The sequence below is a fragment of the Pteronotus mesoamericanus genome, unplaced genomic scaffold (assembly GCF_021234165.1).
Source record: "Pteronotus mesoamericanus isolate MK-2021 breed Mesoamerican mustached bat unplaced genomic scaffold, CSHL_Meso_final contig_169, whole genome shotgun sequence".
NCBI classification, from domain to species: Eukaryota; Metazoa; Chordata; class Mammalia; order Chiroptera; family Mormoopidae; genus Pteronotus; species Pteronotus mesoamericanus.
In genome coordinates, this window is record NW_026555068.1 from 21,288,179 (window position 1) to 21,407,663 (window position 119,485).

The window sequence follows — 119,485 nt, forward strand, 5'->3', positions numbered from 1 at the left end:
ACTTCCTTCGTTCAAAAGGCGGATGTGAAAACTTCTGTCTCCCTGTGTTTCTAACCAAGGAATTAGGACTTCGCTCTTTCTGAGATGTCTGCTGTTCTGAAGAGTGCAGTGCACTGAAGAAAACTGTCCCTCATGAACAACTGTCCCAGCTGGAGAATGTCACAAGTGGACCAGAAATTTTTTTGACCCCTGTTACCTTCCCTTCCCCGTCTCGCGTGCACTCATACGCCCCCCCCCGAAGAAGGCTGACGAACCCCCGCACTTCCCCCCTTTGCTCCCGATGGCTCAGAAGGTTCCCAGTGAAGCGGAGGACAGACCAGGTCGGAACAGGGCAGACGGCGAGTCTCAGAAGAGCAGCTCCTGGCGGGGGGCGGTGGGTCTTGGCGCCCACAGGGCGAATGCTCCGGGGGCCGCCTCTGCCCCAGGGGTTACGGGACAAAAATCTGCCTTAGACTCGACGGTGAAGACAAGCATTTCAAGAAAGAAATAATTACCTGGAATGACCATGCTCAACTGTGATGCCTAAATAACTGTCCACTTTATCTTCACTGAACCACCCTTCTTTGTCTGTGATGGCCAATGGATTTGTAATGTGGTTTTCATATCTAAAGTTCACGTTGTAAGTAACTGGCTTTTTCCCCCAGAATAAACTCTCAGGCAAGGCATGTCTTTAAAAACATTACGGGAGTAGATAGACTTGGGTACTTACGGGAACGGACAGTAATAAACAAGTGCTCCGCTGTCATTGTGCTGCCTGACTTCTGTGACATGTGTTTGATAAGCCAAACTTCTAGGAGGTAGAAATCTGGAAAACTCATTTCCTAGGACTAACTTCTCCAGGGATTTTTTTAAGTTAATTTGGGAAATTAGCAGCACTTCACTTGACTGCAGGCCTTTGCCATGTGTGACGGAATTGCGCTGCCATTTCTGCGTCCGACGCAGCTGTCTCTGGGTGTGTGAGGGCACACGCATTACACCGCACAGGGGTCTCCACTAAAGAAGCGTCATTGTAGTAACACTATTCGGTAGCCCAGCTTCGTATGCGTGTTCTTCATGGCACAAAAAGTCAATAATTTGTCACCTTGGGGTTTTGAATGTTCGCTTTCAGTGTTGGCTATTTCTATGTTTTATAAACCAAAACAGAATTTCCAAAAACAATGAAGGAAACCAAAATAAATATTTCTGCATTTCAAGCGAGTGAAGCCTCTGTTTTCGGGTCAGGAGCAGCACCTGGGCAGCCTTGGCTGTACCCGGCCGAGGGTGGGCGTGGCCCCGGTGCCCCTCCTCCCCAGGCCTCGCCCCCAATGCAGTCAGGGCACAGCCCCCGCCCCCCCGCCCCCCCTCCCCCTTACCCCTGCGGCAGCGGTCCTGCCAGGCTGTGCTGGAGAGAGTCAGGTGGGGATAATACCGATTTTCTTGAAAATGCGTGTTCTCTGCTGGAAAACTACATTTCAGGAGATACCGGCTGTACTGGGTGACTCTGGCGGATTGAATTCTATTTTAGTCTCTCTCTTCCTATTTTAGTCAATCTCTTACTATTATCTTCCTGGTTAGAAGCAGGCTAAGAGAGCAGCCAACTTTTCCTGTTTCTTTTCTTCCCTCCCCATCCAGCGCGCTCATTTGAAAGATTTTCTTTTCCATTGGTGTTAATCACCCCCCAACTTCTTACAGAGAGCCTGGTGCGTTTAAGGCCGCCTCCCTCCCTCCCTCCACCCCTGCGTCTTGGGCTTGGCATGGTGTTCGCCGCCTTCCTGTGAAGTCCGGCCCTGGCTATGCACACCTGCGCTGAGCCTCCCAGTCCATTCTGCCTTGTTACCTGAGCCCTTTTCCTGCCCTGTCTTACCTTCCGCTTCCTTTTTTTCCCTATCACCTTTCCTTTTCCCTCTCTCAGCACAAAACAACACAGCGCTGGGTTTCTTTCCTTTTTGAAAAGTTGTAGTAAAATACACATAAAATGCACCATCTTACTCATTTGTAAGCGTGCAGCTCAGTGGCATGGAGTGGGCGCCCCTGGCTGGGCAGCCAGCCCCGCCCTCCGTCCCCAGAATCCTGGGCACCACGTGGGTTGAACACACGTTAGTGGAGTCACACACTGTCGTCTTGGGACTGGCTTATTTCACTCGGCGGAGCGTCTTCAAGGTCCACCCATGCTGGAGCGTGGTGCGGTCACCCTGCCGCCTGCCCATCCTGGAGCGTGATGGTGTGCCCATGAGGAAGGTCCCGGGAGAGAGAGTGTCTGCGGGGAAGAGGCGAAGGCGGCCGTTCTGAGAGGCTGGGAGGGTTGAAGCCCACAGTCAGGCTCAGAGATCGGGCCACCAGCCGGATGCTCCTTCCATCACAGCAGGGGCGCGGGTGGGGCGGGGGTGGGCGAGGGAGCAGGTGGAGCTGGGCGTAGACAGGTAGGGTCCGCCTGCAAACTTCTCCCTTTCCCGTTGAAGTGCTGTTCCTCGCTAGGGATGAGAGAGCTGAGCCCCGGAGAGCTTGGCTCACGGTCCTGGTAAGGGGCACAGCGGCGTTCCCACTCCAGGCCTGTCCGTGCCTGGGGTGCCCCCGTGACTGTCCCTCCCTCTCCGTGGCCTGGCACTGTGCCCTGAGCATCCTGAGTGCCCAGTCACCATGTTGGATGGGTTTGCTTCATCAGCCAGTCAGGCGCAGCAGATGTCCCACAGCTGATAGGCCTGTTCCCCATTTAAGTCCCGTCGCAAGGTTGGGGGAGCGTAAAAGTCTTGGACCCTGGCATCTCTTTTGTGTGTTTTCATCCAGATTTCCAGGGTTGGCTGCTTCTCACAGCCACCACAGCAGAGGAGAAGCCTGCTGGCCTGGCCCGGCCCGGCCCCAGGTGCTGGGCTGGGCAGGTGGCGGAGGACAGAAGGTCCCGGCAGCACCTGGAGAGGTGAACACAGTGGGTCTGTTAGAGGAACAGACTAGAGGCCCCCCACCACCCGTTCCTCAGCGCCCAGCTCCCTCCGTGGTTATGTAGAGAGTGGGTGGGCATTGAGTCTGACCTCAGGGGCCTCTCCCAAGGGAGGTTCGCAGGGCCAAGCAGGCCCTCCGGGTCTCTGTCAGCAGCGCCGCCTAGCTGGGCTGAGCTGGAGCCTGCAGGTCGGGTCCCGGAGGGACCCCCACACGCACCCCAGCTGTCCTTTCGGACCCCACGTCTGAGAGCAGGACCCACGTCTGTGTTCGTTTGCAACTCACTCCACTCAGCGTGGGTACTTGGGAAATTGACTCACAGTTCTTACTATCCATATATTTAGCATGAAGAGAAATCCAGATTTTTCCCTTTGCCTTTCAACTCCTCACAGTGCTCAGGTGGTAGAAATAACTTGCTAGATGAACGCTGTGCCTCAGCCCTGCTCTTCGGGTACAGAGGGATTCTGTCCTTGGTTGGAAACAGCGTGGGTTCCCCCCCGCCCCGACCCAAATACATTTACTTATACATTATTGGCCATTCTCTTTTGTTGAGATTTTTAAGTGGGGAAGGCGGGGGTGGCTGTCAGGTTTCTCTCACAGAAACTGTCCTTGCTAACTAGGAAGGCTGCTGCATTCTCCCCGGAAAACTGCAGGCAGGCTTCCTGCTCTGCCTGGCTTGGTCAGATGGGAGGGCGAGTCGGGGGAGGGCCGGGCCGGCCCAGCAGCTAGGCCGGCCCAGCAGCTACCGGGTCGCTTCGGCTCCCTGCGCCGCCCGCGGAGGACCCACGTGAAGCGTGTGCGAAACCAGTTTGCTCACATTCTGAGTCAGGCAGCATGTGCCGACGACGCCGAGGAACTCTTGCTTCGAGCGCCTCGCTTTCCCACACCCCTGATACTGCCTCCCTCCGCCCTGCTGCTGTGGGTGGCCAGCCCTCCGCCCCACCCAGCTGAGCTGTCACTGGGCCTTCGATTTGGGAGAAGTTCCAGGGCTGCCCCAGTTGGCCTCAGCGACCCCAGCTTGCTAATCTTTCTCCTGTCCTCCATGAAACCTGTCCAATGTCCTCCACGCCTTATTCCCACAGCCCTTACAGGACAGCTGCACCTCCTTGTCCCCTACATCAGCCCCTAGTAACTCACCCACTTTACCCCCACTCTGCAGCAAGAATGCGTTTTCTAAGTCACAAGTCTTGTCACGTGATTCCCCTGCTTAACTGTTCAGAGGTTTCCTGGCGCTCTCACTTCTGAACTGCTGATGTACTTAGAGGAGGGCTCCTCAAACTTTATTGTGCCTCCAGTCCCCTGGGGAATCTTCAACTTCAGGGTCTCATTCAATAATTCTGGGATCAGGCCTGAAGTTCTGCATTGTGAATAAGCTCCCACCCAGGTGATGCTAATGCTGCAAGGAACTGGGGGGCCCTGCTCGTCTCCCTGGCCTCATCCTTCGTCGGTCCCGGACTCTGTTCAGCCACACTGCGTCTATTCCAGCTCCCGGAAGGGGCCATGCTCTTGCTTCATTTCACTTAGATGGTAGCTGTCACTCCTTCTGCCCTCTGGGAAGCCCGCTCTGATTCTCCAAGCCCAGGAAAGGAACTGGGGAGCATGGCTGTAGCCCGCAGTGGTGTGCGGTGGAGGGGTAGGGTGGTAACGACCTTATGCTGTGACAAGGTCAAAGGAGAGAGTGAGCGTGCCTGTGAGGTACAGCAGCCAGAGAATGTGGGGAACTCTTTCCTCCTAGAGAAGATTCTAGAAAGGCTTTCTGCATCGCCCAGGGGTTAGAGAGGGAAGCCTGTCTGACCTGAGCGTGTCGGAAAGGCTCAGTGTCTGATGGTTCTCCTGCCACTCCATTTCGGCTGAGCAGAAAGGATCACTGAAGTAAGGACAAGAGTTGCCCAGTACTCTCTGAACAAGGTCAGCTCATTGACTGTGCTCTCAGGCCACTCAAAAGTAGTGTCAGAGGGAGCAAGGTCATTGAAAACTTTTCCGGAAAGTTCTTTTCGACCACAGCTTAGGTGAGCATCCTGGAGACATCGTACATTACTACCTTTCAACTGTAGAAATCCTATTCCAGGACCCTTTCCCCCCTTATTTTCTTAAGAAAAGATTTTACTTTGGGCTGTCCTTTCATTTTATTCCCTCTGCTCATTTGAGTGATAGAAGTCCTTCCTATGCAGGTTGGAGTCCGTTGTTCCTCGGCTAGAGAAACCCTGGCTTCTGCCAGAATGCTCCTGCCAGGATTCCTGACCAGCCTCGCAGCCCTACAGGGCACTGGGAACGAATCTGAGACATGTGACTGCAGCGGCACGATGTGGGGCTCGGACCTGTTTGCCATGTGATCTCAGCTTGGGTAGGAGCAGTACCAGTTAGGTCTGGAAAAGGGAGAACATTAGTTACAGAGCAATTAAGTTCAGTCTCTGCTTAGAGCCAGGGAGATGTCAGGAAGCATGTGACACAGGAAGGTGTCTCATGTCACTACCATATGCTACCAGGAAAAAACTTTCTGCACCCCAACTTTAACAGACACCAAATAAGACGTTCTTTCTGAATTTTATTTCCTCTGAAAGGAAACATCCAAGTGAAGGTCTCCTCCTTCCTGGCCTCACCCTTCCCCCTGGCTGGAGACGCTCCGAGTTGGTTCTGCTGTGTCATAATTGCAGATGTTGAGCAGTTGATCTGTTTAAAACAGATAAGGACTTTAGTTTCTTCCAGATGAAAACTGCCAGGTTAAGTGGCTTATTCCTGGGTACCCAATAATTTGTTGGTACTGTATAAAGTTCGAAAAGAAAGTTGGGAAATCTGAGAAGTAAATTATTTTCTTTTTCACACTAGAAATTCATACTCTTTGGCATAAGGGAAACTTACAGGAGCGGATTTGGTAACTTAGGGGAGAGGATAATGCCCGAGAAGGGGGGAAGTGAGTTGAGCAAGGGCAGCGAAGGCACCTAGTGTTATTAATCTTGAACTTTGAGTAAGTATTTACAATGTCTGAGAATGAGGAGCTCTGGTCTCCAAAGTATATTTTCAAATCTCCTGTGGCGTTCTTTATCTGACCCCTAGTGGACACATGCTGAACAGAACATTTAACAGAAGAGTTCACTAGGGAGAAAGCAGAGGTGCACGAGGAAATTAGTCCTGCTGTATATCTAGGCGCCTACGTATTCTTTACTTCTTCACTACGATTCCATCAGGTAAAAATATCCTTGTTTATATTCTCATTTGCACATCAAACTAATAATTCTAAAATACGGAGCGGACATATATATCCTAGTGGTCCTGTTTCTCTGGAGAAGCCGAACACAGGTAGGCGCAGGGTACACCCTAGGAATTTCCCCGGCAATGCTGGGACACAGCTGTCTCTTTGTCTGAACGGGGGAACTTGAATGTGTGACCTGGAATAGCTGTCAGGTGCAAGGGCTGAGCCAGAACACTAAGATCTAATGCAGGTGCCACCACTGCCTGCCTGAGGGACTGCTCCTCAGTCTCCTCCTGTGTACAGAGGGATTATAGGGCCAAGCCCATGGGGTTATTCTGAAAGGATTAAATGGCCTAATAGGGACTAAGCACTTAGAACAACGGCTGAGTCATAGTAAATGCTCAACAAATTCGCACAATGATGATGATGGTAATAGAAATCAACCTGTGGAAAAAGCTGGGGTATAGGAAGGGCAAGAAAATGGATTCAGAACCCTCGTGGCTTCCAGATCAAACTGAGCTTGACAGTCGTTCTACCTCTGGATTTCTCAGTGACATGAGTTCATAAATTCCTCTATTAAGTAAACCTACTTGGGTTGAGTTTTTATTTCTATCCTGAGTCCCGAACCTCTTCTTGTCTTTTCAAACCCGTAAGCACAGGTTTGACTACAACCTTTCTACAACCTTTCACAGAAAAATGAAGCTGCCCATCTACTCTCTTAGGGGTGACAACTTTCAAGCTCCAGGAACCCATCAGTGGGAACGATCTTCAATACTTCAAAGGTGGTTTACTCTTCTCTTGCAATTGCCCCAGTGATTCTTGGATGGAGTGAATAGGTGTGTCCCTGAAAAGGAATCAGGAAGGACCTATAAACAATGAAAAGATGACCAACTCAAGGGAAACACAGTTCAAAAACAATAGGATACTATTTCAACTCATTAGGTAAAATTTGAAAGTCTTAAAAATTCTAACTATCGACAAGTACATGGAGCCAAGGGGACTTTCATATGCTGCTGATGGAAGTGTAAATTGTAGTCTACAAAACAATGTGTAAAAATTGGCCTTATCAGGTAAAGCTGAAAATGTCCTTAAATGATGAAGTAATGATATTACCACTGAGTCTATCCCTAGAGAAACTCCTAGGTGTGTAGACAGCAACACACAAAAATGTTCAGTGCTGCGTTGCAGTAATAGCAAAACCACTGAAAACAACTCATCTATCCATACGCAGGAGAAGGGATAAATAAAATATATTTACATAATACATTCCAAAGAATGAAAATGAATGAACTACAGCTATGTGCATCAATGTGGATAAATCATAAGAAAGAGCACTTGTAGAATACATACCACATATTTATGTAAAGATTAGAAATATGAAATAATTAACACATTATTTAGGGATATAATAGGGATATAAACCAGCTAGAAAAGCATGGGAATGATAAAATTTATCCTTGGGAGGAATGATAATGATTTATATTGTAATCCAGTGGTGAGTACATGGGCGCTCCTTTTTATGTTTCCATTATGTTAGATTCTTCTGTATCCATGAAATATGTTAATAATTTTCTATGGTGGTAAAATATACATAACAAAATTTAGCATTTTAACTACTTTTAACTGTATAATTCAGCGTCACTACTTAAAAGCACATTCAGTCACATCGTTATACAGCCACCCACTGCTCTGCTGTCCATCTGTAGAATGTTTTCATCAAAAAATCATTGCTAAATCCAATGTCACGAAGCTTTTGCCCTATGTTTTCTTCTAAGAATTTCAGTTTTAGCTCTTAGGATGAAGCCTTTGATCCATTTTCAGCTCATTTTTATTTATGGGGTGGTGAGGGCCCTCCCTATTGGTGAATGAAGAAACATGCCAAGTCCACGACACTGGTTAAGGGCAGCCAAACACAGGTCAAATCCTGCCGGCCTGGCTTTGCCTTGCACTAGACAGCTGCGCATGCGCCTGAGCCGCAGGTGCACGGACCCTGACCTTGGGTCCGCCTCTCCGCGGAGTGCCCTTCCACTTTTGAGCACAGGGTCGTCCCTTTCCGGGCGGGGAGCTCGGAGCCTGGAAAATTGACGCAGGGCTCGGGTGGGAGGAAAAGCTCGGCAAGTCTTTAGCATTTCCGGGGCCGTCAGCAACTGGTGGTAAGGAGCAGACTCCAGCTCCGCCTTTTGTTGTATTCCAGGCCGCATTTTCCCTCGTGCTCTTGGACCGGGCGGAGCCCTAGGGCCGCCAGTAAACAAGGCTCCGGGGCGGGGCGTGGTACTTGCGCCGGCAAATACGCTGCTCCCGGATTGGCTGCTCGGAGAGGCGCGAGGTTGGCGGGAGATTTGTGGCCTCCGGCGGCTTGGAGAGCGGTCTCAGCGGCTATGGCCTCTTCTTGGCGGGTGCGGACCCCCAGAAACGTGGGGTAAGTGACGCGGTCCCTGGCAGCGCGGGCCGGGGACCGTCTTTATTTTATTTCCGCCCTGTCGCGGTTTGTGCCTTTCCGAGCTGTGCTCTGTAGCGGGGCTTCCTGGCTCCGCCACTGCGTGCGTTTCTCTGGGTGACTCAGGGCCGCTGTGTCCAAACCTGTAAAATGGGAAGAGTGATCCCAACGCTCTAGGATCACGGTGAACTTTATCGCAGTTACAGTTTTAAACTGCCGGGCGGGCAGGAAGGGACGTTAGCGTTAGTACTACTTTACGTGGGTGTTGTCTACAGTAGACTCCAAACACACACTTACTGAGTGCCCGCTACTTGCCAGACATTTCAGTCTTTCGACGTTGACTCTGGCCGGTCGTCAGTATTTTTCTTTTCAAGTCCTTGCTGTGTTTGTGGCACAAACCACAGACCTTAAAGCTGAACCAAATCGCAGCGGGGTGGGGTGGGGAGACGACACAGCTCCCGCTTGTTATCCCTAAAATGGACGCTCCAGATGGGACGAGCAATTGGAAACATCTTTTATTCAAGGCCTCTGCGCGCTGCGGTCGGTGCACGAGATCGCGCGCGGAGGAGCTCCGCCAGGGCAGTGGAGGGCAGCCTGGAGGAGGCGGCCTTTGGAGGGCGGAGGCGAGGCTAGCGGAGCGCAGGGAGGTGGTGTAGGCCGGCAGGACCCTTCTGTGCCCAGTGGGGAAGGCGATTGGAAAAAATATAGAGGGGTCTCAATTGACCGGTGACCAGAGTTAAACTTGATTTGCTAGGCGAGATCTCTTTCCCTCTCTCACACACACACTCATGGGTGTGGAACATTTTATTTACGTATTTGTGTGTGTGAACATTTTTATCTTTGAGACTCATGAAATCTGTTCGTCCCTCCTCCCAAAATGCACTGGTGTGCAAACACTGAAGTTTTACCTATGGTATCACAAAACTTTCCATCTTTTAGAACCTGAGTTGTTTTGTTTGTTTGTTTGTTTTTTTAAGTATGGTCAAGGCAGGTGACAGTGGAAAGAGTTTAGGTTAAGAAGTTGATGCAATCTGGTGTCTAGTCCTATTTCCGTTACTTGGGTCTGTGACCATTGGTAAGGCACCTAACTCTTCTGAACCCCAAATCGTAAATGCCGTAAAGTGGGTACCTGTTCTATCTTCTTCAGGTCTGAGAATCCAATGAAGCAGTGGTTCTCCAAGTGGGGTACCCCGCCCAGCAGCACCCACTGCGGCGGGGGCTTGTCAGACCCCACCCCAGGCCGGCTGAGTCAGGCGCTCTGGGGCGGAGCCCCCAAGCTGGCTGAATGGGGCCCACAGGTGCTTCTGATGCTGCAGGTTGGAGAACCACAGCTTTAAGCAGTTTTCCAACTTCTCATTTACTGTGAATAGCAGTAATGATGTTTTAGATCCCAATTAGTACACACGCATGCACATTATATAACAAAAGGTTTCTAAACATACTGTGTCCCGTGCAGTCTTATATTTTATATTTTCTTGAATGTATTTCCTTTTTTTAAATGCTGGGGGGAAACCTTACATGATATAGACAGTGGATTAAATACTATTGTGGCATTTCTTGATTTGGAAGTTATACTGTGGCTAGGCCCTGTCATAGGAAGGATGCACAGGCGCTGAGGGGGACGGCTCACAGTGTCTCCCGTTTGCTGTTCACATGCACACAGAGCAAAGGAGACACGAGGTAAACAAGGGTGAACTTGGGCAGTGGGTGTACAGAGATCCTTATACTATCCTTGTAACTTCTCTAAAAGTTACTCAAAGAAATACTAATTTAGACACACAAAAGAGAGTTTGCCGTCCCTGAGTGGGTATCTGCGTGGCATGTTCTCGGGTTGCAGTCCCCATGCCCTGAACAATGCCTGGGGCACAGAGGACAGTCTGTGCGATTTTGCTGGCAATACCATTTCCTGCCTCCCTCACTTCCAGTTTTTACTCCCGTCACTGCTGTTCCTGCTTGTTGACTTTCAGGTTGTTGCAGGTACACAGCTTTTTCCTTTTCTCCTAATGCCCAGTGGCGGGAGCAGGAAGGGGTGTGAAGAGGGCTGGCTCTGGGTTTAAACGGACTCAGATCTGAGAGCAGGCCTTTCTGCTGCCTGGCTGTGTTGCTTCGGGCAAACACTCACCTGTTGTTTCACCTGGACCTCAGGGGACTGTTAGAGAAGGCAGACATGCAAGAGCCAGGTGCAGGGTGGAACAGGCGTCAGGTGCTTCATGAATATTGGCGTACCTCCGTTCCGCTCAGTTCTGCGGGGACAGTCCGCCACTGCTCCCGACTGAGCCCTCCGGCACAGGGGTGACAGCAGGACTGTTCCATATTCCTGGGGGCGCGAGATGCTATTTTATACATAGATGACGGGATTTGACCTATAAAAATGCAATTAAGTTTATGAAGTATGGGTTCTGCTTTCTAAAATGATTTTGCCATCACCTGGATTTCACAGTGTTAATACAAGCAATGAGGACTATAATTTGCAAAGGAAATGCTTGGAAAGCGTTGCAAGGTACAGTGTTTTCCCAGTTATTTTTTAAATATTTCCTAACTTTTTGTGTGTTTTTTGCTGTTTAATAGTGCTAGATATTCAAAGAACACTGTAGGAAGAACACGTTCCACAGAAGCTGTAAGTTATCTTTTTATATTTTAACTTGATTTTCTCATAACTGACAATACAAAATAACTAACATGTGGTGGGAGCCTCAGAGTTTTGTAGATTTCAGGGGTACACAGGTGTTTCATTGTAGTGACAGTGTATTCCTCTTCCTCCCGCTTCTTCCAGTGTAATGGGGGAAATTGTTAACATTTTGAATCTTTTTTCCTACACCTGGCTTGGTTTCATTTTTGTTTGGATAACCAACATTATATAAAATTGTACAACTTTGCCCGTATGTTGCTATTTTCATTTATAGCCATTTCTCTGTGATGTTAGAGTTATAAACAATTGTTAATGATTTTGCAACATTCCACTTTGTCCAGGTTATAATTTATTTTAGGGTAGAGTCTTAAAATAAATCTGTTAAAGGCAGTGCTTTAGCACCCTTGATAGCTAATTTTAAATTATTTCCCTGAAGATGTAGGACCGGTATGGAGGGTGCTTGCTCGCGGGGTGCGGGAGTCGGGGGGCCTCTCTGTGCCCTGGCAGCTGTCTTGTGTGGTCTCCTGCCAGCTGCCCTAACTCCCCCACCTTCAGGGGGCAGCTCTTTTACCCTGAGGTCTCCTGCAGGGTCCTCAGCTCTGTGCTCCCACCCGCCCCAGGGTGCCTGTTCTTTGGATGGATTTCTTGGCTCCCTGCCCTGGGCTGCCGAGACCAGAGCCTGGACTGGGATGGAGCCTTCAGCTCCCCTGCCCGCTGCCTCCCATGAAGGGAGCTGTGTGCTGGGGACCGTTTCCCTCTCCGGCCTCCTCTGAGGCGTTCCGCCCCAAACACTCCACAAGTGATTTTTCAGTGAGGTCCTGTCAGTGGTAACGTTTTTGTTTTGTTTTAGTTCATCTTCTATCTTCCAGAATTTTCTTATGTTAGTGACACCTTTCCATATTTTCCAGAGCTACTATGGAAGTTTTTCTCATTTTCTCTGCTTTGCTCTTTCATCAGGATTTGGGGTAGCAAACATCATAGGGCTTATTACTTAATTGAACCATAAACCCTGGTCTCTCTCCTTTGGTCAGGGGTTTAACCCTGTGTACCCCCAGAACTGTCGGTGACCTCTCAGGCCTGTGGCATGTGCCTGGGCAGAGGCCCACCGCTTTCCGTAGATCAGGAGCTGGCAAACCGTGGCCCGTGAGCCACATCTTGGCCGGACCCTGTTTTTGTGCAGCCCTGCAAGCTAATAATGGTTTTTATGTTTTTAAGTGGTTGAAACCAAATCAAAACAAAATTGTGTCATGACACGTGAATATGATGTGAAATTGAAACTTCAGCGTTATCCGTACCTGAAGTTGTGCTACGCGGGCTGCACGGGGTCACTGCCACGGAGACCCTGTGGCCTGCAACGCCTCGTGTATTGACTTTCTGGTCGTCACAGAAAAGTTTGCCAGCTCCTGCCTTGGACGATCGCAGGAGTCTGGGTCCCCAGAAGTGGTAAGGATCGCTTCTTTGGGAGCTGTGATGGCCAGGGTGTCCCCGCTAAGTCAGTTCTGTGATGTTCTTGTTCATGCAGCCAGTTCAGTGACTTTGACTTTATTCTCTTTTAGAAAGCCGTCCATCTGCACAAGCCCACTGAAGTATATGACTTTTCTGATAATTCTAATGTCTCAAGCATGGGCAAGTTGAGTGAAAACGAGAAAGATGAAGAACCTTATGAATCCTTTGGTTAGTATTTCAAACCTTTATCCCAAAACCTTTAAAGTAGTTCAAGCAACAACATTTATGCTAGTTACTGATAAAAATGTAGAAATATCTTCAAGTACAAAACTGAGTTGTCCGCATATGAATATAGCACTCTGGGGAGCTCTTTACAACGTGAATTAACTCTTGCACTCCGAGTACACTGGAACAGAGAACCCTGTTGACGTTGTCAAAGTAGAGCTCTTCAGTGGCACCTGGTCACAAGCCGGTCGCACTAGGACACGCGTTGCAGTGCCTGTAACACGGAGAGTGTGAAACAGGTTTCTCACCCCACGCTTCCAGTAAGGGCCTTGAGTTTGGGGCCAAGACGGGGAGGCTCCCCTTTTCTTAGACACACTGAGGCAGAGGGCCCTGCAGGCGAGCCGGGTGCCCCCGGAGGGGAGGGAACCGGCGGTGCCTGGCGGCCCCGTGCGTCCGGCGGGGCTGCCTCCGTCCCTGGGTCGCTGTCCCTGGGTCGCTGGCTGCTCCGGAGGTCAAGGACGGCGCGGAGGGTGTCGGCTGCCTGCGCGTTCACAACAGCAGAGCTCAGCCATTTTTGCTGGAATAGGTTGTAAGGGAATTTCGAAAATACATACGCTCTCACATAGTTTTATTTTGGTGTCAGTATTTTTCAGATTTGTTTTCTGTTAATAAAAGAATTCACCCTTTTTAACATGCGCGACTCAGTGGTGTTTTGGTACAGTCACAAAATTGTGCGGCCATCATTGGGTGGTCACTTCCTAAGTAAATTCGCGCTGTTGTGCTGGAATTCGAGCGCGAAGAAAGGGCTGCCGGCTCTTCCCTGCGTCCCCCACTGCCATTCAACACAGCCACCGCCCCCCCCCCCCACCCCCAGTCCCCGGCCTGCCCAGCCGGGCCTCTCCGGCTGCAGGGCCAGGGCCCCTTCCCTCAGCATCTGCTCCCTGTGCCTTCCCACCGAGGCCACTCGGTCTCCTTTCGTCGTCTTCCTTATCGCTCAGGGTAGCGGTTTCTGGTAGCCAAAGGCTCCAGCAGTGCAGGGCCGGGCAGAGAGGACGGGTCGGGGGAGGCCTGGACTTGCCCCCGCCCCCGCCCCCAGGGCCCTGGCTCCACGGAGACTGAGCGCGCGGCCTGGCCCGCGCCAGGTCTTGGTCAGGTCGCAGGGTCCCCCACGGGAGGCGCCAGCCCGCCCCGCGCCCCCAGACACGGCGAGAGTGATGCTCCATGGGGGCCGGGGGGGGGGGGGCGTCAGTGTCAGGCTTCCCATTTTTTCGTTTACCTCATTGAGACATTTTCCTATAGGTGCAGCAATACAGGCTATAATTGATAAATATCCACTGCAGCCTGAATTATATTTGTTAGTGAAATGGTTTCAGTTTTTCATTGTTGAGGTGTGAAATGAGGAACGTTTGGGAAGCAGCGTGTATAATTGCTGTTGATTTTGTTGCCCATTTAAACAAAGACTGCTTTGTACGCTGAGGTAAAGGGACGATCTTTTACCCGCGCCGGCAGACTTTTAAAGCTGGCCTGTTAAAACCCTTTTGTAGCGCCGCCTCTGCACAGCACGGCCATAGACGCGGACGAAGGCGAGCTCCCCGTGCGCTGCAGCCCGCGGCTCTGCCCGGCGGCCGGGAGGAGGTAGGTGGGCTTCTGTTGCTTCGGTTTCGGGCAGCGGCTCACTCACGCGGGCCGGGTTTCTGGGACGCTCTTTAGGGTAGAACCTCAGTTTTTAAAAAAGCATTTAAGAGGTGTTTGGGGCCGACTTAGGTCTTTCCTTAAGAGAACTGGTACATAAAAGCTTAAGTTTTCAAAAATTGACATTATTTGTAATAATTACAGGTACAGATTTCCAGTTGTTAGAGTCATGGGGCTGTAGTGTGCTTCATGGTGACTATTTATAACACTACACTGCATATGATGAGAGTAGATCTTAAAAGTTCTCATCACAAGAAAAGAATTTTGTTACTATGTATGGTGACAGATGTTAACTCATTTTGTGGTATTTACAGACATGCAGTCGTTACATTGTACACCTGAAACTACTCTTATGTGTCAGTTATACTTCAAAAAAAATCCAGTCTAATTTAAAAACGGAAAAGTGTAATTGACACCTGGTTAGCCTAGAAAACATTGCCTGTGAAGGTGGTTTGACCTGGAGGTAAAACAAAGAGGGAAGGAATGGTTCTATTAATAGAATTTTAGTTACTTTGTCAGAGGTTTCTTTAACTTGCAAATTCTCTGTCACAAAAGAGGTGTTCTCTAGTACCAGGTGGAAGTCAAGGAATCAGGCTGGTAATTACAAAGGAAATGCAAAGTCTGTTGTTTACTTCAGATGTGTTGTCCCTAGTGTTGCTTTGAGTTTTACAAATTGATACAAAGGCATGGTCAGGTAAATCAGGTAAAAGACTCCACAGAGACCACTTGAGAACAAATTATATTATGAAGAACTCTTCAATATTGCAATACTAATTATAAGTTATTAGCTAGAGCAAATCCTTGACGTAAGGACCTCTATTAGGTAATAGGTCAGTTGTAGTTGTTGACTATATTGTGACAGTAGCCAAACTGCATTTTAAACATCAGTACCCCGCTTCAGCAGAAATCTAAATCAGGAAGCTCTGAGGTTGTCTGCGTAGCCAGCCGCCCTGGTCACAGCTGTTGACCGTTTCCTTTCCCAGTGCACGCTGGCTGTCCTCTGCGCCCAGTTCTCTGACCGCACCAGCTGTTTGACCACACCGGGCTTTACATTTGCTTTTCCTTCCACCTTAAATAGCCTTCCCTTTATTTCTTTGCCTGGAAAAGTGTAAATTCCAGAGTCATATCGATGATGTCTCTCCTAACCCCGCCAGCTTTGCAGCCACACCTCCTCTGTCTGTTGCGGGCCACGCCCGCGCCCTGCATGACCTGTGATCTATCTTCCTGCTAGACAGTGGGCCAAGGAAGACTCCGCATTCAAAGCAGTTTTATTCACTGTTCCCTGCATTTTGTGGTTGGTGTTAAATGTTTATTACATTGAACTGAGTGAAGAAAATGAAAGGACTCCTCTCTCACCAGAAGTTCAGGGTTGCTTTTCTTTTCCAAAGGTCGAAAGGAGCATTCCCTTTTATTTCACCTAATGGTGGCCTAGCGTGTGCGGTTTCGCTTTCAGTGCAAATGCTAGGCGCCCAGGGGTCTGGGACCGGGAACTTGGAGGGGGCTGCAGTTCTGGACACGACCACAGGGTGCTGCCGTGAGGAGACACTTCCCAGGACTTCCCTGCCCTGGATGAAGGGATGGGGGAGGGGGGAGGACCAGTAAGTCTGGGAAGGTGGCAGCCCCATCCAGCACAAGCAGATCTCACTGCGTTGAGCTTATTTTCCTGTTGGACGAGCAAATTGAAGAAGACATACGTGAATAACAGTGAAGTATGTGCAAGATATTGATGTCTTTATTCTTTGGTACAGTTCAAACACTTCTGAAACTGAAGAAAGTGAACACGAGTTCATAGAAATTAGTGCAAAAAAGGTATGTAAGAGTGTACCCTCTTCTACCTTAATTAGTAAGATATTTCAAATCCAATTTAGTTTGGATGCAAATAGAGAAAATGTTCTATAAAGTATTTCATATCCTGTTTAGATTGGAAGCAGAGAGAAAAAGTTTTGTAGCAGAATTTTTCATAGAGTATTATGTTTTAGAAGATTTTTTTAAATAATGAGACATTTTTTATCTGAAGTGTTCATTACCTTGTCAATCGTAACATGCATGTAATGTGTTTAGATTGTGATTTACAGCGGCAGACTGACTTATTGGGACATTTATTTGGAGCTTTAATCTGGGTTTCCTGTCCCGTCCACTAGTCATGTTGTCATCTCCCGGTTATATTCCATCTTGAAGTGTAGAAGTGGGAAGTGTGGGCTAGTTATCTCCTGTTACAGTAAGGATGATAAGCATTTGTATTTTCTAAACCAGTGATGCCGTTTTCTTGACATAGCCAAGAAGAAAGCCCAAGCCCATTAGTGATGAATCTGAGAGTTGTAACGAAAGGGATGTGATCATAGAAGGTAAACCAGCCGAGAAAATAAGTAGCCAGCAACATGGAGCTACGTCACCTTCAGAACTTCCAGAGAAGGTGGCTGAACTTGGCACTCCTAAAACGGTAGGACCTCTACGCGCCAAGTCCTCCGTTGAAAAAGAGACCCTGGCAACAGAAAGTCAGCTGGTAAGAGCGTGCCAGCCATCCCCTGGCAGGAAAAAGTTGATTGGAAAATGTTTATGAGGAAAATAAACCATTTTTCCTCTTTCCCTCAGTTTTTTAAAGAGACTTTTTTTTATCTTACTATAAAAAGTTTTATTTTAGAGTATTTACAAGGTATGGAAAGGAGGATAAAATACCCTATAGTTCTCTCACCCACAGTCGGTCTTCAGTCCTCTCACTGAGCCCCCTCACCCTGAGGAGGACCTCGCTCTGGCCATCTGGTATTCTACACACTGTCCTTTGCGGGGGCCCTGGCACTTCAGTCCTGCTGCTCCTGTAGCTAGTTATTCTCTTAGTTGTGGATGGTGGCGTTTAAAAAAATTTCAAGTGCTTTGAGGAATTTCTAGTTAAATCTTCATGTGCACCCTTGATCATTCAGGAAAAAAAAAATGCTACAGTAAGATTTCTGGGTCATATGTGTTCTGTTGTAAGATTCTTGACATATATTTTTTTGATCAAGTCTTCATATGTCTTTGCCAGCACCTTGATTTTGGCCCATTAAAACTGATTTTGGACTCCTGACCGCCAGAACTGTTGGAGAATACATTTCTGTTGTTTTTAAGGCACCAAGTTGTGGTAATTTACTGCAGCAGCCACAAGAAACTAAAACCTCACCCAAGGACTTTTTAGTTATGTGGCTTTTAGTTCTAGAATTTCCTTTTTTTTTTTTTTTTTTTTTTTTTGGTATAGTTTTTACTAAGATTCCCTGTTTGATTATTAAGACTGTCATTTCCTTAATTTATTTGGACATATTTGTGATAGCTGCTTTAAAGTCTTTGTTTTCTAAATCAGATATCTGGGCTATCTCAGGTCAATTTCATTTTCTGCCCTATGGTTCACATTTTTTGTGCAACATTTGTAATCTAGTATTTTACAATTGTGTGTTGGACATTGTTTTTAAGACTCTGAATTCTTCTAATGTCTCCTGAATAATGTGGACTTTTACTTTTGTAGGTAGCTTGGTTATTGGCTGATTATTTTTAACTTCTTTAGGTTTGGTTTCATTCTTGTTAGAGTCAACTTTCGAAAAGCCTAAGGGATTTTCCAAGCTTCTGTAACTCAGTGGGACTCAATCTCTGTATTAGTTTGCAGATGCTGCATAACAAATTGCCCCAAACTGTGTGACTTAGAGCAACATACACTTAACATCTCACAGTTTCTGTAGGTCACAAGTCTAGGCTCACCTTAGCTCAGGGTTTCTCACCAGGCTGAGATCTCGCCCAAGAATCAGGGTCTTGTCCAAGATCATTCAGGCTTTTTGGAGAATTCGATTGCTTGCGGCGTAAGCCTGAGGTTTTCTCTTTTCGAAGCTGGGGTCATTTCAGCCCCTGGAGCCTGCCCGTTGGTCCTGGGCACATGGCCCCTACATCTTCGAAGCCAGCCGGGGAGCGTCTCTCCATCGGCTGCAGTGGTGGTAGAGTGCGACCTAATGAGGGAGCTGTTACCCTGGGCATCCGCGGGTGCCACCTGCACTCACGTGGGGGCTGTCTAACAGGTCGCTGGGGATCACCTTAGGATTCTCTACCGCAGCCTCAAGTTCTCCCTGACGAGCCTGGTCAGAGCTTGGTTTTAGGCTGTGTGAGGATGGGTCTCCAGTAGGCCTTCATCAAGGGCAGTGTTCTCAGTCCTCCTTCATTATTGTCCACCTTAAGAAGCCTTTGTAGACATTTTTCCTCATAATCACCCCCATCTCTCTCTCTCTCTCTCTCTCTCTCTCTCACAAACTCTCTCTCTCTGCCTCTCTCTCTCTCTTAAATTCTAATACCATATGTGTGCTGCATCACTGTTTATGTACTTGGGTCCTTGGAGGTTTATGAGCCATTGTAATATCTAAGGTTTTGTTGGGGTTTTTTGCAAACTCCTCCCCCCCAAGACTCAGCCTTTGCCCCCTTGGGAACAGTAAAGCCCTGCCTGGGCTGCATGCTCTGCAGTGTGGTTCTTGCCATAGATACCTGCCAGCGCAGCCGGATAAACCAGCGCTGGCTAGCTTCAATGAGGCCTGTGCATGTGCTGCATCTAATGTCCCCCAGCATTGCACGTCCTCTGTGACCTGTGATGTTCTGAATCCCATGACAGCTGCTTTCTAGTGAACTTCTGTAGCCTTGCTCTGCATGTGTGCACTTCCGGAGAGCCCTGGACGTCTGTGGCTCTCTGCTCAGCCGCCAGCTCCATGTGCCGTGGCCGCTGTGCTCGGAGGCCTGCCTCCTTGGCGTACTGGGATCTGCTGGCATTTGGCTTGCTGTGTGGCTGTCTGAAGTTGTCCCCAGGCATGGGTTGGGGGTGAGAACGGGGGGCGGCATTCACAGGTTCACTTTCTGAGTTTTCTAGTCTTGTTTTGCCTATTGTTCCAATGCCTGAATAAAATTGCCAACCCCCACCCCCATTTTATAGTTGTTTATGGCACCTGGCTGGTATGGGTCAGTGGATTGAGTGCTGGCCTGCGAACCAGAGGCCAGTTCAATTTCCCAGTCGGGGCACATGCTGGGGTTGCAGGCCACGCCCCCAGTGGGGGTGTGCAAGAGGCAACCACACATTGATGTTTCTCTCCTTCCTTTCTCCTTCCCTTCCCCTCTCTCTAAAAATAAAATCTTATTAAAAATGAGTTTAACATTTAAAAAAATAAAAATAAATAACACTAAATTTATAGTTTCTTATGGCAAGAAGCTGTTACTTCGTCACAATTTTGAAATAGCTGATGCCACACATGATCTTAATAATAAAAGTTCAACTTCCTCCAAGACAATCATTGTTAAAACCCAGCTGAAAGGTTTCATTTCTGGGGCGGGGGCGGGGGAACAGTTTAATTTTTTTCAATGTTTCCTATGTCAATTAAGATAATTTATAAAATTAACTATATAATTTATTAGAAGTAAATAAGAATGATAGGTAAAATGTTAACTGACAGTGTTTGATAACATCGTCTTAATCCTTTTAAGAAAAACTGTCAGCCTTCCAGCCTTGCTTCCCAGCAACTGTCATCAGTTTGGCTCACATAGTCTTACAAAAACCCACCCATCCCCCGAAAAAAGAAAAACTTTTAAAATTCTTTGCTGTTTGTTTGTTTTTTTTTAAGAAAATTCAGAAAAAGGAGAAGGTGTTTCATGGCAAAAGAAAGAAATCAAGAAATGAAGCCATAAACTCAGGTACAGAATAGTGTTTTATGCTTTGACAGTCATTCAAGAATTTCATTTAAAAATTCTTAATTCATTAAAGAAGTAAATGTTAAGTACATAAAACTGCCACTTAAAAAATTTAAAAATATGTGACTTTGGAGTAACTTTTTTTCCCCAGCATCACCATGAAAATTTTCAACGTAAAACAAAGGTATAAAGAATTTACAATGTACATTTACATACTCACCACCTAGATCTTACCATTCAAATATATTTTATTTTTTATCACCTATCCATTAGTATATTTTCATACATCATTTAGTATGTAATTTTTTCTATAAGTCTTTTTCATTTAATATAACTTCTCTTAATTCATCCATGTTGTTTGGTATTATTTTCATTGACCCAAAAAATGTATTGAAAATTGTTTCAGAAGAAAATAAAGCATTTTCTCTTTCCTTCAGTTCTTTTAAAGGAGAAGTTATATATTTTTCTTGGTGTAAAAAAAAAATGTTTAATTTTAGAAAATTTAGACAGTAGGGAAAGGAAGATAAAATCATCTATCTATAAACCTATAATTACATCCCTCCAAAATAACTATTATGTTTTATGTCTCTGCTTTTTAATCCTTTTACTGAGCTTTTCTCACCTAAAAAGGAACTGTATCCTTGTCTTATCAAATGTTACCATTTCCTAAGTACTCTACAATATCTTTTTAGAAGATACTTTGTTTAAGAATGCACTGTAGTTTTGTTCATCGCTTACACTCTATTTACAACAACTGCCTAAATCAATACACTGAGTAGCCTTTTTGTGTTCTAGAAGGGACCTGCTAGACTAAAATTAAAGTGTAGTTAGCAGAGGAGAGCTCGGGACCACAGTGCCGGCCTAAGCCAAGGCGCCACCGAGTCCCGAGAAGGCAGCGGGGCTCGGGTGGCGGCGGAGGGGGCGGCGGAGGGGGCGGCAGAGCCGGGCATGGACCGTGCTCTGGGGCCGGAGGCGAGTCTGGCCCTGCCCGCGCGCTGCACAGCTGCAGTTCCTTTTACCAGTTTGGCGGGGTGACTTTTGTTGTAGGCTGGCAGAGCCCTGGACTAGAGCCAAGTTTTTCGTCCTCAGTGCATTACATTGGCTTATCTTGCTGTCCTAGATATTTCTGACTGTGCACATGTTTGGTGTCTGAAAGGAAAGAGAAGCAGCGACATCATGGAGTTAGATGTTGTTTTGTCAGCATTGGAGAAAACCATTCCAGAGTACAAGTAAGTTTTAACATGGCACGTGGAGCAGATACGTTTCCCTCGGAGCCCCACGGCTGCTTACCCCACAGCTTTTGGTATATGGTATTTTCATTGCTAAATTTTATGTATTTTTACATTTCCATTATAATTTTTTCTTCAGTCCTGTGAACTATTTAGTACCATGTTTTTTGTATGCCCAAATATGTGATTTTTTATTTTTTTGTATTTGAGATGGACGCATCTCAAATATGTTATCAAATTTTGTGGACTGGTTTTTGAAATATTGAGACTTTCTTTATAGCCTAGTACCTGATCGATGGGACTCTCTAACCAGTGGGTCTACGTAGAACCTGTAATTATCGGATCCGTGTAGAATTGGTAATTTTTGCTGATACTTCTATCAGTCTATGCTGTATGTATTTAAAGACTTTTATCAGGACATCATGCATAGAAGTGCTGTCTTGATTGAACATTTTATCCTTTCTAGTGAACCTCTCCATTCTTAAAAGTAGATTTTTGTCTTAAATCTGTTTTATCTGATGCTAATATAGTGTCACTAGATTTCTTTAGCTAGCATTTGCCAGATTGTATTTTACTTTCAACCTTTTTCTGATCTTAAGCTTTCTTATAAAATCTTTTTAAATTAAATGTATCTGCCTTTCAGTTTCAACTGTTGACTTTAGGCCATTTACATTTTATTGTAATTATCAGTATATTTGGAAGAATGGATCGATAAAGTTCTTTTACTTCTTTAAATTTTTTGTTCTAACTTTTGATGTTTTTAATCTTTTCTTCCTTTTTTAAAAAATAGAATTTGTAATTCTCATCTAATGAGATGGGAACTTTGGCAGGGGGTCTAATCCCTTGATCACCCTCTCACTGCCCAGAGCCCTTCATGTTCTGGGTGAAAGTAGGCAGATTTCTTTATTCTCAGACAGCGGCAGTCTTTACCAAGGTGTGTATCTGATACCCTTTCCTTCATATATTTCTTACAACATCCTATGGATATGTCTCCTTTTTTTTTTTTTTTTTTTGAGTGCTTTAAACCACTCTTTTCAGTGTGGCTGTTTATGTAAAATTTCTAAATTCTCATTATTTTGCTCATGACTTTGAATGTGAACAGGAGGTTAGCTGTATATTCTAGGTTAGAAATCATTTCCTTAAATATTTGTAATCACTATTCATCTTATTTCGCATCTAGTGTTAAATTAGAAAAATATGATGTCTAAATCGTGTTCCTTTACATGTGGCCTTCTCTTTCTCTAAGCTTTTACAATATTTTGTCTTTGATATTTCTAAATTTCACTATTTTGGTTGTGACCTTTTCAATATAAGGTTATTCTTTAATTACAAAAATATATTTTTTGTCCCCTCTAATTTTTATATTTTCTATATTGTCCTTTGCTTCATTCTTGATTTCCTCAATCTAGATATTGGAAATTTCCCAGTTTCTCAGATATATCTATTCTTCCATTTTTCTATTGAGTACTTAGCTGTTTTAGTTTTTATATATTTCTGTTTCGTTCTTCTTTGTGCCTTAAATTTCATGTTTTCTGTTATCTTCTTTAGAATATTTATTAGGCTACTTTAAACTACCGGACTATCTGATGTGAAATACCTGCTTCTGGCAGACTTTCTGACCTTCCAGACCCCTTTCCCTTGGAGCGCTGTGTCCCTCCAGTGCCTGGTCACTGCAGCGGGCGAGCTCCTCCCCCCAGCCGCCCGTGTGAGAAGGGAAGGCTGCCCTGGATGAGCCACCTGTCCTCAGGTGGACGGGCGTCTCGGCCACTCATCCCAGCAGGTGACCTGTAGGTCAGGATCTCTCCTGTTGCTCTCCAGACATAAGTGGCCTTAAGAGTAGCCGTACTTCTTAGATTGTCGCTCTCCAGCCCTGGGGCTTCGGCAGGGGAGGGAAGAGGGAGCAGCAGCCCAGAGTTGGTCAGTCTACCTGTCTGTCTCCAGGCCTCACAGACACAGCTCAGGTTTGACTCCTGGGGACAGGACCTAGGGACAGAGGTCTGAGCTGCTGCTGCTTGTAGCTGTTGGCAAGCGCGGTGGGTGGGGACCAGCGCTGAGGAAGCAGCAGGTACCGACCTTACCAGTCCCTTGCCTGTCCTGGGCCTCCTCATACCGCCTCGCCCGCTCTCCCTGCCTCTTCCCCTCGCCTCGGCTGCCTCCATTTTGCAGTTCCGGGGGTGACCTTGGGCGACGGAGCCAGCCTGTCATGCTCACTCCTCTTTATCATTGTAGCAAGTGTCTGTTTTATTCTCTGTACAGCATGTCCCAGAGCCAGCTTGCCATTAAAACTGGCACAGAGCTCTCAGTATGGCCAAGACCGGCAAGGCTGTCTACCTCTCCCATTCATCGGCCTCTGAAGGAAGAAGAAGCTTCTGGTGTTTTAGCGGAAGTGGCATTATCTTGCCTTTTAGCATAATAAATTCTTGATATAAGATTTAGAGAAAAAAGGAATGACTTAGAAAAGATGTAATATTTTCATTAGACTTTTAAAATTATAAAATACCCTTGTGTTTTGGTCAGGACAAGTCATTGTGGTAGGATCACTGGATTTTTTATTTATTTATTTATTTATTTATTTATTTATTTTGGCAAAGTGTTCTCAACCACGGAACAAGCTTCATTCTTTCAAAATCAAGTTAACTATTCTAAGGTCTGCTATTTTTGATGTCTGTACCTGACACTCACACCTGAATAGTTTCTTTGTTAACAGACTTACTGATTGTAATCAGTTATCGATGTGTATAAGAAAGTATGCTATGAAATGCAAACATTACAAACTTGGAATATTCTGAAATTGATTCAGTTAGTTATCTATAGGGAAGTGACCAGATTTTTAAGGCATTAAAATTTGAAAGAGCTATGCCTATAGTTGATAGAATCCACCAATTTATCATCTATAAACCATGCAGAAAGTCTTGACCAGTTTTTCTAATTTTTAACATCTTAAAATCATGATTGTATATTTAAATTAGAAATACTTTTTTTTAAAGAGGGCTCATGGATTTTTAAAATTGGGATAAAATATATATAGCCGATAATTTACCATCATAACCATTTTTCGAGTATAAATTGAGTAATGTTAAGTATATTCACATTGCTGTGCAATAAATATCTGTCTCTTTCCCCATGTGTAGCTGTGGAACCCTTGCTGAAGGTGTTTTGACCATGTAAGTGAGGGTTTATCTCTAGGTGCTCGGTTCTGTTCCGTTGGTCCAGATGTCTGTATGTCGGTACTGGACTGTTTGGATGGCTGTAGCTTTGTGATGTTTTGTAATAAGGAACTGTGAGGACTCGGTCTTGATTTGGTTTCTCAAGGCTGTTTCTGGCTGTTTGGGGTCCTTTGTTATTCCATACAAAGTTTAGGATTTTTTTTTTTTTTATTTCTGCAAAAAGTGCTGTTTGGAATTGCATTGAGTCTGTAGATCACTTTGGATAGTAAGTACATCTTAATAGTTATAAGTCTTACAATCAATGAGCATGGGATATTTTTTATTTATTTGTATCTTCTTTAATTCTTTTAACAATTTTTATAGTTATCAGTACGTAAATATATCACCACCTTGGTTAAGTTTATTCCTAAGTATTTTATTCTTTTTAATGATACTGTAAATGGGATTTTTAATTTCCTTTTTGGATTGTTCATCACTAACCCATAGAAAATCAACTGATTTTTAATCTGTTTATTGGTTCTAACAGTTTCTCGTGCATGTAACCTTTGGGTTTTCTACATACAAGATCACGTTTTCCGTGAACAGAGATTTTGCTTCTTTCCGATTTGGATGCCCTTCCCCCCCCCCCCCCCACCTCCCTTAGCTAATAGCTCTAACCAGGATTTCCTAACCAGGGTTTCTAGTATTGTGTTGAAAAAAATGGCAAGAGAACGCATGCCTGCCTCGTCCCTGATCTGGGCACAGAAGCTCCCAGTGTTTGACCGGGGAGCAGGATGTTTGTTAGCTGTGGGCTCTTCCTGTAGGGCTCTTCATTATGCTGATGTGGTTTCCTTTTGTTCCTAGTTCATTGACAGTTTTTATTGTGAATGAGTGTTGAATTTTGTCAAATGCTTTTTCTGCATTGAGATAACATGTGGCTTTTGTCCTTCATTCTGTTACTGTGCTGTGTTACATGGGTTGTAGTTCATATGTTGAGCTATCCTTACGTTCCAGGAATAAATCCCAGTTTGTCACGATGTCTATAATCCTTTTCAGGTGTTCAATTCTGCTCACTGGTCTTTTGTTGGAGTTTCCATCAATAATCATCAAGGGAATTGGTCTCGAGTTTTCTTTTCTTGTAGTAGTTTTTATTTTTGTATCAGAGTAATACTGGCCTCATAAAATAAGTTCAAAAGTGTTCCCTCATCTTCAGTATTTTGGAAGCGTTTGAAAGGACCGGCATCCATTCTTCTTTAGATGTTTGACAGAATTCTCCCTTGAAGCCATCTGGCCCTGGGATCTCTGATGAGTGGTTTTTGATTACTGATTCAGTCTCCTAACGAGCTATAGGTTTATTCAGATTTTCTTTTTTTTATCGCTTCATGACTTATCCTGGTAGGTTCTAGGTTTCCAGAAACTTAAGCGTTTCTTCTAGGTCACCCAGCTTGTTGGCAGGTAGTTGTTCATAGTGGTCTCTCATGGTCCTTTGTTTTTCCGTGGCATCAGTTACAGTGCTTCCTTTTCCATTTCTGATTTTAAGTCTTTTTTTCCTTAATCCATCTAAGGATGTGTCAATGTTGTTGATTTAAAAAAAAAAACAACTTAGTTTCATTTTCCCTATTTTTCTATTCTATTTTATTTATTTCTGCTATAATCTTTATTGTTCTTTCCTTCTGCTAACTTTGGGTTTAGCTTTCTCTTCTTTTTGTAGTTCCTCGAGATGCACAGTTAGGTTTTAGGTTTGAGATCTTCTTTAATGTAGGCATTTACCACTGTGAACCTCCCTCTTAGTACTGCTTTTGCTGCATCCTGTAAGTGTTGATACATTGTTTTTGTTTTCATTTGTCTCAAGATATTTTCTAATTTCCCTTAATATTTCTTTGACCTCTAGATTATTCAAGAGTGCTGTTTAGTTTCCACATATTTTTGAATTTTCCAGTTTTCTTAATGATTTCTAGTTTTATTCCATTGTGGTCTGAAAAGATACTTGGTATGCTTTTAATCTTACTACATTGGTTAAGACTTACGGGCATTGTTCTGGTGTGCTTCAGGAGAATGTGTGGATTCTGCTGGCACTGCTGGGAGAGCTCTGTATGGATTTGCTAGGCCCAGCCGGGCGATGGTGGTGTTCAAGTCCACCGGCTCCTTACTGAGCTTCCGGCCCATGGATCTGTCATCACTGGAAGTGTTTCAGTGTGGCTCTTCTGGACTTTGGAACTTGTCTGGCGTACTGCAGTTTATTAAGTGGCTTTGGGACTTATCATAAGACTTTTTGGGCCTCCCATAGTTAAAGTGGTTCCCCTGGCGGGGCGTAGGGTGAGGTCCAGGGCTTCCTCTTTCACGGCCTTGCTGATGCTGGTGGAAATACCTCTTCCGCCGCCCTGTCAGGATGAGCACTTGCACGGAGATCTGGACTGAAGAGCGCGGCCTCCTGTGTGCCTTCCTGGCCTCTGCAGAGTTCAGACGCCCTGGGGCGCGCTCCCCTGCTGCGGCAGAGGGTCTGCCGCTGGTGCAGTCACTGCGCAGCGGCCGCTCGCCACGGGGAGCCGGGCTGGGCACTGCACCCCTGCTCCCTTGTTACAGGGGCCTGAGCCGCTCTCTCTTGGGGGCTCAGCTTTATAGTCTTTGAAGAATTGGACAGCTGGCTTTTGGCTACTTGTGGGTTAGTCCAAACGAGCTATACAACGATTCCTCCGGGCGTTAGCTGGCAGGTAGGGAGGGGCTAAACTCTGCAGATCATTGGATCGGAGGCAGGAAGACTGGGGTCGGCCGCGCACTGCCGCATCACTTGGCATCACCTGTGGATGTGGCCAGTGTCTGGGGGCTTAGCTGACCACACACCCGAGGGCTTAGGGGAAAATTTTTCCTGTTAATTCTCTTTTATTGAGACATAGGCAGTATTTTCTAAGCCAGAGAAAGGGCTGCAAGCTGACCATGCCATCCTAGATACCCAGAATGCAGCCTGCGTGACTGTGTGGGGGCCGGGTGAGCAAACAGAGCGCACCTTTCACAGTCCGGTTGGACACCTAATCTTCTTTTAAAAATTCTGTTACAGACAAAATATAGAATCTAAAATTTGCAGGGAAGCGATCAACAAATTTCATTCTACTCTGAAAGAAGAACTCATGAGAACAGTAAGTGTGTTGGCACTGAGCGGCCCACGCCTTCTTTGCTAGTGCTGGGGTGGACTCGGCGCTCGGGGGGGGGCTGCGTCGCTGGCAGGGCGGTAAAGAACTCGTGAGATTTATTTGTATCCCACGTGTTGTTTTGAAATAAATGTGAAATACTGTAAACTAATAAACATTTAATCTTGGAAAATGCCATGAGAATATTTATTTTTTGTTTTGTGTAGCTTATTGAAGCCCAGAAGTTGAAAACCCTGAAAAGGAAGAATGCTAAGGTAAATGGCTTGTGATTAGAAACATGTAGTCGTGTCAAAGAGTCAAGTAAAGACCTGCCTCTGGGGTTTAGGGCGTTCAGCTTGTGTAAGATCCCTGTGTTTTCAGTCAGGCTGTTACTTGGCTGAGCTGTGGTCGAGTACTGTTGATAACATGCAGAGGATAGGGGACCCTGGTTAGCCTGAAAAAGTCTGCGAAGCCCAAAATGGATAAGTGTTAAGTGATGCATACTTACCACTTTCGTAGCTATCCGAAAGGCACAGCCTTTTAGAATGAAGAGCTGTCCCATGTCGCAGGTCAAAGGACAGCTTGGGAAGAATACTGGGTGAAGGATCAGGGGACCTCTTTCCTTGCCCTTGTTCTGCTGCTTGGATAGTGTACCGCCTTTTTGAAAACTGCACCAGTAGGTGTGCTGGAGAAAAGTGGGGAAACACTAGGCCCGGCTGTTTGTGGTTGACCAGATGACCCCTGAGGTTCTGGCCCTAAGCTTGCATGAATCCAGGAGTGGACGAATAGCTTTCCTTCTGCGATTGTAATTGAAATGAGTTGGAAGCATACATATTTTCCTACCAGTGATTACAAACTTGCTGGTGGTTTTTTTCCTTTCGTTATAATATCTTATTGGTCCACTCTGCATTGCTTAGAAGCAAGTGGGAACAGTCTGAATGTCCAGCATTGGAACATTACCTAGTCACTAACAGTGATGGCTAAGATAGTAAAATTTATTATACTTGAGTGTTCATTCTAAAAACGAATCCCGACCCTGCTAACCCATTTCAATGTTTTCCCAGTGTACCTAGATAAAATCTAGGAGTACAGTTCTGTAACGTGTTGGTAATGATCCAGCCCCACCTCTTTAAAGTCCCGGGGTGAGTAGCTCCGCTGCTCTTTCAGAGCCTGCGTCAGAAGTTGTCACATGACACACTGTTTGCGTGAAATGCGCCTTCCCTGTTAGACCACAGGTCCATGATGGAAAGAACGCGCGGTCTGTCTTGTTTCTCACTGTACTTCCAGACACCTGGCACAGTGTACTTGGTGGTGCTCAAACATTTGTGAAATTAACAAAGAAATTATTGTCTCACTTAGATGACTTCAGATATTGAAAAGAAAAGGCAGCGTTTGATTGAAGTCCAGAATGAACTGCTTTGGTAAGATATCAAAATCCACTTTGAGAACTTACCCAGAAGGGTTGTGACATGTCCCATGGGGCTAGTAAAACTTGCTGCCAGGTCACATCAGTCCCTTTGGTTTTCTTTGAGCTTGAAGGTAAATTAGGCTGCAGAGGGGACAAGCTTTTAGCAAAGGAGAATTCACACTGGTCTGTCCTTAGGTCTCTCAGCTCTGGCCTGAGGAGCAGCCTCATTAGCCACGTGACACGTAGGCTCTGGAACTGGGCCACCTGGGGTTTGAGTCCAGGCTCTGCCACTTGCTGGCCGTGTGACCTCGGGCAGGTTATTTAATCTCCCAGGGCCTCAGTTCCGTCCTTTGGCAGGGACCGTAACACCTCTACCTCCCGGGCCTAGTGAGAATCAGTGAGTGAAGGTACAGCCGGTGCCTCGTGGCACCAGCGCGCAGAGAGTGGTGTGGAAGTAGGTTAACGTGTTACTATTGAAACATGGAGCTGGGTGTGACGCGCATGGGAACCCAGGCCGAGAGGGTTTTCCACAGGCCATGCGGTGTCCCAGGCACTGGGGCAGCTTTTCCCTCCCACTGGTTTTACTGGGCCTGGGAAATGGACTCACGTTTTGATAAGAGGAAGGAGCAAAAGGAAGGCTTTTTGTTCCTGGTTTTGCTCTTGCCTATTCCTGCCTGTTGCATTTCAGCAGTTCCCCAGGCCCTGTTTTTTCTAACTTCACTGGGTACACTCGAGGCTGTTACACTTGATTATATGTCCTTTATTTTTAGGAAAACTGTTCTGTTTTAGGTTAGAACCACAGCTGAAACAACTACAAATGAAATATGATGAACTTAAGGAGAGAAAATCTTCTCTTAGGAATGCAGCACATTTCTTATCTAATTTAAAACAGCTCCATCAAGATTATTCAGGTGTTCGAGAGAGCGAGCCACACGTAAAGGAGACGGTGAGTTCAGGTTCACTCCCCCATGTGCTTCAGGTGTGGGGCGGGCGCGGTGCCGCCAGGTGCCCGGCGTGCAGGAGAGGGGCAGGAGCAGCTGCAGCGCTGCTGTGGATCATCCTCGCTTCTTTAGCAACGTAGGTAAGGCCAGGGGAGCAGAGACACACCCTGTAACAGGAAGCGGATCTCCTTAGGGGAGTGCATCCTTCCTGTGCGAGCCCCAGATGGGCAGCCAGGCTTTATTACAGTAGTCGGCATGTGCCGCTCAGACACGTTTTAAAGACCTGCGTCTTTTGCTTTTGTTCAGCCCGTGTTTGTAGTCTCTTTTTTATCTGAAAAACAAGTATTATCCCATAAAATGGTAGGTGTGATATGAGAAGTTGAGAAACATAAAAAGGAAATATAGCAGGAGAAGGTGTGGTATATTGTTTTAATAAATTTTATAGTTGCTTCTGGATTTTTGCTGCAGATTTTGCTACAGTTATGAGACCCAGCTCAGATTAATAGGAATATTTGTTAGAGAAAAAAATTGATATATTTGCACTGTACACATATATCTTAAGAGCATACTTGTATTCTTCACTTCTAAATTCAGTTTTAAGGTTTTGACACTGGTCTGAAGGTTAATTCTCATTAGCCTAAGTTTTTTTTTTTTTAATAGAGATCTGAAAATAGAATGTTTTGTATTTTTCCCTGTGCTAGTATCCAACTAGTGTAAAGCTTATCATTTGGATTTAGAGATTCAGCCACTGAACGTGAAGAAGTTGGTCTGCCTTGCGGGGGACACACTGCTTGTTCTCTGAAGGCCCTCGGCGCCCTTTGTCGTTCTCATGGAGGGCCTATGCTTTTGGCTTTAGGGAGTATTTAGATACCTAGGTATATGTCTCACCTCTTTTCCTAAACTAAAAGTCTGGTACCAAGTATTAGTTCTCCCCACCCCTCGCTCCTCCCCAAGGGCGGGTGCCCCTTGGTAGCTTGAACACCTTAGAATCTCAAATAGTTAACTAAATTCCATAGTAATATGGCAGGTTATATTCTAGGAAAAATTCCATTATTATGTGGGTGGTATAGTCTGCCAGCTTTTCAGTTCAATTTTTCATTTCTAAGAATACCACATTAAACTCATAATTATAAAATTTCATAAGGGGAATAGTCACTCTCCCTTAGATAAAATTTATAATGTGCAGTTTGGCTTTGTTAATTATTTTAAAATAATTACCTGGGTTTTGTGTTCTGTTTTATGTTGGATTTGTGTTCTGATTGTCTTTAATCATAAAGAAATTTTGTACTGGCAACTTTAAGACATTGAACTGGTCTTGTCCTAAGTAACTTCTCTAGATGGTGCTTTTTTCCTCGTGAACTTTCACGGGCCTGGTGGGCTCCTCCCTTCGGTTCTCGCAGTAACAGGGACTGTGCACTTGCTTTCTGTTTAAAAGGGGCGTGCGGTCTCACAGCCTTGCGGAAGCCCCATTTTGCTCCCCCCCAGGAACGACTCTGTTTCAATCACTGACAGGCCGCAGTTCCTTGAGCCAGCCAGTGTCCTGGGGTGAGGCAGCTCCGGCCCTGCAAAGCGGGTCCCTTGAAATCCCACTTACCAGTTGTGTCCTAAGGAAACAGGCTGCAACCAAATTAGTGATCCTCATTCACGGAAGTGGGGCAGGGGGCAGGATGAGTGGAAATCTCTATAGAATCAGCATTCGGTCATAATCCTATTTGTCTCACACAGCTCAAAGTGTAACAGTTCTTGGTATTTTTTAATCTAAATATTTTCCTTCAACAGTATGATTCATCCAGCCTTCCAGCTTTGTTGTTCAAAGGAAGAACCCTTTTAGGAGCTCAGAGCCATCTGCAGAACATCAACTATCAGTTAGAGAGGCTCCTTGAGCGGGAATGAGACCATATAAAGAGAAGCCCCACCTGGCGCCTGGTGCCTTCTGAAACTGCTTTTTATTGTTAAAGCAACATTCTCGGATACTTTACGTGTCTAATTATTCAGGCTGGTTGTGCGCCCTTGTCACAGTTTGATTGCATAGTAGTTTTAGAGGCCATAATGAACTTTTCTGGTTAGTGTCTTGGGTAATAAGTTAAAATGTTCCTAATTAGCCACAAATACTTGAAACCTATAAATAAATAAATACACATAATCTAAAGTGAATATGGACTAACTTTGGTTAATAAGGAGAGTTCTACTGAATCGAAGTACACTGAAGCTAATTTTCAATAAAAAGTGATTTCAGTAAATAAAAATTGGGAAGCAGAGTGAAAACTTAATCGACAGATTTAACAATGAGTTACTATAATTTATCATAAGTTACTGTAATTTAGTGTGTTTTTAAAATCTGTCTTCATATTACATTCTGGTCATGGCTATATAAGCACCCACAGTTAATTAGCTATTCTTGTAAGGCTTCTACAACTAGGTCATCAGGAGTTTCACTCACTCCACCACTATAACCAAGAAGACTTCTCTGCAGCTTCTGCTAATTCAGCATCATCAGTAGCTTCCAAAAAACAAGTATCGTCGATGCCATTATCCCAGTCAGGATCAGAAAATTCAGTTTTTGACAACAAACCAGACGGTGGCTTTTGATGACTCTTGGTTTCGTCTGTTGTAAACTCTTCTTCCTTTAGTTCCAAAGAGGAGGGTAAAGGAGGGTGCAATGGAAGAGAATACTAGTTAATCAGTCACACTCTGTGGCGATGTCACCACAGCACTCTCTCAACGACAGACAGGGTTCCTCAAAACTAGCGCGTCTGCACGGGAGGGGAGGGCCAGCGTGGCCAAATGGCAGCAAGGGCGGGTCTCGGTGGAAGGCGTGTGGGGCCGTTCCTTGTGCTTGTGCTGCGCTTCTGTATGTTAATAACTTTTTAAATAATGTTTAAAAACTAAGATGATCAATGCAATGGAGAAGCAGGCAGGTAACACTGGTCATTTAAAGTACTAAAAGCAAAACAACCCAAAATATTAAAACTGACAGGTACAATGGGTGTTCATTATACTGTTATTTTTAAAAATTTTAAATAATAAAAAACCAAAAACAAGTTATACAGCAGTGGTAATACTGTATAGCAAAAGTACTTTAAGTTGGAAAAGCAGAAAAGAACTGAAAACCCCACTAAAACCACAAACATGCACTAAAATAATACTCCAAATGAATGAGGGTGATGTTCTTCCTCTTAAAGGCAAGTCTTTTTTAAAAATTAATTTCTTGGTTATTTTAAAACACTTTTTAATCTAGTAGTTTATCAGAGAATCTGGCTATCAGCTATTTTATGTCCACCTTCTAGAGACCAAGAATGAGACTTCTACATTTCTATCTTGAATGTATGGCATTTTTCAGGAGACTTTAAGAAATCACATTGAATAGGTACCAGACCATTATCTAGACTGTAAATCTGAGCACTAACTCAGCTTAGATTGGGTGACTTTTTATTTTGACCATAACACTATGAAGGACAAGGCTGAGAGGGTGTGTGTGGGCTGGGGGAGGGGCGGGCACTTAGTCACCTAAGGTAACACGACAAAGGAGCGCTTCAGGCAAAATACTAGTAGGACCACTTAGAACAGTGGACTGTTCCAGCAGTCCATAATAGGAATACAAACAGTAAATCTTAAAGTAGTTCAACTTCATTAATAAATTAAGAAATGTGAGTTAAAAAAACTGAAATATCACTTTTTGCCTACTGGGTTGGTAAAGATTAAAAAGTAAAAATAAGCAATGTTGGCAAAAATGTAGGATAACAGGTGCTCCCATAAACTGAAATGGAGAACATTTGGTAATATGTAGTACTGAAAACATCTGAGTGTTTAGGAATAAAAGCCTACAAAACAGTATATATTCTATGACTTAAAATTCATATATATATATATATATATATATATATATATATACACACACATGCACAGATAGAAATTATGGAATATGTATACCAAAATCAGTTATATCTGACTGATAGATATATAACAGTCACATTATGAGTGAGGATGATTTTCCTTTTGGATTTTTATGTATTTTCCTACAATGCATGTAAATTATTTAAGTGAAAGATTTAAAGGAAAAATATATATATATATATACACCCTTTGACATAATTCTACTTCTAGAAATTTTTCCTACAGATATACACAAAGATGAATGTTTTGGTGTACTTTGTAGAGCAAAAAAGAAACTTTTTGAACGTATGGGACTGGTGAGGTAGATATCGGTACTATTTGGTATGGAGCGGTGCAAAAGAATGAGGTGTGCTGAGACGAAACAGTCACTGCGGCAGGTCCCGAGGTGGGAACACGGGGCTGCCGGTGTGTGTGGAAGCTCCCTGGACACACCCGGGCACTGCGCACAGCCGAGGGGATGGCTGGACCGAGAACCGATGAGTCAGGAAAAGGAGACCGCAAACTGCACTTACCTCTCTGAGAAGAAATGACAGGCGTACTTCAGCAGGCAAGGGAAAATCTGAGTCAGAAAGTAAATAGAAAATAGTAAAACTATTTTATATGTAAATCTAATTTTTATGTAGTGGTAAATGTAAAAATTAGTAACTCACAGTCAGATCTGAAGTTTTCTGCTTTGCATACTGGGTCATGACATTTTTGATACCAAACTTCATTTTTCAGATCAACCAAAATCCTTTATGTTATAAAAAGAAAAAAAATTATTACCTAATAGCCAAACTGGACAGAAAACAAAATTCAGCTACATGTTTATAAGAGAGATGCCTAAGACATAAAGATGGAGACACCTTAAAAAGGATGGAAATAGAAATACACCAAGCCAAAAAACAAAACAACAAACCCCCAGCAAAACTCTGGTTGCCAAAAATATCATAGAAAATAGACTTTAGGGCAAAAAAATACACCTCCCAGGAAGATACAATTCCCACTCTGTATGCACAGGGTAGTTTCAAAATACAGGGGGAGGCAAAAGTAGGTTTACAGTTCATATGGAAAAAAAGAATAAACTTTCATACTCATAACTGTAAACCTACTTTTGCCCTATCTTGTATGTGAGCAAAATTGACAAAGGATAAATCTACCATAAACCAAGATTTTAAAAATCATTTTTTGATAAGTGACACAACAAAACCAATCAGTAAGGATATAAAAAAAGTTGACAAAAAGCAGTTAACAAATTTGATATAAGTCATATATGAATACTGCTTCAAATAATTAAAAGCAACTCTTTACAAACATTTATAAAAATTGGCTATTCAAGGTACAACATGAATCACATTAAATTTAAAATTATTCACACAACACATTCTCTGATCACAAAGCAAAACTTAGAAGAAAGACAGCTACTAAAAAGCCATAATTAGACATTAAAAACTTGTAAGCAATGACTCAAGGAAAAATGATGGAAATTTGAATGGTTAGAAGTGAGTGGAATTGAAAATACATATTAAAGTATGTGAAATAGAGCTAAAGTAATCTTTAGGGGGATATCTTTCAAATCTTAAAAGCTTATTTACAAAACAATGGCTACAGACAAGTGAGTAGGAAAATGAACAATAGAATAAACCCTAATAAAATACAGGAAGTAATAAAAATTTTTTAATCCTCACTCAAGGATATGTTTATTGATTTTAGAGAGAGGGAGGGGGGAAGAGAGACACTGATGCGCTGCCACCCTATGTGCCCAACCAGGGGTCGAACACACAGCTTCTGGGGTGCAGACGAGGCTCGGACCAGCTGAGCCACTCAGCTAGGGCCAGAACAGAAATGTTTTAAAGCATTAACAAGTTCAGAATGTGGAAACATAAAATTCTTGAAGATCAAAAAATAAGGTAGAGACACAAATGTTATTAGAAATTAAGTACAGATGTAACTGCAAATGCAAAATATACTAAAAATGTAAGAATATTATGAACTTTTGCCAGTAAAATAGACACTAATAGATAAAAGCATACCAAATTAAACAAAAATTTAAGTTATGGAACACCTAAACAATCCTTCAACCACTAAAAGTAAAGTTTAAGTACTGTAAAATCCTCCCACATTTCATAGAAAAGGAAACAGAAAATGGCTAATGTTCCATGTGGCAGTCATGACATGGACCTAGGAGAGATGCAGGCACCCCAGTCGAACTGCCTCAAGCGCCCAGGTAATGAGACTTCCGTCTGTGGCTAAGGCTGCTGTTCCCAGTGCAGCGCGGCAGCAGTTCGGGCTTCAGTGTCACGGCCTTCGTCCTGGCACTGAGGTCCTCTCTCCATAGAGCTGGGGTGTTAGTGCATGGCTGCGGGACCCCCAAACATCATTGTGGAATGAGACAATGGTGGGGTGGCAGTGTCCGCCCTGATCCCAGTGTTTACGAGGTTGTGCAAAGGGCACAGATCCCATTAACAGGTAACTATTTAAGAATTGAGAATATAAAAATGATTTTTATAATTTAGTTACACTTCACTTTGTATTTAGTTATACTATTTAACTTGAAAAATAAATTAGAGTCAAAATAGGGATATAATGTATAACACGCTGATATAGTAAATAATACAGAATTGCATATTTAGAAGTTGCTGAGAGTAAATCTTAAAAGGTCTCATCATAAGAGAAGTGTTTTCTATCTACGTATGGCAGCTGCTGTTAACAAACACCGGCGCGCAGACTGCTGTGTGTACGAAGAACCAAATTGTCGTTGTACACCTGTAACTAATGTTATATGTCAATTATACCTCAATACTAAAACAATGAAATAAAAGTATTTTCTTTCAACTGACGAATATTAGTTTTTCAAAGAGCTACTAAATTGTTGCGACATAAAACCTTTAAGCAGTTTGACACCATTCATAAACAGAGCTTAGGTACTACTTCTGGCCTTGGAGCAATGAGAAAAACATCACTAAATCTAAGGGCACCGAAGACTGAAGTCTGGGAACCTCTGGCCAATGCTCTTTGCTAGGCAGGGGGTCTTTACAGAATGCTCTTTGCAAGATGTTTCTGATTTGTGCATACAGTACATAAACAGTGTCTAGATTGATGGGGACTGGTTCCCTGGAAGTGTCACACATGCTGTGTGACTCTTAAGTGCAGAAGTTTCATAGCTTCCGTGCCCCGAGCCGTGCATGTGACAGTTCGTGTCCGCCCCGCCCCCGCTGCGTGGGAGAGCATCTGCTCCTTGATACACAGGAGTCTCAGTTTTGACATTAAATATATAAACACACTGAGACTTCTTTTATAACATATCTACTAGATTTCTCTTTTATTCCTAACCATGTCCTGTTATTGAAAATTCTATTTCTGGTTTTGCTTCATATTTTACATCCTCTCCTGTCAGGGGCATTAAAAAAGAACCCCCAGAACACAAAACTGCCCCCCACCCCCCACCCACAAAACAGGGCCTGGCATTGACAGCAAGCACTCAGTACCGCTGTGCACCTCGGACAAGCCAACGCGGCCTCCGCTCCAGCCCCTCACGCTGAGCAGGTCCCCTCTTGCCCTCCCCGGCTCCCTTCCCGCCAGATGGCACCAGGTGCTGGACCAGTGGCGCCGCGGGGCAGTGGGGGGACTTGCCCCATTGCTCCTGTCTGTCCGCTGGCTTGTCCCTGGCGGCCCCCTGAATTCTGCTTGGTCTTCTCAAGATTATACTGCCTATGGGATTGTCTTACCAAATAAAACACGAATAAAGATGATAGGTGCTGGACAGAAGGTAATAATTAAGTTTTCAATACTATAACTAAATACAAATATAAATTGAAGTGTAAATTATAAATTTTTTATATTCTCAATTTTAGAAATTAAAAATTGCTAAATATTTTGGTTAAATACATAGGATATATTAATAATTTACTTACATGATATTATTACTCTTGTGGGCTCTTCCAATGTTTCCACACCAGCGATATTTACAAATGTCATAAACCAGTAATTGTTCTCGAAACAAGTAGTTCCAACACCGAATTCCTAAAATGCAAATAAAAAGTTTCTAAAGGCATTTTTACTCTATCATGTAACAGTTAATAAAGAATAAGATTATCTTTACCTCCTTTAATGCCATTTTTATTCACCAAAGAAAGAACAAATTGATCAATTTCAGGGTAGGGCGAACCCTGAAAACCTTCAAAGCTTTCAACTGCAACAGAGAGAAAAATTAATTATAAATCTAATGGCTAAAAGTAGTTAAATTTTGACTTCAGTTGTTTAGTACAATTGCAGAGTTCCCTCCCTCCCTGCCCACCCATTTCCCCACTTTGTTTTGCAATTTGCCAGTATGAACTCTTATCCTGCAGGGAAGCAGGTGACATTCAAACCTCTCCAATAGGTCAAATGTCAGTGCATTATTACAGAAAACATTTATAACCACGGCAGCCGCTTCCTCCGTTCGGATGAGCAGGGGCACCCGGCACCGGGCGGCCCGGGCTCTGGGTGCGCCGGGCGCTGCTGCCTGTGACCTTGCACGGAGCTTCACCATCTGATGAGGCGGCCTGTGGCCGGGGCGTTCAGGGCAAAACCGAGAACACTCTGTAATCCTGTCTGAACACATGCAACACAAACATTTTCCAAGCCACAAAAGTGACCAAATACCACCTTATCTGGTCTCACAGAAGTACCGGCTGTTTCTTTACCAACTGTAGCTTTAGTCTCCCTGCAGGGTGCCTTCTTTCTAGATAAGATTTCTCAAGATAATCACCAAACTGTCCCTGGCGGGCCCACTCAAAAGCGCCCCACTCAAGCCTGACTCCTGACGCCCTTTCACGGGGGCGCCCCATGGCTGCCGGGGCGTGTGCCCCCGTCGCTGCCGCAGGAGCAAGCTCGGCTTGCTCAGTGCAGGCAGCAGTGAGCTGTCGGGCACTGAGTTACATTTCGTATCTGAGAATCTACTGTAATAATTCAGAATAGTTTATTTAAAGTCTCATCCAATGTTTAAAGACAAAATAATCTACTGTTCATAAAATACAGCCCATATTTCACTTACAAAGGTAATATACATCACTGGAGAAAATTTGGAACATATATTAAAGCAGAAATGAGAGAACGAAACTCCAATCAATGTCTAGAAATAACTGATAATCAGAAGAAAATAAACAATAGGTTATCTGTGTTTTTTAATAGACATCATCATACTTCACATATAACATGAGTCTACTTTTTCTCTTCACATCATAACTGAGCATTTTCTGTATAAGCTTTATAAATTTAATAACTACAGAGAATTTTATCTTATGTAACCAATCCTATTTTGTTGTACACTTAGATTGTTTTGACTTTTTCACTACTATAAATAGTATCCCAAAACATGTATATAAAAATGTTCACTGGAGAGTTAAGGTATGGAATCTTAGGGGAAAAAACCCTATATGTTCTTCAGTGTAGGAGTGAAGAAAATATACGTTTTATGAAAAACTATGCAGCCATTAAAAGAATGAAGACACTCTCCATGTTACTGGAAATACAGGGAAAACTGGTTACCGTATTTTGACATGTATAATGCACACTTTTTTGCCCAACTTTCTGAGGGAAGAATAAGGATGCACATATACATGGGTGTAAAGAATAATGGGCATAATAACCCCATGTATAATGTGCACAAAAATGTGGGTGTGCGTTATACATGGGCAAAAACCAGGAAACAGGAAGCTTAACAGTGGCCGGAAGGATGAATAGAATTTTTAGTTCTTTTGATACATGTTTGTTTTATACAATCTATATTCATGTTTTTTCAAAAATGCTCTAAAATGAAAATTAGTGATTAAGCTTTAAAAATGTTTATATTCATTTTGGATAGAAACCTAGTCCATTTAGAAGATCAGTAAATATGAATACTTAAGATTTTAAAGGCAAAATAGATTTAGTGTCCTTAAATTTTCATAGAAAATTATCTAAAATTACCTGAAGTGTTGGTACCATTCAAATGCCCAATCTGTTTTTGTTTATTCTTGGATGCATCACATGTAAGAATTCGTAAAGTATCTGAGAATCTGAAGAAAAAAATACGTTCAAGAAACAAAATCACATGGTATTAGAATTAAAGAGACAGGGCTACTGGCAGGAAACAATTTCAAAGAGTTCCATGTTAAAACCCCTTGTCCAACAGCTGCTGGTCTAGGACGCGCCACATGGCCAAAAGCGCCTGCCCTGCCCAGCCGAGCCGCGCGGCCCGGTGACCCCGGGAAGGCCTTTCCCGCACCAGGCGAGTCAGAGGACTGCAGGGCGGCTGGCGCGCAGAGTGGCAGCAGTTCTGTTCCCCACACATACAGGGCCTTTGCGTTTTTGTTGCAATGATTTCAAAAGTGGGGATAATAGGAAGGAAAGAGAAGGAAAGAGAAATGAGAGCAAAGGGAAAAATGGATTAAAAGGAACTGACATAAAAGATGCAGTCATAACCATAAAAAATTTTGCCTTCAGTCCCGGAAGAAAAATACCTGGCATTTACTTGGATATACAGAGGACAAGGAAGGCAGCCCTCCATTTCTGGGAAATTCCTTTTTGACACTCAAAGGAAGTGGGATCCGGCGGCCCAGCCTGTACTCCAGGCTGCGTGAGGCCAGCCGGGTGGCTTTTCCACACACGACAGAGTGTCATCTTACTCCGGCGCCTACGACAGCGGGCAGCAACTGTCCTGTAATTTTTATACCACCAACGTAAAACCTCTTGAGTCTCAGAAACTGCCACCAATAAGACAGCAGTTACCAAGCGGATACTATGTGTCAGGCACCACAGTGAATGTTTTTTTCAATCCTCAGTGTGGATACATTTACTGATTTTAGAGGAGGAAAGGAGACAGAGGACTAGATACAGCCTTCAAGGCACTACTAGGGAAGGCAAAGGAAGAGCAAGTTAGCAAGGCACTTTAGTGTAATCCTGATGTTTTGGACTAACAAAAATGGCCAGCCCAGAATCAAGGGGAACAAAGGCAAATATTTCTGTTCAGAGATGTCTTTCACACTTTTTAAAAATGACCAAGGCATATAAAACCGAGTGTTCAACAACAGAACAAACAACAAATGAAAGTATGTCAATATGATGGAAAATTATATAGGTGTTAAAAGTTTTATTTACAATTAACTGCTGGCAAATTATTAACTGGCAGATACTCATATGTTGAGCAGATAAAATAGGTGACATACCATATAATCTCAAGAAAAATTTTTTGAATGAAGGAGTTATGTAAATTGTATGTGCATATGTGAAAAAACAAAATGTTAATAGTAATTATATTTCCAAATACAATAAAACTAATTTTTATTTTCTCCTTTATAGAAATGTTAATCATTTTAGAACTGGAATATATAAAATATAAAAGGACACAGAGAATAATAAGTGGTTAGAAAATAAATTTTACTATTATGTTTCAGTTAATAGACAAATGAAAACTAACCTATAATTTTTACAAACTTTTAAAAAGTAGAATGAATTTATATAATTTACATGTTAGTGCTGTTCAGTGCCATTCACTGCTTAATATTCATGAACACTCAGCGGTTTAACTCTGATACTACATACCTGACGTTGCTGACTAAAGAAGAGAGGAAATACTGATTTTCTTCAGAAATATTATTGGACTGTTTAAGAGAAAATTTGTTGTCTTCAGCAATCTCCAGAACCACGAGTTTTCCTATTTTTGATGATTTATACAGCCGAAAATTTCTATTTCTTGTATAAACTCCTATATCAAAAATAAAAAAAATGAATACATGTTTTCAGTATGTTTTTATAATCAGCAAATATTAAATTAATTGTGTATGGAATTTTTAGAAGAAACGATTGGTTCGTATTCAACATGGCAACGCAAAATCCTGAACGCTGAAAAAAATCCTCTTCCCGTGGACAAAACGAACCTATATCTATATATGGAAGAATTTCTTCTGAAAAAACCCAGAATCCGGTAGAAGGTTCCCTGCACATGCGGAAAACGAAGGGAAACCGCATCAAGCAGGCAGGAAAGCCCGGGACACCGCTTACCATCCCCCCGGCGGGCAACCACCCACAGCCTGAAGGAAACCGAACCAAGGCTGCTCCGCGGGACCCGGCTTAAGACCAGCAGCTGAGAGGCGAGGTCTCCAAGCGTCAGGCTTTGAGGACCACGGGGCGCACACCCATGACACCGGGGCTGTGGCAGACTGAGGCGCGGCTCCCATGCAGCCTCCCCAGCCGAAGCGCAGAAGCGGCCTTTGAAAAGCACCGGCCTTTACGTGGAAGAAAACCCACTTGCTACTTGTAAAGCGTGGCTCTGCCGCGCAGGAGCTGCCCAGAGGCGCCGTGGGGACGGGGTGGGGGCCGCCTTCTGTCCCGGTCCCTTCCCTCCCTCCAGCGGGCGCCGCCAGCCGCGCGCCCCTTCCCCGGGGCCCTGCAGCCAGTGGGCCCACCCCTGTGCGCTCTCCATCTTGTCCCGGGCACCACGGTCTCCCAGAGGGGCTTCAATACCGTCTGGGGCCCCAGGCTGCCACTCGGGTGTACGCCGTGGTGGCCGTGCATGCCTGGGTCCCCGAGGGCTGCCGATGGGAGAGGCGGTGCTGGGCAGGCCACCGCGCCCGGGCACTGCACGGACAGCAGAACAAGCCATGACCATTGCTGGTCTTTGAGCTGCAGCCCCAGGGGCCGGCCTCAGGCCCAGCACACACTCCCCGGCTCGGCCAGGAGGCATCTCTGCGCGCTCCCTCACCTGGCCTGCGTGTCCCGGGGCGGGGCTTACCGGCTCAGCCAGCCTAGTGGCTGCGGCTCCTGCTCGGGAACCACCCCGGACTGCCCGCACCGGTGGCCAGGGGCCGGCACCTCCGGTCCCGGGGGCAGGACCGTGCTCATTCGCTCCCTTTAAAGGCCGAGCCCGAGCGCCCGGCTCCTAGGCGCCGGGGCGCTCTCAGCTGACACAGGCTGTCCTTGGCGCACCGTCAAGCACCGTCAACCCCTGGAAGCGGTTTTGGATCAAAGGGCCGCCGGGACCAGAGCAGAGGCTTAGGGGCAGAGAGAGCCGGGGCGGGGTCGCACAGCCACGGTTCCCTGCGCGAACCCAGCCCGTCGGGGCTGCAGAGGCGGCTGTCCCAGCCGATGCAGGGAAACCAACCCACCGCGCCAAGAAGTATGTTCCCACCGAAAGAACCAGATAACATCTCAGAAGGGGGAAAAAAAAACCCAACTTAATGAGATAAAATTAACTAATTTACCTGATGTAGAGCTCAAAGTGATGGTGATAAAGATGCTCAATGAACTCGAGGAGAATGGATAAACAGTGAGAACCTCAACCAAGAGACAGAAGATATAAGAAAGTATCAACTCACAGGACAGAGGAACACACTAACTGAACTGAAGAATATACTAGAACGGTTCAACAGCAGACTAGACGAAGCACAGGAATCAGTGGCCTGGAGACCAGGCAGAGGAAGTCACCTAGAGAACCAAAAAGAATGTAACAAGTGAAGACAGTTTAAGGGACTACGGTACTGCATCAGGCGGCCTACCATTTGCATTACAGGAGTCCTGGGGTGGGGTGGGGGGTTGGGGGCGGGGAGACCCAGAGAGACAGAGAGAGAAAGGAGGAGAAAACTTATGTGAAGAAATAATGGCTGAAAACTTCCCTAACCTGGGGAAGGAAACACACGCACAGATGCAGGAAGCTCAGAAAATTCCAAATAAGAGGAACCCAAAGCAACCCACACCAAGACCAATTATAATTAAAATGTTAAAAAAAAAAAAATGTTAAAGGAGAGAACCTTAAAAGCAGTAAGAGAAAAACAAGTGGTTCACACAAGGGAACCTCCATAAAACTCTGAACAGATTTTTCAGCAGGAACCTTGCAGGCCAGAAGGAGCAGCATGGTATGTTCCAAGTGTTGACATAAAAACACTTCCAGTCGAGAATATTCTACCTGGCAGTAGCAGAACTCACTTTAGACATGTGATATGGCTCCAGCAGCAAAGATGTCTGGGAGATACTGAACCCTCTGTGACTGCATAACTCCCTGTGACCTCACACTTGGCTGACAACCCAAAAAACAGCACTGCCAGGAGACAAAGGGGAAGGAATTGTGAAGTGTAACAACTGCGGGATGTTATCTTTTAACTTTTTAACTTAAGTGATACATTGTTGTCTTGGGAGGTCTATACAACTACAGCCATCTGGTTGTGCTACTGACCTCCTTTAAGAAGGAACTCTGGAAGGAACCATGAGGAGCAGCTGCTTGGCCCGAATATCTAAGTTTCTCCTATTAAAGCTATTTTAAATTTGAATAGGGCTATGTGTCAGTTCTTTGCAATGGATCCTAAATTTAGTATTTGGGGTTTCCCCCCCCGACACTGGCAAAGCTATCATTCATATTAAAGGACAGTTTTCCAGACAAGCAAAATTTAAGGAGTTCATCACCACTAAACCAACCTTACAAGAAATGTTCAAGAGACTTCTTAAAGCTGAAGAAAAGGCACTAATTCATAATGGGAAAACATATGAAAGCATGAATTACACTAGTAAAGGTAAATATGTAGTAAAAGTACTGCATTAATCACTTATAAAGCAAGTATGAAAATTTTTTAAAGGAGCAAAAATAGCTACCTATGGTAATTAGTTAAAGGACAGAGAAGATAAAAATGTCAAATGTGACATCAGAAACAAAACATGGACAGAACAGCTATGAAGAACTTTAGAATTCATTCAATTCTGTTACCAATTTTGATATATCTTGTTATAATGCAATATAAGTTGTTATATGTAAGCTTCATAGTAACCACAAGGCAAAAACCTAGAGCAGATACACAAAAGATAATGAGAAAGAAATCTAAGCATACCATCAAAGAAATTCATCAAGCCACGAAAAGAGAAAGTAGAAAGAACTACAAAACAGCCAGAAAACAGAATGGCGGTGTATACATGCTCAGCAATAATTACCTTAAGAGCAACTGGACTAAAAACTCCAATCAAAAGACAGAGTGCTGAATGGATATAAAAACAGAACCCATCTACAAGACTACCATATAGTCCAGTAATTCCACTTCTGGCTATTTATCTGAAGAAAAATAAAACACTAATTCAAGAAGATATATGTGCTGTGCCCCCCATTTTCATGGCAGCATTTACAAATAGCCAAGATATGGAAACCACCTATGTGTTCATTCATGAATGAATGGGTAAAAAAACATGGTGCATATACAGTAGTCTCCCTTATCTGCAGTTTCAGTTACCTGTGGTTGACCGTATTCTGAGAATATTAATGCAAATTCCTGAAATTAACAATGGATGTTTTAAACTGTGCACTGGTCTGAGTAGAGGATAAGGTCCCACACAGCCCTGCGCCCGCCTGCTGGGGACAAGAGTCATCCCTTTCACATGCACTGAGTGCGTCTAGGTTATCAGATCAAGAGTCGCATAACTGCATGCTTGTGTTTAAACAACCCTTATTTTATTTAACAGTGGCCCCAAACCACAAGAGTAGTGATGACGGTGATTTAGATGTACCAAAGAAAAGTCAAACAGTCCTTCATTTAAGGGGAAGGGGAGTACGGTACAGTAAGATTTTGAGAGAAAGACCACATTCACGTAACTTTAGTATATTGTTATAATTGTTCTACTGCGTTATTAGTGTTGTTAATCTTTTACTAGGCCTGATTTATAAATTAAACTTGATCACAGGTATGCATGTATAGGAAAAAACAGTATATGACGTCTGTCCAGAAGCCCCGCCACTGTTAATATTATGAGAATGGCTTGTGCAACATGGATATAACCTGGCAGCCAAGGAGAGTGGACTGGAAGGTGCATGTGTGAACACCACCACCTTCACTGAAATAGCCAGTGGGGGGCGGTAGACGCCATTGAGTGAGCATGTACACTGTGTGGCTGTTGCATTCAAAATAACTGAGCGTGTAGAGCAACGAATCTGCATCAAATTTTGCATTAAGCTTGAATATTCCTCCTTGTAAACTATTTGGATGATTCAGAAGGCTGCAGCTCTGGGCAACTGGTGATTGGCAGCTTCATCACAACAACATGCCTGCTCATGCATAGTGTCTCATACAGTTTTTTTTGGCAAAACAGCAAATCACCCAGGTGACTCAGGCTCCCCTACAGCCCAGATTTGGCACCCTGAGACTTCTGGCTTTTCCCAAAACTAAAATCACCTTTGAAAGGGAAAAGATTTCAGACTGTCAATGAGATTCAGGAAAATACAACAGGGCAGCTAATGGTAATTGGGAGAATTATGTGAGGTCCCAAGGTGCCCACTTTGAAGGGAACTGAGGCATCACTGTCCTATGTACCATGCTTCTTGTATCTTCTTCAATAAATGTCTCTACTTTTCCTAGTATGCGGCTGGGTACCTTCTGGACAGACCTTGTATGTAATGTTCAGTATTATCTGCAGTTTCAGGCATTCACTGGGGTCTTGGACCATGTCCCCATCAGACAAGGGGGGACTACTGTACAATGGAACACTATTCAGCCAATATAAACAAAGAAATACTGTCATGTGACAACAGGGATGGACCTTGAAGGCATTATGCTAAATAAAAAAGTCAGACAAAGACAAATATATGATCTCACTTATACCTGAAATCTAAAACAGACAAACAAAAAAATCCCCAAATCACAGATACAGGGAGCAGCGACCTCTGTTGGTTGCCATAGGAGGGAGGCAGGCAACTGGGTGAAGGGGAGTCAAGAAATAGATGCATCCAGCTATAAAATAAAATAAATAAATGAATGTGTGCTCCTGTGTAAGTGCAGCACAGCAACGATAGTAAAGAGTAATGCCGTATTGCCTATCTAAAGCTGCTAAGAGAGTATATCTTAAAAGCTCTCATCACAAGAAAAACTTTTGTAACTGTGTACAGTGATGCATGTTAACTAAACTTAACGTGATTATTTTGTATATGCACAAATATGGAATCATTACGTTATACAGTTCAAACGTATGTTTTATGTCAATTATACCTTAATTTAAAAAATAATTAAATGAAGGTAAAGAAAATCACCTTCAGGCAAACAAAACTATAAATATTTTTTTAAAATAGAAAAATCATCCCTGGGTGGTGTGTCTCAGTAGACTAGGTGCCGGCCTGCAAACCAAAGGGTCACCGGTTTGATTCCCAGTCAGGGCACATGCCTGGGTTGTGGGCCTGGTCCCCGGTGTGGGGGCACATGAGAGGCAACCACACATTGATGTCTCTCTCCCTCCTTTCCCTGCTCTAAAAATAAATAAAAATCTTTTAAAAAATCATTTTCTATCAGATGTAAATGAAAGCAATACAGAAATTAAAATAAATTGAGTTGGCATGTAAGAGTGCCACATCCAGAAATAGAAAATAGATCATTTTGGGGCAACCCTTCCCTGATAAATAGAAACACTGAACAAATGTGTTAGAAAAAATAACTGTGAGACTGTGGGAGAGCTTTCAAGGCAGTGAGGGCTGTGGCGTCCAATCTCAGAGGAGAAGCATCAAAACATCAAGTCTCTCCATCTCTCTCAGTCATGTGAGGGGACATTGAGATGTCATTGTAAATTTTTTAAAATCCTCACTGAGGATGTTTATTGATTTGAGAAAGACAGACAGACAGACATGCATGTCAATGTGAGAGAGAAATATCAATCAGTTGCCTCCCATACATGCCCTGACTGGGGACCTAACCTGCAACCTAGGCATGTGCCCTGATTAACTGAGCCACCAGGCCAAGGCAGAAAAAAGTGAATTTTGACTCCTTTTCACCCAATAAGCAAAAATCCATTCCAAGTGGATTATAGGTTTTATAAAAGATAAAAATAATTAAATAGATGAGGCTTCTAGAAGCTAAGCAGAGCTATCTTTATGACCCTGGTACAGGAAACATTTGTTTAACAGGCTACAGGGGACACTAACCGAAAAAGTAAACCCTGGCAAGTTGGATGACTACTGTTTAACATTAACAACTTGATTCATCCAAGATGCCATTAGAAGTGAAACTGCATGCCACAAGCACACACTATATGATTCTAATTATAAAAACTTCAAAAATAGGCAAAACTAACCTATGGTGTTAGAGGATAGATTAGTGATTACCTCTCTCTAGGGAGGAGGAAGGGACAAGTGTTGGGAACCATGCTGCCTAGTTTCAGGGATTGTAGCTTTGCCGACAGGCGAGAGGGCCCCAAGGCTGGAGCTAAGCAAGGAGGCCTTGGGAAAATACGCCACTGAGACAAAACCTGCCTCCCTGGCAGGGGCACAGCCCCTGGCTCCCTCACATCACCCTGCTTGGCCCCAGAGGATGGCTGGTTAGTCAATGATGGTTAAGATCCTTCGATGGCAGGGGCAACCTAAGACAGGCACAGTCACATAGGGGCCATCAAGGAAGAACTTGGGGGGCATGGAGAAGGGGCAAAAGACCCTCACCCCTCAGCTTTGTCATGGCCGGAGTCCTCATTCTGTCTGAAAGAAGTCTCCTTATCTCTTGGCTGCTCTGCTCTGCCCGCCTGGCTCAGGCTTGAAGCTATACCAGAGGCAGGTACAGCCATAAAGGGGATTGGGCCATTCTGGGGGAAATCAGGCCTAGAAGTAAATTACTCCACTTGAAGCACGCTTTGTTTCTCCCTCAAGCTCTGATAACCGGCTCACGCTGGGAAGGAAATTTACGTTACTCAGGGACCCTAACCCTAAACCATTTGGTACCCTTATGTTTACTCATCTCAGCCCCATGCAAATCGGTGTGCTCCTGCCCTTTGTCTTCTTCAAACATCACCTACACTCTGTAAACCTAAGATACTGATGGCATTAGATTACTTATTCATTCCTTCTACCTGGCCCCCACTGACAACCCTCTCAATAAAAGCCATTGAGCACAGGGGCTTGGGGCCTTTTCCACTAGAGGGAAGCTCCAACCCTTTCTCCTGACGGGCACCTTGTGTCTGGAGCAGTTTATTTCCCCAGCTGTGGCGACCTGGAACGGCTCTGCGGGACGGAGTCTCCTCCCACAGGCAAGTGGCTGGGAGGGGCACAAAGCAGGTCCTGGTCATCTTCTGTTTCTTGTCTTGGATGGTGGGGTGACAAGGACATGTTCATTTTCTAGTAACTCGTTGACCTGCACATACATAAATTATGCATGTTTCTGTTTCAGTGTTATGCTTGAATAAAAATGTTTTTAAAAAAAATCTTGGCCCTGGCTGGTGCAGCTCAGTGGATTGAGTGCCGGCCTGTGAACCAAGGGGTTGCCAGTTCTATTCCCAGCCAGGGCACATGCCTGGGCTGCGGGCCGGGTCCCCAGTAGGGGGCACACAAGAGGCAGCCACACATTGATGTTTCCCTCCCTTTCCCTCTCTCAAAAGAAGTAAAATCTTTTAAAAAAATTTTTTGGCATGGACTATTAATCCTCTGAACTTTTCAGAGGATGCATTAGGAGATGACTTCCCCATCCTCCTTGTCACATAAGGTAATGCGGGTCCACGGCTGTAGTATTTCTCTTAAGCCTATCAGAGAAATGTCTTCCTCTAGCGCAGTACCTGACTTTCCAGGCTGACACGGCCGGGACCTGGGCTGCTGTGCAGGGCCTTCAGCGCGGGCAGCGGCGGAGGCTGAGTGGGACCTGGCTATTGCGCTCTCCCTGAATCAGCTTCCTGCTGGGCATCTGCCCTAGTTTCTTGCACGTTAGTCCAACTTGCGGAGGTCGTTCACTGACAACACGCAGGCGCGTTCACACCCACAGCAGCACCTGGCACTTACCTGACTCTGTTTCCAAATGACCGCGTGCGGCCGTTAGGAATGCTAGAAGGACACGCCAACCAGCACGAACACTTCCCGCCTATCTTGCCTATAGTTAAACCGACTTTACCTGAAGCGGCAGACGCTGAACCCCTCTGAGTTGCTTTAGCAGCTGATGGCAAAAATGCTGCTTTTACAGCTTTTCAAACCGCAACATGAAAGGAGCCTCGGCGCACGCAGCCGAGGCTGGGTGAGGGGAGAGCCCGGTGGCCGGGCTGACGCCGGCGCTGCGCGGAGACCGGAAGCTGGCGGGGCGGCGGGAGGCGGGCGGCGGGCGGGAGCGGCCGCCAGTGCGACGAGTCGGGAGAGTCGGGAGACGCAAAGCTCTTCCGTGAGGAAAACACCGGCCTCGTTCGCCACGTGAGAGCACTGTTTTCCTCCCGAGTCTGCTTTGAGCGTCTGTTTCAGCGAGCCGCACCTCCCAGCAGCGCGGAGAGCGGGTCCAGCTCGCCCTGCCACGCGACCCCTGACGCGCCCCGGACAGGCCAGCGCCGCCGCCGCGCCCGTCGGCCTGGCGCGCGAGGACGGCCTCGCAGGGAGCTGCCGCCGTCACTCACCCAGGTCCACAAAAAGGCACCTTTTTCCGGCGGCGTCCTTCACAATAGAAAATGAAAGACCAGGACTGCGTGGCTGGGCCGGCCCCCGCCCCTCCGGTCTCTCGGAGTCCGATGTCCCGCTCTCTCCCGTCCCCTCCTCTGCGGGCGCTTCGCTGCGGGCAGCTCCCCGTTGGGCGGGTGTTTCCGGAAAGCGGGCCAGTCCAGGGCCTGCTGTCTCTGGAACCCCACCATCACCTTCATCATCCTCACTGGCAATTAAATGAATAGCGGGCTGAAAAATTTTTCTCACAAAATTACCTAAGGGGGAAAAAAAATTGTGATTGAGCTCATTATTCTTTTTCACAAACTGTAACTTGAGATCTAGGCACAAATCTACACGTGACAAGTTACAGTGTAAGGCTGCTGATGCTTTTTCTGTTTTGTTTTGTTTCTAAAACGGAGCTGCTACTGCGCACAGCACCACGCTTCTCCTTCCTTCCTCTTGTGCAGGCTTGTGCTTCCCAGCCCGGCTGACGGGGGAGCCCGGCTGACGGGGGAGCCCGGCGTCGCTTGTAAACAAACCGCCTCAGAAGGGAAGTCTATTTGAGACGTGTCAATGTTGCTAGCATGGGACTGGGCCTGATGCACTATCACCACAAAACACAACTTTTATCCATAAGTAAATGGACTAAAATCTAGCCTCACAACCAATGGTTGGAGGATGAAAGGTTTACGTGCATCAGCGGCGCTGCCGACATGACGCACAGGAGCCCCCCAGAGCCTCTGCTGCGCCCCCCAGCAAGACGCGGGCCCCCTGAGGCTGCCCTCGCCCCCTCCCCGCCGGCGCCCGGGCGGGAGCGCTGACGGTCACCGCCCGCCGCCCCGAAGCTGGTCCCGAGGTGGACCGGGGCCTCAGAAGCACGGTCCAGAACTAAAGCAGCTGAACACACTTAGCACCTTCAACATTCATTCTAAGGGCTCTCAATGTCAGTGGTCCTGTGTTTACCAAGAATGGGTACCCTGACAGTCTGGAATGTCTCCAAACTGTCATATTCAGTCAAACCTCGGTTCTCCAGCATCGTGGTTCCCCAACAATTCGGCTCTCATCCAAGTGTTCACAGAAAAGAAGCCTCGGTTGTCTAACCTCCGGTCTCGATTCTCTACCCGGCCACCCCCTCACGCTGATGTTCGTATGTCTCGCGGGCAAGAAAGATTTGGTTTTTGGAAAAAAACCTCTCAAATAGTTTTCCGGAATGAATTAAGCTCAAGAACCGAGGTTTCACCATATTATTTATACCATAAAATCAAGTAACTTGGTTACATTGCTTCATGTAAATAAGACTAGAGAAATGCAAAAACTTAAATTTTAATCTTTAAAATTGGTATAATTTGGGTTTGTCACTTTATTTACCAGACAGCTTGAATCCTGAAGACAGTTCTAAATTTTAAAAATCTCTCTCCAAATTAAATTTAATGACTCCCCTACACAAAAAAAACAAAGTTACTGCCTTATAAAACCCTAAACATCAAAATGAAAGCGAAAACATTTCTATCCTGGCAATGACGCACAGGCACGGTTATTCCTGGAAGAGGGGGGGATGGGTGGATGCTGAGTAGAAAGAAATCATGATGTATCAAAGGACAACAAAGCAATGCAAATACAAAATGGTAAAGTGACTTTCCTTGGAAATGTGAGATCACACCTACTCGATAGCAGGCAATAAGTGAGGCCACGACTGCAGACCCAGCTGCACAGGTAGCACCCAGAAGGGCGCGCCAGCCTTGGACCTTGGGCAGGGAGCCAACGTGGGCAGGGCAGGACGGCGTACCTGGCACAGACACGAATGCAGGCTCCCCACAGGCTACCCTGCTCTCTACTTCCCTTCCCCGGTATTATCACCCTCATCTCATCGTTAGCACAGAGACAATGTAATTGGCTGGAAAAAACAGAAAAGAGTGCAGGAATCACAGAAATTTGAGGTCCTGTGGCAGGCGGGTGGAAGAGTACGTCAGGCAGATCCAGCTCACACGTTTTGCTAACGTCTGTGAATTCACCCTCACCCTAATTCCCCTTTCTGCACGGCTAACAACAGGAACTAGAAGCGCCGCCAAGAGATATAACGATGGAGGGGACAGAAGGGGAAATTCTGGGCTGCTCCGTAACGCCTGCGCCTCTGCTCTGGCGGCGCACCACTTCAGAGAGGGACGCCTCAGATGGCGCCCACTGACCAGGGGCGGCCACGTCTCTGCCCCAGCCACGCAGGGCTCCCACCGCCCTCCAAGTCAGCCGTGCGTGCCTGCCTCTGCACCTCTGCTCATGCTGTTCTGACAGGAACACCTTCCTGACCTTGGCCTGTGTGATGAATTTCAGTTACAGCCCAGCTTGAATGTAGCCACTTCCAGCAGATCCACGCGGTAGAGACGGCTAACTGTCTGACTATTCCTACTCTCCCTTCTCCCCTAGCAGCCCACCTCAATGTCTGGCCTGTGGCAGGAGCTGTAGAGCAGCCATGAGAAATACACAAGGATCTAAGAGGGATCTTGCTTAGGACTCTGCCTCCAACCTGACAGCAGGGCCTGCTTAATATCCAGTCATTCGTTCAACAAATATTTACTAAATGTCTACTTGTATTTATTATTGCTGCTTCTGCTGTTATATTATTAATACTATTGATAAAGGCATTATTATGTAATAAGCTCCAAAAATACAATAGTGAATAAGAAACCATCCCTACCCCAAAGAAACATTGAGTGGAATAGTCCAAAACAAAAAACAAAAGCAGGAAATTATCTCAGGCAGTGGCGAATGCTTTGACACAAGCAGCCCTGGGTATCTACTCCCTGCGACCCAGAGGAAGTACCAACCTGCTTACATCTCAGGTTTAAAAGAACTGGCTTCTCAGATGATGGTATCTACATTGAGTCTGAACAGACCAGGCAAACTGGAGGCATGTCCACTCAGACAGCAGCGTCAAAGACCGCGAAGGCCCACGACTAGACAAGATGGGGCCCCATGGGGAGCTCAGTGAGGGACAGAGTGAAAAGCGCCCGGTGGGAGGATGAGGCTGGAGCACAGTGGGCCTCACATGTGGCCTGCTTCCTGAAGGCAATGCACTGTCCTTGAAGGGTCTGAGGCACCCCAGTGGAACAAGCAGATTGCTCTAGCTAGCTGACTGAGTAGGTAAATGAAAAGACAGAGAGAGGTCAAGGACAACACCATTTCTACTTGGGTAATTGGGTGGTTGGTGATACTGCCAACCAACACAGCCATCACAGGAGAAACAGCAAGTTTTAGGGGAAAGATGAGGAGTTTGGTCTAGCATGTGCTGAGTTTGAAGTGTCTGTGTGGGGAAGTTTAATACCAGATGACTGTATGCATCTGGTGCCCAAAACAATAATTTTGGCTGAAGATAAAGTTTTGACGGTCATCGACACGGAGATGGTAACTGGACCCATGACAGCCGATGGCCAGCGAGGGCACAACCTAAGTAACCGAGGGGCAAGGGTGGGTTCCACAGGCTCTAGGACCCAAGGGATGAGAGAGACTGGGGACCCTGTGAACAACTATCAGAAGATAGAGCGATGGCGAGGAGCCCCAGGCATGCAGCACACCAGGCTCCTGGCTTGCATGCCAGCCCTTTAGCGGCTACATCCATGCCTTTTACCCTAGGCACCCATGGAATTGTCAGACCTTGTAGCTCTGAAACAGTTTCCCTGCTGCCCGAACTTCAGTGACTCATCTGCGGTTTAAATTTAGGAATGGCTGCTCTGCCCCTGCTTGATAAAACACTCAGGATTTTGACCTCAACTTAGATCTTGGTTTTTGGTGTTCCCATTCTGCCTACTTGTTTCCCTTTGACCTGACTTCATTTTATCCCTGGGACTCTATCTCTACATTTCCAATCCAGAAACAAATGGTTACATGTTCAGGCTTGTACATTGAGACTCCTTCTGAACCCTAAGGTTTGATGTGGTACAATAAACAAGCCTTCCTGGCTGTAACTGGAAACCAAGCCCTAGTTGTCAGGCACTAAAAGCTCAGGCTTCCACACAGGTCAGAAGTCCAGATCGGAGGTGTCATAGGTAAGACCTGAATTAGGCCTCTCGTGTATTAATCAGAAAACTCTGTACTGACTCCTGCTGGAGCAGAAATCAGTAGCAGCAGGACACGCACGGCCATCCCAGCATCTACGCCCAAAGGCACCAATAGAAAGGATATCACAGATGGGTCTCAAATGTGTCAAGAACAGGAAGGCAGGTCTAGAACTAAAGGTAAATCCTAAAAATGCGAGTAATCACGTTTCATTTTTTATGAAAGGTTAACAATCATAAAGCCTGATACTTACAAAACTTATGAAGAAAAGGAAAATATGAGCTTTTACTATAACTCCATTACTGTTTAAAAAACAGTACACTTACCAACATGAATGTTGTCTTTAAATGCCACATCACGGAGCTGAAATATTAAGTGGCGGCTAAATTTTTCATCAGTGCTGGAATCTAAGTTTAAAACATCTTCGGCTGAACAGTTAACTCCATACGATTCTTGAAGTGCTTTACAAACATGCTAAGAAAACACAAGTAAAACATAAACAATATTTTAAAATTTGTTTTAAAATTTTCCCATGAGAAAAACTCAATATCTTAGTATAATTCATTTTTTAATTTTTTTAAATTTAATTTTATTTTTTACTCATTTTGATTCACTATCAGAATATTTATTACACAATTTAATCAAATTACTTATGTACTGAATTATATATATTGAAATTATATATGCCTTATTCAAAATCCATAGGCTCTCAGGATTAAAGGCCTCTTAGGATTTGAATAATTTAACTTATGCATTAATCTTCTCTAAAGTCACAATAAAAATATTTCTTTTTAAGTATCTCTTTAAATATCATCTATGAGTTAAAGAGTCACTAGTCCTATTGTTTTAATTTTAGGTTTCAGAAAGTTCCTCAAGCCTATGGAAATAGCCTCTGGAGCTGGAAGACACCTATACTGAAGGCAGGTATGTGTTAGAATTAGGCGACAAGCATGGGTTAGGAGCCTAAGACGTGGAGTCAGGAGGATCTAGGTTTGGGCTCTGGCTTTGCCACTTAACAGCTCTGTGACTTTGGTGAAGTGCAAACCTTACCTTCCTCAATGGCTAAGTGGGATAATAACAGGACCTAACTTTTGGGATTGTTCTAAGGAGGAAAAGAGAAAATGAAGATCAGGTGTTCACACAGTCCCTGGCACATATAACTGCTCAAAAGCATTAGCTGTGGAGCTATACGACAAGCCACTTCTCCTGAAGCCTCAGTCTTCTCATCTGCAAAAATAAGTTACTAAAAAACGAAGACTAAAACATCCAAGGTTAAAATCTTTGTAATCTGCCAAGCACTTACACACCTAAGAGTCATGCCACAAATTGTACTTACGAATGTTGTTTTGGTATCGTTCTAGCACTGCCCCGCGCTCTCTGATCCCTGCTTTCTTCAGTAAATTCTCACTTTCTTAGAGAAGCTGTCCCTGACTACAACAAATTCCCGCTATAAACTCTATCTTTATTTGTTGTACTCACACTGCTACAATTTTATGTTAATTTGTGATTACTTTGGCATCCACTTCCTCTGTATCACCAAGGCTACATCTCACTATCTGTTCTCTCCTGCTATTTGAGCAATGTTACCCTTCCACATAGTTTTATAAAATCCTCTAGCACCAGAATTTATTCAAGTTGGCAGAAGTGGCAATCTGAAATTTGTCAGTTAATCAGTTAAGTCATTGAATTAAAAGGCATTATTATTGTCACTAGTAATTATTGGCCAGTTATTTATTAGCCATCTGTTACTATAAGAGCTAACCTACTTTATACCTCCTCAGAGGGTAAAAAGGATTATACATTTGTTACAAAGTAACCAACAAATAAAATTAATTTCAATGTAATAATTTATGGTTATATTAAATAAAATAATCCTAATTACTTCTACCAATGTAGTAAACATGTTAAATAAAAATAATGTATAATTTTATTTTTTTAAATGATGTATAATTTTAAACTCATTTCTACAATTCTTTCCAACTTTTGCTGATGTAGGAGATGAGCTTTCAAGACTAATTTTGATAAGATTAAATACAGAATCTGGAGAAAAAAATCTTAAACACCTATATGATCTTTGCCACACCAGTGTTTACTGATCTGTGTTACAAATGGGATTTGCACTGATGCTAATTGTTAGTAGTATATCTGGTTTCTAATACAATGTGGTGTTTCTTCATTAACAGTATCGCCATATAAAGTATCAGTGAAAATCTCTAATCTGAATCCCTTATTGGTCACACAGAGCCCCCATAATAAATCCTACCTTAGACAGAAGTGTATCATACCCCAGAAAAAAAGTCAATATCTATGAATTATTAAAAACATAATTAAAGTTCAAAATTAAACATACTTTACCAACTAGAATAAAATAAGTCTTAGCTTTGGTAGCACATATACTAAAATTATGACCAAAGAAGACATTTAAATTTATTTTTAAGGGTCCAATGACTATTTTAAGAAAACAATAACTTTTTGCTGTTATTGTTTTTGGGGGAGGGACTTTTGTATATTTCTTCTGCTTCAAAGCCAGAAGAAAACATAACAGGATTTTTTTAAACCAGTATTTGCATACATTTTTTTTCAAATAAATTTAAAATAAAACATGTGAAGATCCAACACAATCAGCAGGTACTCTTTACAAACTCCCAACCTTGGGTACTTCCAAAAGTCACCTCTTTCCCATAACAAAAACCACCTTTATCATTTATCATTCTCAACACCAGGAAGTTCCAAAGGTTAGGGGACCTGTGAACCAAGAACTGTGGATGAGTACCAAGTATATGTGAACATCTGAATGATCAAATATATACGAGTGTTTCTTCCAAATTACAATATCACATGGTGCAAGACAAAAGTTTCCAAAACTCCTGCCAGTTGAAAAATTCAGATACTATTTTTAATCAATGTTGCCTTACAATTCATCTCAATACCCAATTTTTACAGTAAAAATTACTTTGTCTAATCTTTACCAAAGTCAGCTACTTTACTAATGTAAAACAGAAAATTCCTCAACTGCCACCTTTCTCAAAGGTTTTTTTTTTACTAGATCTAGTAATGTTACAAAATGTATGAACATAAATAAACCTTCCTCCTTTTTACAAGTTTACTCAGAGGAGCAATATTAAGAAATAAATGTCAAAAGGAGGAGCAGCAAGAGAAACACAGAACCTATATACTACATAGGTTGGATTCACTTAATGAATAAGAAAAAAAAGAGAGAGATGAATATAAGGAAAAAAACCCTAAATCTGTAATTTACCTCAATGAGTAATGCAACCATCTTTTTTCCATCAGCTCCTGGATTGGCAAGTTTGTTAAATTCCAAATCAAAATAGAGCTTGCAGACAGCATTTTCAGGAATGACTTCATAGCAGTGTAAGAGATTTTTTCTGAAATGAATAATTCATGATTGTTAGGTTTATATCATATACCTTTTAAAGCACAGAACTTGACCTCATATCTCAAGATAGTACATTAATGGTTTTAATTACATATAAAGATGACATAATGAAAACGCGATGAAGTGAACTACTTACCACAGGTTTATGGACCGTAGTATTAGGAGTTTCCATCAAACAGATCTAACAACCATATTCTGTAATGTTATTCAACTAGAAAATATGCTCAACTTCATACTGTTATTTATTCACAGATGATTTTGATATTGTATAACACTTCAGTATTTTTTTTTGGTGTCACCATGAAGCAAATTTTGTTTGAGAACTTTCTCAAGTTGGATCCCAAAATTACATATTCTTAGGATCCCATGAACTTTTTAATGAGAATTTTTAATTTATGTATTTTCATTAGGAAAATAAAATTTTAAAAATTAGTTAAAAACATTCAGAATCACCTAACTTGAATGAGCTTTCAATGCTCACGTTTGCAGTTACATTCTTGCTGGCTTCAACAGGTATAACTTTCACAAAGGTTAGTAAGAACAGATGCTGACTTAGTAAGTAAATGGTAACTTGGGCTCAGTGAAGTCTGGATGGCTTCACAGTACACAAGCACACAAGTACAAGGCTTCCAGTAATCTGGACAAGGAAAAGTGATGAGGGAATTGTGTCATCCTTTGGCACAGACAGTACGGAAACTCAACACACACTCTTTCTCTCCATCTCTCCACCTCTCGCTCGCTCTCTCTCTCTCTCTCTCTCTCTCCCCCCCTTCTCCCAAAGCTTGGTGAGGTAATTCAATGTTGCTATGACAAGGAAGCTCCAGAATTCAATTCTAATAGTAAGGGGGTAGTGACTAATGATGTGATTGAGAACTATCAAAGCCAATTCAGCCTGAATTCATTTCAGAAACATTACTAGATGAAGGAAATTAACTTAAGATGTTGTCCTTTACAAACTACTTACCGGGACTTATAATAAAACCAAAATTGAATATAGGTTGTTACGAGGTAAATACGTTGTCCATCGCCCACTTCACGTTCCAAAGCAAATACGTGAACATCCTTTATAAAATCAAAAGTATCCAAAAATTAATAAAATGAAAACCTAAAATCATTATAGCTATTAAATGTTCATAAAGAACTTTACTATTCAAATTTTCAAAGGGATTTGAACATTTATATTAAAAACAAAAATGATCACTAGATCTATGCCAATCAAAACATAGTTACTTTATTTATTCTTAGTCACTCAAGTAATATTTGTTCAAGACAGAAATAATTAGAATATTCAAATTAAAGAGAAAAATCAGTTTTCAAATTTCATTTTCATTTGCTAGTTTATGAAATTAAACTTATCTATAAAACAACCTAAACTTTATAAATTAATGTGCTAATATTAGTAAATTCTTTTATAGATATAAAAACATGTGGTAACCAATTTTTTAATGGAATACTCGTAAGTCAATCTTAAAAGCTTAGAGGAAGTGTTATAATGCTTAACTTTAATAAGTAACTATAAATTGTCTTTTCTTGGAGAAACCAATCTTTTTAAAGTTAATTGCTGTGGCACTTGATATAACTGTCTGTGTCTGCTGCCATAAAGAGCTCCTTCCAATGAAGGAATACTCAATTTCTTCTTAGCCTAAGTAGTTCCCACTTAGCTAAAGGTAGCTGTTGAACCTATATAGGGACTAACTTCATTTTCATTAGTGAGAAATCAAAGGAGAACTAAGTTGCTTAACCCTGTTAAAAATCTTGAGATAAATTTTATAAACTGGTAATTGGTTAAATCCAGCAATCATATTCCTCTGTATATTTTTAAATTCAAGATCAAATGAACCTGTCAGTATTTTAATTTATGATACCTGAATTTGGTTTACACAGAATGAGCATGAAAAGTGTTTCTTATAGTTCCTAAACTATTCTGATAGGATCCGAGTTTCTCCTTACAAGGCAAAGAAGGGTCCTCTTCCCAAAAAACTTGTAGCACTTTGAGTTTTTACGTTGCATCAATGATTGGAATCACAATATATTTATGCTACATTTCACGTACGCATCTTTTCATTAAACCGTGGACCCTTGAGCAACGCAGGGGTCAGCGCATTGACCCACACAGTCAAAATCTGTGTATAACTTTTGACTCCCCAAAACTTATCTACTGTTGAGCAGAAGTCTTACCAATAACAAAAACAGTCAATTAACACACATTTTGTATATGTGCAGGCACATCTTGTTTTATTGCCCTTCACTTCACTGCGCTTCACAGGTGGGTGCTTTATAAACTGAAGGCAAGACCCTCCACCACCAGCAAGATCACCACTTGCTTTACTGAAATACTTTACTGTGGTGGTCTAGAACCAAACCCCAATATATGAGGTATGCTTGTATTACACACTGTATTTGTACAATAAAGTAAGCTAGTGAAAAGAAACTATTAGGAAAATTATAAAAATGAGAAAATATATTTATAGTATATACTAAAAAAAAATCTGGGAACAGGTGAACCCGCACAATTCAAACCTGCTCGTGGGTCTGCTGCACTTCCTTGTATTCCCCTCATTGCCCCCCAAAAAAAGGATGTGCAATACACATCCGTTTTTGATTATTTGTGAGCACTACGCCCCTTGTGAGTCTAGCTAGCACGTAGCAAGCACTTCTTTCCACTTGCTTAATGTGTTGGAAATTGTTAAAGATAAACCTGCTCTATGACTCCAAAGCACAAAAGGAGATAAAAGAAAGATAAATACGTATGCTTTGTATGATGTAAGTTCTAGAGTTTATTAAATCTATGCTATAATATTCGAGACATTTTCATTTCTTATTGTTTAAATTCAATTCTCCATTCCCTAATTTCATCCTTAAAAATCTCATACTCCACTCATTCATTTCCTTGTATTTCTGAATTGTTTTAGTTTTATTCTTAAAAACTGGGTCATTATATTATTTTTTGGTCCATGAATATGGTCACTCTTCCTCAAAGCACTGCTCCATTTAAATGTCATTACAATTTTTAAAAACTAATTGGCAGTAGATAATATCATTCTTTTTCATTAGTAATATAAACTCAATGGCTAATGATTCATAGGGACAGTTTTCCTAAATCATGTGATACTAAGACCACAATTAAATTCTTTTGCTAGATACGTGGCCTGAAGTAAACATAAATGATAGGTTTTTTAAAGAAATCTTACAGTACAGTAGTTCTACAAAAACGTAGGAGATGAAAAAATTACCTCTTTACAGCTTTTAACAAAATCAAAAGCTTGAGTTTGCCGAGGAAACAGCTGCCAAACAGGGGATGGCTCTTCTGGCTTGTACAGCCTGGGGGCGTACACCGAGGGCAATGGGTTCCTCTCATACTGGGATGCTTTTTCTTCAATTTGCTTCAGTTTTTCTTCCCATTTTCTCTTCATTGGTTCAGGAGTGTGGGGAGACTAAATCTTATCCCATGTAAAGTTTCTATCAATTACTATTAAGACAAAAAAGCAAGGACATTAACATCTTTGTTTAGACTATATTTTGTTTGGTAAAACTTCAAAACTCATTTCCTAGTCTGCTTTCTATTTCATGTTTCGCATGAAGTTTTAATGTACACAAGGACAGAACTGGGTATTAGAAACCATTAGACCCTGGCTCTTCCATCTAAGAGCACTGTGGTCCTGGACAAGTTAATGAAGCTCCTTGAATCTTACTCAACTGCAAAGTGAAAACTGGTATCTTTTTGAATACTTTATGTAGTTATCTTGAGGACAAATATAATAAGACATATGAAAATGTTTTGTAAATTACAAAGCCTCATGTAGATGTGTTTTTGTACCATTTCGGTTTCTGTTATAACCATTTTATTGCAATAAGCACTACCTTCCCCAGCTGGTGCTACTTTCTGCGTTGGCCGTCACTCTTGTGCTGTTATTTGTTAGTGTAGAGTTCACGTCTAGGCTCCCCTGTGCAGTTCTCAGCTCTCCTTTCCTCTGCTTCTGTTTGTTGCTCTTACCTCTCAGCACAACTGTTAGCTGGGAGGATAACTCAGTGTACGAATGGGAATTACATTAGTGGCTAGTTTTGCTTTGGGATGTCTATAATAATCGTAAGTCTGATTTTAAAAAGGAATAAATAAATCTTTACTTATGTGTGTTAACTTAATGACTGCATTTTATGATAAGTCGATGTGAATGGCTGTATTTTAACTCCTGTTTTTTTATGACATTTGTTTCTGTTTGCACACAATGCCTTCATGTTAGTCATGCCAAGGTAAGGAGGCTAGGCAATACGCAATACTTTTCCAACTTGGGATTCATGCTTTATTTACAAAGGAAAAAGGATAAGTTTTCAGAAAGGGCAAAGGGGGTTTCTACTGCAGATCAAAAAGGGCACAAATTCTTTGCCATTCCTCTCATTATGAGATGCCCCCTTAGCTCATTTCCACGCTGAAACCTGGGCTTGGCCATATAACTTGCTTTGGCCAGGTCACGTCAACAAAAGTAAAGCAGAGGTTTAATAAGTGCTCTTGCATTGTATCGGGCTACCTTGGAGTCCTTCCTTGAGGTCACCACGCTATCACTCAAGCCTCAGAGAGGACACAAGGCGCCCCCATGAGCAGCCAGCACCGACTACCAGTTATGTGAGTTAGGCCGTTTTGGATTACGCAAGCATCGTCTGAAGTCCACGCAGGAGTACAGGAGTAGGCCCAAGTGAGTCCAGGTGACACCTGCCAAAGCACAGCCCAGTCAGCCCACAGAACAGTAAGAAAAAAATTTTTTTTTCAGGCTAGTAGGTTTTGGCCTGGTTTTTAAACAGAAATAGATAACTGATAAAGTTTCCCTCTTGGTTAATATTATCTACATCCTAATTTTTCTAAGTAGAAAACACATATACTGTTTTTATTAAGTGAAATAGTGATATATACTAAGGCATTTGAGGGTAAAATTTCTATTTACCCCTGGCAATGTCTTTCCAGTACTTGTACTTGCCAAGTTGATAAATATTCTCTGGAATTTTAACAGAAAATTCTGTGATAACACAAACTCACTGGCAAACAATATATTCCCTCGAAGAAAAAAAATAGAATCACCCTAAAAGATTAAGAGAGGGTAGGAATGTCATGACATAGTTAGAAAATAAATATTATTCATAGATTTCAAATTTAACTTCAAACATAAGACCTAAGAAAGAGTATGCTTCTCTCAAAGTTACAGCTAATCCACATGAAAATTATAAAGTTTAAATCAATAAAAAAATATAACAGATATACTTAGGAAAAGAATGTAATTTCATTGGACTGAAGAGATGGGGCAATTTTTAATAAAACTGCTTTAATTTTTCAATACAAAGTGATCTCGCTCCTTAATGCTAGATTCCGAGTGTTCGGTTCAGTTTAATCTTCACATACAGATAAAAATCCCCCACATTTAGACGATCTGACTGAGAAACTGCCTTCTTCTATGAAATTTAATGTTTAATAAAGCCCAATGATTACTTAATGAAGCAAATAAACACAGAATGCAATCAGATGTGGGTTACCATGTGGATGGTCACACTTAATGACATTGAGCAGGAAAACATTTTTCTGATTTTGCAAAAATATTGGTACGACCACGAGCGTGTTTCATACTTGAAAGTCATGGAATCACAGTAGGAAGAGGAGCTCAATAAACGTCATGCCCTCATGTTATTTGCAGTCTGAAAATTTTAACAGCTGGGTTGAGGGTGAGAAGACAACTGGAGCTTGGACTATTCCAGCAGGAGGGCAGAGGGGCAAAGTAAGGGCCCCAAGAACAGGAATGCACTTGGCATTCTGGTTTGGGATAATCGTATTCTACATCCCTACCCCCTGGGAGAACCATTTCAGAAATGCTTTTAATTCCTGCTGGAGAAAGAGTTCTGCCTGTCTTTTATAGAACTGTATGGCAAAACCATTTTACATAGGGACCGTAACTGTTTTTGACTAACAGTTTCCAAATTCCACAGAAAAATATTTGCTGTATTTTGAAATAGTGGGCTTTTAAGAGCTCTATTATTTATTCCTAAGCACTGCACCAGAAACTTTTCTTAGCCATGTTTGATACAAGTTTGCAATTAAAGGTGGTCAGGCTAGAAAGCAGGCAAGCCTACTCTAAGACAGAGTAACTGCAGGGGGAGAAAGGGCATCGAGAAGGGAGGTGGAGAGATGACTCAGACCCGCAAGCTGCACAGCCCTGGTTCCTCCTTCCAGATTTATGCCGACGTGCTCGGGTATGACTTCTGAAGGCCTGGTGCTGGGGAACAGCTGGACCAGGGGCACAGGCCTCCTGACGACGGGCTTCAGGGGAGATCTGGAGCCTGCCGTTGCCATGCTTGTCCCTAGCCCAGCTCAACTGGTTTGTTTTGGGGGCTTTGCGTTTTGTTTTTGTTTTTTTTTGGGGGGGGGGTTCCCTAATCACAAGTCAATTATTCTTCCCCAACTCCAATTTTTCCCTCTGCCCTGAGAATTGATATATCGGTGTTTTGTGTTTTCTGACAGATGTGTTCCAGTTCTAGTGTTTGGTAAAGTTCTTGTACTTGGCAATGTTTTCTTAATATAATCCCTTTTACGGCCCCTTGGTATACATGTATGCTATTGCTTCCACTGCTCAAGTATTCACAATAAAGTATGTGACTAAAATTAATTCATAGTAATATTATTATAGAAGTTTACTTTCCAGATGAATAACACCTTAAGAAATTAAATAAAATTAATTGCCTGAATTTTGTTTTTTTTCGCCACTTCCCTTTGCCTGCCTAAGCTTGGAAAGAAGTAACGCCTACTTAAATTTCCTAAAAGTCTCCAATAAGGGGTAAGACATATTGCTCTTTTCCCGTTCCCGCTGTGCACCATCCCCACGGGCCTCCGCGCTGCCAGCCTCCCCGCCCTTCAATGCATTCTGACAACTGCTGACAGGGACAGCGAACGACGGCGCAGAGCGTCACTCAGTTCGCACTTCGGCGTGGCTCCAGAGTGCAGACTCTGTCCAGAGTCTAGACCTAAGCCAGTTACCCCGTTCGCTTCTGGCTCTTTAGCCTTCTCACCTTGTGAATGATAAGGACACTCCCCGCACCTGGCCGCCAAGGCCCCCCATGCCTTTCCCGTTGTCTTCCCCTGCTCCGGCCAGATCAAGCGCTGCCACCTGTGCGACCCTCTGTGCGAAGACATTACTAACACTGGTGACGGCAGCGGGCCTGACCTGAGCCGGTGGGCACGCGATGCAACACAGACCAGGCACCATAGCCACGGCCGCTTGAAACCTTCCCGGTCCTATTAACCAATGTCACCCCCACTGAATGCAATAAAAATCACATACAAAAGAAAAAAAAAATTACTGACTCAGAAGGCAGTGCCTCCAACTAACTGCCTGCTATAAACTTTCTGTAGACCAAGTAAATCCATGTACTTCACGGGGAAACAGAGAACTCCTGCTGCTGCTGCTCTACCTGGGGCATCGTTGGGTAGGAAAGGCGAGCACGAAGGGTTTGGGGGCCCCAGGGGGCGCTCCCAGGGCCTGCCTCAAAAACACCCGCAGGCCGACCCTGCTAGGGGTGCCCGGGGGTCCTAGCTCCAGATTTACTGCAGCCAAAAAAGGACGGCGAACGCCGGTCCTCTCTTAAATTAGGGGGGTGGGGGGGATTATTAAGAAAGGCCTAAATTTTATTCCTGGGATCCGAGCCTAACTCCTGTTTAACCCTTCTTTTAGCAAAAGCAACCCCCTTGCCCTTTTTAAGCCCGGGTGGGGATTGGAACCCCCCACGTCCCAGGGCTGTTGGAAGACGAAAAGGTGAAAATACAAGAGCACAGAAGCAGCACTCTGCAAATGGTCGCCACGCATATAATTACCGACGTGCATTTATGTACAAAAACGTCGCCCCGGATTTCCGCCAGAGCAGGCACTAGTGTTGGGGGCCCGCCGGTCCTTAACAGGGGGTCCCTGATTTGTCAGAACGTGCTCAGCGCCTAGAAATCGGATGCAGGACTGTTGCCAATTGCGCTGGTACAGTCTTCAGCGAAAACAATTCAGGGTTTGTGTCGGGTCGGAAGGGGTTCGCGACGCCCAGCGGGCGGGGAACCGGGCGGGGCAGCTCAGGCTTTTGATTTAGGTCGCCGGAGGGGCTGCAGAGAATGCCGGCGGGGGGCGCGGGCCGCTCCCCTCCAGCCGCAGTTCGCACTGGGCGTCAGGTCCACCCCCCGCGGCGCGGCGCGGCGCGGCCTTCCGGTCCCCCTCGGTTTACCTCCAGAAGCGGGCTCCGTGGGGGAAGGCGCCCATTCCCCGCGGCTGGCAGGCACCGGGAGACAGTCTGCGCGGGGGCGGAGCGTCCCGGTAAGGCGGGAGTGCGCGGGCCAATGAGGGAGCGGCGGGGGCGGGGCGGGGCGCGCTCGGCCCCCCGGTGACGTGTCGGCTCCGGGTGAAGCGCGCGGCGCTGAGGGGGCGGGGCCAGCGCGGCTCAGCCAGCCTCCTTCAGCCCGGGTGCAGACACCCTGGAGGCGCGGAGAGGGGCGAGTGGTTGGCTCCTGTGTGGCTGCTGTGCGGTGAGTGCTGCTCTCGCCCCTTCTCGCCGCGGGGCCGTCAGCTCTGGACCCGCTCCCTCCATCCTTCCAAGCCCAGCGCCCACCGCTGGGACCTGCCCGCGCCTGCAGCTGCTCCGAGGTGACGGAGGAGACGGGCACGGTCCAGGCAGCGGATCCTTTGTTTTTGCAACGCCGAGGGGTGCGGGGACGTGCACTGAAGCCCGGAGAGCGAGTCCCGGCCGGGGAGTGGGGCAGGCGGGCGGGAGGCCGGGCCGGGGATGTGGAGGCCGGGCCGATGATCGAGAGGTCGAGCTAGGAGAGTCCAGGCCGGTGGTGAGGGGCAGGGAGGTGGGCGGGAGGCCGGGCGGGGGCGCCGAGGCCCGGTTAGCAGGAGGCTGCACCCGGGTCGCGGAGCCCGGTGCGGAAAGGCGAGGAGGCCGGGCCCGGGAGCGACAGGCAGCGGATGCTTGGAAAGTTAAGAGTGGCCAGGACCACAGGCTGAGGTTTGGATCGAGAAGGGTGGAGTGGAAGAACTAAGGCGAGAAACAACGGCCGTAGAGCAGGAGGCAGATGTGGTGCTGTGTTTGGGGCGCTGGCCCTCGGGGCTGATCCTCGCATTATTGGAAGAGGGTTTGGTCTTTGCTAACCACCCTGTCTCGGGCTTAGATTTTCTCGCTTTGACTGTGTGACTCAGTTTTCCAGAGAAGTAATTTGAAAACTTGAAACTCCATTTCCTTTTCAGACCTCGTGAATCCTTCCAGCTCAGCCCTGTGACTATGTATCCAAAGCCAAAGTCACCTGCGAGCTGCTTTGAAATGCACCCCCGCCCCCCTCTTCCAGGCCATGTTGAATAAGGGTGCGTTTCTCGCCCTGGTCACTCTTTCTTTTTAATGTGTCTTGCTCCTCGGGCAGCTGCTGCTTTCCTTGTGACACCCAAGCCAACAGACAAAAACAGTCTTAACTGTCACTCCCAGCTCCTTCCCCAGTTAGCCACCAAACCTCCTTGACCTAAATGTCCACTAGATCTGTCCAGTTCTCTGCATCACTGGCTCAAGCGACCGTAGGCTCTCACCTGGCTACAGCAGCTCGTCCTTGGTCTCCACACTTCCAGAACCGTATACCTTCTGCCCCTCACCAGTGCATCCTGGGGAGGCACGCTGAGAGGTCTTCCCAAAATAAAAATCTAGAAAGCTGCTTCTTTGCCTGTGGGATAAACCCAGGTCCTGAACATGGTTGACAAAGCCAAGCACAGGTTGGCTCCGCGGTCTCCTCCCCTGCCTTACCTTTTGTTATAGCACCTTTTCACTTTCTGCATAGCCATTCGGATCTTCATACCCATCCTGCGCCTGAAACGCTCTTGCACTGCCTCTCTCCCTCCGTCACATCACATTTGCTTGAGGAACTTTTACTTATGCTTCTGTTCTCATTAAACATGTAAGCATTGAGCTTTCCTGTTATATATGCCTTTTGTGTGTGTCATTTCCTAAGGGGGAAAAGTAATATCCTTTGCAGTTGCTTGTATACTGTCTTTCCTACTGGCCTGTAAACAAATTTCATGGGGGTCTGTTTATCTCATTCTCTTTTTCCTTATTGTCTTTCCCCATAACAAATGCCCACACAACAAAATTATGCTTTTTAGTAAGTATGCCCTGTCCAGAAAAAATAAACTTGTTGTAGGATTACTTAGCAAATTCTAATTAAAAGGTGTGGATTACAATGGAATGGTAAGGGGTGAAATACGGAGTTGCTGTAACAATGTGAGTGTGCAAGATAGTAATAGGTGCTAAGCAAAGTGGTTAGACCAGCCTGTATCAGAGTGTGCTCAGCTAGTGTGAACGTGTTGTACGTACACGGTCTCTAAGAATGAAATGTAAAGCGTAAATCGTTGCTCTCACACCCTGATGTTTGAGCCTTGGTTTTGCTTTGCTCATATCCAAAAGAAGACTGTTGAAAGTTACGTTGTGTTTTAATGAATGAATGAACAATTTATTGGAGTTTGGCAATAAAACTTATTCATGGTAAAAAAAAAAAAGAGATGAAACACTGTACCTAATTAAATCAGATTTGCTTTTGCTATCCTGAAGAAAAGCCTTGCCTCCTGCGGTTTTAGAAGACTGACTTCTTATCTGATATAGACATTTACAATACTTCTTTGCCATTTTGCTTTCAAACCGAATTTAACACAATCTCTTACTGCTTCATCCCCCTTCTGATGCTAGAAAGCAGTCTTTATTTTCATGAATGGCATTAAATCGGTTCTGGTGGGTAGTATTGGATAGTTTTTAAAGCTCTGCCTCAAAGATGAAAAGCACTGGTGTTTGTTGGCCTGGAAAAAGATACAGGAATTCATACACTGTTTGCTACTGTTTGTATCGAACATTTAACGGATAGGAATGCTAATGTTAACGGAGAGGAATAGGTCCTCTGTAGTCAGGTGGCCTGAGGCCGAGTACCAAGGGCTATACTTACTAGCTGGTCCATAAAGTAGGCGTAAGTAACATACATACACCTTGTGAGGTTGTTTGAGTACAAAATGGGATGTCTGTGACCACGCTTTGTAAATCTCTGTGTAATGTTATTTTGTCTGCCTGTTTTGTTCTTGCCTTCCAATTGCTAATAGAGTTTTTGAGTTGGGGTAGAGTAAGATCACAGATAAGATAGCGTGATCCGACACAAACACAAGCACGCCCGGTCTCTGCCACGTCCTCGAAGACCAGTGAGCGTTGGCAGGAGTCCCACAGAGGGATGGGACCACCGTCGCTTTTCCTGCTGGATACATTCGGGCTTTACTACAGTTCTCTGCACACAGTTGGTGTTCAGTAAATTATTATGGGACAAATGAATCAATACTGCTGACACTAACTTTTCTCAGGTTCAAACCTTCTCCGGCAGCCAGAATTCACATAGTCAGGTGGCTGGCAACCCAAGTCCGCTTCAGTGGTTCTCAGCGGGAGGGAGGAGGCCTTACAGGTTTTCTGATTTTTAGAAAAGGTACCCAAGATCCTTCCCTTCCCAAGATCTTCTGTATATCATCCAGAAGACTTAGGTCTCCAAGGACTTTCCCATTTCTCCTTCTGTCCCCACAAAGATACTATGTTAGGACCTCAGGTGAGCAGAAGGCAGACCTGCCAGGCTTGTGGCTTCGAATGGTGGGCAGCACTCTAGTCTCTCATTGGTTTTTGTTTGTGTGGAACAACTGAACTTAATTTCCTTGTGCTTAATTTTATTTGCCTGTAGTGTGTTTTCACCTTCATTACAAAATAAATATTAAAAGATCAACTTTACCAGGTCCAGTGACAACATCCAGTTTTGGTGCTTCTTATAAGTCCCCAAAGAAATTCATTTTACTTTTAGATGCTCCAGCCAACTGAGCCACCCAGCCTTGTCTCATCTTAACTAGAGCTTCTGGGTCATGTATTTTTGTCTCCGTCTCTGAAACTATTGATGGTATTATGCTTTCTGTGTATTACTAAGCTGTGTACAAGAGTGGGAGGCTGCCTTTCAAGCCTTCCTGCCACTTAAAAGTTGCTCAGCCGCGCTAAGCCTCAGTCCGCTGGGCTGTAAAGTGGGGATGATCATAGCTCAGCATGGCTGGAAGGCCTAACGAGGGACACGTAAATAAATAATACACGCATAAGGTACCTTCTACCTGAGTCTGGCCTGTATGAGTCAGTAGTAAAAGGAACTGTTATTATACAACACGTTGTACCCAACGCTCAAGTCACATATGGCATTGTGATTTTTTGACCTTTTCTTTGGATGCCCCTTTTGGTAAATCATATACATTTTTAAAGAGTCATATTGGTGGTGATGATTAAAAAATGAGCAGTGCTTGCTCTTATGTCTCACTTTGAGACTCGGGCAGAGACCAGGCGCCAGGAACAGCCCCTGCGGGGGAGGCTAGCTGGGGAGGGGTTGCGCTCACACTGGCTGTGCCAGTTGAACGTCTCATTGTAAAATCTCTACCATCCTCACACTTCCAAACTAGTCATTTTCAAACCAGGGTTGTTTGTGGCTTTTTTTAAATCAAAATTTTAATACTTTATAACTTCATTTTGAAATTTCAGTTTTAGAAATTAATTTTTACTCCTCCACCTTAACTTGTAGATGATTTATGCTGCTTTACTTATTATTGTGTTGATTGTTGCAGTTCTGACTGTTGTTAAAGGGATCTAGGTACTAGAGGAGATTCTGAGACCCAAGTTCCGGTTGAGTCTCGCTTCAACTGTATACTTAGAACTTTTCTGGGACCTAATAGGTGTTTAGAAATTTTATTTATTATCATCAGCATCCTGAATTGATGGGAACAATTACATCAGTCCAGTCAAAAACAAATAGTGTTAGGTCACTGCTTTGCCAGGATATATATTTTAAAACCCCTATTGTATATCTTCCTATTTATGTTTTGTCAAATGAAAGTGTTCTAAGAACCTAAACTCTGTCATCATCTAGAGCATGAAATTTTCCCTTGAGGGTAATTTTTTATTTTTTATCCTTCTAAGATGAGATCACTATCCCCAGAACAACCCACGCGGCCAGGCCTTAGCTGATGGGTGTGAGATAATGCTGCGTCCTCCGCCTGCTCTGCAGGAAGCCAGCTCCCAGGAGAGAGGAGTTGGTGCTTTCACGCCGCAGAGGCAGATGGCGATAGTCGCGGAGCAAATGTTATACAATTTTTTAGTGCTATACAAAGGTCGACTGATACTGTTGCAGTGGAAATCATTCAGATATTAATAATGAAGGGACAAAACACATGGAGCATTTGTTCCTGAGAAATCTTTATCCAATAGTAAGGCACTGTTTTAAATCCTATTCTGAAAAAATTCATGGTTTTTTTTTTTTTAATTCCACCAACTACCTTTCTGAAACAAAACTATCTCATCTCTCAGTAAAGACAGGATACCTTGTAAGATCAGATAATCCCTGAGATTCCTGTAGCATGTAGACAATGCCCAGCACCGCACAGAAATTATATCTAGAAATTTCCTTTGCCCATTTCCAAGTCGTGGACAGTTTTCCCTGACAGTCCCCACTAGACCCATGACCTTCAGCCAGTGGTCTTCTGTCCTGCTCTGAATTGACCTCTTAGTAAGATGTGAGGCAGTGGAGCACTCCTTGAGACACTTCTGCATGCTTTGTGGACCGCATCCACGGGACCCCGCCCCACCAGCCTCTGTTTAGCCCCTTGCTGGCCCTGCCGCCTCTGGCAGCCCTCTGAGTACCGGAGCGCTCCAGAACTTCTCCAGCCCTGATCTCTCCCTGGGTTCCAGCCTCTTAACCACCGGTACCTGCTGTTCGGCCCTCGTTCAGACTGCCGTCATCACGTGCCAGAACTATTCCAGAAGGCCTTCCATGGGCCTGCGTGCTTCTACTCCAGCCTTTTACAGTTGATTCTCCTCCACCCAGCAGTCAGGGCGGCCCTTTCGCAGCCTGCTGCCTCTCCGCTTCAAACACCCCCAGGGTTTCCCTGGCAGTTCCCGGAGAATCGACGTTTTTCCTGGCTCCCAAGGAAAAACCTGTGTGACCTTGCCTTTCCCACTCCACTTCCCTCCATGCCTTCCCTCCCTTTACCATGCACCAGCTAAGCTGGTCTTTCTGCATCACGAATACACCAGACTCTTTTGGGACTTTGTACTGGCTTGTCCTTCCCCCAGCAAGGACAGCCCCTATTGGTTGCCTTCCTGCCATTTAGATGTCAATATAAATATCACCTCAGAGATCACTTCCCCAACCACCGTAGCTAAAGCAGCTCACACTCCGGTCTCTCTTTTACTGTACCCTGTTTTATTTTCTGCATAGCCCCTACCATCTTATTATCAATCTGTAATTATTCTTAGTTAAAAAAGAAAGAGATTGAGAGGGAGACAGGCTACACTACACACACCTTTACAAAGGCTTGTTCTCGGGTTTGACGCACAGGAGCCTTTAACCACACAGATGCAGCAGAGGGCGGAGGGCAGCCTTGTGTGACAAGGGCCACGTTATGTATCAGTTTGGAGAAATAATCAATATAGTGCAGTGATCTTATAGTGACTGATTTTGACTAACTTCTATTTTCTTTATACTCTAGTATATAAAAGTACCCATGGAGAACACCGAAAACTCAGTGGATTCAAAGTCCATTAAAAATTCAGAAACGTGAGTATTTAATAAATGGATTCCTTGTATCGTTAGAAAAGACGGCTGTGATGCAGCAGACTGGGAGGAGTGGGGAAGCAGGAGGAACAGTGCTTTCTACCTGAACAGCTATGTGGCTTTACAACATGTTAACCTATTTCCTCTGAATCTCACCTTTTTTTTTCAGATTTTATTTATTTATTTTTAGAGAGGGGAAGGGAGGAAGACAGGGAGAGAAAGGTCAGTGTGTGGCTGCCTCTCACACGCCCCCTACTGGGGGCCTGGCCCTCAGCCTAGGAACCCAGGCAGGTGCCCTGATGGGGAGCCGAACCGGTGACGCTTTGGTTCGCAGGCTGGCACTCAGTCCACTGAGCCACACCAGCCAGGGCAACAAATCTCACCTTTAAAATAAAGATTCCACGGAACGGTGGGTAAGATCGAGGGAAAGGCCACACATCCAGTGCCTGGCCCAAACTCCCCAAACTCGGAAGCCCCGCCCCGGAAGCAGCAGGACCTCACAGGAGGGGCAGCTAGCTGCTGTGCCATCCAAGTTGCCCTGCAGGGTGGGAGCTGTTGTGTTTGGGGGAGTCTTTTCTGGCCTGCTGTTTATGAGTTTTAAGACTAAAATGAAATGGCAGTTCTCAACCTGGGGAAGAATTGCCTGGTTATACCATTTATTTTCTCTTTCTTTCTGTTTGGCACAGCCTGTGCATGAATGCTTCCAATAACCAGCAGACAGAGAAAGGAAAAAGATAACACTCTGCAATTTTGCCTGTTATTATCCCTTTGGGATCTCTTATGATACTTTTAATTGTAAAACTTTATTTCTGAGACCTAGCAGTATTATTCTGGACCATCCAGGGAATTATAGACTAATTCTACTACTAAACAACAGCAATACTATTAACAGGTTACCAATAAGAATTTAACTATGATTGCTTAGCAATGGAATTTTCCTAGAAATTAAACTTTGAAATACAATCTCATTTTAGAGGGGTTTTATTTTTCTAAACCCACTTACAGTGATATACACATCTTCTTACCTTTTCATATCCTACAGAACATAATTTAATAGCAAACTGCACGGGAACCCAAAATAGATGGAGATTTGTTGTGACCCTGTGGCGAAGTCTCGCGTTGCTAGGCTTTGGGGGTCTCTGCTCTTTCCCAGGCACAGCCCCACCCAGTCGAGCTCTGCTGCTGCCCTGGAGGAGCACCTGCCCCGCCAGGAGGCAGCCAGAGGGGGTGGGGAATTGCAGCTCTCTGGTCCTTTATCCTCGTGGCCTTCCACACGTCACTCAGCTTTCAGAGTTTTAATGTTCTTATCTGTAACACGTGGGTATCGTCACCTTTCGTTAAGTGTAATAGTCTGTTCCTGACATTGACTTCTTTAGTTTACAATGTACTGTTTTAATCTTTTTCCAACAACTGTTTTAGAATCGTGTGTGGGGTGAAATGGTGTCAGGTGCAGTACAGGGCTGCTCGGACTGCAGAGAGCCATGTGTGTCCGTGACCAGCCCTGTTATTTCCTGATTCGTGGTCTAGGTCAGGGGTCAGGCCGCACTCCACTTTGGTCAGGCTGTCCTGGGACACAGCCACACACACTCCTTTACTTATAGCCCTGGGCTACTTTCACCTGCAGAACGGAGTAGCTGCCGCTTGCACTGGGCCCTGCAAGCCTCGAGTACTCAGTATTTGGCCCTTTTGGAGGAAAAGTTTACTGCCTCTGGTGTAGATAACAGAGGTTTCTCAATGACTTACAGTAGTGATTCTGTGTAGTAATAAGTTATTAATTTGTTCAGCTCATAGGTTTTCAGGAACAATTTAGGAATTGTGTTAAATCTTGTGCTTTGATGCATGTTTGCCTGTTGTTGGTTTCCTGTCATTTCAGGGTAATTTTTAAGACTTTACTCTTACCTTGAGAGATAAAATATTTCACAAAGTTACAAGGGATTTTTTAAAGTATAAAACGTATCTGATGGCGTTTTAATAAGAAGGAGAGGAAACAGGAAGGACAGCGATTAAAAGCCTGCGCGGCGCAGCCCACGCTCTCAGCCGCGGCCCTGCCGCTGTCGGCGTTACTGGGCCTCAGCTCGGCGCTGGGCCTCACGGCGGTCGTGTCCTCACCTGTGAAATGGGCTCAGCAAATGTTAACTGTTCTTACCTGTCATTTGTCATCGAGTGGTGTTAACGAGCCCAGCAGCATCGGTCGTTTGTACCTTTGTAAACCATTGTTTGATTTCCATACAGAAAGCTCTTACATGGCAGCAAGTCACTGGACTCTGGAATATCCTTGGACAGTAGTTACAAAATGGATTATCCTGAAATGGGCGTATGCATAATAATCAATAATAAGAACTTTCATAAAAATACTGGTATGTATCATAACATAATTTTTAACTCTTCAAGTATTTGTACCATTTATATTTGGTGTAATGTGACAGAATAGTATAGATGTTGTTAAACTATGACACAGAGTAGCCATGAAGTAAGAGACAGAGCAGGACTCCGCGGGTTCCTCAGCGCAAATGAACTCTTAGTCTTCTCCACATTGTCACAATGTCTCCTCTTCCAACAGCCAGCCGCCGGCCTGTATGGCGGCGTCTCCGCCCTGCCCCTCGGCAGCCTTTGCCTTTTTAGCCTGCTTGCCTCGTCGGCCTCCCTTGTATTGCTGGTTAGGGTTTCCTCTTCCTGTAGAATCTTACATCGTCGAAGCTGTGCTTTAAGCAGTTGTCATTCCACTCTGCCCCTAAAACATGCTGAGGCCAACAGCATGACTTTGGCCGTAGAGTGAGCTTCTCTTCCGCTTCATGGTCTGAAGGGCAGGTTTTCTGTCCTGCTACTAAGTGCCCGCAGACTAGGACCACAATTCAATCTCCATGTCCTTAACCTTTCCAATAGTAAAACCTTGGGGGAAATGTATAAAAATAACATATACCCATAATAGAAATTTCAGAAATTATAGATTAGCCAAAGAAAAAAAATTAACATCACTCATAATCACACTACTCAGAAATAATATTTTGGAGATAGAGACTTTTTAAAAAGATTTTATTTACTTATTTTTACAGGGAGGAGAAGGGAGGGAGAAAGAGAGGGAGAGAAACTTCAGTGTGTGGTTACCTCTTACGTGCACCCCCTTGCCACTGGGGACCTGGCCTGCAACCCAGGCCTGTGCCCTGACTGGGGATCGAACCAGTGACCCTTTGGTTCACAGGCTGGCACTCAGTCCACTGAGCCACACCAGCCAGAGCGAGACATATTTTTTTCCCTACTTATGGATACTAAATTTACTCAGTTCTATGGTGTATTCCAAATCTGAGTGCCTGATACAATCCAACTGTACGTTTATGGGAAGGTACTATAAAGGAGTGATGAAAGCCCAGGACCCCTGGGTAAAGGTCTACCATTAGCTTTGTTCCTTCCACAAAGTTCCTGAACTCCTGTGTGCTCCGTGTCCCACATCTGTGCAAAGGAAGCCAGTCATGACAACTGTCTCACGGCGGCTGGGAGGGTTCAGGGAGATGACCCAGGGCAGACGGCTGGTGAACAGTGTTCAGTGGTAGTGGTGGGTGGGTGCTTCCTGAAAAGACAGTGTGAAAGTAGTCATGTCTCTTAAAATTGTGAGGAACTTAAAAATCAGAGAAGTATAGTTCCTCTGAGTGTATGAGATGTGTGTTTTGTTAGATACATACTATTTTTTCTTATACAAAAGGAGGATCCTGTCATTCTCCAGTCTTTTTTTAAAAAAATGACCATTTCCCCTGGCAAATTTTAATGGCAACATAGTATTCCATTATATAAATGAATTGTAACTTATTTAAACAAACGGCTCTTTAGGCATTTAAGTTGTTTCTGTTTCTCCCGAAGCAACCAGGAAAGATATCACTGTGACTGTACCACACTGGCATTGGTTACATTATGACAAACTGATGTAGCTTAATTATAAAATGTCTACCGTGCTAAGAAATGAAAAAGACCATTGCTATGATAAGAATAATTGAATTTTCTTAGCATTTGAAAGGAAATTTATTGTGGATTGTGTGAATCACTGAATAGTTCATTTCAGAGCAGTTAATCTTTTTTAAAAACTACAATTAATAGTAATTCTTCCTGTTCTAAGGAATGACGCCTCGGTCTGGTACAGACGTAGATGCGGCAAACCTCAGGGAAACATTCATGAACTTGAAATACGAAGTCAGGAACAAAAACGATCTTACAAAAGAAGAAATGGTGGAATTGATGCGCAGCGGTGAGAAAAAATTAAATGATCTTCGTTGTCCAGTTTTATCCAAGGACAATTTTATTGTCCAAGATCTAGCTATAATTATACGTATAATAATAAAACATAAGAATTGTAGAACTACACTGTAAATAGCTCTGCTATTTACATGTAGTAGATATTCAGTTTCAGGGAAATGATGCAGGAGAGGAAAAAAATCCCTATACAGATTGTATATCTATACATGAGATATATAGATATATAGATATCTCATGTGAGTAAGATAAAAGTTACTCATTCCAGCCCTCTAAAACAGTTTGAGGTATATGGCTTTGCCCCGAGTTTGGTTTAGATGATCTCTTAGTTCTTAGTTGGGGAAAATGTATAAAAATAATATGTTCCCATAACAGAAATTTTATCATTCATCTTATTGCCATATAGTATCTATGAGATTGGTGAATGAAGTTGTCGGGGTTTTTTGTTGTTGTTTTCCTTATTGGTAAATGTTTTTACAGTTTCTGAAGAAGACCACAGCAAAAGGAGCAGTTTTGTTTGTGTGCTTCTAAGCCATGGGGATGAAGGAGTCATTTTTGGAACTAATGGATCTGTTGAGCTGAAAGACTTAACACGCTTTTTCAGAGGGGATCATTGTAAAAGTCTAACCGGAAAACCCAAGCTTTTCATTATTCAGGTAATACATAATCGAGTAGCTTGGTTATTAAGGATGTGTTGAGGATTGATTCACTCAATTGTGGATTATCCAAAGGATTTTATCCCTGGAGCTACTGAACTATTGTTACTTTATTATTTAACTGCCACGAGGAGATAGAGAGTAAATTTTAATTTTGGACTTACCTCAAAAAGATTCTACATAATTAACATCAACTTTGACATAGCCCTCACGTTTCTTCGAAATTAGTTGCGGTGTACGCACTTCCCAGAAGTAAACGTCTCCTCCCTCACCCGCAGGCCTGCCGGGGCACGGAACTGGACTGTGGCATCGAGACGGACAGCAGCGTCGACGAGGACATCACGTGTCAGAAAATACCGGTTGAGGCAGACTTCCTGTACGCGTATTCTACGGCCCCTGGTACGAACGTTACAAATCCTGGGTGTCCTATGTAGATTTTAAGCAATGTCGAGGCAGTTCCAAAGACTGTCAAGATTCTGACATCCGGCCCTGGCCGGTGTGGCTCAGTGGGTTGGGCATCATCCCACAAACCAAAAGGTCTCTGGCTTGATTCTTGGTCAGGGCACATGCCTGGGTTGTGGGCTCGCTTCCTTGGTTGGTGGTGTGCGAGAGGCAACTGACTGATGTTCTTCTCCCTCTCTGTCTCCCTCCCTTCCCCTCTCTCCAAAAATAAAAGAGATCTTTAAAAAAAAAAAAAGATTTTGATATCCATAAAAAATAGCTAACTTGTCTGTATTTTAGGGTACATTAACTGCAGAGTAGTATCAAAAAGTGGTTTTTAGCCAAGTTTGGCTAGAAAGGATGCATATGTAAGAAAGCAACTCACACAGTTTCATTCATGGACTTAATGTCAGATAGGATTCTATATTGTGATATAAGCCAACGTAGAGCTCACCCACTTCTTGGAATAGGGAAGAGGCATGTTTTCCAGGAATTCTTTGATGAATAGCACATGAGAGGGTAGAAGTGGAATGACAGAAAAAAGTACAATAAACACACCGTTTTCCCACTGTGGACTTGACTACTCTGTAATGTGTTACTTTATTAGGATGCCTGACTGTAGACAAATTTAAGACACGCCAATGTGTGGCGCACATAAACAGTTTATTTTTTGGATAAGCCCATAATCTGAGGTAACTCCCTGCTACGCGTAACGGCCCTTTCGCCTCTTCGTCCGCGTGCTTGCCTGCCCTCCCCCTGTGGGAGGGAAGCCCAGGAAGTGGGCCTCTCAGTCATTCGCTGGCGAAGCTTGTCCAGCTTTTTTTTCTCCCTTGCACAGGGAGCGGTGCACAGGAAGCAGCGGTGTCTGCACAACACACATTTCTGTTTTGGGTTTTTTCCTCTCCTGCGTCATTTCCCTGAAACTGAAGCTGTCATTTATTTTTTCTTTTTATGGCTACCAGTACCTATGGGAGCTTATGCTTGTTTTAGTGTCGCGGTAATGTCGTAGTTTATCATCAGATACTCATGGCGTTTGGGTTGCACTTTGCCTTGCAGGTTACTATTCCTGGCGGAATTCCAAGGATGGGTCCTGGTTCATCCAGGCACTCTGCGCGATGCTGAAGCGGTACGCTCACAAGCTGGAGCTTATGCACATCCTTACGCGGGTGAACCGAAAGGTGGCCATCGAGTTTGAGTCCTTTTCCTTCGACGCTAATTTTCATGCAAAGAAACAGATTCCGTGCATTGTGTCTTTGCTCACAAAAGAGCTGTATTTTTATCACTAAAGAAATGTGTGTTGGGTGTTTTTTGTTTCTATGCCAAACGAGGGAAATGATGTAACTAATACTGTATTTCCCATCATTTAAATCTAATCTGGTACCACAGTTTGTACTTTGAAACATGCCACCTTCATAGCAATAGAACTACCATGAAGTTACCTCATACTCAGAATCAGGTGGTCGAAATTGAATTGAATTAGGACTAAATAAATGGTAGTGGCGCAATTGTGAGAGGAACTGATTGTAACTTAACAGCCCTCATAATTGGCAAGTTTTAGTAATTCTATGTTCGTGAAGTTTCGAGTAATTACGGCCAGAGTTAAGCATTGAGTAATGAATTTCAATGGTATCGATATACTCTCGTTTACAAAGTACGCAACCTAGTTTTCACCAGACTACAGAAATGATGCTAGAATAATGTACGGTGATAGGACAAAGTATCTAGAATTTAGGGAGCCACGTGCATGGTGTGAAGACCTTGATTGTGGAATTGGTATTTGGATAAACATTAGCTGTGTTTTGAGATTATTTATCTGAGCATACGGTTTTGTCATGTTTGTCCTAAGCATGTTTGTACCGTAAAGAATCATGTTTAATATAGAAAACTGTTCTACTTGAAAGTGTGAGAAACCTAAGCAGACAGCTTTAAGGCTGCTTGCGTCATTAACGGGAGGGACACGCAGTCAGAACTATGAAGCGCTCCAAGGCAGTGCCCCCGCGCCCGCCCCCCCCCCCCGCCCCCGCTCATGTGTCCTGTGTTCGTCCCTTGCACTCGGAAGAGCTCTTAGGTACTTAACACCTAGAACTGTTGATCAAACCGATAGCATCGTGAATTGGAGAAATTCCATCAGAACATGCTAAAGTACAGCTTTTAGGATAAATAGCAAAAGTGGGGAGAAATCGTAAACGAATCAGTGGGGCACTCTGTAAGTCGGAGGTGGTTTGGGCCTGGCAGAGATACAGCACAGCCTGTGTCATCGACGCAGGACCACAGACTATAGCTTCAGGGAAAGACCTCCAGTTTCTTCCTGTGTCCTGCTGTGCGTGGAGAGTGTCCACAAGGCAGTACCCCCCAAGAAACTGAACCAAATCAGAGACTTGTGAAATGGAAAATTTCCAAAGATGGTGACAGTGACAATAATTTCCATAGTACCCTTCGTAGTGAAATGTTTGAGCGTGTCATTTTCCGCTGAAGTTTACGATCCAAGGACAACGATACTGTTACAATTATATACTGTTCTCTGAAATGAAAGGACCACAACGCACAGGACTTTAGCAGCCATCCAGCCTTCCTGCCCCTCCTTGGTGCCCGGGGAAACTGAAGGCAGCGAGGGGGGCAGCAGTGCAGCCCAGCCCCGGGGGGCCGGGCTCCAAGCCTCCTCCCTCACTCGGGGGGGAGCGAAGAGCCGTCACAGCATCCGCACGTGGGCTCGCGTTTCCTTGGAGAGAGAAACTTGCATTTATAAAGGACAGCTATTTTTTTTCTACTCTGTAACTTTTTCTAAGTAAATGAAGCATGTAACATGATGATTTTGTAAACATTCGTTATTATGAATTTTTATTTCCAAATACAAATTCTGACAAAATTACCAACACGTTCAAGTGTTTTCTGTTGTTCCTGTTGTGTGACCAATGGAAGTGAAAATACTTTCGAACCAATGGCTTAATTTGGAAGGGCCAAAGCGTTTACAAAGGAGCCTAGGATCACATAGTTTGAGACGGCAGCGCGTTACCCCGTAGGATAAGCAGGAACCTGCTCTTCCCCGGCCCTCTCAGAAGGCCCTGTTCTTAAAAAGACCCTGAGCCCAGGAAGGATACTAGGTTTGCATAGATCACAGTCCCTAACATGACCCCATTTTTGTTTGTTTCTTTGCTCTGTGGAGAAGCAACAGTGGAAAGGATATTGCTGAAATGAAACATTTTGTGCCCCGTAAATTTTAGATACGGCTTAAGTTGTGGGGGAGAACGTGGGGAACACGCAACCAACCATTGGCGTTTGGTGATGGCCACCTCTGGGAGGTGGTGCTGTGACAGGGAAAGATGGTCCTTTTTTATAGGTACATACTTAGAAAAGAATATAGGGAGTGTGAACACGGAGGTTTTAAATTTCTTCCTGTATTTCTATAATGAATAGATAGTACTTTTAAGTCAGAAAACTAAATCAAATTCTCCTGATTAGGAATAGGAGATTTCAGTTTCCAAGGAGCAGAGGGTGGCAGGAATAACATTTTTAAGACTCTTTTAAAGCTAGAGTTCTGTAATGCGTTGAGTAAAATTGACCCCATTCTAATTTCTCTGCTATATAAGGAGTCCTAGATATTCAAAAGAAAAAGACCGTGCTGACCGGCGTGATTTAGTTGATTGGCGTCATTCCACAAAATGAAAGGTCGCTCTTTTGATTCCCCATCAGGGCACATGCTTGGGTTTTGGGTTTGGTCTCCAGTCAAGGCGTGTATGAGGCAAATAATATATGTTTCTCTCCCTCTCTTTCTTCCTCCCTTTCCTTCTCTCTAAAAAATAAATAAAATCTTTAAAAATAAAAAGACCAACAACTCAATAGAAGAATGGACCAGGATGTGAACAGACAGATCACAGAAACATACCAAGTGTCCCTTACACTCTGGTAAAGAGCTTAATCTCCATTATCATGAACTGCAAATTAAACTAAGGTTTCATTTGTCATCTATCAGGTTGACAAAAATCCTACAGTTTGGTAACATTCTGTTGGCACATCTGTGGGGGAATATATTTTCCCATGGTGGGAATACAGAATGCTCTAATTCCCTGTGAAGGAGAACCTGGCACTATCAACTTACTTAAGTAGCAGCCTCACTCCTTGGAATACAAACTACCCATACGCATATACATGTACAAAATTATATACACAGTTACTCATCACAACATTGTTTTCATGTTAAAAAAAAATGGCAGCAACCCTACTGTAAAGACAGGATAAACACTACGGTGCACCTATCTTGTGTTCAAGCCCTGGCTTAAACAGCCCATCAAATCACTACGCTGAAACCAGTGACCTAAGTTGGAGAGGGTGTAGTTCAGGTTGCATCGGGTGAATTCCAGGAGATTCTGAGTTGGCATCTGCACCACACTTGCAGGTGTTGCGTTTGCTGGGCAGTTGATGTTTCAGCATGTGAAACTTACAGGCAGCCTACGTTAAACTAAAAAAGCCAAAATGAGAGGCAACAGGGGTTCGTTTGGGATCAAATAATTGGAATTTGGGGACACAGATGTGGGCAGAAATCCAAAGTGTCCCGGTTACAAGGCGAAGGCAAGGGATTTTTATGAGAAAAGGAAAAGAATAATGACGTGAAAAGAAAGAATTCCTATTGGCACTAACAAACAGAGTTACTCCTGGCTCTGCATGGTGGGCTACTGATTCCATCTTCAGACAATGAGTCCGTAATCATCAGTCCTTGGGTCAGGGTATCTGCTTTCCCACTGGACTTACAAACAACTATTTGTAAGATCATGTTGGGTTTAGCCCAGTCCAACGGTCTGGCCCAGTCAAAACATTCAAGGAGCGGGACGTGCAAGGCAGTTCCTCTGGAGTGGCAGTTCAGACTCCACCCGGAAATGGCTGGGTTTATGTCACTTTTCATAAATATGACTAAGAACCATTTTTTGCGAAACGGAGTCGCAGCTCACTTCAACACACAGTTCCCATCTCACCCCTTCATACCTCCCACACCGGCACTTCCTCTTTCGGGTTTCCTGGAGCTTGGATGGAATCAGCTCTGGAACTGGCGAACTAGCCACCTCTTCCCCCGTGAGAACTCCAGTTTTCTCTCAAATGGGGGCCCTGATATTTTCCTTCCAGTAGGAATGACATGACAGTTTTTGGAAAGATGATGATGGAAAAGTTGTCTGACAAATTAAAGCACTATCGAACCATGGTAGGTTATTCTAGATACCCATCAATTTGCTGCTGTTGAAAATGTCAGTAGAACTAGGGAAACTACTTGCTTGCCAAGTCGCAGAGCCCTCCAATTTGTGATCCCCATTCTGTGTGGTTTTAAATATTAACTCATGTAATTCTCATACCAACCTTGTGGGGTGTCCCCAATTTTCTGAGGGGGAAAATGAAGTAAGTTGACCACAGACACAGTGCAAGAAGTGGCAGGGCCAGGATCTGAACCCAGGAGTTTATTTGTAGATTCTACCCACTTAACTAATACGCTAAGCCACCTTGAGAGAGAGCCCCCGCCTGGCAGCCATGCCAGCAGGTGTAGCCCTAAGTGCGCAGAAAATTCCCAGGCAACTTAAAGTTTTCACTCCGTAAATATTTATTGAGTGCTTACAATTTCTTTGCCAGCCATTGTGCTAGACACTCAGACTATAGAAATAAAAGATGCATTTCATGCCCTTGAGGAGTGTGTGGGTGACTTGGGTGGTATAAACAGGGAACATCTGATAAGAGGCTACTCCCTTTCAGGTCAATAAGAATAAGCTGAGTCAAAGAAAGTTCCAGAACCCTTACTTTATCCTAGGAAGCTTTTGTCTGGCCTCCTAAACTCTACCTACTTATCTGTCAAAAAAAGAAAGCAGAGGAAACCTGGATGTCTCAGGAGCTTAACAAACAGCACTGATTCTGGCCGATTCTAAAGCAGGTCTGCGAATGGGTCTCGGTATGCCCTACCTACCACGGACGACAAAGGTTCCAGGCCACACTAAGCCAGCATTGCTCGGCTCTGTAGGGACTGCTTTTAATATGCCTGTGGGACCTGCTGGGTGCACGCCTGTTCTGGAGGGAATGCCTGAGGCCCGCTTCCCACGTAGCCTTTTCTGCAGCAACCGTGATGGGGAGGGGGCACCACGGGAGCTTCTCCTTCAGGGTCCGACGCAGGAAATGGCACCAGCCCCTCCTCATTTGCAGAACCCCAAATCCAAGCGGCTGAAGGACAGGGCCCCCTCTCTGAGGCCCGCACCGGTGACCCACTCCGGTGGTCTCCTCACCAGGTCAGCCCCCTTCCACAAATCAGGACTGTGACGTGGCGGGGGCATGGGGGGAAGGGAAGAAGCAGACCAGCCTCCCCCTTCAGAGTCATGCCGCCCCTGAAGCGAGGGCTTCGTCTTAACTTGGGTGAGTAACAGGAGGCAGATGCCTGTGAGTCAGCTCTTGATTCACTTGAAAATTGGCCAGGTGATTTTTCTTCTTGCTATAGTAACATATTATATAGAATCACAACAAAAAATTCTAGGCACCACACCCTGAAAGAAGGTTGTCCTTCTGGGAAATGCTCTGCCCGGGAGTGAACCTCTCTCCCCATCCCAGACCCTTTCATCCTGTGTGTCCCGCAGACATCTTAATGCTGTAATGTGCATTCAGAGGAACACAGGTGACCTGTGGCCTGAGATTCAATTTTAGAAATGTTGTTGATCTGCCCTGGCTGGTGTGGCTCAGCGGACTGGGTGCCAGCCTGCAAACTGAGAGGTTGCTGGTTCGATTCCCAGTCAGGGCACTTGCCTGGGTTGTGGGCCAGGTCCCCAGTTGGGAACGTGCAAGAGGCAGCCAATCGATGTATGTCTCACACATCAATGTTTCTCTCCCTCTCTCCCTCCCTTCCTATTTCTCTAAGTAAATAAAAAAGAAGAAGAAATTGCTGTTGATCTAAAAATGGGGAAAATGAAGACTTAGGACCAGATTCACCTGGCCCTGCTCTGGGCCTCTTGGAGGAAACCAGGATTTGTCTTGACTGAAATTTCCACAGAGTGTCAAAGAGGATGTGTATCAATTGAACAGGTGATCTACTGAGTAGGTTACAACCAGAAAATGGAAAAAAGAAATAGCTAGCCAGTGTAGAATGGGTGAAGGCCTTTTTCGGATAAAAATTAATTTCCTGCATGACTATAAAGAGAAAAAGATTGGTAAAAATTATTTTCAAATTTACTGAATTTGAATTAATGGACTAAATTAAGGAATAGATCTTTTGCCTACTGCCTTTTTCTCATTTGCAATGAAAACATTTTTTTTGTTTTAATATTAATTGTTGGTTCCATGAGACAAACCACTGTGAAAAGTAACTTACAAGTTTTTGGAGGCCTATTGTGATTAAAAGGGTTACAAAAGTATCTTAACACCTGGGGGATTCCTGGTCCCTACCGCCCTCACCCCCCAAGTGATGGGGAAGTCTCTTTCAGGCTAAGCTTCTCAATGGCACCTGGCAGTTAGGTATTAGGTTGTCAAATACCTGTCAGTGAATGCTGTAAAAGACTTTTTCCCAATGTGTGAGATATCCGTACCCTTGAGAAGGAAGTGGGCTCTTTATAGGATGGTATAATACCAAAATTGCCTCCACGACTCATATCATCCCGACCCAACAGGAACAGGAAAATATCAAAACGACATTTTGAAAAATAACCTTGCCACAATATGTGTCAAACCTGGCCCTGCCCATCGCTCTCATGAATGTAGAATCTATCGTTTATAAAAGACTGACACTCTCCCTGTATGAAATACTAATTTGTAGAACTTTGAGTCTTCTGGGCACTTCTGGCAGAATATACATGACTTACATGGTATTGTGTTGGGTTATAACAATACATATGAGATGGGACATTTCATTCACAAGTAGGAGAGGTTCTACGAATAGATTGGGACGAGAATGAAATAACATGGGGTTCATCAGTTTCCACACTGCTTACCCCTCACTGAGGGGTTTTAGCAAGCCTCGCGAACTGATGCGGCCGTCACACACGGCATTCTTCTATCTTCAGCTCCGACAAGGAGCAATCCCACGAGTTTAATAACTTTTTACTGTTAATGTCTCTTTTTCTTCCTAGACACAGGGATTAGCAACCCCCTCCCCACCACGTTCTAGATCAGTAGTGGCATCCTGAGGTGTCCCAAGGTTAATCCAAGGCTGCAAGGGCAAAGGATAGGCAACTCTGCCTAGGCCTGCCAAGGAGCAAGATTCAACCTGTGTTCCTATGTTGTTCAACAATTGTCCTGAGCCTTAAGTAAGCTCTTCCTGATACAATTGGAAAGGTTCAAGAAAATCTACAAGGAGACATTTTTTCAACCTACCTGTTGTCGGCAAGAAGACAGATGTAATGACCATGGCAAGTACCTGCAGCACATGGCAAGGCGCACACACACACACGCACACACACACACATGCGCACACACGCACGCACATCCTGTGATATTTGCCATTTTGCTGCTCTGCTCCACCAGAACTTTCAGGCCTGATCAATGAGCCAAGACAGGGCGATAGATGGCATTCATCTCATGACTAAGACTGACCCTCTCTAGGTGCCACAGCTTGATCTAGTTACTGTCACTGTGGTCTTGTCTTCCGGAACTAAGAGATACCAGTTCACTTCTTTGTCACATTGATACACCAAATACTTAACCACTTTTAAATGGAGAATCTGTTCTTATGTGCCATCAGGCACTGCGGGAAAGTCCCTGTAACACCAGAGCCTTTCACTTGAGATGCAACGTGTGACAGTTAAGCAGCCAAAGGTTAGAAAACAAAGCTCCCTGCATGTTACAGGTGACACGCTAGTCTAACTTCACACAGTCGTACTTTCCCTTTCCAACTCAGTGGAAAAATACAGAGATAACTAGCAACTGAGAGATTAGTGTGCCAGCCACTGAGGAATCTGTGTTGTTAGACACCTACATTTAATCCTATTCTATGCCACATTAAAAATCAACCCAAACACTTGTAGCGTATGGTGTCAGTTTCTAGATGAGAGTTACAATTGAACCGGATATAGTAGTTTCCATGAAACATTAATACTTGGAACATGCTGCAGAAATGGGGCTCTTAAAAGAGTGTATTCTGAACTTTCTCTCCTGGATACTAACAAATAGTGAACACTATATATTTAGGAATCGGAAGAACCAAAGGTAAGACATTTAATGAAGAACCGAATTTAAAATAAAACATTGCTAAAGAGGCAATAAATAAAATTATAGAATGAGAAATTGACAAGCAGCCCTATATTCCATTTGTTAAGAATTCTCCTCCGTCATTTTATTTTTCTCTCTTTTTAAAATGACAAAATAGGCAGAACGGGTTACTCATAATCCTTGGTTTTTGGCATACCTCAGTTGGTAGTTAATATAACCACACAACCTTGGGTGTGTGCTTGGGCTTCTCTGGAAATATGTTTGAATGTATTTGAATAATATAGTAACCACTTGTGAACCCACCACACACCCAAGAACTTGAACTCTGACCCTAACGTCTACTAACATCTGCTCTTCCCAGGAGTTGCCACTGCCCTAAATTTATGTTTATAACTACCTTGCTTTAAAAAAGATGGGATTTTTTTTACATATATATGATTGCCTAAACAACATATTGTTTTCTTTTTAACTTACCCATTTTCCTGGTAGTTTACTGATTCTTCTATCAGTGAACATTTGGTTTATTTCCAGACTTTTGCTATTATGAACAGCACTGAGGTGTTTTTTTTTGTTTTTGTTTGTTTGTTTGTTTGTTTGTTTCCTTCTGGTGCACATGGGCAAGAGTTTCTCTACAGCTTATAACAGAGGAATTACTATGCCATAAGATATGGGAATATTCAACTCCATGAGAAAATCCAGATTGTTTTCCGAAGTGGTGGTTCTAACTTAAACTCTCACCAAATAATAAAGAAGTGATCTTTTTGACCCACAGTCTCTCCATATTTGGTGTTGTCAAACTACTTAATATTTGCCAATAGAATTGATGCAAAGTGTCATGTTGTTCATTTCCCTGATGACTGAGGTTAATCAAATTTTTTAAAATTAATTTTTCACAGTTTGCATTTAGTATTATTTTGTGTTAGTTTCAGGTGTACAGCATAGTGGTTAGGCAATAATATACTTTTCAAAGTGTTCCCCCAATATATCCAGTACTCAGCTGGCAGATGCATAGTTATCACAATAGTTTTAACTATATTCCCTATGCTGTACTTTACATCGCTTTTTTGTAACTACCAACTTGTACTTCTTTTTTAAAAGAAGATTTTTTAAATTTATTTTTAGAGAAGGGGAAAGGAAGGAGAAGGAGGGAGAGAAACATCAATGTGTGGCTGCCTCTTGTGCGCCCCCTACTGGGGACCTGTCCTGCAACCCAGGCATGTGCCCTGACTGGGAATCAGACCAGCGACCCTTTGCTTCCCAGGCCAGGACTCAATCCACTGAGCCACACCAGCCAGGGCCAATTTGCAATTCTTAATCCCTTCACCTTTTTTACCCAGCCTCCCGACAGCCCCTCTCCTCTGGCAACCATCAGTCTGTTCTCCATATATATTAGTCTCTTAAGGTTGGGCAAATTTTTCTGTCAAATGGCCACATGTTTTCTGTGAAATCCCTATTAATGTCTTTGGCCAATTTTCTAGTGGGTTTTCACTATTTAATAAATTCATAGGGGCTCCTTGTACTGAGTTGATGTGCTATTAACCGTTTGTAGGTTTTATGTGCTACAAGTATCTTCTGTTTTTAGTTTGTCTTTTTACTTTTTGATGAAAGAAGTTCTTAATTTTGCTATAATCAAAATTTTTAATCTCTTTTTATGGTCAAATGTGATTTGTGTCTCATTCATTATATTTTCTACTAACATTTAAGTTTTGCTTCTGACATTTAAGTCCTTGCTCCATCTCGATTTCATTTTGGGATCTAGTGTGAGGTAGGGGCTATGTCTTAACCATTTTCCCCCCAGTTCTGTCAATAGTTATTGAAATGTCCCTTTGTTCCTTGTTGACCTACCATACCACTTACATCGCATCCCAAAGGCTAAGTGTGTGGAGGTCTGTTTGGGGCTCTCCATTGGGCTGCATGGGCCAGTTTCATTGGTCGGTGTGTTTCTCTTTGTGGCGGTACCACACTGTCTTAGTGCTGTAGCTTCCTGACAGCTCTCATCTTGAGCAGGGTGACTCTCCTCTCTTTGTTCTTTAATAGTGTCTTGGATGTTCTTAGCTCTTTTTCTCTTGGTGCTATTTGGAACTACCGCATTTAGTCTTGAGAATGCTGCTAGTGAAGAATAATCGTAGGAACATAAAAATAAAATAAATTCGTCTCTTTTCTCTTTCTATTGCAGAAGGGCAGAAACTCTCCTGAATTGTAGAGCTGGTTTTGATAAACTGGCAGATTGAAACTGTTCACCATGATATTAACTAACGCTGTTTTAATTTCTCCTTAACTATGGAGTCTCGGAAGATACATAGACTTAAAAAATTAGTGCTGTGTTCTATGAAGTGTAGCCAATACCCCCTCCAATTCTGCAATTCTTACTAGTTACCTGACATAATAATTTGTTGCCCTGTATCATAATATTTAGTATTAACATAAATATCAATGAGATTTCTTAGTTAATCCAGGAGAAACTTCAGCCTTCATTTATCAGCATGACTTATACATAAGGGTATAATAAATCTCCCAGCTCCTGTAACAATTTTTTGCATCATAGCATGCACGGAAAATAATGTCTCTATAGCAGATGGGGGTAAATGGGCAACAGTGTTTGTGGCCGCAGTGTGCGGCTCAGGAGCTGCAGCGCTCTGGCCCCAGGGGACACTCTCTCCACGCCACTAGCACACGGCGCCCCAGAATGCCCACCGGGATGCTCTGCTTCAGTCAAAGGAGGAGTTGACGCGATCTCATTTTAATTAAACCCAGTAGATAAACACTTACATATACTTAAAATCTGGTTGGATTTGCATCCCTTCGCAAAGCAAATTGCTGAAGCGAAACCACGGGCAGATGCAGCGTTAGCATGGGTTGAGCGCGTCTGCCTTCTGTGAGGTACTCTTCCAAAATCTATTTTGAATCTAGTTTGGAATGCCAATAAAAAGTTTAAATGCTGAACTTTTTGATTAATAGATTTTAATTACTTATTTTTTCTGACTTTACTGTTATAAAAAATGCTCATCTAAAAAAAAAAATCAACCAATATAGCAAAGGGCAAAGATGGTAAAGAACCATCCCCAACCCCCCAACCTAGAAAGAACTATCATTAACATAGGAAAATGCCAGGCTGTTGGGCTCTCGGACACATATACAGATAGACAGGACGATAGAGAATGGCAGGATAAATGGACTACAGAATTCTGAATACAGGAGATCTCTGTAACGCTAATGATGGTGAAAAGTTTTACGTTTGCACTTATTTGAATTTTGAAGCTCTGTTGTTTGGTGCACCTATATTTACTATCTCTGTCATCTTGGGGGATTTTTAAAAAATCATTATATAATGTTCCTCTTATTCCACGTTTGTTTGTTTTTTTAGAGTTTAAATTGAAAGTGAATTTATCACTGAAGTCGTGAGATTCCCTCTTATTCCTTAAATTTTGTTCTCTTGAGTCTGCTTTATCTGTTATCCGTACAGCCATGCTCGCTTTCATTATTTTTAATGGTAGCATAATATGTCTTCTTTGGTGCTTTTACTTTCAACCTACCTATGTCATCGTGTTTGAAGTGAGTTTCTTAGAGGCAGCTTGTAGCTTTTCTTCTTTTTTAAAACCTCAGGGATGTTCTGCATGGAAAACTTACCTCCATTTAGGTCCTTCAACTCTCCCTGCTTTTTAAATATAATCGTTTCAAGTATTTCCTGAGTACCAAACAGATGTTGGTATAATTTTTGCTTCAGTCATCAACTATGATTTCAGAAATTCTTGAGACAAAGGCAAGGTACATATACATGTACCCCTATTTTTACCCATTTTATTGTTCTTCTTTTTTTTTCTTCTTCTCCAAACCGTGTTTTGTTATCATTTCCTTTTATTTGGAGGACTTTTTGGCAGTTTCTGCTGGTGACACATTCTCTTAGTTTTTTTCATCTCAAAATGTCTTTGTTTCCCCTCCCTTCCTGAAAGAGTTTCTCTGGACACAGGACTCCGTGTTGCCTACTCTTTCTCTTCAGCATTTGCCACGTGTTCTGCCACTTCCTGCCGGCCTCCGTGGTCGCCGTTGAGCAATCTGCTGCTACTTGAATTGGTACCCCATGTAGGTAACACATTGCCTCTCTAAGACTTTTTTCTTTGCCTTCCATTTTTAGAAGTTTGATGATGTTTCCTGGCCTGGATTTTTTTGATTTAGCATTCATTCATTTTTCAGTCATTATTCCTTTAGATGCGCTTTCAGCTCCTCATCTTTCCTCTCTCCTGGGACTCCAAGGATACAAATATAACTTTTGTGATTTGTCACCCACATCCCTGAGGTGCTGCTCATTTTTTTCTGATCTTTTTTTGTTGTTCAAGTCGAATCATTTCTATTCACCGTTCTTATGTTCACTGCTTTTAGCTTCTGTCATTTCCATTCTACTGTTGAGCCACCCATCAAGTTTTTAAAATTGTATTTTTTGTGTTTAACATTAAAATTTTGAACATAAATAAAGAACTGAAAAGTGAAATCAGTGCTGACCTTTAGAGGAATTATTTTTTTCACTCTGTAACAGATAAAGCTGTTCTCTCAGTTCCACTCTCTTTAATACAAGACATGTTAGCAGGACCATGTAGAAATTATGGTAGGTCCTGAACACTGGTTTGGGAGAGGCCCTTGATTTTTAGCATAGCACACAGTCTAAAGTAATCACGTGTTTCACATTAAAAGTGATTTTCCTATAAAAATATTCGAAGGAACTTTAATGACACAGCATTGAATTTTTATTAATTTTATTTCTTCATCTTGAAGCAGTAGCCAACATTCTGGGAGCCCTTGTGGTTTTGTGGTTTGAGACTCTGCAGCTGTACCCCCCGATGGCTCCAGCCTCCTTTTCTGGATGAGGCTGGGTTGGCGCCTGGCTGAGCCTTGCCAAAACCCTCTTTCTCTTCCATTAGTCAGCATGTCCTTCTGGAGTTTGTAGCCTGACATGATGCCCTTTTCATGTTCTGCTAATCCAGAAAATTGTGCCATTTCTCTTCAGGTAGTTTGTCAGTAGGTATTGAAAGAGGTAGATCCTGTAATCTAAATTCATTCAGTCACCTTTACCCAAAAGTATAACATTTTCTTAAAAAGAAAACATTGTCATTTTCGGTCCTTTCTCAGTGATATCTGCCTAAACTAAGACATTGTTAGATTTTGGAATGTATCTGTCATTCTTTGGCTATCACTTGTTTAGGTAACATTTCTTCCCTAAATTATTAATTAAATGCTAATTAAATTAAATTAGTTCTAAATTTTGGCCTAATTTAGTGTTAATGGCTCAAAATTGCTTCCATCCTTTTAACCAAATTTACCCAAATCTAAAGCATTATTCCTTTTGTTCCTCAACTAAGGACGAATATATTTCAGTTTACTTTTCACTGAAATGTGTTAATATATTCAGATCAATGAGTGTGGCCTCTTTTCCATTTCCTGTTGCATAACTAAGACTCTCAGGTCTCTACATTTGTTTTCTTTTCACAATGTTGCTTGCTAAGTTATTTTGGTTTGCTTTGTGACTATACTTCCAAACATTCTCTTTTTAACTTGTAATTTGACATATTTTCAAAGTTTGCCCCTTTTACTGATTTGTCCTTACAGTCCTGTAGTTTCCAAGTTATTTTCTTCTCTTCTCTGATATCTGTGATGTTTGATGCTGTTGATAATATTAGTGTAAAAAGCCATTTGTTGCTTCTACACCGCTGTTAGAAAAATAATAAAGTGATGAAGTTTGCAGGTGTTTTTACAAATGTAATAAGAAAGTATTTTGTTGTTGTTGTTTGTTTTTTGTTTTGTCTTCAGAGCCTTTCCCAAACGAGATTTAAAGATTTATGTAAGAGGGACAAAATTATCTGGTGAAAGTTGCATCATCCTGTAACCTCAGGCTGACCTCAGGCTGACCTCAGGCTGACCTCAGGCAAGGGAGACATCAGGGGCGTTTGCATCTGAAACGAGGAGGCTAGGGAGGCAGCTCTGGGAGGCTTGTTTTAGATGTGAGGGAAGGAAGAGAGGATGCCTGTATTTCTTCATTTACACTTTGCTGAACTGCTGTTGTCTGGGGGGAAATGTGAAAGGGAAGAGATCCTGTGGTGCACATCACTCTGTGGGCAGAGATTTTTGATTGTTCATTGCAGGCTAGAGCCATGAATTCCCCCAGCCACAGGCCCTGTATTACTGATCTTTTCCTCCCAGGAGCCTAGCAGGGCGTCTGGCCCGTGGCTCATTTCAGTAAATGCTTGCGGAAAAATATTTGGGATATTTAAAACATTTTTTTCCTGTTTTGGTACCTGGAGGTTAAAATTTGATTTTCCAGTGCTTGTACGTAGAAGGTGTTTATTCATAACTGTACGGATGACATCCTAATTTCTAAAGAGGAGGGCAAATCTGCGAGGTGCGGCGGCATTGACCGCGGTGCGGATTGTCTGCTCTCAGCTCGGCGAAATGTGTTCCCCGGATGCACAGACCCCCTGCCCCTCCTGCGTGCGCCTCTCACCGCCACCACCGGGGGGCAGCACAGATGATGGAATCAACTCAGGAGCTCGCCCCTCGCAGCGTCCCTCCTCACCCGCTGCTTACGGTGTTTGTTACAAGCTAACCCCGTGCTTGTAGAGAACATTATTAAATAGCCACCAGTTTGGGGCTTGGGATTAATTTTTCTGAATCTATAGAAAAACTCAAGACATTCTCTTAGGCTATAGTCGTCCGGTAGAGTGAGAGGTTAGCCTAAGGGCCCTTCCAGCTCAGAGATTAATGTTCCAGGGTTGACGCTCTGCTACCCACCCCGATTTTAGTTTTTGAAGCATGGAGTAAATAGTAGCTGGGCAGTTCACCTTCAGGTCAGGGATGGCTGAAGTGACAGGGTGGAATCACGGTGCCAGGAAGAACCCCATGACCCTAATCAGGCCTCTCTCGTTGCATGGTGACCCTGTTTCCTTCCTTTCTTCCTTCCTCCCTTAACTTTGCATTTCTCTTCTAATCTTCTTCCTGCTTCAGCTCTCAGAAAAATTACCCAGAAATTGAACACGAGGAAGCTCAATGAGCCAAGGTAAGCCAGCCCAGGAGTAGCAGGCTCCCTCCCGAAGGGGCCAGAGTCCGGGCACTGGGGTCTCCACTCAGCGCTGGGTCGTAAAAGCTGGTGCAGAGCGAGGAGGGTCCAGAGACCAGTACTACCCCAGCCCAGAGGGTCACTCTGCAGTGCGACGCCCTCCGCAGGGCCAGGCCGTGTAGGAAGTGGTGTTCGTTGGCTTGTCAAAGGGCTCCTTCCCTTAGGTATCCAGGACCCAGGAGCTCTGAGCCTGGGCTCTGGACACGTTGCCCAGGCAACAGGAAGTGGCGGGGCGGTGAGGCGGGGGGTGGGGGTGGGGGGGACGGGAGGCTAGGCTATGGGGGGTCTGTGACTCTATTTTCTGAAGTTTAAATCTAGAAAAAAGTCTGACTAGAGGAATGTGTTTATGACTCTCATGTACAAAATTTGAACGGGTCATAGACATGGACAACAGTATGTTGGCTACCGAGGGAAAAGGAGGTGGGGCAGGCAGAAGATGGGAAAGGGGCGATAAACGGTGATGGAGGGAGACCTGACTGGGGATGGCAAACACGCAGTGCAATATACAGACGCTGGATTACAGAACTGTACTCCTGAAACCTATATAATTTTATCCCCTATATAATGTCCCCCCAATAAGTCCAATAAAAAATTTTTTTGATTGAAATGGGACTGTCTAGGAAAATCTGATATCACAGCCCTCAGCAAATGGTCTGCTGTAAAAATGGGCTGTTTGCAATTTCTCTGGATCACTGTAATCTTTGATGTCAAAATCAGTGACAGCTCTTCGCTTCTGCTCTGCTTCCCTTCCTTGTTCATTTCCATAAGCAGCTTCCTCCATCCTGCCCCACAACGGGCCACGGTCCGCTCAGGACAACGTAACCACTAAAGCAGCGAGGCTTCATGAAAGGAATTGAGATGTTAAAATAGAGGAAAGAACCAAGGAACCGTACTCTCAAAGCAAAAAAAAAACAAACCGACCAAAAAGCCCTTTAACTGGAGTTCCGGTTATCACACAAATGTGTGGGGAATACTTTCACCTCAAGAAAAGTCCTTACTGGATTGCAGGCCTGATCCCCATCTGGGGGTGTGCGAGAGGCAACCGATCGATCCCTATTTCTCTCCCTCTCTCTCACCCTCCCTTCCCCTCTCTCTAAAATAAATAAATAAATAACATCTTTTTAAAAGTTAAAAAGAAAAAGAAAAAAAGTTCTTAGATGATTGTCGATGAAGGACACCAGTGAGAATGTGTCGGCGATGCGGTGGGATGGGGAAGGGGCTGGTCCTGCTGGATCTGACCGTGTATTCCTTTGAGACCCCTAAACGCAGAGCCAGGACTTCAGTGTAGGCGGTTTCTTTGGGAAGCGATTCCCGGAAGCAGGAGTGAGACAGCAGGGAGCGTGAGACAAGGAAGGAGGAAAAGCCAAGGAAAGGGTGTATTACTGAGGTTGCTGCTGTGAGCAGTGAGCTTGTGTCTACCGGGATCCTAAACTCATGGGAAGCTTTCCAGAACTGTCTACATGAGGCAATGGCAGACTTGTGCGTTTGCCCTTCTGCTCCTGTCTTGTATGGGTGAGGCTTCCTCTGAGGCCCTTCACTTTCAGGTATCTCTGAGCTGCATTTGTGTGTGTGTGTGGGCAGGGGAGGCTGGGGACTGGGACTCCTATAACGTTGGAGATGCCCTGGGGCAGAGACTTTAACTGCGCTTGAGGTGGGATGCGGACAGCACAAGGAAGGTCTACACTTCCACGGAACTGTCTGTTGTGGCCGATGGAATGAAAGGGGGCTGAGAGGACATCATGCACCGCTGGGTTGAGCGGGTGACTTGGGCAAGGGGAGCCCTCCTTGTACCTGGTGCCCCTTCCTACCTGGACCTTGCACCTCCATTCTAGACCACACTCTGGCTACTCAGCACCCTGTCCAGATGGCCTGGGCCTGCATGTCTTCTTCCTTGCGTCCACCCTCAAAGGGCAGGCTGCGCTTGCTCAAAGGGTACGCAAGGTGCTACTTCTGAAGTGGGCAAAGATGTGTGGAAGGAGTTGCAATGGGGCTTAGGAAGCCCACTCAAGGGGGGTGCCAAGCTCCTCAAGTGAGGGGCAGAGCCAGGGTAAAAGGGGAGGGCGTTGCCCAGGGTTGGGCACCAGCTCTCCCTCTGTCACCACTTTATTGTACCAAGGAGTTTGAGAATTCTTTGTAAAGTTAGGAGGATAGAACTTTTTTTAAAAATTAGCAATTTGTTAGCTTGATTTAGAACTCGTAATTATGTAGAGATAAGGCAAGCAGGGGCTGGATGTCATTTACCACCATGTTCCAGTTTTTGTGACCTTGAAGTAAGAAAAAGGAACCTTGGAAAATTGGCTTGATATGCTTAGATAATTTCATAGAATTTCCATAGAATTACCTTCTGTGATGATTCATGGTCGTTACTAAAATAAACTTTAAATAAATCATCTTTAAAAATCTAGGGATATTATTTAGGTCAGTTATTAGAAGGCCCTGGACTCAACATTTTGGTGAGCCAAAGGGTATAAATGACAAAAAGCAGGAGACTTACTTGAGGGTTGAATCTCAGAATATTATTTGAAAATTTTCCCGTTGACTCACGCGGGCTAAAGACGCGTTGGGAGAGCTCCAGAAGTGACGCACATCCGGGGCAGTGAGGAACGCGGGAAGCAAAGCAGAGAAAAATGGGCCCTGTGTTGGCAAAAATGAACCTTCCAAGAAGAGAAGAAATTGTAGAAGGAAAATAAGGTGGACTGTGAGGTTAAAGGGGGACCATAGAAATTGAATGGCAAAGAGGAAGAACTAATTTAGCAATGTAAAAATATGTACCACAAATTGGACACACATACAAAAATCAACTCAGAGTGGATTAAAGACCTAAATGTAAGACTTTGGCAGTAGGGGGATTTAAAAAAAAAAAAAATTAAGGAGGAAAATATTTCTGGTATTTTTAAAAATTTTTTATTTCTTTGGTTTATAGTTTTTATTATGAATAATTGCAAGTATATATAAATTTAGACAAAATAGAATAATGCACCCTCATGTTCCCCTCTCCCATTCCAACAATTAGCATCATCTGGTCTTTACATTTTAAACTATAAAGGAAAGGTCTGCCGAGCAACTCTCTAGAATCAGAAAAGATAGTCTGTTAGGCAGTTCCCTGGCAATCAGGTGACCGCTGCCTGCTGCCACCAGTCACGGGGGACTCTGTACTACAACACTGTACTTGCCCCTGAGTGAGATAAAGCCTGGCTTCCAAAGCTGTCAGGACAGAGGGCTATGCTAGCTTTAAATAGATGCAGTCTTGTTTTTATGTTTTGACCTTTCACGTTTGTCGCTTCCTCTCAGTGTAGCACATTTGCTTTGGGCAGGGGTGAAAAAACCAATGGTGAGTTCTGGCATCGAAACCCCTGGAGGAAGCAAGGTTCCAACTGGAGGGGGGTGGGGGACAGGTGTTCCCCCAGTTCAAGGCACCATGTGGCAGAGCACCTGGGGTACACAGCCCCTCACTCCCACCTTCCTGAGATCAGACCCAATGAACAGGCCTCTGCAGCTAGACTCTGGGAGCCAGGCTGCTTGGCCTCTGGGGCTCACAACTCCCGGATCAGGAAGTGGGCACCATAGCTTAGTCATTATTTATTCAGTGTTTGTTCTTATTATATGCTAGGTATGACATTGTGTTTATCTTTATAATTGCCCTTGAGGTCATTACCTTTCAGTTAGTTCTAACTTTATCACCATTTGACAGTCGAGGAAACTGAGGCTTGTAGAAGCTAAGCAGTTCTCTTAAGCCAAACAGGCTGTGAGTGGCAGAGCTGGAATTTGAGCCCAGGTCTTACTGACCCCAAAGACCCAGGTCCTCACTGGAGGGAGAGAAAAAAGAAGAGAGTTTCTGCGGGAAGCCCCCAGCATCCTGACACTCCTGTGTGTGTCCAATGTTACTGTGCGATTGTCTCTCTTGATCCAGGATCGGTGCTGAGTGGTCTTAAAACTCCCAACTGAAACAGAATATGCATAGAAACTAGTTCTTGATACATTTTCTTCAAAACATTGTTTGAAATTTTCTTGCTATTTATACCTCTTTTTGTGTGTCTGTGCCTGAGCTGTCTGAATGCTCTGCCTTCCTCATACCTTTTATTTTACAAATTTTTAAAATTATGAACACTCACACATGAAGGTGACATTACAGTTATATAAATCACACAAGATTAAGCAAAATCTGTTTGACCACATCTACCCAATTCCAATTTTCTCTTTGGAGGTAGGCACTGTCATTGGTCTTAAGTAGATCCTTCCAGACCTTTTAAAATGCATTTGTATGCATGCATATTTTTCTTTATATAAGTGAAATAGTTTTTTTCATAAACACGTACTATGTACTTTTTGTATACTTTCTGAAGAGGCCAAAATTTCTCAAAAATGTTCTTCTGATCAATGAGATGAAAGATATTGACGTCGGTTCTTTTTCTGAGTCTTTGGTGAGGCTTCCTTTCCTTAATTCTACAGTATTTTTTTCAAGGTTCCACAGTCCTGTTTACAAGCGGATTGTGTGGCTTGCCCTTTGCTCAGTCTCCACGAGGGGGCTATCTCAGTCCATCTCAGATCTACACTTGAATGGAGGATGTGTGCACACACATTGTTCTCAAACCAAGTGTCCCTGATCGACAGGCATTCACTGAGAGCCCCTTTGCTGCCTGAAATGAAGAGTCTTCTAACTGCACCACCCGACTTCGGAGAGCTTTAATACAGTACGTGTAATTCAGGAGAAACTACAATACCCGTGGGGCTTTGCTCCCGGGAGCCCCGCCTTCGCCCCTGCGCCTGCGCATTCTAAGCTCGGACTACAAGTCCCAGGATGCATCGTGCTGCCGTCAGCGCAGCCCTACTTCCTGCCGTGACGTTTCCTGGGTAACTGTGGCTCGGCGAGCTTCGGGGAAGTTTGGGTGGGAGGGGTTTGTGGGCCTCTTGGGAACCTATTGGGAGTAGCTTATTTTTTTTTGTCACAGAAAAATAGCAGGTCCACAGAAGGTATACGGCTGCCTAGTTTTTTGTTGCGCACAAGCTGGGCTTTTGTGAACCCGGGAGAGGCGTCAGCGCGCCTCACTGCTGTAGGCGGCCTCTTCTGGCCCCTGCGGCCCACGTGTCCTTGAAGCCGTCGGAAATCCCTCCCAGGGGTGACAGAGGCTGACAAGGTGGCTTTTATTGGAGTGGTGGTTTTCACCCCCGCCCCCCCGCCTCCGCCCTCAACGGGCATGTAGTGGGAAATTAGAAAGCAGTAGAGGCGCTGAGGCGCCTGCAAGTCAGATATTTTACCCGTGGACACCCATGCAGGCGTCCTTGAGTGACTGTCCTTAGCTTCGGTTTGAACTTTGATTTAGTTGGGCGTGGGATCCCTACTGTATGAACTTTCAACTCGTAATTGTGGATGTGTGGTGAAGACGGAACCCTGGAGGAGTGCCTGTGTTTAAGGGGAAACGAGAAGTTGCCTGGTGCACTGCTTGTGACACTCTGAATATATGCAATTAATATGTGACATGACAGCCGTAATATATGTAATTAGTGGGAAACTACAGCCCCCACCCCAGGCCCCAGAAAGAGGACCCTTCCAGGTCAGGAGTGCAGGGAATGTCGGAGTCAAAGGGAATGACGAGTGCATGGTGGATGGAAGGTTGAGCAGTTAGAGGTGACCCTAAATTACTGCAAAAAAAGTACTATCTATTGTTGAGGAGAAGGATGGAATCGTGGCTTGAGACCTGGCTCTGGTATTTTTTAGCTCTTTAATCTCATACTGATTAGTGTACCTCGTTGAGTCTCAGTTTCCTTATCTGTAAATAAAAATGCTTTTACCTTTCCTCCCCACATGCCAGTTTTTGTGAAAGCGGTTGAAAATAGTGAATGTAATTCTTAAAACTCCAATGCCACCCACAAGCGAGTTGGTAACGGTGGTAATGGTAATGTGGCAAGTGTCGTGGGAGTCCCTGGGCGACAGGAATGACCAGCAGAGGAAGAGTTGAACTGATGACCGTGGGGGGCGGGCCGGGAGGTAAGGACGGGAACTGCGGAAGGGCCTGAGCGGCCGCGGGAAGGCAGTGCGGCTGTGGGCGACCTCTCGGCCGCGTCTCTAAGCTTGAGGACGGTGGGAGCCACGTCCACCTTAGTCACAGTTGTGTGCCTGATGTCTAGCACAGTGTCCAGCACGTGGTGCCTTTGCTCTTGTGTTCCCTCTTCCCAGAACGTGCTCACCCATGTATCAGTCAGGGTTCTCCGGAGAAACACAGCCAGTGGGGGAATGCACACACGCGCATGTATGTATACATTAGTGTACACACGTGTATATTAGCGGGTATGCATACATCTATACACGCTGTACCTACAGGGTGGGGCAAAAGCAGGTTTGCAATTGTGAGTACATGAACCATAGAGTTTATTCTTATTTATTTATTTATAATCCTCACCTGAGAGTGTTTATTGATTTGAGAGAGAGAGATCGGTTGCCTCCCATACACACCCCAACCAGGGATCGAACCTGCAACGTAGGTACATGTCCTGACTGGGAATCGAACCTGCAACCTTTTTGGTATATGGATGCTGCTGCCAGCAACGGAGCCACCCAGCCAGGGCTGTGTTATTTTAAATATGAACAACTGTAAACCTAATTTTGCCCCACTCTGTATATATATATACACACTATATGTACAGACACCCACACATATACATGTAAAACACATAGCACACACGTGTAAGTTATACTAAGGAATTTATTTCAAGGAATTGGCTTCTGCAGCTGCGGGGCTGGCGAGTGTGAAATCGGCAGGTCAGACTGCAAACCCTTGGGCAGGAGCTGATGGTGCAGTCTTGAGGCAGAGCTGCTTCTTCCTGAGGCAAACCTCAGTTTTGCTTCTAAGGCCTTTCAGCGATTGGATGAGGCCCACCCACACCATGCAGGCCAGTCTCCTTTACAGTTTGTGGGCGCTAACCACAGCTACAAGATACCTGCATAGTAAGCACCTAGACGAGTGTTTGATTAAATAAGTGGGCACTGAAGCCTAGCCAAGTTGACAGGACAAGTCGGGCATCACATCCTAAAAAGTCTTGGCTCAAATAGTACATGTCTGTAGCACTCGAAGTGGCAGTCCTTTACACACACAGCCTTACATTTCCTATGCTTTTTTCTTATTTTTTTCCATAGCATTCACTAGCTTGGAACCATCACTTTGTTTCATATTTCTTATGTTTATTGTCTTTCTGCCCCTTATAGGATGTAAGCCCTGGAGGGGAGGGATTTTTGTGTTGATTACTGAGGTGTCCTGAGCACCTAGCCCGGCACCTAACATGTGGTAAGGTCTCAAAAAATCTTTGTGAATGATTAAATGAAGTATTAAGGCAGGCACTCAGTAAATACTTGTTGAATGGATGGGGGTGGGGGGGGCTTTATCCTGAGATACTCCTGAACAGCCTTCGTAGGAGACAGGTAGGAGCAGGGTAGAAGGATAACAGATTTAAAGGGGAAAAACGGGGGCGGGGATTTCAGAGTTTGGTGTCCAGGAGGTGGAAGTAGGGAAAAAGCAGCATAGACAGACTTGGGTGTGCACTCCCTTCACCCCTTTAGTTGTGCAACTTTGGGTAGGTTATCTCATCCCTCTGCGGCTCAGTTTCCTCATCTGTAAACTGGGAAGAATGATATTTAGTACGTACGGTTGCTCCAGTGATGACGCATCGATGTAATAATATAGATGTGGCACAGGCATGCCACATAGTGAGCATTTGTTAAGAAATGGCTGTTGTCGTTATCATCATTATTCAGTGTTAAAGTGAGGATATCAATAAGAATCACTGAAGTAGACTAATAGAATATTATTGGAATTTAAAAGATGAAAGGCCTGTGAGTTTAGGATGCTAAAGTCTGAGGTGATGTAAAATTAGTAGCCCCCCTTATCCACAGTTTCACTTTCCCCAGTTTCAGTGACCTGTGGTCAACAGAGGTCCAAAACTATTAAATGGAAAATTGCAGAAATAAACAATTCTTAAGTTTTATGTCCCACCCAGTTGTGAGGAGCCTGGTGACATCTCGCACCGTCCCGCTCCGTCCCACCCGGGACGTGAATCGTGCCTTGGTCCAGCGTCCCCATGCCATAGACGCCGCGCGTCCGCGAGTCACGGAGTGGCCACCTCAGCTCTCAGATCCGCTGTCATAGTATCGCAGAGCTTGTGTCCAGGTCACCCTTATTTTATTTAGTAATGGCCCCAGGGAGCAAGAGTAGTGATGCTGGTCATTCAGGTAAGTCTTAAAGAGAAGCCATAAAGTGCTCTCTTGGAGTTAAAGGTGAAAGGTCTTTTCTCTTTTCTTTTTTTTATTTTTTATTTTTTAGATTTTATTTATTTTCAGAGAGGGGAGAAGGAAGAGAGAAACACTGATGCGCAAGAGAAACATCAACTGGTTGCCTTTCGCATGCCCCCAACCAGGGACCTGGCCTGCAACCCAGGCGTGTACCCTGACTGGGAACTGAACCGGCAACCTTTAGGTTCACAGGCCAGCACTCAATTCACTGAGCCACACCAGCCAGGGCTAAAGGTGTAAGCTCTTGACTTAATGAGGCATTGTATCATTTCACATAATTGCAATAAGATATTTTGAAGGAGGGAGAGACCACATTCACATAACTTACATTGTTGTAATTGTCCTATTATTGTTGTTAATCTCTTACTGTGCTTCACTTATAAATTAAACTTTATCATAGGTATGTATGCAGAGGAAAAAACATAGTATGTCTAGTGTTTGGTGCTATCTGCAATTTTAGAAGGTGTTGGGGGGACTACTGTGTACATTTTGGGCTTTACAGAGGAGACAGGAGCGGAGCTCTCTTTAGGTCAGGGTCCTTTAATTTAGTTTCAAAACAGAATGAAAATCTTTCAACACAGGCAGTTCAGAAAACAGACTGGTTGACACCAAACCCTTCAGTTTGCCCCAATGGCTATTTTTAAGCTCATGGTTAGTTGGTTCCGGGTCACAGGCCCCATTCAGGTGCTTCCTGCTGAGACAGGAGAGGGCAGGTATACCCTGCTGCTGATGCTCTGCTCAGCAGGCTTCTTTTGTTCTCTCTTGAGGTCGTTGGTTTGGACAACAAGAAAGATGTTAGAGTCCAAGAAAACTTGATCAATACCGTGATCCAATCCCACCATAATTATTACCACACAGGCATTAAAAAAAAAATATCCAAAGGTATATACACTCACATGGAACCTTATACATGCCTTTTGACTTGTATATGGGTATAAACAAAATTTCTAGTTTTGGTCTCCTCTAATAAGACATAATTTTTCTGGCATGTGGGTTATGTCTTTATTAAAAAAATATTAATTTTTATAAAGATAGTGTGGACCTGGTCATTATATGACATCATACCTGATTTAACTTCTTGTGAGGAAACATTTATAGTCACAAAGCAAAGTAGATTTCATGTAAATAGAAGAAAGATGAAGGCCGGATGTTGGAGGTTTTCCTTTTAGTCTGCCTGCTTCCTGTAGTATCTGACTAACACTAGTTGTAGTGTTTCATGTTTGTGTAAGGTGTAGGCAGACTGTGAAAAAGTAGACACTTGGCTGAGCATTCTAAGCTCTTTTTTTGCTTCTTGATTTTTGCTTCCTTTTATTGTTAGGAGAAATAAATGGGAGGGAGAGACATGTTTAAAAATGGCAGTTTTTTTTTAGCAGTTCTTTCTTTTTTTAACCCAAGGCCATTTCTTTACTGGAGAGGAGTGTGGAATTTGGAGTACCATTTTTTGTGGGTCAGTTAGTTTAGGATGGCTGGACTTGGGTGGGGAACAGTGGTCTCCTGACTTCCCTTTAAGATCACAAGATAAAAAAAAAATGACAAGATCATTTCTTGTCTAAATGTTAGGTCATAAAAGGATCACCATTCTGTGCTCTGTTTCCCAAGTGGAAAAAAAAAATATTGATTTAAACTGAATTACTTTCTGCTTTCCTATGTATTTTGTTTTAGACATATTCATGATAAATAAAACAGTACTTTCAAAGCTATTATTTTCAAATTAAGGGTAATCAATGCCAGTTTATTTCACTGTCAAATTGAGCCTAATTGATAACCTGTCCAAAACATTAGACTATCTTGATAAATCCTTTCCTCATAGGAATAGCCTAGGATAAAATTGAGAAAGACTCCACACAAAACTTTGTTTTGCTTTAGTGGTGGGGCTTCCAAAGCTGTATCCTTTCTGGTAGTGAGAGCACCTGCCAGAGACGGAGCCGCGGCTGCCGTGGTTCCCCTTGCTCCACAGCCTCAGACCCTTCACCGTACATTCGCATCCAGTTGTGCCTTTTTTCCAAGGAGGAGACCTTGATTATCTATTCCCATCTGTTTCTTAAAAGGTGGGAAGGAGGCTAATTGAAATTCTATTTATACATTGCTCTTTGTATGTGGAGATAGGTCTGCTCTCTCCACTCTGTTCCGTCGTCCTATAACAACAGCGTAGTCTATTGCTGTACCTTTATTATAATAAATCTTGAAATCAGCTAGCATTCGGCCTTTGACTTCATTCTCCTTTTCATAGCCAAAAAGAGGAAACAACCCACATATCCATCAACAGAACAGATATGTTTATATGAGATATCTGTATAATAGTATTCAGCTATGAAAAGATACATGCTACAACATGAATGAACCTTACAAACATTATGCTAAGTGAAAGAGGCCAGACACAAAAGGTCACATAGTGTATGGTTCCACTTACATTAGTGTCCAGATTGTTAAATCCATGAAGGCTAGAAGTAGATTAGGGGTTTCAGAGGCCTGGGGGCAGAGACCGAGGAGCAAATGCTACTACTAAGAGGTTTCTGTTGGGAGTAATAAAATGTTCTGGAATTACACAGGGGTGAAGGAAGCACAATCCTATGAAATATAAAAATCGCAAAGTTGTACACTTTAAAAGGGTACGTTTTACAATATATGAAATATGTGTCAACAAACAACAAAAATGAAATATAAGCCAGATCTTGTTACTCTCCTGCATGACCCCTCCAGTGACTTCCCATCCCACTTACAATCCCAAACCTTCCTTCGCCTGCGAGGCTCTGTCTGGCCTGGTCCTCAGTTTCCCTGGCAAGGTCTTAGCCCTTCACTCTTAGCTTCTCTCGTGTGGCAGCCATTTTGCCCAACTTGCCTTTGGACTTCTATGTCCTCGCTTGAAGTGCTCTCCCCCGAGGTCTTTCCGTGGCTCATTTCCTCACTGTATTCTGGAACCTGTTCACTTTCTCTAAAAGCTCCTCCTGACCATCCTATCTGAACTAACAGCACCATCGTTGTCTAGCTTTTTACCTGACAATGTTTTTCTCCCTACCACTTACCATTGCCTGTTATTATATAATTAGTCTATTTGTTTATTGTCTGTCTCTCATTAAAATGTAAACTTTATGAGGGAAGGGACTTTTCTTCTGTTTTGCTCACTGTTGTATTCCCATACCTAGTTTCTGTACCTGGGACCTAACAGATGTGCAACATTTATTTATTAAATGATGAAGAGTATAATATGTGTAATGGAGTAAAAACTACTTTAAATGAAAATGACTTTAACTGCTTTGTCTTTTTAAGGGAGCATAGCATAATTCATATCAGTTAGAAAATAAGTCCCACATTCATAATGAGAAGCCACAACTATTGGAATGGTAAAAATATAAAATCTGACTATATATCATATGTTGATTAGGATATGGAGGATCTGGAACTTTCATGAACTGCTGGTGGGAATGTAAAATCATACAAACACCCTGGAAAACAATTTTGCAGTTTCTTAAAATTTTAAGTGTACACCTGCCATATGATCCAGCCATTCCATTCTAGATAGTTACCGAGCATAAATGAAAGCATATGTTTATACAAAGACTCGCACGTGAATGTTCATAGCAGCTTTACTGTAATAGTCCCAAGCTGGAAATAACCCAAGTGTCCATCAACACGTAAATGGATAAACAAACTGCGGTATAAAGAATACTCAGCAATAAAAAGGAATGAACCATTTATTCATGCTGCAACATGCATGAATCTCAAAATTATGCTGTGTGAAAGAAGCCAGACCGAAGAGAAAGAGGGTTCATACTGTATGATTTCATTTATAAAAATTCTGGAAAATGCAAATGAATATATTGCAACAGAAAGCAAATTGGTGATTGCCGGGGCAGGAGCGGGGGAATTTCAAAGGGGCATAAGGCAGCTTTCGAGCCTGAGGGGTCTGTTCGTTAGTGAGTGTGGCGATGGTAGAGATGGTTTCGTGCGTACAGGCGTATGCCCGTGGTACACTACTTGAATTGTACATATGAAATGTATACTGCTTACTGTGTCCTTATAGCTCAATAAACTGTTTAAAAAATAGCAGGGATTTTACACATGTTCCCATCCCTCAGCTCTAATACTTTTCAGCATTCTGCCATTCTCTTTCCAGGAGTTTTGCCATAAAAGGGAGCAAAGAAAGGTCCCATACCTAGAAGGGAACATGGGATCAGGAGAGGATTTTTGTTCTTAAGGTGGGATATGCTACAGCACGTTTATATGCTACTGAGGGGAGAGGACGAATGGATGCAAAAGTAAGAGGAGCTGGCGCGGAGCCCCTGAGTGTGCGGCTGGGCTAGCGGGCTCTGAGCGAGGGAGGCGTGGGCCTTGGGGAAGAGGCCAGCTCACCCATAGCAGGAGAGAAGACAAAGAGACAAAGACCTGCGGAGGGTTTGCTGCATGGGCCACACTGGCCCTTTGTTAGTGGTGAGGACAATATCAACAATGGCAACAATGAGAATACTGTAGTTAGGAGGCCTTCGTATTAATTAATAAAATGAGTCACACAGATGCAGCAGTCCTTGACTTTCTTTGATGAAGTTTTCGACCAGGACTCCAATGAGTACCTTGTAGGTACTGTGCAGGTCTCTAGGTGTCTCCGGCTAAAAAAGGGCAATGCCTGCGCCTCCCAGTGCCCTTCGAAGCGAGGCTCACTTAGCCTGAATCGGAGGAATCAGCTGATGGAGATGGTGGAAAGTCTTTGGCTTACGTATTCGGTGTCAGATTGTACTGCAACTCAAGGTTTTTCGTGTTGGTGGTATTTTCATAAACAAAAACCTCTGTCCCCTGTCTCCTTGTCAGCACTCAGTACCATCACTCCTTCCACCATTACTTATGCAGCAAAAAATAGCAGTTGCTACCACTTATTAAGTGGTGCTAGGCACCACTGTGTCACTCCATCTTCGCAACAGCCCCCGGAGGGAGGTGGTGCTATTAGCTCCTATTAATAGCTGTGGAAAATGAGCCTTACAAAGGTTAGGTTACTGCCCAAGGTCGCATCTCATAAATACCAGAGCCAGAATGAAAATCCAAGTCCGTGTGACTCCAAAGTCTTCGCTCTTAGCAAGAACTGCATGTTAATACCCCTGCCCTTTCTGGACGGCAAAAGTAGATATATGCACATTTTCCTCCAATTCTAATTTATTGTAAGGAACTCATTTTGACAATAAAGGAGCTCAGAAGAATGAAAATAATTCACAGTTCCAACATCCTGTTACAGCTACTGTTTTCATTTTTCTCCATTTCTTTTGGATCCTTATCCATACATACATATTTTACATAGTCGTAGATGCAATTTTTTCTTCATTTATGGTTGATGTTATACCAGACTTTCTCGCTGTTGCTATTTGGTCTTTAATAGATGCATAATATTTTATTTCGTTAAAGTATCATGATTTAAACAATCCTCACATTGGATAAAGTTTCCAGTTTTTTAGTTTTATAAACTATGCTGCAGCAATTTGATTTCCCCCCATAATTTGTAATTTTTTACAAGAATAAATTTGAAGATGTTTATCACTTTGATGTTTTAAAAGAGAGTGGAATCAGGAAAGTTTATATCTTAGGTGATGGCAGATAAATTTTATTACTGCAAGAACAGATCAACTACATTAATTATTGTTTAGGAGGCCCCAAGTCAAAGACAAACGGGGACTCACCACCCATAGGTACAGAGTTCTGGGGGGCAGGGTGATGAAATGTTCTGGAATTAGGTAGTCATGATGGTTGCACAGGTTTGTTCAGAATATGAAAAATACTGAACTGTATATATACTTGAAAAGGGTGATTTTAGGTATGTGAATTATATCTCAATAAAGCTGTTATAAAAAATTAAAGACAGAGTTTCAGATAGCCCAAATAACAGTGTCAGCCATTGCTATTGGAGCGCTCTGCATTTGTTTTTATTTTCGGAGGCAGCCGATCAGAGTGCTCGTGGAGCATCAGGCGCCTGGGATTTGACCGCGGTGTCACCGCTTGGCTGCCCACTGACCCCTGGCGAGGGTTGGAGTTTGGCTGCTCCAGAAGACGACCGACACTGAGCCTGTTTTGGGTGTGGGTATTTATTAGGGTCAGCACTTAGGAAGACAGGACAGAAATAGGACTGCGCGTGAGGAGGAAAGGGTAGAAGCGAGACGCGAGTCCCACACAGCCGCCGCCAGACCTGCAGGGAGCCCTGGACCGTCGGTGTCCTGGGCTGCACCGGCCCGGCCTTGATGCACCCACTTGGCGCAGAAACGTGGCACGTGCCGCCCAGGACCTGCCAGGCTTCAGGCCAGGGACACTCTGCCTTTACGGCTACCCCTGAAGGAGCCGAGGCCAAAACGGGCAGGACCTACAAGGAGCGAGTTGAACAACGGCGTGCAAGCTTCCCTGCCCCCACATTTCCCCCTCGTCCGCCTACTCACGACTGATAGTTGCAGCCCATTCCATCATTCTTGGTTATTAATACCCCTACTTGGGGAGCTTGCGTTTATTGGATCCTCCCTGCTGGGGCCATTCGCTGAGAGCAGAACCTCAGGTCAAGGGAATGACTTTTGATAAATCGTTATACGATAGAACCGGGGACGCAGGGGTTCAGGGCCGGGGAGGGCACGAGAGCCCCTGTGCCGGCTGCTTGAGGGCCCTGTGCGGGGAGGGTCCGAAGGGTCGCAGAGGCTCAGAGGCGGAGGCGGACGGGAAGGAGGAGCCTGTCGAGCCACAGCTTCACCCAGCGCAGCCCCTGGGCGGCGCCCTGCCAGCGGAGGGAAAACAGCCTAGACGTTTCACGTTTTAAGTTCTGGGTCCATTGCAATTTTTTCTATAGCGTGTAGGAGAAAACTTCTACATGCTGAATTTTTGTTTTTCTTCAAATCATCAGTGACACGGGCTTTGGGGGGCATACAATCTACGAATTCTAACACGTGTCAATTCATGTAACCGCCTGCACAATCAGGATACGGACCGACTCTACCACCGCACACGATTCCCCGTGTCCTTGTGGTCACGCCAGTCTGTGCTCTTCCGCTGCAGCTTGAAACACCTCTGCTTTCCATACTCTAGTCTCTTATCCTCATGGAGTTTGCAAAGATTGTGGGCTTTGGGATCAGAAGGAAACACGATCTCCTTCATTGGTAAATATGTGATTTGTGGAGGTTGCTTTCACTAGACATGGAAAGAAGCAGCAACATATCTGTAGGGTTTCCTCTCCCGTCTTAGGAGAAGCAGCCTGCCTTTGCCGTCCTGGTAACTGGTCCCTAGGACAGATCAGGATACAGCCCAGTGGGCAGGAGGGGTCTGGACTAGATGGGACCACCTATGTGACATGTTAGGATAGTGCTTGTCCTGTGAGAAGTGTTCAAAAATACCAGCTGTTACTATTTTATTACTCTAATGACTCATACAGTCAGTTTTGCCCAGACTGTGCTGAAGAATTGTGATACAGTCTATATACTGAGAGGGCTCAGAAGACTTTTTTTAAAAGATAGGCTTTATATATTTTTTAGAGTTGTTTTACATGCACAGCAAAATTGATTTAGAATAAAAAGGGCAGAAAGGGGAAAAAAGATAACGGATTTGGCAGGGAATGTGGGAGGGGAAAGCAGGGCTAGCGTAGCCTGGGTTTCCAGGGAGAGTTTTGTTTGTTTTGTTTTGTTTGGGGAGGGGGAGGGGCTTGGGACACAGTGGGGAAAAGATTGGAGTTGGTTGACAGCCGTGATCAGTAGGTCTGGGCACCAAAATGCTGGATGAGGAGGCTGTCGTAGGCATTTTGTTGTGTGTTATGAGTGAAGTTCTCTATGGCATTTTCAAAAGATAACATAAAGACTTAATTTCCTTTGAAATTGTTTTTGGATAAAATTTACTTATGTCTTCTATTTTTGAGGCATACCATGGAGCAATAAAACAGTCTCTTTATATTTATAATTATTGTGATTATATACAGGTTTAATAGATGTTACACACACACAAGTTTAATTAACACTATGTGCCAAGTACTGTTCAAGTCATGTTATCAACATTACCTCATTTAATCCTGAAAACCACCCTAAGAGGTAGATATGGTTATTATTCCATTTTACACAAGAGGAAACCAAGATTTAGAGAGCCTGAGTAACTTGCTCGGAGCTATCAAATGCAAACAGGCTTTTTAATGGCAGAACCTACTCTTCTAACCACGATGCTATGTTGCTGCTGCTCTGAGCCTCCAGTTTCTCATTTCTCTGTTGAAAGATAGAGAAAAATTTCTAACTTATAAAATCATTTTGAGGATTCTATGAGATCATTATAAGCTCCCTGAACGGTTTATTTTTATTTTTCTTGTCTATTGCCATGCTTCACACATAGAAGAGATTCAATAAAAGCACTACCATTTTATGGCTGAGCATATTCCATGCTATCTCTAGGTTTTATGCAAGAAAATTCCGAGTTAGTGATCACTGTGCTTGCACTGAGGGTTCAGAGATGAATAAGACAAGCCCTGCCCGCAGGAGCTCCTAGGCCTGTGGGTTAAAAACATACAGAGACGTCACTCCTGTGTGTTGCGGGTGTGTGCGGCTGTAGCAGGAACACAGATGTGCGGCCCGCCTGAAAGCTGTTTTAAAGGGTGATGCAGAGTGGAGGGGGGAGGTGAGGAGAAAAGGTTAGGCCTAGAGAGGCAAGACACAGTTGGGGAAGTGGAAAACCACTGGTATTTGCTGTTTGTTGCTAAAGCATGAAACGCTAGGCAAGAAGTAGCAAGATATGAGGTTGGAGAGGTAAGCACCCCATGCACCATGCGGGAACACTTGAACTTCACCTTATCAGCTGCTGTTTCCAAAATATCGATTTTCCCCTTCATTTCATTGATTTTTTTTTTTACCATATCCTTGTTATTTCTGTAGCATTTTTTGTTTAATATTAAAATCATCTTTTACTCTTTCTGTCTAAGCAATAATATCCCTGAAGTCACAGTTTTGTTATGCTCATTTTATTTTTACAATAAATGTGTCACAGTTAAAAATTGAGAAAATGAATCACTAGAAATCATCTCAGATACCATGGGTGGTATGTGCATTAGGGTGTGCAGGTAAGCAGCGGGGGAGGGGGCTGCAAGGGCTTTCAGGAGGAATAATATAGTTAGATTTGCTTTCTTTACAAAAAACAGAAATTTAAAAATTTTACTCTGGAAAAAAATGAGCAAATTGGTATTTCTTATTACAAAATGTCCTCTTTGAAGACAGGGTTTATATTTCCCTTTCTATTGTCTGCATCCTAGATAAAAACTTGTTTGCCAAGTTACGCTACAATATGTTTAAGAAGACCTAAATGAAGCATTTATTTTTATAAGCAAATATAAAGCATTGTGGAAACCATTGTGCTAGTTTCTCTGATTTTGTGATCATATTGATTTCAACTTTAAGAGTTGTCTTCTTTTCCTCATACTTTTGTTCAAATGTTTTAACCCATGCTTCCAAAGTAAAATCTACAAGACAATGCTCAGAGAAACGTAGCTTCTACACTTCACCTCTACTTGGTTTCTTCAATCCATTTTTATAGGAAGTCCATTTTTATAGGAAATCATTTTTAAAGTTTATTTTGTATTTATCCTTTTATTTAAAAACACTTATAAGGTATATTTCCCTCTGGGCTTTATTCACACTGTTTTCTGGAGATCACACCAGAGCAATGTACAGAGATATTCTTTACTTAGAGTGTGGTTTTGAGAAGTAAAGTCTGGGATGCAGAAATTCAGACAAAGTAAGTTTTCTGATTACATATATTTACACTATAACTCCATTACAGATATCTGCAAAAAATGTCAAATATTTGAATATCGATCAACATCATTCTAAATAACCCATGATTAAAGAAGAAATCACAAAAAAAGTGAGAATATTATAATTTAAATGAAATTGATGACATGTCAAATTTCTAGGATACAGCAGCGCTTACAGGAAAATTAGTAGCACTGAAAGCATATATTGAAAAAAAGTACTCAAATTATTAACCTAAGTTTTCACCTAAAGAAACCTAAAAAACAAAAACAAATTAAATCTAAACAAGTAGAACAAAATAATTTTTAAAAAAGCAGAAATCAATGGTCTAGAAAATAAGGGGGTTGGGAAATGGAGAAAATAAATGAGACAAAAAGCTATTTCTTTGAAAAGATCAACAAAATTGATAAACCTGTAGTCAGACTGATGAAGGAGACGAACAACAACAACAAAGACACAAATGAGCAACATTAGGAAGGCGGGGCATCACTACAGAGTCTACAGATAATAAACAGTAACAAGGGTAAGATGTTATGGTGAACTCTATGCCATACACGTTTAGGTATAAAGGAAACATTCTTGAAAAAAACAAACTACTAAGTTCATTCAAAAAGTAACAGACAGCTTAAATAGCCTTCTACTAAGGAAATTGATTGAAAGAAATTGGATTTGTAGTTAAAAACCTTTCCATAAAGAAATTCCAGGCCAAATGGCTTTACCGGTGAATTTTACCAAATGTTTAAGAAATAAATAGTATCAATTCCATATAAAATCTTTCAGAAAATGGGCCAATATTGTACTGATACCAAAACAAGAAAAAGACATACAGAAAAAAATAACTATAGATTAATATTCCTTATCAATGCAGATGCAATGATCCTTAACAAATATTAGGAAACATAATCCAGCAATATATAAAAGGAATACTATATCATGACTAAGTAGAGTTTATCCGAAGAACGCAAGGCTTTTAAAAAGTTTGAAAATCAATTAATGTAATTCATCATACTAACATGATAAAAGATGAGCTACATAACAATATCAATAGGTGCAGAAAACATTAAGCATATTCATGATAAGCAAAAACATTCTCAGGAAATGAAGATTAGATTATAATTTCTTTAATCTGATAAGGAGCATCTATGAAAAACTTACAGGTACCATTATATTTAATGGTCTAAGTCTGATGCTTTACCCCCAAAAATGAGGACAAGGCCAGGATGTAGTTCTCATACCTTCTACTCAATATTGTATTAGCAGTCCTGCCCAGTATGCTAAGGCAAGAACATTATACAAAATGCATATCGATCTGAAAGGGAGAAGTAACAATGTCCTTATTCACAGCTTACATGATCATTGGCATAGAAAATCCCAGACAGACTATAGAAAAGCTTCAAGAACAAGTAAGTGAGTTTATTAAGGTCACCGGCCACAAGGTTATAAACAATTGGATACTTAAATAGAAAAATCATTTATAATATCAAAAAATGAAATATTTAGGAATAAACTTACCAGAAAGAGTAAAGCATAAAGAGCTACAAAATGTTGCTGAAATTAAAGGAGGCTTAAATAACGTTCATGGATTAGAAAACTCAATATTGAGATGCATCGCTCTGCAAATTGATGAATAGATTCAATACAATCCTAATCAAAATCTCAGCAAGCTTTGTGTCAAAATCAACAAGCTGATTTTATACCAAAAAACCCAGAGTAGCCAAAATATTTTTTTAAAGGAGGAATATAGAACTTATACTGCCTGATTCAACACTTATCATAAAGTTACCGTATTTAAGACAATGTGCTGTTGGCATAAAAATAAAATAAATAGATCAATGGAACAGACTAAAGAGACCTGAACTATATATATGGTTCATTGATTCTGATTAGGGTACCAACATAGTTTAATGAGGAAAGGAGAGTCTTTTCAATAAGTGGTGTTTCAACAAGTGGACATCCACGGGCACAGGAAGAACCTTGGCCCTTGCCATGCACCATGTGTAAGTTAACTTGAAATAGATCGTGGACATAAATATACAAGCTAAAACTACAAAACGTCTCGAAGAAAATGTAGGAGAAAACTTTTGTGACCTTGGCTTAGGCAAAGATTTCTTAGATAAGAAAGAAAAAGCAGGAATCATAAAAGAAAATAATCAATAAATTGTACTCATCAGAATTAAGAACTCCTCTTAGAAAGACACTGCCAAGAAAATGAAAAGTCCAATCACAGATTTGGAGAAAATATTTGCAAAACACCTATCTGATAATAAACTTGTATGTAGAATATAAAACTCTCAAAACTCAATAATCAAAAGATAAACTACACAGTCAAAAATGAGTAAAAGATCTGAGCTACACTTTACCCCAGAGAATGAGGGCAAGGCCAGGGCGTCAGTTCTCACACCTTCTACTCAATATTGTATTAGCGGTCCTGCCCAGCATGCTAAGGCAAGGACACTATGTACAATGCATATTGGTCTGAAAGGGAGAAGTAGTAATGTCTATCCATTTGCCTATCCGTAAGCACATGAAACAGATGCTCAGCATTGTCATTAGGCAAATGCAAATAAAACCACAATAAGATACCACTGTATACCTATTAGCATGGCTAAAACTTCAAAGACTGGCAATACTAAGTGCTAATAAGGATGTCAAGCAACTGAAACTGTCATTCATGGCTGGCTTGTATGCAAAATTGTACAGCCACTTTGGAAAACAGTTTGAAAAGTTCTCATCAAGTCAAGCATATACATACATTTTCTAGAATATATGACCCATAACCCTATTCCTATATATTTATTTAACCAGGACAAAGGAAGACATGTTCATACAAAGACCTCTAAGTGAATGCTTTTAGAAGCTTTATTTATAGTAGCCCCAAACTGGAAACAACTCACATATCCCTTATCTGGTGAATGGGTAAACCAACAGTGATAGATCTCTGCAAAGGAATACTACTCAGCCATAAAAGGACTGACCTATTGATACCCACGGCAACATGGATGAAATAAAAAGCTTTAAGTGAAGTAGCCAGAAACGAAAGTTATATACTATATTATTCCATTTACATTACTTTCTTTAAAAGGCAAACTATGAAGAGGAAAATCAGAATAGTAATTGCCAAGGCTGGAAACCAGGGAGGGAAGGGTATTGATGGTAAAAGGTCAAGAAGAATTTTTGGGGGTGATAGAAATGTTCTGTGTCTTGATTGTGGTGGTTACACAACCGTATGCATTTGTCAAAACTCTTCAGACTATACTTAAAGAGGGTAAATTTTATTTTTATAAACTATACCTCTCTACGTGTGACTTTCAAAAATATAATAAAGGTAAAAAAGGAACTCAGAAAAGGAGTGATGGCAGAAGGCCAATGAAAAAACACAAGAAGGGATGAGACTTAAACTAGGGTGGTGACTGCTGTTTCAGAGGCACAGGATTGAAGAACCCCTGTCTGTGGAATCGGACAGACTCACGCTTGAATTTTGGCTATGCCCTGTACTAGCTGTGTGGTCTTAGGCAAATTATTCAACTTCTGTAGTCCTGTTTGTTCATCTGTAAAATGGAGTGATAATAATAGTACCCACCCATGAATGCCTATTATGACGTCTACAGAAGAGATTACTACTGTGTCGTTTGAGCAGCATTTAAAAGGTAAAGTGGTAAGACGTGGTATAGATGGGACCTTGGTAGTTCAGAGAGTGGAAAGAGGTAGGGATAATGCATAGGCTCAGATTTTGGCAGTTGACTGGCACCAGCTGACATTCAGATTTGAAGGGGAGACAGAAAGTTCAGGTTTTAAACCTTGCGAGATGGAAGAGCTGCTGCGACAGACATCGTGGTAAGCCTTCTGCTGAGAGTTGCAGACAGACGTCCTGCGTGAAGATTATAGTGAAAGGCTGAAGCCCATACTGATCTAACTTTTAAAGCAAAGAAATAAAAAAAAACCCACAGCATATAAAATGGGTTCTATTTTTAATATACAATATGGGCTTGTTTTAATATACAGGGTGCGGCAGAAGTAACACCTGCTTGAGTGGGGCTGGTAGGGTAATAATATGGGTGTAAAAATTTATAGCTTTGATTTGAACATTTCACCTAAAATGTCACAGGGTGTGCTTGAGTGTGATATTGTTAGGTTACAAAATTACATGCTTATGATTTTGTATTAAAAGATTTTGTAATAAAAAAAAGGGGGCGTTATTTGTGCCGGCCCCCCCGCCTGCCGCCCCCCCCCCCCCCCCCCGTATATCTCTGAGCTTCTCACCAATAGTCCAATGGTTATTTTACTGGGCTGATATCCAAGGCAACTGTTGTTATAACTCCCCGTGTCTTAGTGTTGAAACATGGAAGGCACTCAACAAATATTTGTTGAGTGAATCTGGTGAATAGTTTCCCCTTTGCAAAATATCAGAGGCCTCTGGAGTCCCCGGGCTCTGCCTGGGTAGAGATGGACTCAGGACGCAAACTCGGAAATGGCTGTGTAACTGAAGCCTCTGTCAATTCATGTGTCCGATGGAGACATGGGAGGAGTTGGTGCCACGTGCCACTTGGTTTTAGTGACTTGACACCAAACTGATGGTTTCTTTTTATCCTTTCTTCCACCAATGTTTCTCTCAAATTCAGCTGCAATCCTCCCTATGTGTACATTGCATTTTTTTATTGCACTGGCAGCTGGAACTGTGCAGGAAAGACCTGAAACTTCTCTGAAAATTGTGTTTTTGAGTTTCCTTTTGTGACTTTAGCAACAGGATCTGGGAGTGTCCCAGGGAGAGTACGTTTGAGCATCAGCACTTTGTGATAGAAAAGCATTTCAGCTCACTGTTACCCGCTCAATCTAGTTTGGGCACCAAACTATTATGTTCCTAATCATGCAGGAGCCTGTGAATTCAATTAAAATCTGGAGTAGCTTCCTGAAAACTACCAGTCAGGATGACTACATCCCTTTAATTCAATTGGGCAGGATGGCACATGCCCTAAAACTTGCTGTTGTCTCTTATTAGCAGCTATTTCTTACCACTCACTGTCCAAGAAAACAGTCCTCAGCCTGTGGTCATTATTTCTTCTGTGGACCCTCAACTCTTACTGTGTGTTTTCTCAGCAGACCTCGCATGGAGCAGGTTGGGTTTGAATGTCATGGTTATTGAGCAAATTTGAAAATAAGTGGGTTCGTAGGAGTCAGAGCGAGAGGAGGAGCAGGTCTGGTGAGAGCAGCGGGAAGTTAACGGACTGCAGGAGGGATGAGTCATAGCTGCTCTGAACTTCAGAAACAGCTCAGCCCGGCCAGCCGTGGGCATCGCCTGACCACGTTAGCCAACGAGTGTATCTGCTCCCCCAAACAGAGTGGGACTGGAATGAGTTGGGGAGTCCTGAATAGGAAACTCCACACTTCAAAACTGTACCTTAGTATCTCGGTTCCACTGAGGGACAGGCTTTGAGGACCGGCCACCCATCTGAGCTCACAGCAGTGGCTTGAGGGAGGAGCTGCTGAGGTGCCAGGGCCTGGGGTGCACAGAATCTTACTTTTGGGAGTAGAGTTCAGCAGGAGGATCGGCTGATGTAGCATATTCAAAACTTGGCCATCCCTAAAGCTTCATCGTTTTTCTCAACTCTGACAAACAAGACGTATGCATAAACATTTACACACCACGCCCTTAAATGCGTTAGGTGGAAAAATTTGGTCATAAAAAGAAGCTGAAGGAGGCATAGCGACGTGGCTAGGTTCCATTTGCACCACTCTAAGGCTAGTGATCTCACTGGAAAGAAGCTCAGAGAAGTCGGAGGTGTAGAGAGAAGGGAAGGTAAGTAGTTCCAGGTCAGATGGACCATTCAGCCTAACAAGGGCGTCTTTAAGTAGGTGTCGTCCCAGAAGACTCCTGGATCTCAGGATATCGTGGCCCTTGATCTGGCTGAGGTATGAGGTTCCACACTAAAGAGGGGAGCAAATGGAGGAATGTTTCCTTTTCCTCTCCATTGTCCTCCTTCTTGGCTCTATCCTCTTAGTATACCTTACACAGACCCCACATTGTCGCTCCCTTCACGGTTGACGACTCTACTGTAAAAGGCCCTTCGGCTCTTGGGTGAGTGCTGTCAGATGAAAACACTGTACAGATGCTGATGGCATCCCTTAGGGGCGGACCCTTATGGCCGGGTGTGTTTAGGGTTTTAAGGAAAAGCTGGAACTCAGACGGGTGGAGTTTTGGAAAGGAAATGTCCCCTAAAGTTAAATATTATTAAAATGATGGGGTGCATTAATTAACTCATTCAACTAACTTTGTCTCTCCAGTATGCACTCCACTCGTCAGTTAGGCATTCACTTCTAGCTGGAAACTGGGGGCGCTAAAGAGAATGGATACTTTCCTCCCACCTTCTAAGTTCTGCTATCCGAGCTAATAGTCAAATTAACGGAGACAGGCTAAGAGGAGAAAATTAAATCTGAATACAGGCACCCGGGGATTTCTCATACACAAGCCAGTTCCAAAGACCATGAGGGGACATTGGGTAGTGACATTCTGGAGACAGAGGAAAGGGCGGTGGGGGGCGCCGGAATGAGATTTCCGAAGTGAGAATGGGTGATGCCCAGTTTGTTGAGTAAGGGAGGAACTCACATTGCAGGCAAATTCTTGCCAGCTGCCCCAGAAACCGCGGGACCCGAGGCACGGAGCTCACAGCCCCCGCCCGACCGGAGGCCCTCCCGTTCACCACGCGTCAGTCACACCAGGCTCTGATTCCCCCCAAGGTCTCCCCGAGGCCGGCTTCTCTGTCTGAATCTCTTGGGTAGGAAAAGGGGGAGGTTCCAAGTTTCTTTCTGAGTTTTGTTTCTTAATAGACAGCTTAAAATCAGTATCCCAAAACGCAGGTTCACATGGCAAAACTTTTCTGGACCGTTAGATAACAACACTGAAAAATCCACCCGCGTTTCTCCTTTTTTGACTGGAGGGAAAGAGGGCCTTCCCTGCCTGCTTCATGCAGGTGTTTCCCTGTTCTGAAAGAGACCTGAAGGCTGTTCCACGCACCGAGCTTTGTCATCTCAGGACCAGCTTTTTTTTTTTTTTTTTTTTTTTTTAGAGCAATACTGCTAACTTGCTGTCCCCTTCCTTCTCACATTCAAAACTGTAGGTCTGGAGCTTAATTGGAGAAATATTTTAAATTCCACTGATAGGTGGTCCTTCTGCTGATTCTTGGAAGTGGAAAATATTTGCTTTGGTCTGAAGCAGCTCCAGGGACAAGGCACAACATTTGGCTTCTTGCACAGAGCGGTCAAACAGCTGGAGGTGATTCCGGGCGCTGGAGAACATTCCTATTTAAAATGAGATTTCTACACCTTACAGCAACTGCAAAAGCCTCTACGGCTCCCATGGACGAGGGCCTTTGGAATGTTGCACACCAGGACCAAGCCCTCCCGCTGCAAGGCAGAGTAAAATTTGTCTGCACCCGGCAATCGTTCCATGTGAACTAACCAGACTGAAGTATCTGGGTGTCCACTTTTTCTCCAAGAAAGCACC

At 43.6% G+C, this 119,485-nt stretch overlaps 3 protein-coding genes across 5 annotated transcripts; 2 read left to right on the forward strand and 1 right to left on the reverse strand.

The window, feature by feature from the left end:
• Positions 1-8,341: 8,341 nt before the first annotated feature.
• CENPU (centromere protein U) lies at positions 8,342-32,016 on the forward strand. 2 transcript variants are annotated; one of them, XM_054565814.1, is made up of 13 exons: positions 8,342-8,522; positions 11,109-11,157; positions 12,726-12,843; positions 14,385-14,475; positions 16,281-16,341; positions 16,808-17,035; positions 20,145-20,214; positions 21,332-21,440; positions 27,642-27,720; positions 27,939-27,986; positions 29,071-29,132; positions 29,909-30,065; positions 31,840-32,016. In XM_054565814.1, exons 1-13 carry the CDS (start codon positions 8,482-8,484, stop codon positions 31,951-31,953), a joined length of 1,227 nt encoding a protein of 408 aa, XP_054421789.1. In that variant the 5' UTR covers positions 8,342-8,481; the 3' UTR covers positions 31,954-32,016. The 2 variants fall into 2 exon arrangements, with proteins under 2 accessions (XP_054421789.1, XP_054421788.1); XM_054565813.1 differs by lacking the exon at positions 16,808-17,035 and having other exon boundaries at positions 8,427-8,522.
• A 297-nt stretch (positions 32,017-32,313) lies between these two features.
• PRIMPOL (primase and DNA directed polymerase) lies at positions 32,314-66,048 on the reverse strand. The gene is given in 14 exon segments (XM_054566176.1): positions 32,314-32,525; positions 32,527-32,684; positions 34,467-34,513; positions 34,605-34,687; positions 37,848-37,956; positions 38,036-38,125; positions 39,883-39,971; positions 41,497-41,659; positions 50,260-50,556; positions 54,658-54,805; positions 57,591-57,720; positions 58,696-58,793; positions 60,965-61,200; positions 65,970-66,048. Coding segments are annotated over 13 exon segments (1,665 nt in total). The 5' UTR covers positions 61,145-61,200; positions 65,970-66,048; the 3' UTR covers positions 32,314-32,452.
• A 164-nt stretch (positions 66,049-66,212) lies between these two features.
• CASP3 (caspase 3) lies at positions 66,213-79,725 on the forward strand. 2 transcript variants are annotated; one of them, XM_054566180.1, is made up of 7 exons: positions 66,213-66,267; positions 72,317-72,384; positions 74,614-74,738; positions 76,487-76,615; positions 77,101-77,276; positions 77,555-77,675; positions 78,774-79,725. In XM_054566180.1, the coding sequence occupies exons 2-7, from the start codon at positions 72,332-72,334 to the stop codon at positions 79,001-79,003; spliced, it is 834 nt and encodes a 277-aa protein (XP_054422155.1). In that variant the 5' UTR covers positions 66,213-66,267; positions 72,317-72,331; the 3' UTR covers positions 79,004-79,725. The 2 variants fall into 2 exon arrangements, with proteins under 2 accessions (XP_054422155.1, XP_054422154.1); XM_054566179.1 differs by lacking the exon at positions 66,213-66,267 and adding an exon at positions 70,988-71,035.
• Positions 79,726-119,485: the final 39,760 nt, after the last annotated feature.

Coding starts and splice junctions, on each gene's coding strand:
- CENPU (XM_054565814.1), top strand. CDS start 8,482: ATGGCCTCTTCTTGGCGGGTGCGGACCCCCAGAAACGTGGG. Junction 29,133..29,908: donor GTCCAGAATGAACTGCTTTG/GTAAGATATCAA, acceptor GTTCTGTTTTAG/GTTAGAACCACAGCTGAAAC. Junction 30,066..31,839: donor AGCCACACGTAAAGGAGACG/GTGAGTTCAGGT, acceptor TTCCTTCAACAG/TATGATTCATCCAGCCTTCC.
- CASP3 (XM_054566179.1), top strand. CDS start 71,000: ATGGAGCATTTGTTCCTGAGAAATCTTTATCCAATA. Junction 74,739..76,486: donor GAACTTTCATAAAAATACTG/GTATGTATCATA, acceptor TCCTGTTCTAAG/GAATGACGCCTCGGTCTGGT. Junction 77,676..78,773: donor CGCGTATTCTACGGCCCCTG/GTACGAACGTTA, acceptor TTTGCCTTGCAG/GTTACTATTCCTGGCGGAAT.